The sequence below is a fragment of the Stegodyphus dumicola genome, chromosome 5, assembly GCF_044657685.1.
Source record: "Stegodyphus dumicola isolate Sdum_Otavi_A_Nest chromosome 5, ASM4465768v1".
Lineage (NCBI taxonomy): Eukaryota > Metazoa > Arthropoda > Arachnida > Araneae > Eresidae > Stegodyphus > Stegodyphus dumicola.
In genome coordinates, this window is record NC_140772.1 from 225969619 (window position 1) to 226105746 (window position 136128).

The window sequence follows — 136128 nt, forward strand, 5'->3', positions numbered from 1 at the left end:
TAAAAATCAGGTACTGACTAATCATGGGCGTTTCCCGGTTTATTTCAACCGGTTCCATCTACAAAATAATGATAAATGCTTAATTTGGGATAAGTTTGGAGACGCCAGGCACTTCGTCGATGAATGTATGCTTACCCGGAGTGCAAGAGAGAAATACAGAAAGAATTTTAAAGAAGATTTTTAAAAGGAACTATTCAAATTTGAAAGATTTTGCAGAAACAATAACGAAAGATTATAAATACGAACAAAGAGTTCTAATTCGGCACTGAGTCTCTGATTTTGGACTATATATTTTTTTTCTTATATTTGTTTTTTTCTGGCCATTCCCATTGTTTGATCATACGGCCGGCTTGTGCCGGTTAGGAGGATCGGGCTGTGCCCTTATAATAATAATAATAATAATAATAATAATAGGTATTGGCCTGACTTCGAGAACATTCTGGGCCAAACCGGTAGGAATTCGTTCAGAATGTTCCCCACCCGTCTATGGCATATCACCAGTTTTGTTGCCAAATGGTCGATTTCGCGCCAAATCTGGCAACCATACCTTCCTTTGCTATTTTCTGGCAACCCTAAACTGCTTTGCAGGGAAGCTATCTTATCGCAGCTGACCGTTTCATAACAGCATTTTCTCCCTCCTTCCAGCATGCTTTCGTGGTGTAACAATTAGCACACTCGGCGCGTTTTCGAGAGGTCCAGGTTCGAGTCCTGGCTAAGGCGTTGCTTATTTTTTATGTTTCCTACTAAAAAAAAATAGTAATGACTCTACACCTCCTTCATTTAAAAGTGCACATTGTTAAAGAAAACAAGGTACACTTCTGTTGTCGGAAGAAAAAACGTCTGTTTTAGAAACGTCTGTATGTAATAAAACTGTGTTATTGAAATAAGATGACTTTGTGACAGTTGCAATAGATTGGCGTTGAAGAGGATTGCATAATTAGCAAGATGACACTCGAAGAACACGCATAACTGTAAATGTCACACATAATTTTATTTCTTGGATAATGCACCTTATCACTGTGGGTGCGCTATTCACCACCCCAATTTTGTACAGGTCACATCTTCTTAAAGAACGAAAATTAAAAAAGTAAACTCTTTTAAATGCTGAGAGAGAGAGAGAGTTGCCACGCATTTAAGCTTTAATGTACCGAATTCCATTTCAGATCACATGACAATTTAATGTACAGGTGTTGAGTTCAGTCTTCATCGATAAGTGCGCAATACAGATTAGATGACGGATCTTTTTCGTAATTAGAAAAAATTATTGCTCTGTTATGTTTAGAATGAAGACAGTAGTTAAAGGGATATTATTAATTTATTATTTGAAAGATAGATATTTTATATTTTACACATTTCCTTTCCAGAAAAAATGGCTTGGTGAGAGAAAAGCTTTTTGAGAGAGAAAGCAAATGAAGAGAAATAATTTGAAAAATATAAATCCTGAAATTTTGACCAAAATAATTACTTACGTAATTGCAAAATATGTGCTTTAATAATATTTTAGAGTCCTTTAAAAATTTTCAGTCCAAAAGTCTTTGTGTTTTTCACTCCACATACTTAGATTTTTTTCAGGGAAGGCTTTGTACACAATATCACAGTCGTAGAAATTTTGCTCACGCATTACTAATTTTGAATAATCACAACAAATTTCAAAAGTTTCCAAACATAATTTTCATTATTTTAACATCATAAATTTTATAATAGTATTACTGAAATTCTGGTTAGTTTTATTACACGGATGTATGCACGTATATATGAATATTTGTGCCTATGTATGTGTGTATGTGTGTGTATACATACATGCATACATGGACACACAGATACATGCATACATATACACATGCATACATGGCCACATACATACACATATATATATGCATATGCGCATACATTTTTTAATTCGGTACCTAAAAGTACCGAAAAAACGTCTAATACCTGAAGAATTTCAATTAGACGTTTTGGTCTGAATCAAATCGAAAGAATGTTTGTTATAATTCCAAACATTTGTTTAAGTCTTAATTAATGTCTCAATTATGTAATTTTTTGGGATACAAAACTTATGGACTTTCCCTTAAAACATTTACGAAAATTATTGTATATTTGTAAAACTACTTCTCTGGTAGCACAACGTTGAAAATGTTTAATAGTTTTAACAGATGTTAAACGTAAAATTTGAAGACGAACATTTTTTGGTACTATAACTCAGGTTATTCTGTTTCCCAGGAAGCTTACATCTATTTCAAATTATGCACTAGAAAATACAAAATTGAATTAAGATTAATCAATCTGTGCTTATGTCATCCTTTTTATGTGTTCGTTTGTTTTTTTTTTTCAGCCACTTAACGCTCTTGCTGATCAGAGTTCTTGTGAAATTTCTAGTTCTATTTAGTTATTTATAACACTATAGATTGTGCTTTATTTTGATCAAACCAACTGGTAGTTTTCCATTTCGCCAAAGTCACCAAAAATGATACAACTCAAGCCAAACGGAATATCCTCGCTGGTAAACTATTGCTCCAAAATCTTCAAAACAAATCGCGGCCATTCGTTATCTGTCACGTCCCTTTCCTAATACGTCAAAAATAGATGAAAAACCAATAAAACTTTGCGATTTGCCCGAAACAGAAGAAGAATCTGTCAGATTCTTTCAAGCGAAAGGCGTTTTGCCTGAAATTACTAATGATAATAATCCTGAAATTAAATTGTATTTCGGAGACGAGAATTCAGTGGGGCTGCAACTTTCAACATGTCGCAGCAAAAGATATATCCGGAAAGGCACATGGTTTGAGTCATCGAAATTGAGTTTCTTTAAGTGTGTGTGGTTTATTGATGGTTGGAGAGAATTAAAAGTTAAATGGTGTTAAAAACCAGTTGGAAATCAATCACGAAATAGTTGTGGACTGGAATACCTTCATGCGCGAGGTTTGTGTGGACTCTTTGCTTAAATGTCAACAACGAAAAATAGGAGGACCTGGTATGATGGTTGAAGTGGATGAAAGTATGTTCACGAAGCGCCAAAAACAGTGCGGGACGGAATTCTACCATAATAGTAGATCACTGGTGGAGTTTGCTGTGAAACAAGCGAATGTTTCTGTGCGTAGGTGCCAAACCGGTCCATGAGCATTATATTAGATGCATTTAAGGGAAATACCAAAAAAGGAACTGCAATATGTTCCGATTAGTGAAAATCATACTACACTGCAAAACTAGAAGAGGAAAGTTTCTAACATTTCAAAGTAAACCATAAATACAACTTTGTCTATCCGGAAGCTAGAACGCACACACAAAATATAGAAAGACTGTGGGGTAGCCCCAAATGGCGAAATTAGAAACACAGAGGAACAGCACGTCATCATCTGGAAAGTTATCTCGCGGAATTTATGTGGAGATAGCAAAGGTGTAAGACCCGTTTATGCCTTTATAAGTAAAAATTTTTTATAACTAACATCTGTTAACATTTTTTAATGTGTATACTGTGTGTTGTCGTCAATAAAAATCTGGTTGGCGAGATTTGTGCCGGCGAAATGAAAAAGTACCAACCAAAATTTTATGATTTGGATCTGCACTCTAACTTTTCATTAGCGACCAGGATGCAAATGAGATAAGACCAAATAAGGCTAGAGTTTTGAATGTCTATTTTGCGGTTAACCATTTTGCTAGCCGAAGGTAAATCGCGTAAGTAAAATTCTTCAATAAATCCCAAAATTTTGATGCTCTATTAAAAGTTTTGAACCAGCGCTTGGTTAGGAACATTTAGGAATCTCAAGCTACGAATACACTTTATCTTTCTGTTATTTAATACTCGAAAGTAGCGGAATTTGACTGTGCCTACAGTTTATGGCTTCTATTAATAAAAAGACTTATTAAAAATAAAACAGAAGAGAAATACGCCAAGGCAAAACATAAAATTAGCAAAGCAACAACCTTTTGGTTGGCGTAGATTAAGTCAAGAACTCCATTGATTTCAAAGGCACACAGGTGCTGGTCCCTCTTCATCAGAAGCAAAGAAATCTGTAGCGAAGGGAAAGTTTGCAAAAATTGTTCATAAGACTTCTCCCGTTTGTGAATTGTATTTCTTGAAGCTTTTTACATTCACAAAGATTTATTTAGTAGTTTACTCAGTGACTTTTAAGTCCACTTACTAATGCATTTAAAATTCTATTAACTTAATTTTTCAATTTTCATTACTACTTCTATTGACAGATGACGTTATCTTCTCGTTCGCTTTACTTCTGTAGGGTATAAATACGACCGTGGCTTTCGTGTACCTGCTTAATTCTCTTCGAAGATAGAAGCCTCAGACCACTTGCAGCTCACACCTTCATGGGAGGAGACAACGTTTTCACTTAGCTCCTCAATTGGCAGGTGTTTATACTTTTTACAATGCATTTGATTTTGGTTGAAGTTCTTCTGTAGCTTGAATATTGTTCTTGGAGAATAAAACTAATGCTGTGAGATTTTTCGCATTGTGATGATAGTAGTGTTGTAAATAGGTTGCTTAGGTTGTTGTTGAGTTGCTGTAGTGTATTGCGTCGAATAGTTGTATTAAATTGTGCTGTATAGTTTTATTGTATTGTGTTGTATTTAGCACTATTGATTGAGGTTGTTTAATTGTATTTGAATTTGTGATTGGAACCATTGCTGTAGTGTACTTCTCATATTGTTGTCATTGATTTGCATTGTCTTGGGTCCTCCTTGAAAGCTATGATCGCTCGCCACGTTTGGCGAACTTGTCCGATTGGATTGTCTTGCTCCTTTTGGTACTTCTCTTCTTCCCCTTTTCTCCGTTTTCTCATCTGAGATTTTCTCCACGTCCGGATTTCTTTACGTCAAGTGCCCTTGGGCTTTAATTCTGGAACCGGCAACATTACTCTTCGCAATAGCTCGGTCAATTATAGAGTCTAAGTGTACCTGCTTGCCCTCGAAATCAATAGAGTTCTTGACTATTGCTTTGCTAATTTTATGCTTAAAAAGGTTCGTTTAAAACTTTCATAGGGCCTTGCCATATTTAGCCAGACTAAGCAATAACTCTCTTAGCAGTCTAATCGGCTCTGAAAAACTCAACACTTAGTATTTACACAAGTAAAACTATGACACAAACCAATTGTTTTGAATTTTTTATTAAAGATCACTGAATGCAACTTTTATGTAATAGTTTGTTGAATACATCACAACAATACTAGCATTCAGTACTTAAGCCAGGCATATTAAAGTCTTAGCTTTGTAAAAAGAAATATTAAATATTAGGTAAATTAGTAAATTTTATGCAACTTATGTGTGTTTTATATTTGATAGATACATATATTACTAATACGAAATAAACATCTAATCATTACATGAAACAAACATCTACAGCTGCGGTCTTCAACCTTTTGACTAACGCGTACCATCTAAACAAAAATTGAAAAACTTAATACCACACTACATTTTACAATGATTATTTTTCAATTTCTCAATAGAAATATTTAAAAAAATGTATATTTTGCCATTTGCACAACCCATTGGGTATTTGTATTAAAAATGTACACATAAAAATACTAGATTAAAAATTGGTTACCATTTTGCTTACCTTTAAGATATATATATATATATATATTACCATTTCCACAATCTACTGGGTATTTGTATTAAAAATGTACACATAAAAAATACTAGACTAAAAATTGGTTACCATTTTCATTACCTTTAAGATTTAAATTTAAATTATAATACTTTAATTCTAAAATACAGGGCGAAATTTGGGCTTGTTTAAGAAAAATCAATTTCTTTATGTCTTATCTTAATTCACTTAGTTTTAACCGAAATTAGGATCCCCTTTTAATTTTGTTCCGAATTTATTTTTTAAATATGACAAGGAAGAAAATCCTTACTCACACAAATAGGTTGTGCATAAAGGCAATAAAAATTTAATAGCTTTATTTGAAATGCCTTTAAACTCTTTTTTTCGGTTCAGCCAAAAGTTTACAAGTGTGTTATTTTTAAAATCTTCAGTTAGGGTACTATCACAGGAAATTTGTATCAATTGTTCTTTATCTTCACGAGATAAAATTTTAGATACATTAGAAAAAAAGTATTTCTAATTCAGTTTTCTTTTTCGCAATCCTCGGGAAAGTACACGTTGAAAATATTTATCAATGAAAATTAAATTTTTAATGTTGGATGCTAATTCTTTTTTTTTTTTTTTTTTCACGTTATATTCTATTAGAAAACTTTCTAAAAGTGGTGAAAAGCTTAAAATAATATTATCCAATTCTTTGATTATTAGATCGAGTTTTTTTAATTGCATTTATTTTATTTCTAATGGTAAACAAATTAACACTTTGTCCTTGTAATTCTAAAATTTATTTAACTTTCCATAAACATCTGCTAAATATGCTGAACTCGCCAACCATAGTTCCCTAAATAAAAATTTTGCCTTTGGATAACCACCTGACTTTGGAATGTAACAAAAGCGTTTCATGTTCACTGCGCATCTCTTGACATAAAATCGTAAATATTCTTGAGGCTCGGTTTTTAATAAATAAATTAATAATAATAATAAATAATTTTTACTAATTTTCACAGTTTGATTCAAAACGATTTTCAGGTTTCCGTAGATTGTTTTGGCTACTAAAGCTTCATGATGAATGGAGGGGTCAGTAAATTTAGTTTCCAGTCCTAATTTTTTTTTTGAGAAATAACACTTGAATGTTTGCCTGGTAAGGCCTGGGTTCCGCCACCGCATAAAGCAATGCATTGACTCCAACAAATGCCATTCTCCGACATAAAATTGTCAGTTACTTTGAAAATATAATTTGCAGTTGCTCTATCATGAAGAGATGCACAAAATAAATACTCTTAAGCAATTCATTTATCTTCTTCGAAAGGTATGTAAACTAATAATTGTGGTGCTGGTAATGTAATTCAACAAAGTTATCATATTTTCATCCAACTGCAATGCGAAACATTCACTGTGTTTTATTTTTTGAATAAGTGCCTCTTTTATGAAATATGTCATTTTATGAATTCATCCACTTGAGAACAGAATAACTTTAAATGATGGAATATTATTAAGTTCATTTGTAGCTTTTTCATTAAATAATATTAAAACGATATTTTTAGCTGCTGGGACAGTGCTATATCTTCCGTTCTACTGGGCCGATTGACAAAATTCAAATTGCGTTCTTCATGTCTCGAAAGCGCGACTTAGGATATATATTAGATTTATATATAGCACTATTCTAACATAGGTATTTTGAAACAAAATCGGACTTTTTCTGAAATAACATACCAATTGTTTTTCATATTTCGATTCTACGACTCAAATTATGCCAGAATACCAAATTTTGTAAAAATCGTGCGAGTAGTTTTTAAAATATTAGCTCTCAAAATTTTAGCTCCTCAATGTTAATTGAATTTGGCAAATATTTATTAATATTTCTTTTTTATTAAACTTTTTTGATTTTTTCTCTCACATTTCGAAATTTAGGTTCATTCCAAATAAAATTTACCCATTTTTTGTGTTTTATTTTTAAAATTTCTATTTTTAAATAATTTTTATAAATTTTTCGAAAAAAAATTTGAATTATAACCTATAAAATTTTTACCATCATCTTAAAGTAGGTGTATTTTCAAGCATAACTGCAAAAAATTAGATTTTTTTATTCAAAATTTTCTAAGATATACACGAATTTACATATTTTCGCGTTTTGAAATTTGCCATCTTTTTTTTTTTTTGAGCGATAATAACGCCAAATGTGGTCTATGGATTTTTGTTTCAACCTTAAATTTCAAGTAAAATTTTACGGAGAATTAATTATATGACATTTTTTCCCTCAAGGATGCGTAATAAATATTTATTAATACTATATGAAAAGCTATTTTTTTTAAATTATAGATCATATTATTCAAATTTTTAACTATTTTTTTAAATTTCTCTCTATCTTTTTTTTTTTTTTTTTTTTAATAAGAGTAAATTTTCGTAAGAGTAAATTTTTACCTTCGGCGTTTTATCGTCTGCTACTTTACTTCGTTTAAATCGAATTGTCTAAAACTGAGAATTTTCGTTTGATGTTTATTTGAATTTTATGACATTAACTGCATAATTTATTTCTAAACAAACTGTTGCTTTTGAAGTGGCTGAAAGAGCGGCTGATACTATCATCCATATTTTTAAAGCACAGTATATTTTTATAGAAACATAAGATTTAGAATAATCATTTTTTATAAAAGTCAAATTATGATATAAACATACAACCCTCTAGAGACTGAATTAATGGAAGTTCAATGGTTATGTAGAAATGATCTGCAGCTACTTAATGGCTGGATATGTCAGCAGATTCTGTGGACAAGTAAGAATAATTATATAAACGACACCAGCATTCTGGATTCAATTAACAACGAGGATACGATATTTATTAAATGGATTTAAGAAGTTTTAAAACATAAAAAATCAACTCATATTTTATCCTAAAATGTATTTTTCTGCGTAGCGTATTTTCATTATATCCTTAAAATTCTAATTTAGAATGTAATTGTCAAGAACTGAATCCTAATCATCAGTAATATAATAAGTAATTATTACGGTTATTAATAAATCCTTCTTATAAAGCAATTGCAAATATTTCAAAAAACTTTCTGTCTGAATGCAAACATTTTTCTATGCAAATATTTTTAATTTTATATTAATCAAGACTGCACACCATAGTATTTATTTGCACTTCAATTCTTACCGTTAGTTCTAGCAGAATTTACATATCAATTATATATAATTAAGGATTGGATTGGATTGGATTATTTAATTATGGCAAAGCATACGAGGGCTATCTGTCTAAAGGGAGGGATGCCTTCGTGGAGGGCTTTCTAAGGGAAACTGGCTCGTATACACGTTACACATGGGGAAAACCACGAAAACGCCCATGCGGCCAGCCCGTTCGCGGGATTCGAACCTCGGACTGAACTACCAGTGTTCAGCGTCTTTACCGCTCGGCCGCTGGAGGGCTATTTAATTAAGGAAAGACCATCTAAGTTTAGAAACAGCGTACCGTAACAAAAATTCAATTATTGGCGCCGTATCTTTCATGTTACTCCCGATTGGCAAGCTACATGATTTTTAATGAGTATTTGGGTTTTGCTAGTAACTTCACTTGGAAATCGCGCTTAAACTAGGTTAGTTGGTTATTTGAACATAGAAAGAACATGGGAGCTATTTGATTAAAATGCTTCCATAGAGAACCTTTGTAAAGAGAACCTAGAAAACTACGAAAACCAACCATGCAGCCTGGGTTAGACTTCGCAACAAACAATAAGTATTTAACAATCTTCAAATGCTAGGCAACTGATGAGGCTCCAATTAAATCTCCAATTAATATTTTATTTGTAAATATTTAAAATATTGTTGTATTCTTAGACACAAAAAGCAGAATTTAAGTTTTGTTAACTAGTTAGTAAACTACCAAGCCGTAGTGCAAATGAATATTCAATTTCTTTTGCAATTATTGTATTCACTTAATATTCTTGGAATATGAGCTAAAGAAGGAACGTTCTCGGAAGATTAAAGAAGTGTTTAAATCCAGTGATATTAGGTTTGTCTTACAAGCTCAGGATCAAAACGATTCTGCAATTGCCCGAGTAGTTGACTTGGAAGTGGCTGTGAATTAAGCAGATGACTTTTAATCTTACGTTATTCAGCCAGAAAACGTACTCCGAATGTTTTGTATTGCAAGACAATGCATCTTTTCATTATTCAATAACCAGTCGGAGAACCGCTTGTGTTCCGAAAATAAGTATGTGTACTCAATCGTCCTGCATGTTCTTCAAATTTGTCTTCTTGTGATTTTTTTTTCTATCCCAAAAACTAAAGTTGTCTCTCAAAGGAAAGTTTTTTGACATTGAAGAGACAAAAGGAATATGACATCTACTTTTAGAGGCATGTCAAAAACAGATCTCTACAAACCTTCTCTTCCATTACATGTTGTGCAGTCAGACAAAAAGTTGCATCAGCGTAAATTCTATAATCTATTTTTATTACACTCTGATTACTTTATTAACATACAGTGAATATATACTAAATCTTTTACTTTAGCTTAAGTAATTCGGAATTTTTTGACGGAATTGTTGTCGGAACTAGGACTTAGAAGATAAGTCAAATTAAATATTTCGATAACCCAATAAATTCAAGGTCGAAATTTTAATATTTTATTTTCGGAGGGAGGGGAAATTTTTTCAGTTTTGGTCCATTATACTAAGTATATTTGCTTCGGTTCTTTATTTTTCCATAAAATCGAAAATTTTACGCATGGTATACATATAACGCATAGCTTCAAATTAAAATTTAATAATATACAGAGTGGTTATAATTAAAGTTCCACATTGAAACGGTCATAAAAGGAAAACTACTGGATCAAATGTTATCAAACTTGGAAATCGTGTAAAGGAGGTCATAAGAATTTATTTTCCGCGAAAAAAAAGGAAGTTCGAAACCTCACCACCAGGGGGAAAATGGCGCTGTATGCAATATTTTTAAACGAAATATGGGTCGGAATCTAACTTAACCTTGTGTTACACGGGTTTAATATGTTGTATACCCTTAAGAAACTTTGAAGTAGGCAAATTACCATTTAAAGGCGTTAAATTCGGTAAATGTCGAGTGCGCCATCCCTGTAAGTGAGAAATTTGTCCGTGAAAACCACGAATTAGCGATTAGAAAATGTGAGATCGCAAATTACTCTCACAAGTGTGTACAATCTGGAAATCGTTTTCTTACAGATCGCTAATTTGTAATTTTTTAAGCCTGAATTCGGCACTAAAACATGAAGATACTGATTAAAAACGCTTTTAATCGATTTGGGCCAAAGAAATTCCTCATGTTATCTATCTAGTTCCATTGCATTCTCCTACTGCATTTGATTGCATAACAGTAATTCCACACCGTTTAATGTTGAATGACAGCTAGTTTTATAACTGAACCATTTTTCTCTGAAGAGCAGTCGACAGCTGGGCCACTGCGATTGCAGCTCACTTAGAGTCAATATTAAAATGTTTCGTGATACATGAACTGCAGTAACGTGGCATTTTAGATACTACGATTTTCATGCAGGGCTGGACCCCACCTCACGAGTGTCGCACAGTTACTAAGGCAACATTTCACGAATGAACGTCTTATAGGCCAACACTTCCCCTCTTCCCACCAGACCTCAACCTCTGTGACTTTTGTCTAAGGGGTTATCTCAAAAGCACTGTTTATGGTGATAATCTAAACAATTTGGCAGAAATGAAAAATGTGATACACTGATAACATTCCTCCTGATATGCTAAGAGCTGCTGTTGAGAATGAAGTAACAGGATTTAACTTGCTTTCGGAAAATGCTAGACGCTACATTGAACATGCTTTGTAACACGTTTCGGAAAATATTAAACACGTTTTAAGCAGATGTTTTCGAGTCTTATTTCATTTAAGAATCTTGTATACAGCGTCATTTTCCCCCTGGTGATGAGTTTTTTTAACTATTTTTTCCTCGCTGAAAATAAATTCCCATAACCTCCTTTACACGATTCCCAAGTTTGATAACATTTGGTACGGTAGTTTTCCTTTTATGACCATTTCAAATTGGAACTTTAATTATAACCACCATGTAAATTAAACTTTAAAAATTTTACAGTTTGGTTCAAGTCCCAGCTTTAAAAATTTATATATAAATATAATCTTTTATATTAATCCTCTTAGAAAGAATGTTTTAAGAAGCTAATTTTTCTCTCGCGTTATAGATTGTATAAAAAAAAACATGATCTTTAGTGTGATTTAGATTGTTTCAGCCGATATAAGAATCGGGTCACTCGGTGGTACAGAATAAACCCTGCTGGACTGTTTTATTTCTTTGTCATTTAGCAAAAATCTTTCAATTAAAATATTTATCCTTTGGACTTCGCTTTAAACTTTATTTATAGTTAAAATGACTAGAATGTGAAAAGCTGTCTTCAGCTGAAACGCAATTCATGTAACTGATATTTTAAAAAATTGACAAGAATGCAAAATTTATGGAAGTCTAGCAATCGAAAAATCTTAATTTTCTTGTGTGAGCACTGAAAATAACTGTAGAAGGAAAGAAGACAAGTAAGCAAAAATTTGCAGGGAAATTTGGCTGTCAGACATACCAAGATGTTTCAAAAAGTTGGACGCTTTTGAATATACTTTCAGGATACTTCAAAGAATTTAGGCACTTGGACGTGTACACCAGCAAATACCATCAATTGAGCTTGTATTAACAGAAAAGGCAAAAACAATATCATTGCAGATTAAAGTGAAGAGCGACTGATTTTAGACTATATGGTTGTATAAATTTAAATTACGTTATAGAACATCATATTGTATCATAAATGGAGAATCCCATGATTTTCTCAGTCGAAGTTTTTGAAGATTCAGGAGTTTATCCAGTATTGTATTTGGATGTCGCCTTCCTGATGAAACAGCGGCCGAGCGGTAAAGTCGCTAAACACTGGTAGTTCAGTCTGAGATTCGAATCCCGCGAACGGGCTGGCTGCATGGGTGTTTTCGTGATTTTCCCTATGTGTAACGTGTACGCGAGCTAGTTTCCCTTAGAAAGTCCTCCACGAAGGCATCCTTCCCCTTAGGCAGATAGCCCTAGTGTGCTTTGTCATAATTAAATAAACCAAAACCTCTTGATGAAACCAGTCTTTCCTTTCATATCATGCCTTCAAAATGTTTAACCTCTAAAGACTGATAAAGGCTCTGACGAAATACTTCAGGAAGAACTTTCTAAGGGAAACTAGCTGTCATACACGGTACACATGAGAAAATTCACGAACACGCCCGTGCAACCAGCCCGTTTACCGGGATTCGAAAACCGGAGTGAACTACCAGTGTTCAGCGACTTTACCGCTCGGCCGTTTGTGGGCCTTTATGAAATGGAAGGCGATAATTTTATTTAAAATGAAATATCAAGAATCAGAAATATCAAGATTATTTCGAAAAGTTGGATACTTTTTAATATACTTGCAGAATGCCTAAAGAAAAAGAGCAAGATTAAAGTAGAATGCCTGAAGAAAAAATAAATTTTTGCGTAAAATTTAGTATTAGTTATTTTTTTAATTTAAAACCTTTTAATCTTATATTTGATTCTTGCGATTTCAAAAATAAAATATTTGACTAAAATATGAATAACATTTTAAGAAACTAAATGTAGGATAAAATTGTGTAAAGCAATGGGCTCAATGATAAAACTGTTTAAAGCAGTGTATGCAAGTCATCCTAAGTTAAAATGTCGGTTATACATCTCTCTTATTTATATATATCTTTTCTGAACGGAACATTGAAAGGCGTGTTAACTGTGCTTTACTGTATTTTCTCTTTTAATATATGCAGTTTTCAAACGCATCGTAGTCTGGGTTGCAAAGTATTCTTCCGAAAGAAACGCAATTCAAATAAATAAAATCAAATTCTGGAAGATTTATATTAATAAATATATTTAAAATGCTCAGTTCGAAGGAATAAATAGAAAATTTTAAAATAATTATCTGAAGAGACAATGCAACACAAACAATTAAAATAAAAGTATACAAATTTTAAAATTACCTAAAATAATAACTATGACAAAAAATATATATAAAGAAAACTATTTGAAAAAAAAAAAAAAAATAAACGCTGCACCTTTATTTACGCAGTTTGAATAGGTAAATAGAAATTTTTAAAACAGTTATTCGAAAAAAACATGCAACTTAAACAATTAAAATGAAATTCGAAAAAGAAAAAGTTACTTAAAATAATAAGTTATAATTAAAAATATAATATAAAGAATATCATTTAGAAAAAAGGAACGATGGTGACTTTTTTCCTCTTTCGGGAAAGGAAACTAGGTTGCCATATATTAAAAAGTTCGCCAAGTGAACTATTCTTGGCGCGAACTGAAAAAAAAGTGCCAACATAAATTTGTGAATTTCTCCGTAAATTTCGCTTCAAATTTTACAAAATTTCATATTTAGGCGTAATTTGAGTTGTAGAATCGAAATATGTAAAAAAATTGGTATGTTATTTCAGAAAAAGTCCGATTTTGTGTCAAAATACCTATGTTAGAATAGTGCTATATATAAATCTAATATATATCCTAAGTCGCGCTTTCGAGACATGAAGAACGTAATTTGAATTTTGTCAATCGGCCCAGTAGAACAGGAGATATAGCACTGTCCCTTTTTTTTTTTTTTTGAGCAATGTACATTATATTTTCTGTAAATATTTTCTTTTCTTTTCAATATTTTTAGTGATAGTAGATTGCCCTGGATCCATCAACTGTGAATCATCACTTTTAGTAGATTGCCCTGGATCCATCAACTGTGAATCATCACTTTTCCGCTTCGTTAACACACTAGCCATTTTTTTCATTTTGGAAATCTAGCTTTGTTTTTTTATTTTTTTACAAATATTTAAATACACAATATATTACGAGTTCTTCAAAAACAGACGACGATATTCTCAGATCATGTAGAAAAGTAAGGAATACAAAGCAATAAGAAGAAAAAATACCTGCTAGAGACAGCAAATCGAAGTAAAAAATTCTTCTGATAGAAAATAGAGCAATATGAGTACAGAAATGGTGGCGACGTAAGAGTAGACATTTTAATAAATCGAACAACTGTAAAAGAATTAATGAGATACAATTATCTTTTTATAGGAACTTATCTTTATTTCCTATTAAATACAACATTAATTGTCATTACTCCTTTTAAAAACTTCATTTATGACAAATTTTGTTATATCTATGGCTAAAAAAACATTTGAGAAAATATTTTGCTAACGTCCTCGAACAACGCTCATATCACATAAATTTACGAGTGTTATAGAAAAAATCTTTAATAAGATGTTGGAGTATTTAATTTTTGAATTTAAAAGTACTTTGTTCCTTTGGGTATCACCTGTTTTTCTCTTTCGTACCACTGCTTGAGATCTACAAGGTATAAAAAGAATAATTATCTTTCTGTACAGAAATAATAAATACTCTTTACTTTTTATTCATCCACTCATGTTCAAATACATTTTTTTAAACTTGTAGTGGATGACACTGGATGTTAATACATTTTTTTTGCACATATTAATATTTTTTTCACATGTTAAGTCAATTCTTACTTATTATTCTCGTTTATGGGAACTAAAGATATGCTATTTTTATTAAATATATTACAACACTTACAAATAATGACCGTTTAATCGGAATTCTCACGTGTTGTAAAAATTCATTTTATAACAGCTTATAAATAATAATGGTACATGACTGTGAAAAATGGGATTGTAATATTTAACAAAATAAGTGGCAACAGTAAGACAGAATTCTAAAGATTTTAAAAATGTATGGAATTAAAGAATTGTAGTTTTATAGAGTTGGATGAAGTGGATGCAATGTTCCATTACTTCGCAAAGTAAGTTGTGAAGCACTGTAGATTATGCAGTAAGCACTGTAGCCACTGTAGATTATGCAGTGATATATCTAAGACGAAAACTCTTCGCAGCAGGCAAGCATGTCGTCTTGAGTCGTGTGAAATCATTAGATGGAATATTAATTGAAGAACTGGACTGCGCAAAACTCACTGGAAAGGTTCCTTGCAATAATGAAGCATTACAAGAGATGGATTATTAGAGAGATGACAAATTATAGACCACCATCAGCTTCATAAATTAGAAACGAAAAAATGTTAATAATGTTATTAAAAATTAACTAAAATAAAATTTTTCTTTGTTGACCCAAGTAGGAATTGACTTAATTTTTTTATATGACTTGTTTATTTTTCAATTTGAATAACGAAACATTTTCTTCAATAAATCTGGGAAATTCGTAGCACTTTACACTAAATGTACGAGACAGAAAATTTCAGAAGAATTGCTTTAGAAAACCAGACGGTGCAATGAAGAACCGACTGTCCAACTTACGAATTATTATTATTATTAATTAATTATTTTATTATTATTAATTAATTAATTATTTTCCTTATGAGTCTTTATTTTACTGAATGTATCTTTATTTTATTAATTTTATATACATTGATAACTTATTTTATTAATAATTTATAATTTCTTATTCCCTTTTCTGTGTTGGGGGTAGTGAATTTTTGAAACTTTTTATGATAATGGGTTTTGTACATAACTTTAAGTCTTCTGTGACATTTAAATTCTTAATGAATTTTTGTTAGTCAAGAACGCACAGTTGCAATATATTAATTATTTCAAAGGAGATAGAAGTCACTTAGGAGGCAGAATATGTAAATAAGTCTCCCATTCCTTACATTTCTTAATATGTTCACGCATCTTTGTGAATTCGTCAATTTTAGTGTCATTTATAATAACTTTCATGTCTTCAGTGGTTAGTGGCTTTAATTTGTGGAAAAGTTCAGACATAGCACGCAGGGAATCAGCGTCTTCTATTAATTCTAAAGATATGCGTACAAATTCAGAGGGTACGTCTTCATTATCGAGTAATTCACCTATATTTTCTAGAATAGCTGATCCATGGGACAAGAAGTCCCTCATTTTTACACCTGCAAACAATTTATCGAGTTTTCTGAACAGTGGAGATTTATCTTTACCTACTGTATTCAAACAATCTAATAATAACATTTCCATTGAAGCTCGCAAGTCTCCTTCTTTCAAATAACGCTGAGCCATTAAAAATCTGGTATGCTTCTTTATTGCTTCACTTCTCCCCCAAGTCCAGAGGGCTTTAATTTCTTCGTCTTCGTCAATTAGGATTTCTTTCAAGAGACGAATTCTGTCCAACAAAAACTCCATCTTTTGATTCATGAAATTTAATATTTTTTTATGCAATTTCAAAGGAAATTTCATTTTATAAAGTGAATTTCTGAAATCATTATTGATGATTAGCAGGTTGTTTTCAGTTTCCTCAACTTCTCCCAAGACGTTCGTAACATCGTCACTGATTCTGACTCTCTTCAACACCTTTAAAGCTGTCTTTCGATTAGTTTCAAAGTTTATTTCCAATTCATTTATTACTTTTGGGGACAAAATCAGTTGTTCGAAATACATTTTTCTTTCATTCGGAGATAAGGAAGGATCACTTTCCTTTAAATGTTTTTCTAAGATCTCTATCGCTTTGTGGGCGTTATTTAAGCAAGTTGAAAAAGATTGTCTGATGGTATTTACTTCGTTATCATTAAAATACTTATAATCTTTGATAATTTTAAATATTTGGTTAAGATTGGGATATTCAAGGTCGTTATAATGTTTTTCTTTAGTATCTTTAAAATTCAGACTGAGATTGCGCTGTATAATGATTAGAAACTCATTTACTTTGTCCATTATTTCTGCTGTTATAGGCGCATCCTCATTCTTCTTTAAGAATTCAATAAAATTATCTAAACTATCCAAAAGCATTTTTTTGCTCTCTGAATTATCACTTTGAAATATGAATCTGAGTAAAAATCTTAAAGCATAAAATTTTGCTTTGATGGCTTTTAATTTCTGTCTTGCTTTGATGATTTCCAATTTATTCTTAATAGCATTCTTAATAAATGACTTAAAGTATCCGATTATATATTCGCAATCTTCTGCCAAAATAGCTTGTTCTCTAACTTTGACTGTATTTTCAAACTCTCTTGTCATTTTCTGGGCCAGCTCATGATCTTTCAAGCTGTTTTCGGATGCATTTAATCCTTCTTTGATTAAGAATTCTTTTACTCTAAGATTTTGACTAGAGTAAACAAGGCTAAATTTTTCATTGACTCTTTTAAGTTCATCTTGAATTAGCTTTAATAATGTCCATTGCTTCTGCTCCAAGAAAAACCTTCCTTGTACAACATTGGCTCTATAATGAGAGAAAATGCTGTTACGAATACTAAGTAAATTGTGTTCCAGTTCAGGAGATAAACAGGAACACAGTAAGTCATTAACGACACAGCCGTCTGTTGATGATTCGTGTAGGGATTCACCAAGGACCTGAAGGCCTCGTTCTATTGCTAACACTGCTTTAGATGAATGATCATCAAGAGAAACTTCTGTAGCTACTTTTAGATATGTTTTTAATCTTGATATACAAAACTCGTCTTTAATGATACTTGACCTCGAGAAAGATTTTCGAAATATATCATCAGAATATTTCTCTAGCTTCTTTTCGTCAATTGCTTCACTTTCCAGATACTTTAGAAAATTTTTAGCATCATTTCGAAATTCCAATCTGTAGAAAAAAGGTATAAAGCGAATGAAGTTTTTATCTCGTTCCCAGTCATCTTCCACTCTGATGCAGTTTTTGCAAAGACTATGTTTACACTTTGGGAAAAGTTTTGAACTTAAAACTGTTAGAAATAACGTTTCTTCTAATCTTGAATAGGTATCTGAAACTATATTTGGTAGCCCTTGACTTAGCAAAAACATTTGATCGTAAAAAAGAAGGCAGGTAAAATAATCCATGTTTTCATAATATTCGCTAAATTTTATATAGTCATAAAATGAATCATTAATATCTGGAATATTCGCAGAACCACAGAAGAAATAATTATCGTAACTGCGTAAAACAGCTATGATGATGTTTTTAATTCGTTCTGTTTTAACTGGAGGCGATGTATCAAAGTTTCCCATTAAATGTTTTTGATTATTAATGTCCTTAATTATTTTAAGCTGATAGTCATTGAAATGTGAAAATTCAAAATATGCTTTTGAAGCAAGATGCCTGCATTTATTTGTTAAATTTAAATTACTAGATTCTATTCTGTCCTTATCCATAATTTCTTTTATTTGTGAAATGTTATCCTCGATGAAAGAATCAGGTTTTCTCACTCCGGCTTCTGATAAATGGCATCTGTTGATTGCGTATTCATACAAAATGTTTAATATGTTAGAGTCTGCAGAACACATCGCATAAAACAAACCAGAAACATTTTTTCGGTCAACTACTCTGGGATCTGTTTCGAATCCAGCTTCCGCAAGTTTCAGTGGTATATAAGGTGATTTGTAAATAATGGGTATGATATAAATGTGGGAACTACTTAATATAAAGGTGAGAAAATTCTCGTCAAATTTAAGTTCCTTAAGATCTCTTTCGATTTCTGCTACTACTTGGCTGGAGATTTTAGCTTTCTGAAGTATGGATCTCAATGCAGAATATCTCAAGTCTAATGCATTTTCTAGAGATATAGAAAATCTAAAGCTGTTTTCATTACGTTGAATACCTTTTCTCTGGAATATAATTATTTTTCGCTTTTGATACTCAGGATTGTTTGAATCAGCATACGAAATTACGTTACGATATCCCTTTGCATCTACTACATAAACGTTGATACAGCATTTTAGAAGCTGCGCTGCAGCTTTTAATTTAAATTTATCATCCCACGTGTCGTTCCTTAATTTGATTCTATTTGCATACTGATTCAGCCTTAAAGCGAATAATCGCATAATAGCAATTGCATTATTATTAAAATAAAAATTATGTTTGTTTTTGAAGGGATTAAAGCCTTTTATGCATTTTGTAATATTCTTACATTTAATGTCCCGACATATGTTTTTTTTCTCTTTCAATCGTTTGATTTCTTCATCTCCACCAAGTAAATTTTGGAGACGTTCTTGTAATTCCTTATGACTCGAAAAAACAGGTATTAAGTAAGCCAGAGTAATGGACCATGCTAGGCTATTCTTAACCGGGACGTCTATTTCCCAAACGGATGGAAGTTTTTTTGGACTTCTCGAACCTTCTCCATTTACTGTCCACTGATTCAAATCTTGAAGCTTCGGTGGTTCCTGCGGCATGATGACTGTATACTGGAAAAAGAAAAAAAAAAGAAAGAAAAACGGTTATGTTAGCACAAAAAATATTGTTTGTCAAATGAAAGTTTGAAAAAGAAAATTGAAAATCATTATCTTAAAATTCAGATTCATTTTCAATGGAACAAAACTCAAATAGTGCTATGGATTCTAGAATTTTACATAAGGGCTTTTATGAATGAAGTAAATTAGTGCAACTAGAAATTTGTACATTATAATCATACAGAAATTGCTAATTATAGTTAGTTATCTAATACTATTTTTTTATGTAAAATTTAAAAAAGTATTTGAATTAATGATAATTTTATAATTATTGAGAATGAAGTGAATACAAGTAGTTAGTTAAATTAATACAGATACATAGCATGAAATTATGCTAGGCTATCGTCTAAGAGCATGTCTTCAGAATTTCCGATACACACTCTCGCGTACTGGAGATAAAAATCCTTCCCCCCCCCCGTACAGTGCGATGCCATTGCTCGCTTTGAAATCGTTGAGTTCCTTAATCAGATACTCATAAATGCTTTACAAAATATGAAATAGATAATAAAAGAAATTCCAAATTCGGGCTTCTAGATGCATATATTCGGGTGGAGACGTACGTTATTCAAAATTTGATGACTCTAGACGTACGTTATTCAAAATTTGATGACTGTTGTTTTATCACAATGCTAGAAGCATTCATACATTTATGCAAATTCTTCATTATTTAATTTCTTTAAATATAATACAGGGCTCTAATATTTGGTGACAACAATTTAAAAAGTGTGTAAGGATTATGTTAATTTTCCTAACAGTTAAATTTTGAGTTAAAGTTCCTTTCCAGTCTTCCTGAATTTCAGCTTACAATTTCCGGCCAGAAGGTATTTTTAGAATCGCGTTTGATTGCAAATTGAGGAGAAGTATTTAACCGCGAAGTTCTACTCTCTTCGTTAGAGAGAACCAGTGAGTTTACGTTTGTAGCGTAGTTTACGTGACATGAGATCACTTGGTGTCACGTGATATGAACCGGCGAATCAGGATGTTGAACCCTGAAAGCATAGTAAATTCTTAAATTAATGTCTTTTTACAAAGTTATTGTCTTTATTTATTGAGTTTTTACAAAATTTTAAACAATATTAAAATGTTTATGCCTTCAAATTAAAACATTCTTAGAGATAACATTTTTTAATATTTTTCATGATTATAGTGTAAGCTGTCGCCAATAAAGTCTGCTTGGCGAGATTTGCGCCGGTGAAACGGAAAAGTACCCTAATTTCTAGTTCCAAATTTAGCGATAAATCGCCAAAAGTCCCCAATCTTGGAGGGCATTTGGCGACATTGTGGTCCGTTTCCTGGATAACCATAATGGGTATTGCACTTGAATAACTGTAATTGATGCTATATGTAACTGCAACCGTACCCGGCCCTTGCCTTCTAGTAATTTCGAGAAGTAAAATGTTCTAGAGATATCTCGGTGGCCGGAGGGAAACTGTGTAAGACCGGCGAGAGTATCAGTTTCAGAGTAGTTGTTGAGTTCACGGTTATTGAGATATCTCCGTAGCAGCTTCGCCTTTTTAGATGCGCTTTGTATTGCGTAGTCTTAGTAGTTTTAAGCGTAACTACTGATTGTGATCTGTGATATTGAAAAGAGCTGTATGAATATTTTTGTCAAATGTAAAGCTGTGAAGTTTCTTTTTGGTAAAATAAATTTATCAAGATACCATCGTTTCTGCATAGTTCAATCTATTACGAACCTATACGCAAGCAACAATATGTAAATGAATGTCTTATATTCTAATTCAGCCTTGAATAATTATGTTTATTGGCTTATTTAATGTATTTTAAATTTTGTATCTGTAATTCTGTTAATTTATTGTCACACTTAACGTATTATACAGTACCAAGTATATCCAGGAGACTCAGGCGTATCTCATAGCTGTACTGTAATTATCTACAGAACGTTATTAGTCATTCACGTTGTGAAAACCCATTAACAGTACTTAAGTTGCATCTATCCGTTTCTAGCTCTCTAGCTATGGAAATAGAATTAGTTCTTCTTACCCTTATTACCTCTTTCTTTTATCTTTTACTACTCATCAGTTCAACACGTCACATGTCCCCCCCCCGGAATTTTGAAACGAACTGAAATACACCAGTTTTCATGCCCCTTCCCCAAACATAGCCATGGGGAGCCTGCAATATCCAGAAAACTTTGTATAAAAGTGAATTCTCTCAGCGGGGCAACTTGGCCGGTATGCTAATTGCCCCAGTGGATCGGCTGCCCCACTCAGTGGAAGTTTAATAAGATAAGGATTAAACTCTAACGGCATTGAATTATTAAAAACAAACATAAATTTTATTCTGTTAGCTTAATTATGTAATACTAATATAAAATTTAATGATTTGAATTAATTGCACTTAAAAAATTTTAGTATATTTGCAGTAACATGCTAAAACATTACTTTATTACTTTAAGGGCAAGAGTAAAATGTTCCGCAGAATATTCTAATTTATAAGTGCTTGTCTTTGCTACTCTGTAAAATAGCATTCTCATAACTTCTCACCGAGGAAAAAAAAAATATAAATTAGCAATACTATTTTCTCAGGAGAAAGTGTGGCTTTAGCGAGCCAGATATCTTTCGCCTCAGACACTTGTTCTCCTTTTCCTGGAGCATAAATCCGACGGGGAAGGATACGCCTGTGCATACTTATTGTGGCATGGCTTCATATTCTGTCCTTCAGAACATTTTTTTCGATGAAGGCAATAGTCCTACTGAAACTTACCACTGCAGATAAGTATCCCTGGGCGTGAAAACTTCCTTTATTAAAGAAAATAATTCCGTCAATTCATTGTCATAATATGTAGAAAAAATAGAGTGGAAATCAGACAAAATAACAATAAAGAAGTGAAGAATAAATTACATATGCAAAATCGAACCATGATGCTAAAAGGTGCAAATTTACGAACAGTAATAAAGGGAGGCAAAAGAGCGTAAAATAGGAATGGTTGCTACCTCCGAACAGGCGAATTTGTAGGATTACCCAGCTTTGAAACTGTTACAGCTATTTTTGGCAGTGTTTATATTTACCGCGTCTCTGAGGTCTTCGCTTAGTGTTTGAGAGGTATTACTTCATGGGGTAAATTAAAAGGAAGTCTATTATCTAAATAATAATTAATAGAGGGTTAGAATTTGTCACAAAAGCTACTTTTGAAACCAGATGAATCCCTGATTACTTAATTACAATGCAAGAAATAGTCAGCTGTAGTTCTGTTGATGATTCATCCCTTCTTCATTTGTAATTAATGAGATACCTGATCCAATTAGCAATAGAATTATCCTGTATGGCTGCAAAAGTGTTCCTGAATTTAAAGAGAATTTTAAAGTTTACGAGAAAATATAGCACATAACACGGACATCAAAACCTAAGAGTTAATCAAGTACCATGACTCACAATAAAGCCTGCGCTGCATCTAGTTGAAAAAAAAATAGAATCATGATATTATAATTGTAGAAGTACAGGTCATAAATCGAACACATGTAGGAATAAGAGTAAAGGATTTAAGTACTTCAAATGTAACTTATTTAGGCATAAAGCAGCAGATTGTGTTAAAATGTCTCGTAAAAATATCCATGCATGCTGAAACTGTTACACCAGATGCATAAAAAAGAAATGCACAACACTGTTAATTTAAATAATTTTCAAACTGTCTCTTTCATGGATATTAGTAGACAAATGACATTAACTCGACAAGATATACGTGGGAATACAGGTTTCCTTGAACTTAATCCGAAAAATCTAAAATTAACAGGATTTGACAATGAGAAAATTAAACATATACTATAGTGAACGTAGTTGAGAATGCAAAAGAGTCAGATTTGCATTACATGAACCAAAATACTTTAAAATTATCATGGAATTAAATATTACTCACTTTCTGCAACTTTTTTTGAAACGTTAATGTCAATGTATAGTGTCCGTGCGGCACGGAGACACTCTAAATATGCAGCGAGCCGAAAGACCTCGCAAGAGGTTGGTGGTAAGGGAAGAAAGGTAGGCCACAAGAAAGGCTTGAGCTGACTATAGGTCAGACAAGTGAGCATTAGTCAATAACAACAACAATGTTTCATATATACCACCACGACTGACGTTTACCTGATGTCCCCCCTTACATTTTAACCATATGAACTACTGCGCCTTTGGTTTCTTGAGAAGAGCTCTTCCTGACGTTCTAAATGTAAACCCATAACGATTAATGAACTCTCGAAAGTAATGGAAGAGGAATTAAAATCAATATCATTAGCAATTTTATGAAACGCTATTCAACGACAATGCAGACTTACAGTCCAGAAAAAAAGACTATCTGATCGAAGATTTAAAAAATACCCTTTACAATGTAAACATTATTCTTAACATTTAACAATACTCTTTATATATAAAACGGTCTCGGATTCGTTCTAAAAATATGTAAATACACTTTGTATTTCGTAACGTTGTTCCATGATACAAGTTACACTTATATGTTATGCACATAATGTGTTGTTTCAGTCATGTGTTAAGCTGTATCCCACAATTTTATATAACTTATCACCAGAGTTGCTTGTTATGCAGATGATATAATAATCTGGCACACAAGCAAAGACATAGAAAAGTCTGAGAGATCATTAAACCAATCCCTTGGAGGTATTTTGGCTTGGTTGAGAGATCTAAAATTAAAGATAAACCATTTCAAAATAAGCTACGCAATTTTCTCCATAGATCGAAAACGCAGAAAATCTTTTAAACCTACCATATTAATGGATAGCTTGCCTACTACTAAGGCAGATAACCCAGAATATCTAGACGTAACCTTGGATGCTGAGCTACGCTTCACTGCTCATCTCGAAAATTGCTCCAACAAAGCACTAAAGAAACTCCATTGAAAAGCCTATGTGGCACGGATTGTGAGACCACTCCGAAAACATTAAGATCTACTTACATTTCGTTGATAAGACCAAACCTTGAATATGGGGCACCTATTTGGCCACCTACTTCTGAGACTGCATTGGGCAAACTTGATAAGATACAGGAAAGAGCAGCCAAAATAATATTTGGAGCTGTTTCATGTACCAGCAATATTAAGGCAGAACAGGAGTGCAGACTTCCGACCCTTTTACAGAGAAGGAAATATCTTACACTCAAGTTTACAAACAAGACCAGGAGACGAGACTTAGGGCACATCTACAGAAGGACTTTTGGAAACTGGAATAATAGGTCAAAACTTAAGAGGTCATCTACTCTGAAATATGACAGTGAAATCAGAGAAAATATTGCTCTCAGGTATGAAACCTGCACCGTCCTTCAAGAGCCTAACCTGCCCTCTTACATTCCCATTAACACCAAAATGAATCTCAATCTGTAGAATATTGGAAAAAAAAAAAAAAAAAAAAAAAAAACTGAAGTTGTTATCAAGGCAAAAAGTACTCAAACAATTGAGTCCTTTTGGGGAGCTGATTTGGTAAACATTTACACAGATGGTTCATCAGATGAGACTATCCGAGAGGCTGCAGCTGGTATTCACATCAATCTATCAAATGGGGCCATACTCCAAAGCCATGGAGCAGGCAACATCGCTTCCAACTTCACATGTGAAACAGAGCAGTCCAGTAGGTCATGAGAATTTACATGGACTTGAAAGCCAGAGGACTTGGAATTTACAGTGACGCTAAAGCTGCTCCAAAGGCAATACTGCAAGGACATTCGAGACTCACTCAGGGTAAGAATCTGGAGAGGAACCGACCCGCATGGCTGCTAAAACCTCTTGATCATTTTGGGTCCTCTCCTTCATGCCACAAACGACGGCAACCAGCAGCCCGGCCATGCTCCCACGATAGCCAGGAGTTATTGAAAGAGTCTTTAAAGCCTAGAGAAACCAATGCAAGGGACCGAGTAACATAAAAAGTTAATATAAAGAAAATAAATAAACTCAAAAATGTACATACATTTATAGGTTGCAAAGCCAAAATATTTTTTCATTACACTCAAAAAAGCAGCAGAAAGAGGAACATAAAATAATAGCAATTAATGTTGATAAAAATAAAATTAGCAAAAGGAAAGATCATACATTATAAGGTATTTCTTTCATTTCCCTAGCGTGCCTTCGTGGTGTAACGGTAGCACGCTGGGCCGGTATTCCAGAGGTCCGTGGTTCGATTCCCGGCGAAGGCGGTTGCATATTTTTCATCTTTTCTGCTTCTAATTAACCTAATGACTCTACAACATAACAAACTAAACACCAACACAATAATCATAAAACACACAAATAGACACAATACAATTACACCAACTGTCAAAAAAAACAAAGAATTGAAATCAAACATACAAGTAAACATAATCACAAGACAATCTCGGGCTTTAAAATATTAAAATTTACTATAGTTTCAAGAACAAAATACCAATGAAACAATCATTAGTCTAATTTTCAAAATCAGTAAAACAATAAAATTATATAGTTAGTTACCATTGCGTTAAAATACCGTTGCGTAAAAAGTTAAAATACCATTGCGTAAAATCTCAAGTTAAAATATCAGACCAATATACCACAATCCATTTTATTTACATTAATATACCTCAGAAAATTTTGCTAATTTACTCATTTCTGACATTATGCCTCTTTTAAAATCATATTTATTTCTCATGTCCATAAAAATTTCGCAATCATAAACATAATGGTCAACATTCCCAACTACTCTACATCTTGGGCATAGATTGCAACTCTGTAAGCTGAAACGATATAAATATTCGGGAAATCTTCCATGAGTAGACAAAAACTGATTAAAGTCAATGTTACAATAAATTTTTATCTTTCTTTTAATCTCAATACATTTCAGAAAACCCTTATTTCTCTCAGAATTCGGTCAACTTTTTCTCCAATCATCAAAACAACAGTTCATCAAAACTCCATCAGAGTATTTTCTAGATGCTGATATTTCAATGTAATGTACAAAATCAGCATGTGCAGCCTTCCTGGCCAGCACATTCGCCCTTTCATTACCAATATGACCCACATAAGCCTTTACCCAATGAAAAGAGAAATACATCTTATCAGTTACGCTTCAAAGCCCCCCAGACTCACCCATGATGTATACCAACACATTAAAACCCGCCATTTTAGATGAATGAAATTAATGACGATGGTACCAGATCTTGTTGAACTTGTAGAAACGGCTCCGAAATGGAGCTTTCTTCAGAACACATCTTCAGCAATACTTGCAACTCTGCAAAGCTTGGGGGAATTTCCCTTCCAGGGAGAGCTACATAGTGAAAAGATTGTGGAACTGGCAAAAGCTGTGATTTACACGCATGGATTCATTTGACTTCTCAAAGGACACGACAGCAACCAACCAACCAGCCAACATCTTTGTCCAATGAACAGAACATAGAGGCGAGTGACACTTGCTGGCAGAGCAAGAGAAGAGACTAAATGCACATTTAGCAGTAGCCTGATATATAGTCAAAGATTTTTTAATCTGACTGGAGAAAAAATATCCGCATTGCTATGCTTAGAAAAGATGGCATCATGCGGATTAATTGTGAGTGACGCATTTTAGTTTCATATATTGTAAACAATTAGTGGTTTCAGGACAGGAAGGAGAAGTAGCCAAATTAAAATAAAGAATTAAAAAGACTATTGCCAAATCTAAGTCAGTACTTTTCCTTCATATTTTATAATCCTTACATATATATGATTCATCTATAGTAGTTTTTAAATATAATAAAATTATTTTATATGATAACGAAGCATTTTTATTTCTCATATTAAACTTAGTAAATGCAATTATTAAATAATTTTTAATATGGATCACACCGTATGTTAAATAATTTTTAATGTGGATCACACTGTATGTGTACTAAAACATACTTAGATAAATTATTACACAATAATATTTAGTTGCATATTTACTGGCTCTGTTATAAATAAATTTATATATAAGTTAAAAAATATATAAATCAAAATGATAACTTAAATCAGCAATAGCTCCTTAATTATTCACTCTAATTTGGGTATTCCCTGTCTCTGTTCTAAAAATAGTAATTGCTTCATAATTTTTTTAGACTGTGTTGTTTTCAAGATTAATCCGGAACATTTCATTATATCATTTCCATTTCTCTTTTACATCTCAAAGAAAAAGGAAGTCTAAGATATGCTGCTTTACATACTTATAACTTTTTCCATTTGCCTTGTCTTTAACTATAATGGAGATTTCTGGAACTGTAATAATTTTAAAGAAAACTCGTGCCTTTCTTTAATATTAGCTTTTAATATTAATTTTAATCTTTTGTAATATAAAACATTTTATTTTGTCGAAAGATGTTTTTGCTATTCAGAATCTTTCCTTTATTGCTGCATGCTTTGCTTTGCTTTGCTTTATTAACTTTCTTGACAGTCAATATTACTTCCATAAAAACTAAAAATGGCATTAAAGATAAACTTTGATAGTCTTAGTAAATTTTTGTATTCACAACACCCATAGTAGCAGTAGCACACAGGGTGCTTTAGGGGGGGTTCATGAAATTACAATCGCATGTATCTTCCGTCATCGTATACACCGATACTTTTGTAATGCTGTTTAGCACATAAAAGTTGGTTTCCCCCCCATATATTCTCTTCCTCATCATAACTGAGACACTGCAATCATCTGCAAATCAAAATCTAATACTAAATTACTGATATTTAGTATGCTGTAGCTTGTAACAATTTTTAACAGAATCAAAACAAATGTTTCAAAAATCAACCATAATTCAATAACAATAAAGACTTAAAAATATCTAAAATTCAGAAATGATGTAACAAATATTTAAAAAAATATATTTTATTATTATAACTCCAAAATAACGTCGAGTAAATAAATATTTCAAATATAAATCCATAAAGTGGGGAAAAAATAAGAGACTACGTTTAAGACGCTACTATAATTTGAATATTAGAAGATCTAAAGATACATTCACATTGTAAACTACAACGTCACACATTCATTAATGGGCAGTTAAAAGTCATATATTCTTCAGGAATGTATTTTGTGCATGCGAATGATAAATTTAATTTCAATTTTCGTAAATTGCTAGCATAAATTATTTTTCGTACACTGTTTTTGAAAAAGAAATGTAAGATAACAGCTCTTAATATTACGTCATGACGGGAAATTCCCTTTTCTATTTGAGTCTTACTTCCGTTTCTTTCTCACCGATTGCCTAGCAATCTGTGTGCGTAAGCGCTTAGATGTTAACATTAAGCCCAAGCATAACTGTTTTTAAAGACATTTTTGAAGCATTTTATGAAGCTACATAGTGAATGTATTCCGTGAACACTGACATCTTAGCCTGCATTAGATTTTTATATACATAACATATCGAGTACACAGCAGCTAATACAACTGTGTTCAGTGTTTCTAGAAGAAAAATATTTATTACATAATCCCTCAGATATATAGATTGATGCCTTAAGAAAACTTCGAAAAAAGGTAAAGCTCATTCACTCGAGCTAATGAGAACACTATTTTTATCATTACGAAAATTATTTAAATATGTAGATCATTCCCTTTTTATTTCTATAAAAGCAAAAGAAATCAAAAATCACAGAAGCATGATTAGAACTATCCTTTCCTCCCCTTTCTCCTCGTGATGATCAGAATCTTAATTACAAAACCATCTAACACGTACAATACTTCAAATATCTACTTGTATGATATGATAACTATCTAATTAAAAAATAATGGCACGTCCAGGCTGATGATATATCCCACTAAGTTATATAGGAAATATCAAGAAAAATTCCAAATTAAACTTACCTTAAAACTGAGATTATTCAAAGTGAAATCCTCATCTGAGGCAAGAAGTTCCCCTCGCCCCTCTGAAACAGAGATTTCGAACTATCTCAACTATCACAGCAGAAACGAAACTGTTTTTAATCTTCGCTTAATGAAACTTCCAGAAGCGTTTATGACGTCACTAATGATAAACTGATTTTGAAAAAGCTAGATGAATTATATCAAGTTTCTGCAAAGCTCTGATAAAATCTGAGTTGTTTCTGAATACTGGATGCCTTCTCACTTTCAACGTTGAACTTTAAAGGAGGATGTAGGATGCAAAAGTTTTTAAATATAATTCCTTGGTTAAGTCGTAATAATTTGTACCCTTTTGTTTAATACCAAACACCCACCCATTTACATTTCTCTGCATCAAAATTGCCTGCCATTTTAATTATACCTTTCAAATCTGGTTATCAGATCTGTCTATTGTTTTGAGTAATATACTTTTTATTTGTTTGCAAAACTATGGAAATTTTAATGTGTTGTAGAGTCATTAGGTGATTTTGAAGCGGGACACGTAAAAAATAAGCAATGCCCTCGCCGGGACTCGAACCTGGACTTCTCGAACACGCGATGAATCTGCTAAGGTATGCAGAAAGGAGGGTGAGAATACCCCCTTTGAAAGGGATTATTATTAGACCCCAGGATCCCAACTCAGACGGCTTTCTGCCGCCCCCTTTGAAAGAGCGACTGGCGATTTGGAGACCCAATCGTCAAATCCTAGTAGTGACGAATCATCATCCACCACCTTTTAGTTCGGGCGCCATTGTAGAGATATTAGGTTATTTAAAGCAAGTGACTTGAAAAAAGAGCAATACTCTCACCAGGACTAGAACCTAGACATCTCGAATACGCGACGAGTGCACTAACCGTTACACTACGTAAGCATGTTGGAAGGAGGAACAAAATAGAGGAAGTTCACCTTACTTCGAAGGAGAGTGCTTAGGACTCCTTAGTGACGCGTGTTTACCTTCTGGCTACTTCGTTCCTGAATCTATTACGCTTGGCTGTATTGTACGTGCTTGTTGATAATCTGCCGCTAGTTTAAGTTAACGGTCAACTATGTTAGATATCTGTGTCTAGCTTCGGCTTAGTCTATTTTAGTTTGTATTAGATAAGTTTCTTATTTTCTTAGCCTGATTTAAAGTCGCTATTTAGTTCACTAGGTTCCTTGACGTTTTATTATAGACAAAGTAGCGAGGGACATTACAGTGTAATATATCGCAGTTTGTAATAATTGATAATAATTTACTTTACTTTTATCTCTAGCACGTTCCTGTTTCAAGCCCATCACTAAACAATCAGCATTTTGAGGTTCTCGTTTTCATTAGAACTTGATTTCTTAATCGCAGAGATTTCCTCCAAAGGTTGGAATTTCCCAGGGACCTGCTAGATCGCAGTATGATAGAATTTAACTGCAGGAAAAGATGACGTTCGGTCGGAATTACGTTCTCCAAAAGGGATGAAAATGATAAATAAGGCAACATATAAACTCAGAGAATCCAACTGAAACATTTCTTTATATATATTTATTAAACTAAATAATATATATATATGGTAATGCGCTCCTACAACTCAACCTTCCTCCTTCCTGCACCTGGCAACCGCATCAGCAGCTAGATGATTCTCGAAGCTGTGTGATAAGTTGACTTCTCCACTTCTGCGCGAGAGAGATGTTGCGACGGCAACGTGGTGAACGGATCCTAAAAAGTATTACGTAGTAGTTAAGAGATTAAAGTCATGAGTTTTGCGCATGGAGCTGCAAAATTTGAAAATAAAATTAAAAAGTAATTCTTCAAGCTATATATATACACTTCTGCTCAAAAACAAGCGACAAAGGCAAAACACGGAATAAAACAAAAACTATTCAATGGCGTTAAATTGTTCTAAGAGGTTGGTGTGACGTTACTAGACCCCATAGTAATCAATAAAGCAGTCATGCAGAAACATATGTATTACGACCAACACATCGCGAAAGGCTAAATGTGTTGGAAGAATATGAAATGGGAACATCACACTAATAACAGATATGACAACCTCTAGCTGAAATGCATGTTTGACAACGACGAGGCAAGCTGATAATAGTGTCGTTGTTCGCTTGTTGTAATAGCAGCTTTCATTCCTGTAATAATGCGTGTCGGAGTTCATGGAGGGTACCTGCTGGCATACTGCAACCTACTATCCATTTGTCCCAAACATGTTCAACACATGTTCTATGGGATTCAAGTCCGGTGATAGAGCAGACCACAACAGATGTGGAATGGTTTTACTCTCCAGATAACTCCACACCACTCGAGCTCTATGCAGGTGGGCGTTATTGCTGTTAAATATAGCGTCGGTACACATTGCAGTGAAAAAAGTGAACACAAGGGGAATAAGGAATACCAGAAATCATCTAGACGTTGATGCGGTCGTTCCTTGCCATTCCAATCCATACAAGTGAGCCTCTTTCTCTGTAATGGTCTCTTTCGACGATCTTTGGTGCCAGACAATGCGTCCCTGGCTCTTTCCATATCGTTGCCATATCAGCCGCTCTGTATATTAAACCTGACTCTCATCTGTAAAGACTTATCTGAGACTCATCTGTAAAGAATACGTGGCCCCAATGGTTGGTGTCCAACTGCGATGTTCAGGGGTCCAATTCAGTTGCGTTCTGATATATGATGGGGACAAAGGAACGCAAACCATAGCTCCTCCGTCCTAAAGTCCACCTTCATGTAGTCGGCGCGACCCAGTTTGGCGGGCTATGGGCTACCCTAGAGCAGCTCAGATATGCAACGCCAGCTGTCATGCTGTTAGTGATCTATTGTATCTTGCACATAGCAACAGGAAGCCATCGTCTGTCATTGTGGTAATCCTCCGGCGTACAGACTCACATTTACTACAAGAGTTTTGATCCCTTTGGTAACAATCACAGCCTATTGATGACACTACGATGCGCATTCAGCTCTCTCGCAATAGCAGAATTTCTTGAATCAGTTTGCAACATCCTAACAGCCCTCCAACGCATTTCAATCGTGCAGATGATATCTTAGGTTCAAGCTTTCCACTTTGATTGTCTCGGATTACATGGAACTATAGAACTGGTCGGCATGCCTCTTTGTCTCTTTCTGAGGAGTTTTAAGGTATAACTTTAAAACAAGAAGTTCTGTATATCTGTATTACCTTGTATTTTGACACAAAATCGGACTTTTTCTGATCTGACATAAACGTTTTTTTCCATATTTCGATTCTACGACTCAAATTATGTCTAGATATTAAATTTTGTAATTATTGGTGAGAAATTTATGAAGAAATTTAAAAATTTATCTTTGCGTATTTTGTTCAGTTTGAGCCAAGAGCACTTGGCGTAAATTCTAACGCCAAATTAACGCTAAAGTAAATCCCTTGGCGAACTTCTTAATTTATAGCAACTTATTTTCTTTTCCTTTTTTTCATTGTACACGAGTAGAAAAATGTCATCGTTCATACTTTGTGAACGTGTGTAAATCACATTTGACAACGTGTGTAAATCACATCTGGCGTTATTATCGCTTATAGCAAATATGCCAAATTTTAAAACGCGTCAATATGTAACATGTATATTTTAGGAAATCTAGAATAAAAAACTTCTAATTTGTTACAGATATGCTTAGAAATACATCTACTTTAAAATTATGGCAAAAATTTTATAGATTATAACTCAAAATGTTTTTCGAAAAATTTATAAAAAATATTTAAAAATACAAATTTTTAAAATAAATCATGAAAAAATGTGCGAATAATATTTGAATTAAGCCTAAATTTCGAATTCTGGAAGAAGGAATCAAGTAAGTTTAATAAAAAAAGAGATATTAATAAATATATACCAAACTCAATTAACATTGAGGAGGTAAAATTTTGAGAGCTAATTTTTTAAAAACTGCTCGTGCGATTTTTACAAAACTTGTCAGTTTGGCATAATTTGAGTCTTAGAATCGAAATATGGAAAAAAATTGGCATGCCATTTTAGAAAAAGTCCGATTTTGGGTCAAAATCAGGGCTGTGGAGTCGGTAGGGAAAATCACCGACTCCGACTTGGACTAACTCATATATATATGTAAACATATACACATGGATTACAGCGTATTTTTTTTAATATAAAAGAAGTAATAGAAGTTACAGAAAAAATTGATGCCATAGCAAATTATTTATATTAATTAGCATTTATTATGAAATGGAAAAACTGGCATTAGTAATTTCTAAGAAACAGAATAGTTTCGGCAAGATCTTCTTTGTTAGAGGATCGTAAATTCGATTTGATAAATTTCGAAGCAGAGAAGAATCTTTCCACAATGACTTGAGTTTTGAGTAGGAAGAAGATCTGTTATTGTTAGGGCTATTTCTTTTAACTTTTCAGGATAGATTTTTATAAGTCTAAAGTGTCTTGCAAGAGCAATCATATTTCTCTATTTCTTCAAAGGCCGTGTAGAAATCTTGTTTGTATTTTTTCATTTTTATATCTAAAGGCTCTTGTTTTTTATTTTCATTCCCTTTGTCTTAGCCTTTTCAATCTTATCCAAAAATATTTCTCAAAATCTAGTTTATCACTGAAGAGAAAAAGTCCTCAGTTGCAATGTCTGCAGTTTGACTGTCCTCCAATTGTTCTGAAAATAATTTCATCCTTAATGAAAGTTCTTAGATGGCTTTCTTTGCCTTTTTAATTTGTTCGTCATTTAACAAAATTCGGCGTTTTGGATCTACATATATTGAACCTAGCAAGATCTCATTGTCTAGCAAACTAGTTTCTCTACTCTTCATTGAACAAATGATTACTTCTGCAATAAACCCTCCATTTCAGAAAGAACAAATATCACATTCTTCCATTCTCGCCTCCTTTTAATTCTTCAGATTGCAGCTTCTTTCTGGCTATATACGGTGTAGAAAGAAGAGTTTAGAATTCTGGGAAAGATCATTCCACAGTCTTTCTGTTAGTGAAACTTTAGGGTTACCTACATTTTCTAAAATCTTTCTTAATTATTAGGATATATATATATTAGATTTATATATAGCATCATTCTACCATAAGTATTTTGACACAAAATCTGACTTTTACTGAACTGACTTTTACTGAACAAAATTGGCATTGACATGCCAATTTTTTCCATATTTCAATTCTACTACTCACATTATGCCTAAATATTAAATTTTATAAAATTTGGTGCGAAATTCACGGAGAAATTCAAAAATTTATCTTGGTGCATTTTTCCAGTTTTGGCCAAGAATAATTTACGTGGCGAAAACTTCTTGGCGAACTTCTTAATTTTATAGCAACCTATTTTTTGTTTCTTTTTACTTCCTTGTACGAAGTAAAAAGGAAGTATTGTAATCGCGAAAAGTTTCAGGCAGCATATTTCAACGAAAATATCCATTTTGACCGCTATCGAATGCAATTTAACGATATTTTTGCGTGATATCTGTACGTAAGGACAGAATAAAAGACTCGTTTCCTCCAAAAAAAATTATAAAACTACTTTAAAATTAATTCTGAAGAGAATTTTTCGTGGCGTCTGTACGAACGTATGTACGTACGTACGTATCTCGCATAACTCAAAAACGAGTAGCCTCAGAACGTTGAAATTTTGTATATAGAACTGCTATAACATGTAGATGTGCACCTCGTAATTTGGTTGCAATCTGCTGCACCAAACGTATATAAATATATTTATATACGAGGCGTATTCAAAAACTAAGTACCGTTTTGAAAAAAAAAAAAAAAAAAAAAGTGAAACAATTTTTTCGAATCCAATTTTATTTTTACATGAAAATACATGTCTTAAACTATTTTTCAACATAGTTTCCGCCAATGATCAAACACTTTTCATAGCGGGTGACCAGTTTTTGTATACCATCGTCAAAGAAACTTCCCGCCAGTTTCGATAACCACGACTCCACAGCATTTTTCGTGTCATCATCAGATCCAAAGCGCTTGCCACCAAGCTCGCGCTTCATGTGCAGGAACAAGTGATAGTCGGACGGCGCCAAGTCCGGACTGTACGGCGGGTGATCGAACTGCTCCGAATGAAACTGTCGAATTAACGATTGATTGACACCAGCAGTATGGGGCCGAGCACTGTCATGGAGCAACACAATTCCTTTACTGAGCATTCCTCTTCGTTTCTTTTGAATGGCACGCCTTAGTTTTGTCAAAGTCTCACAATATTGTGCCGCATTAATGGTTTCACCTCTGGGAAGAAATTCAGTAAGCAAAACGCCTTTCCTATCCCAGAAGACAGTGCACATGATTTTTTGTGATGACATTGTCACTTTGAACTTTTGTTTTTTCGGAGAATGAGTGTGTCTCCACTCCATTGATTATTGTTTCGATTCTGGTGTGAAATGACGCACCCAAGTTTCATCACCTGTCACAATTTGGTTTAAAAAGTTTTCTCCCTCATCACTGTACCGCGTGAGAAATGTCAGGGCACTACCAAGTCGCTTTGTTTTGTGAACATCAGTGAGCATTTTTGTACCCATCGGGAACACAGTTTGCGATAATTCAAGCGGTCAGACACAATTTCGAACAAAGCAGTACGTGAAATTTGTGGAAATGCCTCTGAAAGAGTTGTCATTGTGAAGCGTCTGTTCTCATGAATTGCTTCATCAACTTTCCTTACTAAATCATAGGTGACAACAGAAGGCCGGCCACTCCGAGCCTCGGCGTGGACATTTGTTCGACCTGCATTAAACATTCTTACCCACTTTCTCACCATTCCATCACTTATCGCGTATTCACCGTAAACTTCTGTCACTTGACGATAAATTTCAGCCGGTTTAACATTCCTCGCGTTTAAAAATTTAATCACGGCACGAATCTCACAGTCAGCGGGAGAACTAATTGTTATATAAACATTTTGAATGTGCACAGCAAACTGAAAACACAACATAGAGCAACCAAAATGGCGACAATTGAAAGTCAGTGAACAAGAAAGGACTAGTGCGCATGCGCGGGACGCCTACCACAGAGCTGCGACGGCGCTAGAATGAAACGATACTTAGTTTCCGAATACGCTACGTATATATCCACTCTGTTACCCGGCTCAGTGATCTCAGTTTCTTTGCTCGTATATGTTTGTAAATTATACATTTTTTTTTGCTTTAAAAATGATTGAATTATGTTGTTTTTATCTTCCGGTTAAGGTTTTTATGCCTTTAGTAAGTCTGTATGCAATATTTTTAGAAGTATCAACAATTTTAAGCCCACCAGCGGCCGAGCGGTAACGTCGCTGAACACTGGTAGTTCGGTCTGAGGTTCGAATCCCGCGAACGGGCTGGCTGCATGGGTGTTTTCGTGGTTTTCCTCATGTGTAACGTTAATACGAGCCAGTTTCCCTTAAAAAGTCCTCCACGAAGGTATCCCTCCCTTTAGGCAGATAGCTCTCGAGAGCTTTGCCGTAATCTAAAAAAAAAAAAAAACCAACAATTTTAAAGTTGTTTAAGTGCCGCTAAGCCTTTTTTTTATGGCGGCCATTGATTGTTTATATTTGAAACGGCAGACTAGTGGATTTTTTTGCCAATCTAGAGAAACTTAGTTTCGCAACAACAAATATAACGCCTTTATTTATTATTGCCAATTGAATTATTCTTAATCCTTTCTGGAATTTTTCGAGGAAATAAGTGTTTAAGATTTACTTCGTAATTTTTAATATAGATATTTTGAGTTTTTATGTATTTTTGCCTTCTCGCGAAGTGAGAACTGAATTAATTGAATGAGAAATACTCAATCGTCTGTGAAAAACTGTTTCTTTTTTGTTTTGTTTGCTTAATTTCTTTTATACATCATTCAAGCTTTATTATAGTATTTGAATAGAACATGTGGCAACGATTAGATAATTCTATTCTTTAAATTATATAAATTTTGTGCATTATGAGTTATAATATGAACGAAATATAATACTGTTAAGTGAATCTAGCGCCAGAGTGTCGCTATGGTAATCAAATACTAGAGTGAATTTTAAAGAATGCATTTATTCTATTGTGGTTTATGCGCTGTCGGCGAAGTAGATTTACTTCAATCCAATAAGTTTAAATGAAATGCAAGAAAAAATGCATATAATTTAATATTCCGTACAAGGAAGTCATGTGGTATACACATCAGATTTTTTTCATTGTAGACGAGCGGAAAAAAGTCATCTTTCATACTTTCAAATAATTTTAACAAAGTTTACAAACCACTTTGGTATTATTATCGCCCATAAAAAAGATGCCAAATTTCTAAACGCTCCAATATGTAAATTCATGTATATCTTAGAAAATTTTGAATAAAAAAACTCTTTAATTTTTTACAAATGTGCCTAGATATAAATACATCTACTTTAAGATGATGTTAAAAATTTTATAGCTTATAATACAAAAATTATTTCGAAAAATTTATAAAAAATATTTAAAAATAGAAATTTTCAAAATAAATCATAAAAAATGTGCGAATTATATTTGGATTAAGCCTAAATTTCAAATTCTGGAAGAAGGAATCATGTAAGTTTATCAGGACTTGTGTTCCTCTTTACTTGCTTTGGAAACATGAACTGTCCTGACTCGGAACAGGGAGCTTACTAAAGCTATGTTCAATAAATTTGTGAAGTAGACAATACACACAGGAAGGGTATACGAAACCCTTTATTTTTCTATCTTTACAGAGGTTTCCGGAACTTCGGAATACAGAGACCAACCGCTTGTGGTCTGAACGTAAGAATATAAAAATACTAACTAAAAACTCTAACTAAGACTAACTTTGGATTAGTATACAAGTGCCTAACTTCAAGATTGGCCGTTATTTGACAAAAATCCGTATGTAGTACAGAGAGCTGCTAAAACTACGATACGTTTAAAATTATCAAGAGGACTAAACCTCTGGCCTTAAAGGCAACCAGCAAACGAGTAAAACTGCTATGGCAAGCGTCCTACTTCTAATAACTCCTTCCTCTCTCTTGCTTGGCAAAAAAGCCACAACTTAAGTACTTGGCGTTAGCAAGACAAATTTGCATAAATAAGTTAAAGCTCTTAATTCTGGCCGGAAATAGAAAATAAGAAGTGATAGTAAAGATTTAAAATAAAATAAACGTTAGTAAAACTTAGGATCCTTACATACTTCCCGCCAAAGTTAATTAGTTTGAAACTGAGGTCTAAAACGACCTTGTAGAAAACTTTTATCTCTAGAATCTAACGCAAGGCCAATCTTTTACAAACATTTCTCACTAGAAACTAGAAATTAAAAAAAGTCGTTTTTACATTATCAACTCCATGGACCAGATTTTTCATCTGTACTGCATCTAAACAGGAGTTTCTTGTTGAAATCTGGTTCCTTCCAGAGATCTGGAAGGAAAACTAGTTTAATGAAATGTTACACAATTAAATGGCAAGTAACATGAATACTTATATTTCTCTTTTAACATTCTTATTTCATTCATGACGTTATTTAATTATCTCCCCGTACTCTCTGACATGTGTTGTAAAAGAAAACACCAAACACGAGCGTGTCTATGTACAAGTGTTCAACACTACCGCCTGCAATCAAAACACTAACGTGTTAAAATTCAACATAACAAGACCTCAGAACACACCTTATATTCATCTCTAAGCCCTGAGGTACTATTCTGAAAAGTGGCTAACTCTGAAGTGTAGCGTCGGAGAGCCTAACTACATTCATTCAACCTTTAACACATATTCACAATAATTTGCTCTTTTTACAGTCAAACGAATAAGTAAAAAAATTTTTTTTGGCATTACTCTAATATTTTCACTTTTAACATATCACAGTATTTCTTAACTTTTAAAATAACAGTTCACATTGTATATAAGGGCATATTAACATGCCGTTAATTTTACGCATTTTAAAACATACATTAGTAGTACATTGTTAACTTCTATTCTTTTCCAAGGAAGTGCCAATTCTTCTACATTGAAATACTACATTTCAAAAGTCTTTCAGACTAAAACTTCTTTCTTGCCAGAATTTTTTAAATAAAATTTTATACAATAACTTTTAAAATTTTCTTAAGGTACCTATCTCAAAGATTATCAATGCTTTTAATAATAGGAATGTGTATTCAAGTATTTACACATTTTCCTATTATACATTAATTTTAGTTTTACTCGCGAGTAATTGAAAAACGTAATACCAAAATAGGTAACAACTCATTTCTCGCCTTTTTGGCGATAAAGGTAGGCCTCACATGAGGTAAAACTTCTTGAATTCTGCCACTTGCAGTAAGAATGAAAAATTAACTTAAGGCTTCAAAGTAACATAAACTTTTACTTATCTTTGTGATATTCAGACATCCTTTTTCCTGCCCAGGCTTGGAAAGTGGCGAAGACTACAGTCTGGTTAATCTTTCGTCTTGTACGGGTTCGCCCTTCGGCTCCTTCCTCCATGAGCTTTCTTTTCCTTCAAGTTCGGTCACCTTTGAAGACCTTCCTTTTAGCCTCTGCCTGTGGTCTCGGCCGTTTGATGGCAGCTGGTCTTGGCGGAACCGAGACAACTCTCTCTCGTTCTTGCCAGGATCTCGTTGCTGGCTGTTCAAATTTTTCTTGCTTCTTTGCATCTGCAGCTGTTCTTCCTTCATCAGTTCGTCGACATTTGCTGCGTAGACTCCTATCCGATGGGTAGATCTTCCGTTTTGGAGCCGGGTTATAGTTGCTGCCATTTCTCCTGGCTCTCTTTGCATTCGTCGTACTTCTCCCTTCTTCATTCTGGGGGTGGTCGTGCCCTTTCTTTTCTGGTCGGTGGAACGGCTTCTTTTTCTTGTTACCTTCAATTTTCCAACGGGGAAACTTTCTTTTCAATTGCTCCTGCCTCCTAATGGCTTGTCCTTGTGCTTGTCGTTGTTCCACCTCTGGAGCTTGTGCCTGCAGTGCCTGCCGTGCCGGATCCTGCAAAAGATCTTTAAATATTTGCATTTTATTACGGTCATAGTATGGTTTTATTTGGTCAATGTTTGCGGAGCATGTTTCACCATTCCTGGCTTTTAACACCACTACAGCGTGAGTTATTTTTTCTATGACATATGGCCCTTCAAATCGTGGAAAAAATTTGGCGGTTTTATCTTCTGGTGCTGAAGAAAGTGAATGCTTAATCTTTAATACTTCATCTCCTACTTTATAAGTAACTCCCCGTCGTTTCATATCGTAATATAGCTTCTGTTTTCTTTGTACTACTTCAGTGTTCTTTTTTGCTTCTTTAATTAATTTTTCTTTATCGCCCATTTTAATTTCTGGGGCTCTTTGAAGAACATAAAATAATTTATTTAACGGCGTTATAATCTTTCTGCCTAAAAATAACTCAGCAGGAGTTTTGCCCATCGTATCATGTTTTGCGGTCCTAAGGGCGAAAGCTAATCCATTGACATAAATATCCCAGCTTTTATGAAAATTTTTAACATAACTACGGATAATTTTCACTATATTTCTATTGACCCGTTCAGCTATATTTGATTGCGGCCGATAAGGGACCATTTTTAAATGACGTATGCCCAGTTTTTGGCACATGTCTTCAAATATATTACTTACAAATTGAGGACCATTATCCGATATAACTTTTAGGAGCGCCCCGTATTTTAAAATATATTTATTTAAAATAGAATCAGTATATTTTAAATAAATATATTTAAAAATACGGAATATTTTTATTTAAAATAGAAACTAATTTCGCGGAGGCTCGTTTTAAGGGAACAATTTCGGTCCAATTACTAAAATGATCAACCATAACAAGGAGATACTGACTTTTATTTAACTGACTTTTTGGGAAAGGGCCCAATAAATCGATGCCAATTATTTCATTTGGAAATTCGGATTTAATGCTATTTAGAAACCCGGCCGGGCGGAAATTAATATAATTAACTGCTTGACATGTTGAGCAGGACTGGACATACGCCCTTGTTAACTTTTGCAGCTGAGGAAAATAAACTGCTTCGCGTACGCATTGGATGGTTTTTCGAATACCAGCATGAGAAGCTAATGGGCAGTCGTGTAACTCCTGCAGTATATTTAATCTAAGACTAGCTGAGATAACAGGTCGAAATTCGTTGATGGAATTCGTAGTTTTTGTATAAAATAATAGACCATCTATTAGTTCGTAATGGGCCGCCCTATTTCTTATCGCCACAATATCTTGGTGGCTAAAATTTTCAGGATCCTTTAAATACTCATAAATATTTTTAAATTCAGGATCCTTACCCAGTTCGGTTATTACAGCTTCTCGGGAATGTATCGTACATGCTGTGAGCATTGCTACCTTTACAGTATTACCTTCTTCATCTATTTTTATTCTGGATAGGGCATCTGCTACGATATTTTCCTTTCCGGGGGTGTGCTTGATTACCAGATTATATTCTTGTAACTTGAGTGCCCATCTTATTAACCTTGGGGATAAGTTTTTCCCTGAGTACAATCTAGTTAACGCCGCGTGATCAGAATACACTGTTATTGGCGCCCTTCCAAAATAGACTCGGAACTTTTGCACTGCTAACAGAACTGCAAGTGCCTCTCTCTCAGTCGCGGAATAATTTCTTTGTGTTTGATTTAAAGTTCTACTAAAAAATGCCACGGGCTGCTGATTTTGCGAAAGTACCGCTCCTACCGCATAATCCGAAGCATCCGCTGAAATTTATAAATTCTCATCGTTCTCAGGAAATTTCAAAACAGGGGCTTGCGTTAATGCTTGCTTTAATTTTTCGAAAACACTATTGGCTTCGCCCGTCCACGAGAATCTTGCCTTTTTCCTTTTCAATTTTAACAATGGTTCAGCAATAGGTGAAAAATCTTTTATAAAGGACCTATAATATGAACAAAGTCCTAGAAAAGAAGAGAGCTTCTTCGCCGTATTTGGCGGCGGATACTTTTGCACAGTTATTTTTGATTCGTCCGTCTCGATTCCTTTCTGAGATATTTTGTAACCTAAGTATTTTAATTCGGGGGCTGCAAATTTGCACCTTTCGACATTAACTTTTAGACCGGCCTCATTTAATAATGAAAACACCTGTCTTAAATCCTGTACATGTTGGTCCAGATTATCACTAGTAATAATGATATCGTCTAAATAGATAAATGTGGTCTTTCCAAGAACAGGCTTTAGCACAATGTCCATACATCGCTGAAATGTTGCCGGTGCCCCTGAAAGGCCAAACGGCATACGCAAAAATGCATAAGTGCCAGACTTGGTTATAAAAGCAGTCTTAGGCACATCTTCCGGTTTAACCCCTATTTGAAAATAACCAGTCGTTACGTCTAACGTAGTCATATATTTGGTAGAAGTCATATTCCTTAGAATTTCTTCAATAATAGGTAACGGATATACCGGATATTTAGTCATGGAGTTTAATTTACGATAGTCAATTGCAAAACGCCACCTTTTCGGATGTGTTACCGGATAGTCATAATTTTTCTTACTTGAGTAAATCCGGGAATATCACTAAATAACGAAGCAAATTCACTTACCACTTGGCGAATTTTTTGTTGCTCTCCTGTAGGCAGGTGGTCGAGGTTTAACGTCGGTAGTTCTCTTTTTTCTTCTCGAACTGGTTTCATCGTCAGTTTAAGGGACGCTTCGTTAAAATCCAGCGTTGCTTCTGCCTCTGAAAGAAAATCTATTCCTAAAATGACATGTTCTTGTAAATTTTTTACGATAAAAAACATGATCTTTACTTGCTCGTCCTTGATACGAATATATAATGGTAATTTACCTATGCACTTGCATTTTTCTCCCTGCGCAGCTAACACTGTCGTATGATCCGAATTATATATGCGGTATCCACGGAAATACTTCTTAAAAAAATCTTCTGCCACACAGGAACACTGCGTGCCTGTATCCAGGTGTGCGGTGGCTGGGATGTTGTTCAGCAGAACTTCAATCTTTGGAAGAGTCAAATTTTTCACAATAACTGTATTTAACTTGAAGGAAGAAGGGTTTTCTTGGCCTTCGGATTTCCGAACCCTCCCGTCAGCAGAAATCCGTTTTAGTTTAAATCTTTTTTCATTTCAATGCTTTCCTTCTTTTTCCACTGGCCTTGAGACTTTTTTCCTGGATTGCTATTGAACTGTCGACGTTCGCCGGCTGTTTTTGGATGCTCGGGTTTCCTTGCCCACTGATTCGCTTTGCTTCCGTAGCCGTGTGCTTGACTTTCCTGTGGTCTTGGCTCACCAAATTGGTTTCGTTGTTGATATTGGCGTCTTCTTTCAATGTCCGCCGTTCTTCTACTTTCAAACTGGATTGCTAGCTCAAATAACTTTTCCAGTGTAGTCGGATTCCTTAATTCAATAAAGTCTTGTACTTGGGGAAGTAACCTTGGCAAAATCACTTGGATTATCTCAGGATCCGGACGGTTTCCATACAAGAGTTTGAAGACGTGAATTTTTCTTAAAATAAAGGTGGAAAGATTTACGATTCGTTGCTGATATATGCTGAAGAGTTCCGTTTCTAATCTTGCACGATCTCTCACGACAGGGAAGGCTTTTACTAAGGCAGTCTTAAAATTTTCGTAAGTATAGGTGGGACTTCCCGCTTGACCCAAGAGGCTTCTGCCTATACATCTGAACCAATTAAGCGCTTGGCCCCTCAAAGCGCTGGTAGCTAAGGTGACTTTCTGGAACTCATGAACTGGATACAGCATGAAGTGGTCATCTAATTTTTCGAAAAAACTGGTTACCGGTGAGTTTCCATTAAATGTTGCTTCTGGGTTCATCGATGCGCGCATGGTCTGTACGATGTACCCAAATCCTTCCAGGGCGGCAGTTGGCATTTCTGGATTCTGAGCCGCTTCAGCAGGCACCACAGGTTCTTCTTGAAACTCAGCCATGGTTATTCTTCTTCGTCGGGGGCCACTATCAGGACTTGTGTTCCTCTTTACTTACTTTGGAAGCATGAACTGTCCTGACTCGGAACAGGGAGCTTACTAAAGCTATGTTCAATAAATTTGTGAAGTAGACAATACACACAGGAAGGGTATACGAAACCCTTTATTTTTCTATCTTTACAGAGGTTTCTGGAACTTCGGAATACAGAGACCAACCACTTGTGGTCTGAACGTAAGAATATAGAAATACTAACTAAAAACTCTAACTAAGACTAACTTTGGATTAGTATACAAGTGCCTAACTTCAAGATTGGCCGTTATTTGACAAAAATCCGTATGTAGTACAGAGAGCTGCTAAAACTACGATACGTTTAAAATTATCAAGAGGACTAAACCTCTGGCCTTAAAGGCAACCAGCAAACGAGTAAAACTACTATGGCAAGCGTCCTACTTCTAATAACTCCTTCCTCTCTCTTGCTTGGCAAAAAAGCCACAACTTAAGTACTTGGCGTTAGCAAGACAAATTTGCATAAATAAGTTAAGGCTTTTAATTCTGGCCGGAAGTAGAAAATAAAAAGTGATAGTAAAGATTTAAAATAAAATAAACGTTAGTAAAACTTAGGATCCTTACAAGTTTAATAAAAAAAAAGAGATATTAATAAGTATATATCAAATTCAATGAACATTGAGGAGCTAAAATTTTGAGAGCTAATATTTTAAAAACGTTTCGCACGATTGTTACAAAACTTGGCAGTTTGGCATAATTTGAGTCATAAAATCGAAATATGGAAAAAATCGACATGTCGTTTCAGAACAAAGCCGATTTTGAGTCAGAATACCTATAATAGAACAATGCTTTATATAAATCTAATACATATTCTAAGTCGCGCTTTCGAGACATGAAAAACGCTAATTTAATTTCGTCAATCGGCCCAGTTGAACGGGAGATATAGAACTGTCCGATTTTTTTTTTTTTTTGTGTGTGTGGTGTGTATGTGTGTGCAATGTACATAATACGTACGCATGTGCGAGCACACATATGTCAAGAAAAAAATCCCTTTTGGATCCACTCTATAATCCTTCTTGGAAAAAAAAAAAAAAGAGTCCTTTATTCTGCCTGTACGTACAGACGTCAAGGGGGGGGAGCCCAAATAGATTCGGTTTAGTTTGGTTGATGTGATTGCGGCAAAGCCTTAAGAGCTATCTTCCTAGAGGAAGGGATGCCTTCGTGAAGGTCTTTCTAAGGGATACTGTCTCGTATACATGTTACACATGGGGAAAACTACGTAAGCCCATGCAGCCAGGCCGTTCGGGGGCTTCGAAACTCGGACCGAATTACCGGTGTCGGCTTCTTTACCGCTGGTGGGCCCCAGGTGGATTCGGAAACGGTCAAAATCGATATTTCCGTTGCAATATGATAATCGAAGTTTTTCGCGATACGCTATTTTCTTTACTTCGTACAAAGAAATAAAAAAGGGAACTTTTAATTTCCTCCAAAAGCTTTGTTTTCAACTATTACTTAACAGCTTGCCTCTTCAATCTGTAATACAATCCCATTAATGCCCTTGTAACGCCATGTACTTCTGTCTGACAACCTCAATAATCTCCTGGTGTAGCCTCGGGGGGCTCCAGAAAGCTATTGCTGTAGTCTGAGAAAGGCGTGGGACACATGCTTGTTTACCTCTGTTAGACACTATGCGTACCCGTCCTCAGTAACCTACCTACCTACCTACTTAAACAATCTGTTAACTCATTTTATGTTGCAGGATTCAAATATGTAACAGTGCTTGAGAGCATTTTTATAACGTCATTCATCACAATGTCATATTCTGCTAATAATTTGACATCCGATAAAAAATTAGCTATGTATGTATCTGAGGTACTTTGTATCAGCGAAAACCATTCTTATTTTTTGCTAAAGTTATCCGGATTTAATCTACCTAAAAATAATTGAAACTGATTTAATCTTTTACAGACTTTTCCAATATTTGATCAATACAGTTATTCGCTTCCCAATTTTTCTTTTCAATACAGTTTGTGATATGAGGAGAACTTCTCTCGCGCTTTTTTTTTTTTTTTTCTTATGGGTAATGTTTGCCAGTGCTCCTGTCGACCCATCTGTCCTTGAAATTAACCAACATGGTTCGCAATAGTCTTTGTTAAGTTCAAGTGAATAACGAGCAAAATCTGTCTCTAAAACGGAGTTATTAATCATTCTATAATGAATAGAAGAAAATGATCTGCTGTCTTGACTTTGGGGAAAAGCGGTATCTTTTGTCTACAAAGGCCAAAATTTAAAATAAATCTTTTCTCTTTCTGCAGCTTTTCTTATCCTTTGTAATACCTGTATCTTTTGTTTTAATACACAAAAGTGCTTTTAAAATAACGGAAAAAAATTAATTAATGTACATAATATTTGTACGGATGAACTCTATAATGTACCATATATTGAAGTAAACCAAAACAAAAATAAATAAATAAATAAATAAATGGCTAAATATTCGAATAAGACTTCATTATCATACAATTATGTATACGAAAACTAGTATTGAAATTAATGCGCCTCAGAGTTATAAACTATTTCAATCTGACAAACGAAAAGAAGTGAAAAACTGTGAAAGAAATAGGAAACATAAATAGAAATCAAGAGGAGAGACGGTTCTAACCTTTTTCTAGCTTTTATTCCAGATTAAACCGTTATCGTAAGATTTATGTAAATAAATTAATTGTAGAACGAAGCTTTAAAGCAAGCATTGGCGCAAAGTCTACAATGCCCAAGAAAAGTAGTAATTCTTACCCTCAGTCAACTCATTCGAGTTCTGGGAATTCTAGTGGACTTGAAGAGTTCTTCATTTTTGTCGTCTTTGTCGCATGCTGGCCCCAAAAAATTAAGGGCTTGGTCTTACAATAAAACCGAGGAACAGTTTGTCTCTTGTTAATCACTAAAGACTTGAAAATTCCTTTTTAGAAGGGAATCAAAATAAAAGCATATAGCTTCTCTGCTTTGTATTCATTTGAAGTTTTGGTGTATGTAACACTTAGTTGAGCTTTTTTGTCTGCTTCCAGGAACCCTCTAATTGTGTCATATGACACAGAAGGCGCCTGGAAATTTAAAAGAAGACGGATTCTGATATATATTTTCTAAATTACTTTGGTTTTCTACTCTTAACTATATTAGAGAGTTCCTTTTAATTAATATTTTGATTCTTAGTCAATTTGTTCAAAATTTCTCAAAATTTCTTTTGTTTAAATTTTTTAGTAATTCAGTACATTTGGTTTTGCTTTTGGTTTTGAATATTACTATACCCATGCCTATATGGATGACGAAACACGAATTGAGTAATTGAAGAGTTAGGTTTGGAGGCAACTTCCCCTTGACAAGATCTGTCTCCTGCCTGATCAACAAGTATTCACTAACGCAAATTAATTTAGTAGCCCACCAGCGGCCGAGCGGTTAAAGCCGCTGAAGAGTGGTAGTTCGTTCCGGGGTTCGAGTCCCGGCGAACGGGCTGGCTGCATGGGCGTTTTCGTGGTTTTCCCCATGTGTAACGTGGATACGAGCCAGTTTCCCTTAAAAAGACCTCCACGGGGCATCCCTCCCTTTCCGTGTAGTGCCTAAGGGCGGAACACGTAATAAATAAATAAAAAAGTTAATTTAGTCTTAGAAATTTAAAAAAAAATTTTAGGATTAATTTTTTGGAATATTATATATTTTTCATGGTTTTAGGATACTTGCACTTAATTTACATATGCTCTAAATTTAAATGATATTGTAAATTAGTTCGCAGCAATAATTAATCTGTTATTTGAATGCAATTAAAATTTCATAATTTAAAAAATTTTAATTAACTTAAAATTAGCTTTATACGAATAGAGAATGCTTATTAAATTCAAATTTCATTTTTAAGTTTAAACATATAAATGTAGTTCAACAGGACATTCAATCCCCTATCCGACGGCATTCTTTACATACCCTTACTTACGCCACTGATTGCATTATATATTAAGTTTACACTTCAAGCTAAAAAAATGAAGGGGACTCAATTTTTGTAACACTTTTTTAAACAGGTAATAACTCAAACTTTAAAATGAAAAACAACCAAATAAGTTACAAAAAAAGAACAAGTTATAAAATGAAAAAAAAAAAAAAAAAAAAAAAAAAAAAAAAATGAATGAAGAGCATAAAAATTATTTAAACATATAATAAAATTTATGGAATAACGTCACTGAAGATAAAAAAATTGTCATAGGATTATGTAGTTAATGTCATAGGATTGCTAATTACTCAAGGTACCACTTAGTTGGTATTTCTTTTTGGACATTCTTCACTACTTTTGGTTTTGACTTTTACCCTTGCTTGCATGAATGGCGAAACACGAATTGAATGATTGAAGAGTTAGGTTAGGAGGCAACTTCCCCTTGATAAGCCTGTCTGCTGCCTGCTCAACAGTCATTCACTTATGCATTTAAAAAAAAAAAAAAATTTAGATTAATTTTAATTTGCTAAATTGGTGAATTTTTTTACATGTTTTGGTTTTGCATTTAATTTACTTATGCAATCTGAATTTAAATGATATTGTAAATTAGTTCTAAAATTAATTCTTTTATATGTTTGCGCATTATTGGAACTTTAAATTTGCTTTTTTACGTATTTAAATTTTTGTTAAAAAAATATATATAAAACAGTTCTTTTAAAAAACAAAATATAAACATGCATTAAAATATAATATTTTCGTACATGCGTTTTCTCAGCGTGAAGACTGCTGAGAAATTATCAGTAAAGACATAAAGTAAGAAACTTAGAACTAACTTTTCACAAAGACCAAAAATTGAAATTCATAATAAATAAATTTCATATAATCCTACAAATTCAATAAAGAATTTAAAAAATGTTAAAACCAAAACTTTCCAAACAAACAATACCCTAATTAAAAAAATTAATCAAATTTAAAGAAAAACGAACATAATAGAAGAGAAATTCCATCAACTTCAATGCTACTTCGTCAGGAGTAGGAACACTGAAATCAATTGAAAAGTCTCTTCCACAAAAATCCTTTCTTTTCTGTATCCAGAATTAGCCGATGAACCATTTCAATGTATTTTAATTATAATAGTTCACCCGAAAATTCTGGTCGCTCCCCAAAGCAAGGGAAAAAAACAAATTAAATTCTAATAAAAATTTTGTACCTTAAATAAAGAGAATTCTATTCAAAGAATTTTCTTTCAAAACTTTAGTGAAAAATTCAAATCAACGTTTTAAAACAAAAAGCGTATAATCCTAAGAATTGAAAAAGTAAGTGAAATTATAAAACTTTAGTGAACACTTTTTAATTACTTCTTGTGAGTTTTAATTCTTTTTCTGAAGTTTTATAATTTCACTTACGTTTTAAATTCTTTGGATTATATGCTGTTTGTTTAAAGGTAAAATTTTGATTTGAATTTTTAATTGAAGTATTTTTATTATTTTATTTACGTTTTCAAATCTTTAAATAGAATTATCTTTATTTAAGGTACAAGCTTCTAATTAGAATTTATATTGCTTTTTTTTTGCTTCGGAGAGGGAACATAATTTTCGGGTGAACTATTATAATTAAAATACATTGAAATGGTTCATCGACTAATTCTGGATACAGAAAAGCAAGGATTTTTGTGGAGGAGAGATTTCAGATGATTTCAGTGTTCCTTCTCCTGACGAAGTGACATTGAAGTTGATAGAATTCCTCTTCTAATATGTTCGTTTTTCTTTAAATTTCATTAATTTTTTGAATCGGGGTATTGCTTGTTTGAAAAATTTTGGTTTTTAACATTTTTAAAATTCTTTATTGCATTTATAGGATAATTTGAAATTTATTAATTATGAATTTCAATTTTTGGTCTTTGTACAAAATTAGTTTTAAATTTCTTACTATATATATATACATTTCTTACTATATATATATATGACATAATGTACTTAAATTCATATGACATAATGAAGATATACTGAGACCAAGCCCCTAATGAAGATATATCGGGAGATGTAAAATCCATTTGCCTTTACTTCTGCACTTTTTTCACTTTTCTATTGTGCTAATTTTTGTTCGAATTTTGTTTTTTACACAAGGTTAGTCTAGGAATTTTGAAACAGGAGTCATTTACTTGTTAGTATTTTACATTTGCTCAAGAAAATATACCAATTCATTATTTTAATGGCTCATTTGATTTAAAATTTGCTTTATTTTAATTTTAAATTTAATATGTATGTTCAGAAATTACTGTTTCAAATATATTTCAGCTTTTTATCTTTTTCTTTTATCATGGATTACAGTATGGTTCTAATTCAAACCAATATATTCACGACTTCCAGCACTTGCTATTTTGACGATACCATGGTATATGCATTTTCACTCTTCCTATTCACATTTATGCTCGTTTACCCTTAAACTCAGGAAATCTCAGAAAATTCTCTCACAGTTTTTTGACATAATTTTGTAATTTATTGCTAAAAGAGTAATTCATATATTTTAACATTTTACGTGAAAGACTCAAAACCTGTTCCCATAATACGTAAAAGCATAGCAAAATGTTATCATCGAAAAATATTTTTATTCAATATAAACAATACCTTAAAATAATTTTATTTCATCAGCTGGTCAAACCAAATCAAACGCCCTCAGTTTATTGCATTGTATTTATATTGCACAATCAGCCTGTAGAGACATAAGGATTTTTGAAGTAGGAGAAATAAAAAAAGAGTAATGCCCTCGGCGGGACTCGAAGTTGGACCTCACGAATATGTGCCGGGTGTGCTGCTGTTACACTACGAAGGGATGCAGAAAGGAGGGAGAAAATACCTTACATACTTCCCCTTTTAAAGGGCGAATGGGGATTAGGGAACCCAATCGCCAAATCCTGTTGGTGAAGAATCATCATCCACCAATTTTTTAGCTCGGGCGCCACTGTAAAGCCATTACTTTTTTTATGTGGGAGACGTGAAAAATGAACAATACCATCGCCGGGACTCGAACCTGGACCTCTCGAATACATGCCAAGTGTGTTACCGTTATACCACGAAGGCATGAGGAAAAGAGGGAGAAAATAACTTACAAACCTTCTCTTATCTAATTAATAAACAAGTAATTATAAATGGATAAATGCATAGTTTTACTAATATATTAATCCTAGATTCAAATATTTTCAAAGCCGGTATAAATACTTTAATCCTTGATTAATTTATGATTTAAAATACTTCTTTTGAATTGCAGGACAAAACTATCATATTTCAAGAATTTTGCTATTTTCTGTCCTCTTCAAGCGTTTTATTCAAAAACATAATGATCGAAATCTAGATAAAAATCATTTAGACAGAGCTTTAGAGATTGAGTTTTTTTAATGCAAAATGTTTATTTAAATGATTATTTAATACTTGAAAAACTCATTATTACAAATGACATGTAAGAAATAAAGGGAAATAAAGGCCATGATGTTAACGGAAAAGGAATGTGTAATTATGCCATCTTTTGCAATTTTTGATAAGCTTACGTGAGTCTGAAAAACAATCTGTAGCTGATCTATTTATTTCTCTTTCTAATTCTTCAGCAGTCGAAACACGAGCTTCAACAAATAATTTTTCCATAGTTTCAAGAACCTTTTCATCTTCGATAAATTCTAACATTTTATCTATAAATTCAGTAGGTAAATCTTTCTTATTCAGAATGTCACAAAAGCTTTGAATTATGGGATTTCCATGAGAGATGAAATTTCTTAGATTTAGTCCTGAGAATAAACTGTTCGATTTTGTCCATAAATCCTTCAACCCTTTATGTTTATGTAAAGAGTTCATGCAATCAAAAAGAATCATTTCTAAAGAGATTTGGATTTCAGTTTTTTCCATATAACGCTCGATCATAAGAGTTCTGGCGAGTTCTTGACATTTTCCACTTTTTTCATTCCACATTCTTTGAATCTGTTCATTTTCATTTATCAGGATATTTTTCATCATTTGTATTCTGTTTCTTAAGAAGTTTAATTTATGTTTCACAAGATTGAGCAGCTTTTTTTTAACTTTCCTAGGACACGCGGGGCCAATATTCGAGATTATCGCTTCGTATTCGGATTTTGTTAATACTTTCTTAAGAAAAATGTTTTCTTCTATATCCCTAGCACTGTTCAACGCTACTAAAGCTTCTTTCGTATTAGTTCCGAAGTTTTTCCTTAAAACATTTCTCTCGGCTTTCCTTATATGTAAATCTTTAAATTTTGTTTTTCTTTCATCATCCGAAATTATTTGTTCCCCTTTTAAGCAGGCTTTTAATATCTGCTTTGCTTCTATCTCCTTACGAAACCCTACGGGTAGGCCTTTTTTGATGAGGCGTTTTTCTCTCGGTGTAAAATATTGATAATTTCTAACAGCATTATGGAATAATTGTATGTGCTGGCATTCATAATATGGTTCGTTACTTATATTCACAAATATTTCTCCAATATGGAACCGAATATCATCTATAAACTTAAGAAGAATGTTTTTCGTCTCATCATCCAGTTTTTCGCTCTTACAAAGCTTTATACACTGATCACATAATTCAACTTTTGTTTTGAGAGCTGATGAGTTCTTGGCAATGAAAAGGAAAACCGGAAGAAAATACTTCAGCATATCTTTTACGGTTTCTGTTCGTATTTCATTATTTGCACAAGATGACTGTGAGACATTAATTTTTTTATTATTAAGAAAATTATTTAAATAATTTAAAATGTTTTTAGCCGTTGTTTTATATATAAGCTTCCCTGTTTCGTCTAATGATTCTTTCATTATCTTAATATTCTTACAGTCGTCGCGAAAGATACTGCGATGGTGAACATTTGAAGCAGTACCGCAGTATCTAATCTCTTGTGATGACGCAAGCTTCAGTCCTCTATGTATTAAGTATTGCTGTAAATCTAAATACAGATTAAATCGCAAATGCGTACGTGTATACATTAGATTTTGAAACTCTTTTTGAATAATCATAAAACGAGAAATGTCCTTTTCCATAGCAAGCCTAAATTGAGAGGAATGCGCATAATAATGGGATAAACAACTGTTACGAATTTTTAAGAAATGTTGTTCAACCTCTTGTGTTAAGTACGCACCCAGTAAGTAACAAAATTTAGACGAATTGTTATTTGATGGACATAATTCTCCTATTACTTGGAGCGCCCTTTCAATTAAAAGAACAGAAATAGATTTATTTAGGTCATTCATATTTTCATCAATAATTGTTTGCGCAGCTGCGAACAGGTAGTGGTTAAACCTCCTGCATCGAAACATATCCATGACCACTGATAAAGAAGATAAACTCCTTCTGATCAAATCTTTATCTTTTTCATTTCGGAAGAGAGTGGCACCTTTAAATTCGTTTATAAACTTAGAAATCTCATGTTGAAGGTAAAGTCTTTCATAAATGGCTGGCAACATTTTAGATTTGTTTTTTGCAAACTCGCATTCTTCACGACTCATAGTACAGTTTACGCACTGTACTTCATGTTTAAATGGCGTAATGCCTCTGCGAATCAAAATTAAAATATAAAATGATTGAGTAAGACATTCGAATGTATCTGTGTACTTTAAATATTCTTGAATATGAAAAACGTTTTCAAAAAATAAGATGCAAGCAAAAGCATCTAAATTTTCGTAATAGTCAAAACAATTTATGTAATCAAACAACTCGTCATCTGCATCTATCTGAGGCCCATTTGAAAAGTAAAAAAAATTAAGGTAACACTCTAAAATACCCAAGATAACGTTTTTACCTTTTTCAAATTGAATAATATCGGAAACGGGTTTTCCTGCAAAACTGTCTTCTATATTCTTAATTTTAATCATTACTTCTTGCTGAAATTCATTAAACTTGTGATACAGTCTTGAGATCCTTAAAATTCGATCGTTATTGCTGGAATTATTCATCTCTACCCTTAAGATCTCGCCAATTTTACGTAAATTTGTTAGATAGTTTGTTTTTGGATCGTCTGTCTGATTATTGAATAACTTAGAACCAATTTTATATTTATACAGAATCTTAAGGTACTTAGAATCAACGTGATTTATTGCGTCGTAAAACCCCGAGTGTCCGTTTATAAAAACTAAGGGATCAGTCTCGAACCCAGCTTCTGATAGTTTGACAGCAACATAGGGGTTATTATAGATGGAAGGCAACATTTCACTTGTCGATGAATCGCTTAGAAGGCACTTTATAAAATGTTTATCGTTATTGGTCATTTGCCACAGTCTTTCTATAGCTTCAGTACTTCCTTTTATCATTTTAAATAGAGCATTAAAAACTTGCTGTCGTAGAGGGAGCACTTGTTCAGGAAATAAACCTAAATTGAATGCATTATTTCTATCGAATAATATTATAATATTATTATATTCTGGATTGTTATCAGACTGGTAAGTCTTTATACTCCACTTCTGAATTCCTTGGTCGTCTCTCTGCGTAAAAACATAGATGCAACATTGCAACATAGAAGAAGCTGTCTGTAGTTTACGTGGTATGCTTGAAAACGCTTTCCCTGTCTTAAAACGTTTTGAAAGTTTTGTTAGATTTGACATAAAAGTTTTTAACTTTTCACGCATGTACGTTGATTCGAAAATGCTGAGCCTGTCTTCCGAAAACGGGTTGAAATTACTTATAATCTCCTCCATTTTTTTTATTTCTGTATTAGGTATTCCTAAACATTTTATTCGATAATTAAAGGTAAGTTTTTCCTCAGATAGTAGCAGGTAAGCTAAAATTAGAGACCAATGCAGATTTTCCTCTGTTGGCACTCCAATCTCCCAGCATTCTGCAAATGAAGGTACTCCAGTCGATGTCAAGTCCCATAGCTTGGGAACGAGTATATTTCCTTCGGTCTTCGCCAGCTGCATCTTAAAAAGAAAATACTTATTTTTAATATTATGAAAACTACGTAACGTATCACTAAATATTAAATTTAAATATAATCTAAAATCAGAGCCATATACAATTAAAATGAACAGATTTCTAAAACTTAAGCGCGAGAGAGGAAATTCAACGTGACTGGTAAAGTTATACTTCGATTGTTTCGAAACTTTTTCTGACTTCACATCACTATGATTTTATCTTAAATTGGATGTTTGAACCTATGTTAAAATCTTTGACAATCTGTTCCAAATGCCTATTTCGCACGAATAAGAATGTAAGAGAAATTCTAAATAGAGTAAGAACCTATATTAAATAAGAAAAAATTGTATTAGCTCTCATTTCAAAGCAAACTTCTGTAAGAAATAGCTGACAGCAGCGGAGGACCTCTGATAGAGTAAGTTCTTGATTTCTTGATTTACCGCCTTAATATTAGGTATTTAGTCTTTGAATCTTAGCGAATCACATATAAGATAGAATTTTATAAAATAATATGTGTTTTTTGTTTTCCTTGCCAGTAACGGAAGTAAATTTGTGTTAAGTTCGTTTCTGTATTTCTAGCAGAAGTATCAAATAAGTTTTATTCGATTGATTTTACATCAATGTTGTGTTCATTGCTTTCTGAGTTTACGATAGAAGTCGCGATGAAATTTCGTCTTGCAAACTTAAAGATTAAACTAGTTTATTCTGGGCAAATTTGAATTTAACCTTACACGTTCAGGACTGAAACATTACAAAAAATATTTAGATACATTTGTAATCATTTATCGCAAAGCGTACATTAAAAATATTTATACGTAAATGATGCAGACAAATGAAATTTACCTTAATAAAAATTGACATCTCCTCTGATCTTTATAAAAACCCTGCAGTTACTTTCCATACCTTCAAATCAGTAATACAAGAGGTAACTGCCATTCTTTTAATATTGCAATTCCAAGCTCTTTAATAACTGGAAAGAATAAAAGGATAGATGAAGCACATCCAAGAATAACCAAAGATTTTCGATAGACCAGAGATTGGGCGAGTATGGCGGCTAGTCTAAGCGAGCTGTTTGTTCACTGAGGTTCTCATCCATTAGATTTACTTCATACGGAGAGAGTTGAAGCAGTCGTGGTGTGGTGGTCTGCACACTGGGCCGGTATTCCAGAGGTCCGCGGTTCGATTCCCTGCGAAGGCGTTGTTAATTTTTCATCTTTCCTGCTCCCAAAATACCTAATGTCTCTACAGTGGCGCCCGAACTAAAAGGGTGATGGATGATGCTTTCTCCCCATCCAGGATTTGGCGATTGGGTCCCCTAAAAACCCCAGTCGCCCTTTAAAAGGGTGAGTATATAGGGTATTTCTCCCTCCTTCCTAGCGTGCCTTCGTGGTGTAGTGGTTCTGCACGCTGAGCCGATATTCCAGATGTCCGTGGTTCGATTCCCGGCGAAGACGATTGCTCATTTTTCATCTTGCCTGCTTCCAAAAAAATAACTAATGTCTCTACAGCATCTAGTTAGACTTAAAATAATACTATAAGTTTCTGTACTGTGTACTTTAAAGTTACAGTTGAATGTGAAGAATCTTAAGAACTGATAAGCGAATAATCACTTGAGTTCGTGGTACAGAAAACAACAAGATAGAAGGGTGTGTAAGAAATTTTTATGTGGAAATATATTTTAATCGCCAAAGAGGGCGTAAATCTTTAATGATGTTATACTTCTTGTTCTTGGATCTGGCAGTGCCAGTTGAATGTGTGTTAGACTTGAATAAACTTGGCAGTTTTGAAACCTGATTTGTAATACTGTAACTACTTTCTGTTTAACATCTGAAACTGCTTCTACTTCAGGAATAATATTTTTACAAAATAACTTATTATGATTTAAACCATTACACAATTCACAAGGCTGAAGTTTCATTTTACATCTGGAAGATACATGACCTCTCTTAAAACGCCTATAACAACGTCCATGGTATTTTAATACCGCTCTTTTTTGCTCATTTGTTTTCTCACATTTTCCTACATCATGTGTATTTTGATTACAATAGAAACAATATGGCTTAGTCACTGTGGCTAACGCCGAAGCAAGTAGGAACGCTGCCCCTTTTAAGTAATTATTTTTATTCTGCTTAACTCCGTAATTTGTGTCCCTTTTCTTTGAGTTTATTATTAAATTAGAAGCTTCCCGACTCTCAACCTCCAATCTAATGAATTCGAGAAGTTCCGTTAGGCTATATCGCAGTTTAGAGTTTCTTTTTCTATTAAACTCTATCCCTTTGTGATGTTATGTGTGATTTGAATTAGTGTTTTTTAAACCAGGATAACTTGAAAATCTTGACGCTTATTATAATATTTTATATTTTTGGCGCCCAACAGTTGCGCACAAACAGTTTTTTGATTTAGAATACAGTGTTTTTTCGTGTAACTGAAAAATTATTCCTTTGCACTGAACGTGACAGGATAAACGTTCAGAATACTTGTGAATGTGCTTCACCAGGAAAGTGAGTTCCTAAATTAGGATTATACCATTTGAAGCCTGCACCAAGTAAGAGAATAAAATTACTTTTGTTGTTATTATGGCAAACGATATTATTTAAATTGAAAGCTACTAGAAAAACTTTGAGACAAGCTATTTCTAAAATAATAAATGTTGTAGAATTTGAAATTAAAAAAGACATTTGGGATAAGAATATGGTAGAAGAAAATGTGCTTTTACTTACTTCTAAACAGTCTGCGTTGAAAGAAATTAATGAAAAAATATTGGATTGTTTTAAAGGGGATGAGTCTGAAATTGAGAAAGAATGTAATACTGTGTTAGAGTATGATGAAAAAAAAACGAGTTTATGTATTTTTAGGGCTAAAAAGAAACTTAATTTAAATTCTCCGATAGTGAGCATTGAAAGTGAATTGCCTGGTAACCATACTGCTGCCGTAAAGGTCGAAAACAAAACTAACATTCGGTTACCTAAAATTTCAATTCCTAAATATTATGGTGATCCTAGTTTATTTTTGGAATTTTATAATTCTTTTGAAAATGCTATTGGTAATAAGAATGAGTTAACAAAGGTCGGGAAGTTTACCTATCTTAAATCCTTACTCGCAGGACCTGCTTTAAGTGCAGTATCTGGGTTTGCACTATCTAGTGAAAATTATGACGTTTCTATAAGTTTATTTAAAGAACGATTTGGACGAACAGATTTGGTAATATCTTCGCACATGAATAAACTTTTGAATCTTGAACCGGTTAGAAGTTCATCCAATGTGAAAGCACTAAGAATACTTTACGATTCTTGTGAAATCAATATACGAAGTTTAAATTCATTAGGTATTGTGTCGGAAGCTTACGGAACCCTTTTAGGACCTGTTATTTTAAAGCTTTTGCCAGACGATATGAATCTGGAGTTTAATAGAAAAAGAAACTCTAAACTGCGATATAGCCTAACGGAACTTCTCGAATTCATTAGATTGGAGGTTGAGAGTCGGGAAGCTTCTAATTTAATAATAAACTCAAAGAAAAGGGACACAAATTACGGAGTTAAGCAGAATAAAAATAATTACTTAAAAGGGGCAGCGTTCCTACTTGCTTCGGCGTTAGCCACAGTGACTAAGCCATATTGTTTCTATTGTAATCAAAATACACATGATGTAGGAAAATGTGAGAAAACAAATGAGCAAAAAAGAGCGGTATTAAAATACCATGGACGTTGTTATAGGCGTTTTAAGAGAGGTCATGTATCTTCCAGATGTAAAATGAAACTTCAGCCTTGTGAATTGTGTAATGGTTTAAATCATAATAAGTTATTTTGTAAAAATATTATTCCTGAAGTAGAAGCAGTTTCAGATGTTAAACAGAAAGTAGTTACAGTATCAGATTCTAAGCAGAATGTAGTTGCATCCCTGTCGTTTAACTCTAAGACTGTTTCTGAAACTGCTGATAAAGGTGTATATTTACAAACTTGCGCTGTTTACGCTTCAGATACAGATAATATTAGAAGCCAAATAGTAAAAATTTTAATTGATAGTGGATCACAGAGGTCATTTATTAGATCTGATTTAGCTAAAGAACTAAAATTAAGGACTTTAAGGAAAGAAAGGTTATATATTTATTCCTTTGGGTATATCCCAGGTAGACTAATGGAATATAATGTTGTTCAAATTACCCTGAAAAGTATACATTGCCCTAATGACTCAATCACTGTTGAAGCTTTTGTTACAGATACACTTTCTGAAGCGATCAAAAAAATTCCCTCCAAAAACATTTTAGAAATATTAAAATCAGAAAATCTAAAATTAGCCGATAATGGTGAAGCAGCTCAAAAAAAAAATATTGTTAGGATCTGATTCATGTTGGGAAGCTCAAACAGGCGAAAAGAAAAGAGTAAGTAATAAATTATTTGCGACGTCTTCTATATATTTTTGGTCCTTGGTTGGATCTTTGGAAGGTGATCAGTCTAGTGCCTGTATTTTTACAACTCGTACTTCTCATTGCTTGAAGGAAGATAATAATTCAGTTAATGACTGTTTGCGAAGGTTTTGGACCACTTGGACTTAGAGCAAAACGAGAATCCTGACGATAAATCAGTCATTGAGAAATTTGAAAAAAGAATTGCATTTTACTAATGGTAGATATGTAGCTCATTTCTTATGGAAATCACATCATGTATACTTGGGTAATTTCGAAAATACCAAGCGACGTTTAGTATCTTTGGTTAATAAACTAAAAAATGATGAATGGCTTATAGAGAATTATGATAGCATAATAAACGAACAGTTAAAAATTGAAATAATTGAAAAGTGTGAAATTGAAAGTTGTGACAGTAGTAAAATGTATTACATGCCACATTCTCCAGTGGTAAGAAAAATGTATCAAAATCTAACGTCCGCATCGTGTTTGACGCATCTTCGAAGTGTAATGGGGTATCTCTGAACAATTGTTTGATGTCAGGCCCAAATTTGAATCCTTCTGTTTTGGACTTGATATTGCGGTTCAGACGATACAAACATGCGTTCTCAGCAGACATTGAAAAGGCCTTTCTCCAGATTGGAATCTCTGAAATTGATAGAGATGTATTAAGGTTTTTATACTTTGATAATAATTACAATTTGAAACATTAGAGAATGACTCGCGTTCCTTTTAGTGTGTCATGTAGCCCTTTCATTCGGGCGTGCACTATAAAAAAGCATATAAAGAAAATAGAGTTAGAAAATCCAGATATTTTTGAGATGTTGAACTGTTTGATCTACGTAGATGATGTTTTCTATGGTGGAAATTCCGTAGAAGAGGCTTTTAAGTTTCGTACCTATTGCGTGCTTAAAGATGCCGGAATGAATTTGCGTCAGTTTAATACAAATTCAGAGAAACTCAAAAAACTTTGGGATGATTGTGGAATAATTAAGTCAGAAATGAACTAAATAGTTCTTTAAAAGTATTAGGGCTTAACTGGTGTACGAGTAAAGATGTAATTTCCTTGAATATAGACAACTTGTGCGAAACATTAAATAGTTGTAGAAAAACCACAAAAAGAAATATATTAAAGGTGACTGCTATTAAAGGTGCTACTATTTTCGATACAGCAGGTTTCTTGGCGCCATTTGTATTACGTGCAAAACTGATAATGCAAAACCTTTGGCAGTTGGGTTTAGAATTTGGCGACGAAGTTCCAACTGAATGTAAGCAGTTGTGGGCCGACTGGAGCGGTGAAATTGAAAAGTTAAAGAAATTTGAAATTTCTCGAGAATATTTTCCTGGCAAATTGAATCAAAATAAAAATATCGAACTTCATTTATTTCGTGATGCATCTATGAAAGCGTACGGTTCAGTTCATATTTTAGATGGTTAAAGAAGGACAGGTAGCATTCATTATGGTAAAATCTATAATTGCACCAATAAAACAAAAACTCACATTTCCAAGGCTAGGAGCCTTAACATCGGCAAGACTTACTAAAAATTTAAAAGAGCTGTTTTCAGTTCATGAAGTATTTATCTGTGGACTGACAGTATGATAGTGGTTCACTGGATTTATAGTGCTCCTGAGGGATGTAAAATGTTTGTATAAAATCGAGTATCTGAAATACAATCATTAACTTTCCCAAATAACTGGAGACATTGTAATGGGAAGTTCAGTCCAGCTGACATATAATCTCGAGGATGTTCAGCCGAATATTTGTTGTCTTCAAGATTATGGCAGTCTGGGCCAGACTGGTTAATTGAATCAGTGAGTGCTTGGCCTAGTAAATTTATTGCAACAACGGAGTTTTCTAATTCTGAATTAGAGCGGAAAAAGTGTATAAAGGATACGACAATACTACCGTCTATTGCAGAAAAATCTTGAAAATTATCTTAAATTAATTAGAGCTATTAGAGTGACTGCATGGATATTTAGATTTATTCACAATCTGAAATATAAAACTGACAAGTAAACAGGACCCTTGATAGCAGAAGAACTCTTTGCCGCAGAATCATATTTGATAAAAGAAGTTCAATATGAACATTTTTCTGATGAAATTAATAGTTTAAAGTGTGGACAGTTGATTTCAAAAAACTCAAACATTTATGAACTAAATCCCTTTCTAAGTGAGGAAAGAGTTTTGTTAGTAGGGGGAAGACTACAAAAATCAGCTTTAAGTTTTAGATCCAGACAAAATGGGAAACGTGTTATAAGAAACTGTGTACTGTGTCAGCGTTATACGACATGTCATAGCGCCATTACCTCTATCTAAAGTTAGAGTACTAAGAGTATTAATATTGTGTGATAGTATATTTCTTATCGAAAAAGTAATCTTAATGCTACTAATGTTGTATCTATGCTTAATATTTAAAGTATTGTATATTTAATATTTAAAGAAATGTATATATTAGAAAATTTTAAGGTTGTAGAAATGTATAAGTGTATTTAAAAGTTAATTTAATTCTGAAAGAAAAAAAGAAAAAGACAGGTTTCTTGTAATAATTCTAGTATTTTAGTTGAATTATGAAAATCTTGATTTTGAAATATTATTTGTTTAATATTATCTTCAGTCATATAAATTCTTGATTTAAATCCTGATGCTTGAACAGAAATGTTATAACAATAATCCTTGATGAATTAAAATTTACTTGATATTCTTGAAACATATGGTAAGTTTTACATGTTCTTGATGTTTATGTGACATTTCTTGATTAAAAACTTGAATTTGTATTGAAATGCATAATGATTCTTGAAAATATTCATGTATCGCTGATAATCTTGATTTTTCTGAACTACAGTTCAGCCGGGCCCAGTGTGTAAGAAATTTTTATGTGGAAATATATTTTAATCGCCAAAGAGGGCGTAAATCTTTTCATGATGTTATAGTACTTCTTGTTCTTGGATCTGGCAGTGCCAGTTGAATGTGTGTTAGACGTGAATAAACTTGGCAGTTTTGAAACCTGATTTGTAATGTTCCTTTACCTTTGTGATGTTATGTGTGATTCGAATTAGTGTTTCTTAAATCAGGATAACTTGAAAATCTTGACGGTTATTATAATAATTTATAGGGTGAAATAACTCTTTATTGTTCCAATCAGGTGCAACAGAACTCTGTCTTGGAGTTGTACAATAAAGCCGACACTCGGGCTTGAACTAAAGAGACTAAGAACTAAACTAAATAATCTTAACTAAAAAAGATATCAAACTTCTAACGGAGTTGGCCCCTTAATATTAATTGACTGCGAAACTATCAAGGGCCTAAAGAACGGCCGAACGTAATAATAGCTTGAGAGGCAGAATCTCTGGTTCTCTCTAACTAAGACAGTAACTTGGCAGATAAATAGCACTCTTCCTCAATTTGCATTCAAACGTAATTCTAAAACTACGTTCTAGCCGGAAGGTGTAAGTTGAAATTAAGAAGCGTTAGGAAAGGAACTTTAACTCAAAATTTAACTGTTAGGTAAATTAACATAATCCTTACAATACAAAACAACCTGTCACCTCTGGTGCTTTAGTGGCTTATTGGAGCCTTAAAATATATTAGCTGTGCCAACTGTGCCTAGAGCTTTCAGGTTTGTTCTGATTACCAGGTCTCTCTCTCGGTAAGCAACAGCCGTCTTCTGCCAATCATGCTGATTATGATTTTACTTCTCATTTAACCTATGCCGCTTGACATAAAAATCTACCTGCTATTTACTAAACCTCTAGACTCAGCAAATATGTGACAAAATGAGTCATAAAAGAAAACAATTAGCATAAAGCTAACTGTTAGTAAAACAAAAATAATATTGTTGCGTTTTTCTTTTCTGACACCAGTTGTTATGTTATTTTCTTCCTTTACCTTCGTACGGGGTTCGTAAGAATTTGGAGTGAATAATGACAATACTACTTGATGAAGTATCGAAACACACTTTATTTAGCCAATATTAATCAGGACAGCTCCAAAATCACGTTATAGTCGTCGAAGAACTACTATAAACACGCTGACACAATCAGCGACACAGTCTTCACACTATCAGGCTATAACGGAGGAGAAAGCTTCACTGCAAAGCACCAGAGTACAGCTCCCGACTTTGCTCGGCCGTTCTTGGAACTCCAGGTACTCTCGAGACTCGCCACGCTACAACTCGTGATGCACTCGACGACATGCAGAGCACAGCTCCCGACACTTCGGTTCAGTCGTTCCCGGAGCTTAATACACTCTCTCGACGAGGCACTAACCACGATACACTAAGAGACTCTTCGATGCACTCGACGACCCACTCGGCGCTAGACACTCGCTCAATGACTGACTATCAGCTCGCTAGACGAGGCAAACACTCGATACTAACTAACTCTCCGCGTACCAGCAGGGTTTATATAACTTTTGGCTGGTGTTCGAGAACATTCTGAGCTAAACCGGTAAGAATTCTTTCCAGAAGGTTCTCCATCCGTCCATGGCATATCAAAAATTTTGTCGCCAAATGAACGATTTCTCGCAAAATGTGGCAACTCTGCCTTATCTTGTCATTTTATGGAAACCCTAAAACTGCTTTGCGGGGAAGCCTTCTTACCACACCTATACATTTCGTAACAATATGTCATTAATTTTCTTTCTAATATGTCCAACTATTATAAGCGTAAAATATTTAATGCTACCTGATAAATTTTATAAAGTTGATTTTATTCTCAAATTTGTTTTATGATTATGTTTATTAAGTTATGTTTACTAATAATTCGTTCTACTTGTGCATCCATTTTTTTTCTTCTTAGTATAGTATTACAAAAGTGAAGTTCAGGCATAGCTAATATCTTTAGTTGAATTTACAAGTTCCCATTCGTTGATAGGTCCTTGATCTTTTTCATTAATGCACTTTAAAAGTACTTAATTTGCATGTGCAGAAATGTGTACGAACCCTGAACTCAAATTTAAATAACGAAATAAATGCCAGATTCAAATAAAACAAGATAAAAGAAAAAAAAAGGAAACGTGAATCTATACTTTAAAATAAGATTTGAATATTTATATTGTTTGATAATTGAAAATAGCTGTTTAAACTTATTGTTTATAACGTCCCTTTAAAAATCTAAAACTTCAAAAATCTACATTATTATCGAGGTTAAACCAATTATGTTCATGGGGAATGTCGACAATTTAATAACTAAGAAATTGCTAATAAAAAGAAACCAGTGCAGAGTAAACGCAACATTTCCAGCGTTATAGAAAATATAGAAATTGCTAACAAAAAGAAGCCAGTGCAGCGTAAATGCAAGAAAAAAAATTTCAAAGGCAGGTATTTATTTAGACACTTTTTTATTGTTTAAATAACAACATAAACTTTAATTTAGGTTTTAAAAAAATTAATGATATCATACAACATCATAAGTGTGAAAAAAGGAGCAAAGTTCAGGAGAAACGACGTTCGGATGTAGTCGTTGTCACCCACAAAAGAGTTGAGTTCTTAAAAAAAAAAAAAAAAAAAAAAACAATTTGTTACTTTCTTTGATATCGGATTTCTAACTTGGCAAGTTAATTTCTAATTGTAGAAGTCAAATTTTTTTAATGTAATTTAGTGACAACTAAAACTTGCCAAGTTAGAAATCCGATATCAAAGAAAGTAATAAACTATTTTTTTAAATGACCTGAAGAACGTTGTATATTCCTACAGCTATGATTAAAGGAACTGCTATGGAACTATGTTGTTATGATAATGGAGATTTTTGGAACTGTAGTAATTTTAACGAATAACTCGTGCATTTCTTTAATATTAATTTTAATGCACTTTTATGTTTTGTAGTCTAAAACATTTTATTTTGTCGAAAGATGTTTTCGTAATTCAGAATCTTTGCTTTATTAATTTTCTTGACAGTCTATATTATTTCCGTAAAAATTAAAAATGATTTAATAAAGATAAATTTAAATATTCTTTGTAATTTTTTTTTATTCACAGTACATAAAGTGCTGTGAATACAAAGCCTAACGGATGGCATACTTGCCCTGTGGGCTTGTTATACTTGCTCTACAAAGCTTGTTATACTTGTTTTCCTGTGTACTACTGCTGATAAAACTTACTTAAACTTTACAAAGCTTACAATAATTGTTAGTAGCTGTAGCACACAGGGAGCTTTAGAGAGGTTTCATTAAATTAATTGCAGATTTCTTCTATCATTTATACACAGATACTTTTGCAATGCTATTTAAACACATAAAAGTGTCCCCTCCCCATATATTCTCTTCCTCATCATAACTATGATACTACAAAATCATCTGCAAATCAGAAGCTAATAACATAGTAATAACTTACTGATACTTGTGTTGTAGTAGTAAAAATAAAAATAACTATTTGTTACAGAATCAAAACAAATGTTTCAAAAATCCACCACAATTCAATAATAATAAATACTTAAAAATATCAAAATTTTAAAAATGATGTAACATATATTTAAAATATATTTTACACTCATGTCCATAAATTAAGCATAATGCAAAATCATGCAAAGAAAGAGTTAGAAGCAAAACAAATTTGACTTATTTGTAAAGCTTATTTATTAAACAAAAGGTAAAGAGCAAAAAAAAGATGCTATATGTTTGATATTATTAAAAAAATTAACGATTTTTTCTCCCTGGAGCAAACTACAAAAAAAAACCTATTTACAAAAAACCAATATTACATGGTTGGTATGATTTTTAATACATTGTATGTCTCCCAGACGATGCAATACAGTCCGTACAACGCCTAGGCATGCTGAGTATCAAATTATCGATCTGATCTTGGGGGATATTACACCACTCAAAAAGCAATGCTCTCCGAAGTTCCAGTAGACATGTAGGAGGAGGTTGACGGGCTGCAACTCGTCGACCAAGCATATCCTTCACGTGCTCTACTGGATTCAAGTCCGGTGAGAATGCTGGTCAGTCCATACGGGTGATATCCTCCGATTGAAGGCATTCGCTTACGATGTTTGCACGGTGAGGACGGTCGTTGTCATCCATAAACACAAATTGTGCGCGCATGGCGCCCCGAAACAAACGTACATGTTGTTCCAGAATGACGTCCCGATAGATTTGGCTTGTCATGGTTCCAATTTGAACATGCAGGTCATTTCTGGAACCCAGAATAATTCCACCCCAAACGAGCACTCTTGCACCACCGTAACGGTGTCGTTCAATGATGTTTTCTTGATGGTAACGGGCATCTTGAGCTCTCCATATGAAAGTCCGGCGAGAATCAGACTGCAAGCTAAACCTGGACTCGTTGGAAAACCATCACACAAGCCCACTGTTGCGATGCCCACAATGCATGCTCTCTACTCCAGGCTAAACGCAGGCGACAGTGAGTTGCAGTAAGTGGAACGCATCTGACAGGTCTACGAGCATATAGACCAATCTGCCCTAAGCGTTTGTACACGGTCTGCCTTGAAATTGTCGTACCAGTGGCTGAAGAGAGCTGACGAGACAGGTCTGAGGCTGTGCTTCGCCTGTTTCTTTTGACAGTACCTGCCAAATACCGGTTCTCATTCGGCGTTGTAACTCTGGGGCGACCTATGCTGTAACGTCTACTCACATTACCATCATCTTGGAATCGTTGCCAAAGCCTGGTGATGACACTCTGAGCAATTCCAAGTTCGTCTGATACTTCCAGTTGGGTACGCCCACATTCCAGACGGCCGATAATTTTACCACGTAAAAAATCATCCAAATGCGTCCTTTGTGTCATAACTATTCGGTTATTGCACTGAAATGTTTATAAAGCGCCTGCGAACAATTTTACTTCTTTGCCTGTATTCCTTATATATCACTCTCTTACAATCTCGTCATTGTGACGTACCATCCGTGTCATCTGGTTACTTCCTGAAATTTGCATATGATTCTTGAAGATGTGTGTAGGGATTTTACAGGTTATATATTTATTTTAGAGTTCGATTTCCGTGTGACTCTGAATTATCCTTAATTTATGGACATGAGTGTATTATTGTAAATTCAAAATAACGTCAAGTAAATAAATATTTCAAATATAAATCCACAAAGTGGGGAAAAATAAGAGACTACGTTTAAAACGCTGCAATAATGAATTTTAGGTGATCTCAGATTCATTCATTGTAAACTACAACGTCACACATTCATTAAATGGCCAGATATTAGTCAGATAGTGTTCAAATATCTATTTCGTGCATGCGAATGATAAATTTAGTTTCAACTTTCGTAAATTATTAGCATAAATTATATTTTGTAAGCTTTTTTGAAAAAGAAATGTAAGAAGATAATAGCTCTTAATATTTCGCCATGACGGGAAATTCCCTTTTCTTGCTTCCGGTACTTTCTCACAGATTGAGCGTTAGCGCTTAGATGTTAACATTAAGCGCAAGCATAACTGTTTTTAAAGATCTGAAGCCTTTTATGAAGCTACATAAATGTGTTTCGTGAGCGCTGACACCTTAGCCTGCATTAGTTATATATATATATAAAGTAAAAAGAACAAACGATAAAAGAACTGTGTGGTCAAAAACTTTGCGTATTGAGCTGCAAAATTTTGGTAAAAGTTAAAAGAAATTTCCTAGTTCGTACACTAAAAATTTTCTTAGATACTGTGGTTCCGTGAAAATGTTAACATAAGTAAAATAGGGTGCAATGAAATGTGTTATAAAGATAAAATAAACAATACAAACACTTGAATATTTACAAATAAAATTAAATACTAATTGCAAGCAACATGCTAATCAAAGTAAGGCATATTTTAAACATTAGAATTAAATACTTATTTTACTTATGTTAACATTTTCACGGAACCACAGTATCTAAGAAACTTTTTAGCGTACGAACTAGGAAATTTCTTTTAACTATATATATATACATATCGAGTACATAGCACCTAATACACTTGTGTTCAGTGTTTCTTTCTAGGAAAAAAATTATTACATAATCCCTCAGATATATACATCGATGCATTAAGAAAACTTTGAAAAATGGAAAAGCGCATGCACTCAAGCTAATGAGAACACTATTTTCATCATCTCGAAAATTTTTAAAATATCTAGATTATTCCTTTTTTATTTCTGTAAAATAAAAAGATGTCATAAATCACAGAAAAAGAATGATTAGAACTATTCTTTCCTCCCCTTTCTCCTCGTGATGATCAGAATCTTAATTACAAAACCATCTAACACGTGCAATACTTTAAATATCTGATTATATGATAATGATATCTATCTAATTAAAAAATAATGACGACCAGGCTGAGAATATATACAACAATGTTAAATAAGAAGATAAGCTTACCTCAACACTGAGATTATCGGAAGTGAAATCCTCATCTGAGACAAGAAGTCCCTCCCCTCTCTGAAAGAGAGATTCCGAACTATTTCAGCTTTCACGGCGGAAACGAAACTGTTTTTAATATTCGCTTAACGAAACTTCCAGAAGCGTTTATGACGTCATACAAAATAAAGTTATTTTGGATAGACTAGATGCGTTATCTCAGGTTTCCGCAGAGCTCTGATAAAATTTAACTGATTTGTTTCTGAATTCTCGACGCCTTCGCATTCTCAGCATTGATCTTTAACGGAAGGCCTATGATACTGAAGTTTCTAAATATAATTACTTAGCTTAGTCTGAATAATTTTTACCCTTTTGCTTAATACCCACCCATTTACATCGTTTGCTTATTTTCCGCATCAAAATTGCTTTTCATTTTAATTAGATCTGTCTATTGTCCATCGTATTGATTAGTGAACTTTTGTTCGTTCGCAAAAATATGGGAACTTTAAGAGTTGTAAGGATTATCTTAATTTACCTAACAGTTAAATTTTGAGTTAAAGTTACTGTCCTATCTTTTCTTAATTTCAGGCTTACAACTTCCAGCCAGAACGTATTTTTAGAATCGCGTTTGAATGCAAATGAGGAGAAGTATTTAACTGTGAAGTTCTGACTTCGTTAGAGAGAACCACTTCTTTCACTTCACTAGCGCGAGTCGCTTTTTTTACGCTACTCTCTCTTAAACTATTATTACGCTCGACCGAACTTTAGGGCCTTGATAGCTTTGCCGTTATTTAGCATTGAGGGGCCAACTCTGTTAGAATCTTGATAGTTTCGACTATATTTTTTTTAGTTAAGATTAATTACGTTTTAGTTCTTAGTTTCCTAAGTTCAAGCCCGAGTGAACCCGAGTTCAAACCCTTTATTGTAAAACTCCAAGAAAGAGTTCTGTGAAATTTTATTGGAATAATAAAGGGTAATTTCACGCTTCGTACGTTTTGTTTTCTGTCTGACGAACTCAAGCAATTATTCGCTAATCAGTTCTTAAGATTCTTAAACTTTAACTGTAACTTAAAAGCACACAGGTTAGAATCTTACAGTGTAATATATTGAAGTTTGTAACAATTAATATTAATTTACTTTACTTTTATCTCTAGTACATTCCTGTTTCAAATCCATCACTAAACAATTAATATTTTCAGGTTCCCGCTTTTGTTAGAACCTGATTTCTCAAAAAGGGGGATTTTTCCTTTGCCATTTTTTCCTCCAAAGAGGGGATTTTCGAAGGGACCTACTAGATCGTGAAAAGATAGATTTTGCAGGAAAAGACTATGTTTGGTTGGAATTACGTCCCTCCCCCCCTCCTTCGAAAAAAAAAGAAAATTTTAAATGTAGGCAACAGATAAGCTCAGAGAATCCAACTCAAACGTTTCTCTATATATATTTATTAAAGCAGCTTTCGACAGGCGAGTGGAAAGACAGGAAGAAAATTTTGACACAATCCAAGTTCAGCTAATCTGCCATCTTTACTTCTTGGCACATTAGAATCATTCTTCGTAGAAAATATACTTTTTGATCATAAACAATTAAAATAATTTCTCACACACATAGGTAAAAGGAGGCGACATCAAACAGAGCAGCGGGGAAATTTTCGGCAGTGGCGGAAGCTAGGAAAGGAAGATGACGTAGATAACTTGCGAGCGGTATTTATACCGAGTATATGACTCTAATCTGTGAATGGTTAATTTTAGTATTAGTTACCTTTTTCAACAAGCGTTATGTAACATGGAAAGATCTCGGATTTGGGAGAACAGATGCATTTAGGAGGAGAGCATAAAATTTACAATCGTTAATTTCGTGGTCACGAATTATTTCTTAAAGCAGCAATCGTATTTTGTTGTATCTTACACACACACACACACATATATATATATATATATATATATATATATATATATATATACACTTCTGCTAAAAACATAAGCGGCAAAGGTAAACACATATAAAACAAAAGCTACTCAATGGATATCCGTGAAGTTGATTCAAGAGGACATTATTGGTTTTGTGGCATTACCAACCCCAATAGCAAACGATAAAGCAAAGTCATACAGAAACACGTGATACGAACATCACATTGCAAAGGCCAAATGGGTCGGAAGAATGTGCAGTGGAAACACCACGCTAATAACAGTTATGATACCCTCTAACTGAAAGGCATGCTTGACAACAGCGAGGCAACCTGGCAATAGTGTTGTTGATTACTTGTTGTGGTAGTGGCTGTAGCAAAGAAGAGTGTCGGAGCTCATGGAACGTACCTGGAGACTCACTGCACCTGTTAACAGTTGTTCCAACATGTTCCACATATACTCTATGGTGGAGGTTCCCAACCGTATTCCCGCGGACGCCTTGGCTCCCGCCGGCTGTTTAAAGCGTGCACGCCGCTGTGCAATCGCAATAGAAATGTTTTAGTTTTCAATAAAATTCTATGTGAAAGTTTTCTCATTTAAATGAAATAGAAATTGCGCCAAACACAGATACCAGCACTAAGCGAAATGCGACCGATGTGCATGTATTAACTCTATCCAAATTTCAATTTGTATTAAAAACGTAAATGGTGCTCGCTGTCCAACAGAAAGAAGAAAGGAGAAGAAAGATTGGGGACCTCTGCTCTATTGGATTCAAGTCTCGAGATCTAGCAGGCCATGACAGATGTGGAATGGTTTTACTCTATAGATAATTCCGCACCACTCGAACTCTATGCGGGCGGTCATCCATAAATATCGCGCCAGTACCCATTGCAGCGGAAAAAGGAAGCATTAAAGGGGGACGGAACCACCAGGAATCTTGCAGACGTTGCGGCCGTTCCTTTGCCATCCCAACCCATACAGGTAAGCCTTCTCCTTTGTAATGGTCTCTTTTGACGATCTTTTGTGCCCGAAAACGTGTACTTGGCTCTTGCCGTATCATTGCAGAATCTGCCGTTCAGCATGTTAAATCGACACTGATCTGTAAAGAATATGTGGCCCCACGGGTCTGGTGTCCAACTGCGATGTTCATGGGTCCAATTCAGTCGCGCTCTGAAATGCGATTGGGGCAAAGGAACGCAAACCACAGGTTGCCCGCAGGAAGTCCATCTTCATGTAGTCGACTCGGCAGAAGTGGGTTATTGTCCGTTCTGCAGCAGATAGATACGACGCCAACTGTCGTGTTGTTAGTGATCTACGTCACCTTACATATTAGCGAAAGGAAGCTATCGTCTGCCGTTGTGGTAATCCTCCGGCGTTCAGACTCGCGTCTACTCATGGAGGTAAGAAAGGAAGAAGTGGGCAACCGGCACTAGAAGTGAAGCACTGCTTCGAAGCTTCGATCACCAGATGGGGTGTTTTTTGTTTACATTCAGAAGCTCGCTTGACAGTGTTCTGATAGTTTTTCGAGACACGACAGTTCCATACAAATCGAAAAAGGGACACTTTCTCATGAAAGAAACATTTGTAGTGTGATGGATAATCGCAATTTGTATAGTTTACTGACATTTACTCAAAAATCACATCTTGGTTATTTTTCGATAACTAACAACAGCGATTTTGATTATGAATTTGTTTTATAAAATTCTAAGCTGTTGAACTACAAAAATATAAATTTTAACAAAAATGTTATGCTTAAAGAATGAAACATACCTTACGGTGCCTTTAAAATTGTGTACGTCTTTCGATACCCTTGATAGAGTATTCGCTACTTTTATTTTATTTTTCAAACGTCAAAATGTTTTAAATAAAACAAATTTTTTTCACATCCATATATTATTGTAACATGTACCTTTTAAAATTTTTTAGAGGAGAGGCTTTACTGCTGCTCATTTTAAACCCATCGTTTTAATTTTATATATCTGAAAAATAATCACTTTGGGCTTACACGTTTTACTTATTTGGGTTAATTAAAAATAAAATATAGTGAATGCACAGAAATTAAAAATTTGCACATGCCGGAAATGAAAAATATGAAATATGTATGGGTATTTATGCATGTGCTTGCAAAAAGCATGTATCTGCCTTTAACAAAATACATAAATATTCATTAAATTATTTATAAATGTATTTGAAATGAGGAATTTGTTCATTTATAAACAACTGTGAAGAAATCTAATTATTAATGGTATCTAATTTATAATGATTATAAATGTTATCTAAATATATAATAACATTAATATTGAATTGTAAACATAAATTGAAATCCTGTTGACAAATACGTTATAAAACTATTTAAGCAAGAATTGTTCGTACTGGAAAGCAATCTGTTAAAAGGCATTGTAAAGCAAATGCTATGAGATGCGCACTTAAGAAAGTAATAAAGAGTTTTGAAATATGTATTGTTGAAATTAAGGGTAAAAAATCTGATAAGTATAATTTAAAGAATTATTCCTCTTACATTTTATAATAACTCAATTACAGGCTTTAAATAATACTTAAAAAAATCCTTATTTTATTCCCTTTTAGAAATGTTCAGAGAAAGTTAATTACTATTTAAAGTATTTCACTAATTTCTAATAATTCTCTAATTTAAAATGAACCGAATAGAGCATTAATTATAAATTGACTTATATTTTTCGATTTAAAAGATGCCTCAGAAGCCAAAAAATCATGCCATATTTAAGAATGTGTTTTAGGAAGAAGCTCTATAAATAGAAAAGAAATAATGCATAATTTTAATATTAATAATACAATAAACTTTGATCTTAATTTTTGTACCTTAACCGAATAAAATCGAATTACCTTAATTTTTTTTTGTATTGTAATTAACGAAAACTTGTGAAAATATTTCATTCAAATTAAACCATTCTGAGAAAACTGTTCTGCGAAAAGTATAGCCTTTAATTCCATTCAGAATGAAATGTTGTTTAAAAATATGTTGTTTTCATATACTTAGGACTCTGAAGTGTTGTAGAAAAAGAAAATATATACATTTATATGTATATTTACGACGTAATTACAAAATATTTCCATCCGATCGCGTTAAAAATCCATTGAACTTAATGGTAAATGACCCAATGTTTTGGTCACCTCGTAGGGATCGCTAGTGTTTCAGAGCAGGGTACGGGAGAAACCTGTTTAGGGCTACTCCGTCTTACTTCCTACCTCCATGCGTCTACTACAGGGGTTTTGATTGCCCTGGTAACAATTCCACAGCCTATTGATGACACTATGATGTGCATTTAGCTCTCTCGCAACAGCGGGTTGTCTTGGACTGGCTTGCAACATCCTGACAGCCCTCCAACGTATTTCATTGTGCAGATGATGTCTTCAGTTCAAGCTTTCCACTTTGGCTATCTCAGATTACGCGGAACTATCGAACTGACGCATAGGTCCAGCATGCCTTTTTTAAGGCGTTTGTGGTGTGACACCGGGAATGAGTTTTATGGTCATTCTGATTGCCTATTTCATGCGGCGATGCAATCTGTACCTTAAATGTATATTGTATTATTGCGTGCGTATGGGTTCGTAATAAACTGAATGCACAAGTCTGATGAAAAGTGAATAAAATGTATTATTATCTCGAGAAATAAAACAAAATGCTGAAATTTCCTCGGATATATTCGTTCAATATCGCAATATCTCACAGTCGTTATTACAACGTTTTATAGAACGCAATTCAAAATAGAGAAAGCTAATCCGATCTTACTGCGAAATTGTTACAGTCAATAACAAAAACTTAGTAAACAACTGAATTGAGATATTTTGTCCCGCCTTTATAAGCATTTTAATCGTGCACGAGAATATTCTGGTATTTTTCTGGATAGCAAAAGAGTACAAGTACGAGATATTTATTTATTTAAATGTTAAATGCGCGTGCTCCTATATTTTAATTTTTTCGGTGTAGCTATCTCTTCAAATCAGTTTCGTGCTGCATTGTACGGGGAAATGAAACAATTTAATTGCAAATTCTACTAAAAATAGCTAAATAAATACAAAACCCGTAAAAGTGTGTCTTATTTCCCCTTTTTATATTCGCAACTTTTCGTTTAGCGTTTGTTGCTTATTTTTAGTGTTCGAGTGTATATATGTATTTATATATGTATAAACGTATGAATTTAATACATTTATGTGGTATGATAAGGTATAAGTTTATATGTCTTTTCCAAAGTACTAAAGTGTTTCCAGTTTTACATACTATTTTAAGAATGCAGAGCTTTAATTCAAAAATAATAATAATAATCTTTCTGGAGTGAGGCATTCTGATACACGGTGACAAGGTGGGAAAAGAGGTAAAAAAAACTGAGACGCAAAGCTTTGTAATAACTTTCGGTTGTAGCACATGTATTCGCATGGAAATACTGTACTAGGTCTTCGGAGATGGCTTTATATCGGCGAGAAAAAAGCCATGTCTGGAATCTATATTATACATGTTAAGTGTTTTGTTACATCCCAATGATTTATAGTTTTTCAAAAGCTCCCTATTTTACATGTCTGTAATTTTCTACCTTTAGGTTGTTTCATAACAACTTTAACGTCCCATTACATTCTAAAGGGATTTTCATGCTAAAATTAGATTCACGCGTGTAGAGTTCCTCACTCCTTTTGTCTAAGATGAACGTTGAGGACCCTAGTGAACTGTGTAGCCACTAATCGCTCGGTTCAAATATATAAAGATGTAGACTCAAGAGGGATTAAAATACCCTTTATTTGACTAAAATAGGAATAACAGTCGGTCCCTTTCTCGGGCTTACAACAAAGCCTCCACTTGGGCTTGAACTCAGAATAAGAAACAAGAACTAAACTGTAACTAACCAATGGAGACTTAGCCGAAGCTGACCACAAGTATCTAACGTAGTTGGCCCTCTAATTTAAACTAGCAGGCGAATATCAAAAGGCACGTAATAATACGGCCGAGCATAACAGCTTCAAGAAAGATTTAGCCGGAAGGCATAAACGCTCTACTAAAGACTCCTAGCTCTCTCTTTCGACATAAGTTGAACTTTCCTTAAATACGTCTTCTAACTCATTTGCATTCAATGCGATTCTAAAAACTCATTCTGGTAGGGAGTTGTGAGTGGAAACAAGAACTGCTAGGAAAGGGACTTTAAAATTAAAATATACCTTTCATACTATTCGGACACTTTCGCATAAATAAGAGAAAAAGGTAATGTTTATGAAAATTAACGGTGTACCTTATACAGTTCCTGGAGTTTTGATGGAGAGCACACCGGGGGACGGATCTGAGGGTCTCCCATCCCTCTTCCACTGCCGTCAACCTCTAGAAAGGGCTTTCGGCTCGCCTCATATTTAGAGTGCCCCAATGCCGTACATAAACTATACATTTACAAATATCCATGTCTTCTCCGGGATTCGAACTTGGGCCATTCGGCACGGTTGGCAGAGTCACTAACCACTATCCTGGTTAAGCGGCATTCTTTAGTATGCTTGATATAAGCAAGTGGCATTAAATAATAATAATTTCTATTACAAAACAAAACTGCATTTAAGGCTTGGTTTATTTAATTATCACAAACTACTGGAATGTTATCAGCCTCGAGGGAGGGATGCTTTCGTGGAGCGACTTTCCGAGGAAAACTGGCTCGTGTACATGTTACACATGGGGGAAACTACGAAAACGCCCATATAGCCAGCCCATTCGCTTTGATTTGAAACTCGGACAGAACTACCAGTTGCAGCAACTTTACCGTTCGACCGCTAGTGGACAGTCTTCTTTTAAATTTTTTTCCTAGGAATTTATGAACAGCCTTCATTCTTTGTCCATTCAATGGTTGGAGGCTGTTCAAAGTTTTTCGAAAATTCAAGTAATAATTCTTCACTACACTGTAAATAAAAAAAAAGTTATATTTTCAATTAGGAAAGGAATATTTCAGAATCACATCTAACTGCTCCTAACCTTAAGATTCTTTTTATTTATTTACTTATTTATTTCATTAATTTATTATATTAGAGACTCTATTCCTTTAATATTGATAATAATAACGAAACTTGATCTTTTGGTAAATCAAAATCATTAATAATTTAAAAAGGACTAAACGGAACAGTATTCATGTCGGCTTGAGATTGCGGTGTCAGTGGTAAATTGTAATGAATTAGAATCTGATTTTGAATATCTTATTTTATAATCCAAATCATACCAGAAAATTTTTACTAATACTTTCTTCTGTCTAAATTTTAGGTTATGGATAATAAAGGTGGAAAAATCAATAATGTTGTCTAAGTATAAAATAAGTGTCTTCGTCAGACTTTATCACTTGCTGAAGCCCAATGCAATTACCACATTCAAATATTCAAGTTTAATACATTATCGGTCATTATGATAGAAATCATTATGTACGAGATCCCATTTTGTGCCAGATGATATTAATTTTTATTATTTAAAACTAATATCATATATATTCTATATTATTAAAGATTTACTTAAAACTATCCGCCCCCCTCCCAATACTGAAGCCGAGCTCTTCTGCTCTTGACATTGGTTTTATTTGTTTATTGGTTAAACCTGCACTGACGTACGTTATGTTTTTTTATTAAAAACCACATGTCAAGAATCACATATTAAAACAGTAATAAGTATCTGAACATAGAGACGTCGCATGAGAACACCAAAACAATAAGCAGATCAAAGTTAAATCAAGAATATTGGAATAAATAATCACCTTAATGACTTAAAAATTATGAAAAATGGGACAAAGCCATTCCTTGAAATCTTGTATTTAAATCGTACGGGTGAAATATATAATAAAATACATTTTTCTCTTATTGCATTATGTATACAACATTATGTATATGTTACAAATCATTTCTTTATACAGCTGTAATAAACTTCAAGCTAAAAAATGAATGGGATTCATTTTATAACATAATTTATAACACATAATTTTATAACACTTTAATTTTTAAATTGGTCATAACTGAAACTCTAAAATGAAAAATAATCGAGTAAGTAACGAAAAGCATAAAGAGAAAAAAAAAATTATTTAAACATACTCTAAAACTATATTTTTTATTTAAAGGCTATTTTAAAGGTACAAATTAGCTTGTGCAAAAGGTTCTACACGCAAAAAAATTCGTGTAGCGTTCTCATTAATAGATGGCGTACGCTACCAGCTGATAAAGCGTAACGGCCGCCCTGGAAACTGCTTACTGAACCAAACGTTAAACACGAGCAAAACATTAATAATTTCCAAAAATAATCGATTACGATTATAATTATTGTAATCAGATGTTAAATATGAACAAAACATTGAGAATTTCATAAAATAATCGACTACGCAAAATTGAATTAAAACAGTGAAATTACAGTTGCTTAATAAACATCTGATGCTTAATAAATTTCAAAACGAAAATTACTTTAAAATATATACAAAAAAATTTATAGTCTAAAGACTATTTCCATTAGCTTGATTCACACTTAAAAAGAAGGGCCACCAGCGGCCGAGCGGTAAAGTCGCTGAACACTGGTAGTTCGGTCCGAGGTTCGAATCCCGAGAACGGGCTGGCTGCATGGGCGCCTTCGTGGTTTTCCCCATGTGTAACGTGTATACGAGCCAGTTTTCCTTAGAAAGTCCTCCACGAAGGCATTCCTCCCCTTAGGCAGATAGCCCTCGAGGCTTTGCCATAATCACACACACACACACTTAAAAAGTATGAAATAAAATAATTATATGATTTCTTGAACACAATACTCCAAAACTGCAGTTGCTGTTTTAATATCTTTATATTTGTTTATGAAAACCTTAAACGCAGCTGCAGTTTTGGAGCATTGTGTTCAAGAAGTCATATAATTATTTTATTCCATACTTTATAGAGCGAATCAAGCTAACAGAAATATTTTACTTTTATTTATTTATTTTTTAACTTTATTTTCTTTTATAGAACTCCTATTTATTTTTGTTTGTGAAAATAAATTTCACAAAATACGTTTCATATATTCCAGTCATAAAAGATAAATATATTTCGAAATAAAGTTTAATACGAAACTGAACATAATTTCATATTTAAAGTAACGTTACTAAATCATGAGAAAGACTGCATTTTATTAACTAATTTTGAAAAATACTGCCGGAATGATTACGATTTTCTAACGAACTAAGCTTTTAGTTAACTGCAGTTAAATATGTATATTATTCATTTTAGTTTCAGTAACTCTGAGATTTTACCGTAATAGGATGAGTTATATATGGTTTTGCAAAATAATAACGAGCTATCCCTTTAATAACATAACTGAAGTATTTACTGATTTTAATCATTATTTATTTATATTTGGAAATGCAATGTTAAAATAATATATTTTCTCTACCCACAGTGGAATCATACCACAACATTTCGCTTTGTATTTTTCTACATTTTGACAGAAATAAATATTTTTCCTTGATAGAGATAGTCTAATAATCTAAAACTGTAGCATCAGTCCCATTAAAACATAAAAATTATTATCCACTGAAAAGGAAAATTTCTATATATCAAAAAGTATTTTAAGGTTTAAAATTTTAAACATATTGGAGCACAGGATCAAGGTAGTTGTATGTCAAAAATGTTTTGTTAAGATCTTTAAAAAAAAAAGAAAGAATAATAAGTGTTTAATTTTTAAACAAAAGAAATTAATTAATTAGAACTAAATAATGTTAATTCTGAGAACATAACAATTTTACAATTGATTAATTCTATTTTCGAGTAAGTACCTTTAAAACTAGACTATCTTGGGTTATCACTGATCTAAAGCAGTTAGATTGTGAGAGAAAGGAATTAGGTCAATGAAATTAAAAATAAAATAAAGAATAATAGTAATAAAGTTTTTGTAACTTACTGCCAGCGAAACTGGTGAGATGATATTTTAATTTTTTCATGTAACAAATTCGTAAAGTCTCTAAAGATTAACTTAATCCATTTTTAAGACCACACTGCTGTGAATGCTGCTGGTCTCACTTTCACTTTCACTTACCTAGAAAATTAGTACTTCAATTTTCACTTCTAAATTAGTTTAATTCGATAAAATCATGACTGTATCTTAGTCATGATTTTAATTAGTGAAATAAAGGAAAACATATCCTCGCTGAGCTACTCGTTTTTGAGTTATGCGCGAAACATACGTACGTACCTACAGACTTTACAAAAAAGTCTCTTCTGAATCCATTTCATAATCTGATTTTGGATAAAGCGCCCTTTATTCTCTCTTTACATACACATGACATGCAAAAAAACATTCTTAAATTGCATATGATAGCGGGCGAAATAGTTATTTTCGTTGAAATATGATACACGACACTGTAATCACGATACTGTAATCACGACATTTTTCGTGATTACAGTACTTCCTTTATTTCGTATAAGGAAGTAAAAAGGGAAATTTTCAAGCATTCAGATGATATTTGAATTTATATTTACCATTCCAACTTCCAATGAGTATTTTGAACGATGTTTCCCTTCAATGAATAACTTATAGTGGGGATAAAATAAACAGAATAATATACCGGAAAATATTAATAATACCGGAAAATATTAATGCCGAACTGCAGATCTACAATAATATAAAAATTGAAATAAAATTATTTTCTAAGAAATAGTAAAAATATAAACATTTTGGAGACACCTATGAATAATATTATATGAGAGACACCTACGAGATTAATGTAATATTTATTTTAATGTAATATTTCTCGATTATTTTCATATAATTTATTAATATATGTATGTATTACTCACGTTATTTTTTACTTATGTATTTATATTAAATACTGTATCTTTGGGTAAAATATAAAATAAAACATATTTGGCTCATATTGCATTATATATTAAGTTTGCTGCAAATCATTTCTTTAAAAAGCTGTAATACACTTCAAGAGAAAAAATAAAGGGGATTCCTTTTTTTTATAATAGTTTTTTAAAATGGTACTAACTCAAGCTTCTAAATGAAAAATAGCCAAATAAGTTACAGAAGAAGAAATAAATCATAAAATAAAGAAATGATAAAAAAGTACAAAAATTATTTAAACATAAATCATCATAAAATTATGCGGTCGCGCTATTTTAGATGCTTCTCTTTTATTGAACGTATATTTGTTTTTTGTTGTGAAAATAAAATAGTTTCACAGAATACGTTTCATAGATTCCAAACATGAAAAATAAATTTACAGTGGCTCATACAAATGTTCGTACGCTTAAACGAATTTCAGTGAAATATTGCTTTATTCATCAATAAAAAATAATATTTTAAAATTAAAAATTTTTAATATCTATAAATTTCTTTTAGCAGAACTACATTAGTTATTTTATGAACATATTAAAATTTCTTTTTGGAAAGTCAATAATAAAAAAGTAACAGAAAAGTTATTTCTTGCGCCTTCTTAGCATGCCTTCGTGATGTGTGTGTCTGTGGGGGGGGGGGGGGTCAGCATGCTCGGCGCTTATTCGAGAGGCCCGTGGATCAAGTCCCGGGAAAGGTGTTGCTCATTTCTCATCTCTCCTGTTTTAAAAATACCTAATGGCTCTCCAGTGGCGCTCGAACTAAAAAAAAAATGCGCTGAATGCTAATTCTTCACCACCAGGGTTTGGCGATTGGGTCCCCTAATCCGCAGTCGCCCTTTAAAAGGGGGAGTATATAAGGTATTATTTCTTCATCCTTCTTAGCATGCGTTCGTAGTGTAGTGGTCAGCACGCTCGACACGAATTCGAGAGGTCCATGGTTCGATTCCCGGCCAAGGCAGTGCTCATTTTTCATCTCTCCTGCTTTCAAAAAATATCTAACATCTCTGCAAAGTTACTTCAAAACTCTTCGTACGGCTTGAAGAAATTTGCATATATTAGTAAATATTGTAGTATTTCTGTCAGTTAGTATTTTGTAGTATATCCTGCAGTATTTATGACCGCTTTCAAACTTCTGGGCATAGAGTTAACCACTTCTTTTTTTTTTTTTTTTTTTTTTTGTAATATATGCATCAATGTTCTTCCATTCTTCAATCATTACTGTTTTTAGTTCAGTTTTTGTTTTAATGTTGTGTCTTCGTATTTTAATCTCTAATTCTCTCCAAATGTGTTTCGTTGGGTTTAAATCTAGTTCCTGGGGTGGTGTTTTCAGAACATGTGCACAATTATAGACACCCAAAAGGCGAACGTTGAGGGCCATGTACAGAGAATCCTTACCCTGATAAAAAAAAAATGAAGTTGTTTCCAGTATCCAAATTTTGAATTATCTTTTAAAATCTTTTAAATTATCTTTTAAATACTTAAATAAAGAGCATGATTCCTCGTGCCATCAATAAATACTAAATTATTAAATTCTGATGCTAACATGCACCCTCACACTAGAACGTCTCTACCACCATGCTTTACTGTTCCAACCAAGATTTTGGGATTAAGCTCCTCATTTTTCTTTCTCCATACGCCCATCGGAACCCAAAATGTTAAATATGCTTTCATCTGCAAATAAGGCGTGATTCCACAGGGCTTAGGTTTTATTTACCACTGATTTTGAGAAGAAAAGCCTAAACTTTCTATTTTGGCACTTCCAAAAAATTTTCTTCGAGCAAAGCTCCCATGCAAACCAGCTAATCTGAGCACTTATCGAATAATTTTAAGTGAAAGTGAAGTAGAAAATTCTTCAGTAAATTCTGTAGAAATCTTTACAACACTCAAACGTGGATTTTTCACAGATTTTGTAACTCTGGTCACGTTGCGTCACGTCGAATCCTCTTTGCCGGACTACCCCTTCTTACTTTATTGTGGATCTGATTTTCTTCTTTGGAGCATTTTATCACATACTGCACCGTAGAATGGCATAAATTTACTAATGTAGTGATATCCCGAATCGAATTACCATCCTTATGATAAAAAATAATCAATTTTCAAAAGCTGTTCGTTGCTTCCTTACGACTACAAGACATTTTTTAAACACTAAATGAAATACAACGAAGTAAGCAATCAAAAAATAAAGCCAAACAACTAATGATGCCTCCAAAATGCAAAAATAAAAAATCTGATGTGTACACCACATGACTTCCCTGTACGGAATATTAAATTATACGCATTTTTTCTTGCATTTTATTTAAACTTATTAGATTGAATTAAACCTACACCGACGACAGCGCATAAACCACAATAGAATAAATGCATTCTTTAAAATTCACTTTGTTTACCATAGCGACACTCTGGCGCTAGGTTTACTTAACAGTATTATATTTCGTTCATATTATAACTCAGAATGCACAAAATTTATATCATTTAAAGAATTATCGAATCGTTACGACATGTTCTATTCAAATACTATAATAAAGCTAGAACTATGTATTAAAGAAATTAAGCAAACAAGACAAAAAAGAAACAGTTTTTCACAGACGATTGAGTAGTTCTCATTCAATTAATCCAGTTTTCACTTCGGGACAAGGCAAAAATACATAAAAACTCAAAATATCCGTATTAAAAATTACGAAGTAAATTTTAAGCGCTTATTTCCTCGAAAAAGCATGATTTAAATAATAAATGAAGGCGTTATCTTTGTTGTTGCGAAGCTAAGTTTCTCTAGATTGGCAACAAATCCGCTACTCAGCTGTTTCAAATGTAAACAAGAGCAATGGCCGCCATCAAATTAGGCTTAGCGGCACTTAAACAATTTTAAAATTGTTGATAATTCTAAAAATATTGTATACAGATTTACTAAAGGCATAAAACCCTTAACCGGAAGATAAAAACAACATAATTCACTCATTTTTAAAGCAAAAAATGTACAATTTACAAACATATAAGAGTAAAGAAACTGAGATTAATGAGCCGGGTAACAGAGTGGATATATTTATAAATATATTTATATACGTTTGGCGCGGCCGATTGAAACCAAAATACGAGGTGCACATCTACATGTTATAGTAGTCTTATATACAAAATTTCAACGTTCTGAGGCTACTCGTTTTTGAGTTATGCGAGATACGTACGCACGTACGTAAATACGCCACGAAAAGTTCTCTTCAGAATTCATTTTAAAGCAGTTTTTTAGTTTTTTTGGAAGAAAAGAGTCTTTTATTCTGTCCTTACGTACAGATATCACGCAAAAACATCGTTAAATTGCATTCGAAAGCGGTCAAAGTGGATATTTTCGTTGAAATATGCTGCCTGAAGCTTTTCGCGATTACAGTACTTCCTTATAAAGTGGTACACGATTAATTTTACTTGTGAAATTTTACGAAAATGTTTCCGTGTACGATCACTTTTGTGGCGTGTTTTATCTATGCCTCTTTACCTTTTCAATTTTAGAAAAGGAAAATAAGCAAATATTAAAAACTAAAATGTTTAGTATTATTAAAAATCACATGGAGATGATATGAAAAATATTGGGCTTTATATTCCAATTCAATTCCAGGTTACAGCGCCTTTTTCTGCGAATTCTTAGTGTCCGAATACTTTTGTGAAACACTGCGAAGTATAATTTAATAGGAAACTGTACACAATTCTAGATTCAACATAAAGTTACTAAATCATGAGAAAGACTACATTTTTGTCAACTAAATTTTGGAAACTACTATCGGAATGATTACGATTATCTTACGAACTAGTTTTTAAGTTAACTGCAGTTAAGTATTTATTTTTTTCATTTTATTTTTAGTAACTGCGAGGTTTTAGCGGAAAAGGGTTACCATATACGGTTTTTCAAAATAATAATTAGAGACTATCCCTTTAAGGACTTTAAAAAAATTAAATTAATAAATTTTGAAAAATTTACTGATTTTAATGATTTGTCACTTATATTCGTAAATGCAATGTTAAAATACTATATTTTCTTTCTTATCATTTCACCGCTTTACACACAGTAGAATCATATTACAATATTTCGCATTTTGTTTTCCTACAATTCGATAAAAATAAATATGTTTCCTTTGATAGACATAGTATAATAATCTAAAACAGTCGTTCCAGTCCCATAAAAACATAAAAATTATTAACAAATGCGAATTAAAATTTTTAGTATGTCAAAAAGTATTTTCAAGGTCCAAAATTTTAAACAGATTGGAGCACGGGATCAACGCAGTTGTATGTCAAAAAATGTTTGTTAAGTCTTAAAAGATAGTTAAAGTCTTAAGTAAGGTAAAGTCTTAAGTAAGTGTTGTTTTTGTCTTAAAAAAAAAAAAAAAAAAAAAAGATTTTACATTACGCTCAAAGGAACTTTTTGTTATATTTTGTGTTTTACCTTTATTTATTAAATGTACACTGCTCAAAAAAAAAAAAAAATAAATAAAAATAAATAAATAAATAAATAAATAAATAAAAAAGGGACAGTCCTATATCTCCCGATCTACTGGGCCGATTGACAAAATTCAAATTGCGTTCTTCATGTCTCGAAAGCGCGGCTTAGGATATATATTAGATTTATATATAGCACTATTCTAACACAGTTATTTTGACACAAAATCGGACCTTTTTCTGAAATAACATACCAATTTTTTTACATATTTCGATTCTACGACTCAAATTACGCCTAAATATGAAATTTTGTAAAATTTGGAGCGAAATTTACGGAGAAATTCACAAATTTATGGTGGCACTTTTTTGTCAGTTTGCGCCAAGAATAGTTCACTTCGCGAACTTCTTAATATATGGAATCCTAGTTTCCTTTCCCGTGAGAGGAAAAAAAGTCACCATCGTTCCTTTTTTCCAAATAATATTCTTTATATTATATTTTTAATTATAACTTATTATTTTAAGTAATTTTTTCTTTTTCGAATTTCATTTTAATTGTTTAAGTTGCATGGTTTTTTTTTTTTTTCGAATACCTGTTTTAAAAATTTCTACTTACCTATTCGAACTGCGTAAATAAAGGTGCAGCATTTATTTTTTTTCAAATAGTTTTATTTATATATATTTTTTGTCATAGTTATTATTTTAGATAATTTTTAAATTCTTAACTTTATTTTAATTGTTTGTGTTGCATTGTCTCTTCAGGTAATTGTTTTAAAATTTTCTATTTATTCCTTCGAATTGAGTATTTTAAATATATTTATTAATATAAATTTTCCAGAATTTGATTTTATTTATTTGAATTGCGTTTCTTTCGGAGGAATACTTTGTAACCCAGACTACGATGCGTTTGAAAACTGCGTATATTAAAAGAGAAAATACAGTAAAGCACAGTTAACACGCCTTTCAATGTTCCGTTCAGAAAACATATATATAAATAAGAGAGACATTTAACTAAGTTAAATTGCGACATTTTAACTTAGGATGACTTGCATACACTGCTTTAAACAGTTTTATCATTGTGCCCATTGCTTTACACAATTTTATCCTACATTTGGCTTCTTAAATGTTATTCATATTTTAGTCAAATTTTTTTTTTTTTTTTTTTTTTTTTTTGAAATCGTAAAAATCAAATATCATAAGATTAAAAAGTTTTAAATTAAAAAAAAAAAAAAAAAAAAAAAATACAAATACTAAATTTTACCGTAAAATGTATTTTTTCTTCTCTTTTTCTTCAGGCATTCTACTTTATTCTTGCTCTTTTTCTTTAGGCATTTCGCAAGTATATTAAAAAGCATCCAAATTTTCGAAATATCTTGATGTTTCTGACAATCATTTTAAATAAAGTTATCGCCTTCCATTTCATAAAGGCCCACAAACGGCCGAGCGGTAAAGTCGCTGAACTCCGGGGTTCGAATCCCGGTAAACAGGCTGGTTGCATGGGCGTTTTCGTGGATTTTCTCATGTGTACGGTGTATGCCAGCTGATTTCCCTTAGAAAGTTCTTCACAAAGGCATCCTTCCTTTTAGGCAGATAGCCCTGCTTTGACGTAACTTAATAATTCAATTCAATCCATTTCATCAATATTTGGTCAGAGCCTTTATCAGTCTTTAGAGGCTAAACATTTTGAAGGTATGAGTTGAAAGGAAAGACTGGTTTCATCAAGAGGTTTTGGTTTATTAAATTATGACAAAGCACACTAGGGCTATCTGCCTAAGGGGAGGGATGCCTTCGTGGAGGACTTTGTAAGGGAAACTGGCTCGCATACACGTTACACATGGGGAAAACCACGAAAATGCCCATGCAGCCAGCCCGTTCGCGGGATTCGGACCTCGGACAGAACTACCAGCGTTCAGTGACTTTATCGCTCGGCCGCTGTTTCATCAGGAGGAAAAAAAAACATCTTTAGGTGACATCCACATACATCACTGGATAAACTCCTGAATCTTCAAATAATTCGAATGAGAAAATCATGGGATTCTCAATTTATGATACGATATGATGTTCTATAACGTAATTTAAATTTATACAACCATATAGTCTAAACCATATTGTCTTTTCTGTTAACCACAAGCTCATTTGATGGTATTTTCTGGTGTACACGTTTAAGTGTTTTTTCTTTGAACACCTAAATTCATTGAAGTATCCTGAAAGTATCTTCAAAAGCGTCCAACTTTTTGAAACATCTTGGTCTGTCTGACAGCCAAATTTCCCTGCAAATTTTTGCTTACTTTTCTCCCTAATTTTCTTCTTTCCTTCTACAGTTATTTTCAGTGCTCACACAAGAAAATTAAGATTTTGCGATTGCTAGACTTCCATAAATTTTGCATTTTTGTCAATTTTTTTAAGATATCAATTACATGAATTGAAGACAGCTTTTCATTTTCTAGTAATTTTAACTATAAATAAAGTTTGAAGCGAAGTCCAAAGAATAAATATTTTAATTAAAAGATTTTTTGCTAAATGACAAAGAAATAAAACAGTCCAGCAGTGTTTATTCTGTACCACCGAGTGACCCGATTCTTATATCGACTGAAACAAGCTAAATCATATTAAATATATCATGTTTTTTTATACAATCTATAACGCGAGAGAAAAATTAGCTTCTTAAAACATTCTTTCTAAGAGGATTAATATAAAAGATTATATTTATATATAAATTTTTAAAGCTGGGACTTGAACCAAACTGTAAAATTTTTAAAGTTTAATTTACATGGTGGTTATAATTAAAGTTCCAATTTGAAATGGTCATAAAAGGAAAACTACCGTACCAAATGTTATCAAACTTGGGAATCGTGTAAAGGAGGTTATGGGAATTTATTTTCAGCGAGGAAAAAATAGTTAAAAAAACTCATCACCAGGGGGAAAATGACGCTGTATACAAGATTCTTAAATGAAATAAGACTCGAAAACATCTGCTTAAAACGTGTTTAATATTTTCCGAAACGTGTTACAAAGCATGTTCAATGTAGCGTCTAGCATTTTCCGAAAGCAAGTTAAATCCTGTTACTTCATTCTCAACAGCAGCTCTTAGCATATCAGGAGGAATGTTATCAGTGTATCACATTTTTCATTTCTGCCAAATTGTTTAGATTATCACCATAAACAGTGCTTTTGAGATAACCCCTTAGACAAAAGTCACAGAGGTTGAGGTCTGGTGGGAAGAGGGGAAGTGTTGGCCTATAAGACGTTCATTCGTGAAATGTTGCCTTAGTAACTGTGCGACACTCGTGAGGTGGGGTCCAGCCCTGCATGAAAATCGTAGTATCTAAAATGCCACGTTACTGCAGTTCATGTATCACGAAACATTTTAATATTGACTCTAAGTGAGCTGCAATCGCAGTGGCCCAGCTGTCGACTGCTCTTCAGAGAAAAATGGTTCAGTTATAAAACTAGCTGTCATTCAACATTAAACGGTGTGGAATTACTGTTATGCAATCAAATGCAGTAGGAGAATGCAATGGAACTAGATAGATAACATGAGGAATTTCTTTGGCCCAAATCGATTAAAAGCGTTTTTAATCAGTATCTTCATGTTTTAGTGCCGAATTCAGGCTTAAAAAATTACAAATTAGCGATCTGTAAGAAAACGATTTCCAGATTGTACGCACTTGTGCGAGTGATTTGCGATCTCACATTTTCTAATCGCTAATTCGTGGTTTTCACGGAAGAATTTCTCACTTACACTCGAAGTTTATCGAATTTAACGCTTTTAAATGGTAATTTGCCTACTTCAAAATTTCTTAAGGGTATGCAACATATTAAACCCGTGTAACACAAGGTTAAGTTAGATTCCGACCCATATTTCGTTTAAAAATATTGCATACAGCGCCATTTTCCCCCTGGTGGTGAGGTTTGGAACTTCCCTTTTTTCGCGGAAAATAAATTCCTATGATCTCTTTTATACGATTACCAGGTTTGATAACATTTGATCCAGTAGTTTTTGTTTTATGACCGTTTCAATGTGGAACATTAATTATAAACACCCTGTATATTATTAAATTTTAATTGAAGCTATGCGTTATATGTATACCATGCGTAAGATTTCCGCTTTTATAGAAAAAATAAAGAATCGAAGCAAATATACTTAGGATAATGGAACAAAACTGAAAAAAATTCCCCTCCCTCCGAAAATAAAATATTGAAACTTCGACCTTGAATTTATTGGATTATCGAAATATTCAATATGACCTATCTTCTAAGTCCTAGTTCCGACAACAATTCCGTCAAAAATTCCGAATTACTTAAGCTGATGTAAAAGATTTAGTATATATATACTGTATGTTAGTAAAGTAATCAGAGTGTAATAAAAATACATTATAGAATTTACGCTGATGCAACTTTTTGTCTGACTGCACAACATGTAATGGAAGAGAAGGCTTGTAGAGATATGTTTTTGACATGCCTCTAAAAGTAGATGTCATACTCCTTTTGTCTCTTCAATATCAAAAAACTTTCCGTTGAGAGGCAACTTTAGTTTTTGGGAAAGAAAAAAAAATCACAAGAAGACAAATTTGAAGAACATGCAGGACGATTGAGTACACATACTTATTTTCGGAACACAAGCGGTTCTCCGACTGGTTATTGAATAATGAAAAGATGCATTGTCATGCAATACAAAACATTTGGAATACGTTGTCTGACTGAAAACGTAAGATTAAAAGTCATCTGCTTAATTCACAACCATTTACAAGTCAACTACTGGGGCAATTGCAGAATCATTTTGATTCTGAGCTTCTAAGACAAACCTTATATCACTGAATTTAAACACTTCTTTAATCTTCCGAGAACGTTCCTTCTTTAGCTCATATTCCAAGAATATTAAGTGAATACAATTATTGCAAAAGAAAATGAATATTCATATGCACTACGGCTTGGTAGTTCTGCTTTTTGTGTCTAAGTATACAACAATATTTTAAATATTTACAAATAAAATATTAAATTGGAGATTTAATTGGAGCCTCACCAGTTGCCTAGCATTTGAAGATTGTTAAATACTAATTGTTTGTTGCGAAGTCTAACCCAGGGTTTTGCATGGTTTGTTTTCGTAGTTTTCTAGGTTCTCTTTACAAAGGTTCTCTAGGAAAGCATCTTAACCAAATAGCTCCCATATTCTTTCTATGTTCAAATAACCAACTAACCTAGTTTAAGAGTGATTTCCAAATGAAGTTACTAGCAAAACCCGAATACTCATTAAAAATCATGTAGCTTTGCAATCGGGAGTAACATGAAAGATACGGCGCCAATAATTGAATTGCTGTTACGGTACGCTGTTTCTAAATTTAGATGGTCTTCCTTAATTAAATAGCCCTCCAGCGGCCGAGCGGTAAAGACGTTGAGCACTGGTAGTTCGGTCGGAAGTTCGAATCCCGCGAACGGGCTGGCTGCATGGGCGTTTTAGTGGTTTTCCCCATGTGTAACGTGTATACGAGCCAGTTTCCCTTAGAAAGTCCTCCACGAAGGCATCCCTCCCTTTAGGCAGATAGTCCTCGTGTGCTTTGCCATAATTAAATAATCCAATCCAATCCTTAATTAAATATAATTGATTTGTAACTTCTACTAGAGCTGACGGTAAAAATTGAAGTGCAAATAAATAATATCGTGTGCAATCTTGATTAATATAAATTAAAAATTTTGCATAGAAAAATATTTGCATTCAGACAGAAAGTTTTTTGAAATATTTGCAATTACTTTATAAGAAGGATTTATTAATAACCGTAATAATTACTTATTATATTACTAATGATTAGGATTCATAGAATTTTAAGGATATAATGAAAATAAGCTACGCACAAAAATACATTTTTACAGATTAAATTGACATTAAATACAAAAATACAGAATGTCGGGTGTCGTTTATATAATTATTCTTGCTTGTCCACAGAATCTGCTGACTTATCCAGCCATTAAGTAGCTGCAGATCATTTCTACATAACCATTGAACTTCCATTAATTCAATCTCTACAGGGTTGTATGTTTATATCATAATTTGACTTTTATAAAAATGATTATTCTAAATCTTATATTTCTATAAAAATATACTGTGCTTTAAAAATATGGATGATAGTATCTGCCGCTCTTTCAGCCACTTCAAAAGCAACAGTTTGTTTAGAAATAAATTATGCAGTTAATGTCATAAAATATTTTCATTAAATTCAAATAAACATTAAACGAAAATTCTCAGTTTTAGACAATTCGATTTAAACGAAGTAAAGTAGCAGACGATAAAACGCCGAAGGTAAAAATTTACTCTTAGAAAAACGTACTCTTATTTTTTTAAAAAAGGAAGAAAGAGAGAAATTTAAAAAAAAATTGTTAAAAATTTGAATAATATCATCTATAATTTAAAAAATAGATTTTCATATAGTATTAATAAATATTTATTACGCCTTATTGTGGGAAAAAATTTCATATAATTAATTCTCCGTAAAATTTTACTTGAAATTTAAGGTTAAAAATAGCTGTTGCAATTCAGTGTAACAAAAATCCATAGACAACATTTGGCGTTATTATCGCTCAAAAAAAAAAGATGCCAAATTTCAAAACGCGAAAATATGTAAATTCGTGTATATCTTAGAAACTTTTGAATAAAAAGTCTAATTTTTTGCAGATATGCTTAAAAATACACCTACTTTATGATGATGGTAAAAATTTTATAGGTTATAATTAAAAAATTTTTTCGAAAAATTTATAAAAATTATTTAAAAATAGAAATTTAAAAAATAAAACACAAAAAATGGGTAAATTTTATTTGGAATGAACCTAAATTTCGAAATGTGAGAGAAAAAATAAAAAAAGTTTAGTAAAAAAAGAGATATTAATAAATATTTGCCAAATTCAATTAACATTGAGGAGCTAAAATTTTGAGAGCTAATATTTTAAAAACTACTTGTACGATTTTTACAAAACTTGGTATTCTGGCATAATTTGAGTCGTAGAATCGAAATATGGAAAAAAATTGGTATGTTATTTCAGAAAAAGTCTGATTTTGTGTCAAAATACCTGTGTTAGAATAGTGCTATATATAAATCTAATATATATCCTAAGTCGCGCTTTCGAGACATGAAGAACGCAATTTGAATTTTGTCAATCGGCCCAGTAGATCGGGAGATATAGGACTGTCCCATTTTTTTTTTTTTTTTTTGAGCAGTGTACTTTGCACTTAAACAATAAAATTCCGTTCAACAACAATATCGCAGAATAGTTTTGCGTCCAGAACTACTACCCCACGAAGACATGCTAAGGAAGGGGGAGAAATACCTTATATACAAGGTTATCCAAATTAAACTTCCCCAACTCAGAGGCCTGTGAAGAATGTTGTATGGGTCATAATGTGATGAAATTTTCAAAACAGACACTTCAGATCATGCGCTCGAGATTTAGTACACAAAAAAAAATTAGTACAAGAAGTTGCCGATAGGTGGCGCTTTAACACTAGTTAATGGGCATATTGCAGCAACGTGATTTGCAGAAATAAAGCTTCTGCGCAACGTATCCAAAAGACGAGCCCTACAAAAGTGGAAGACAGGCCTTGCACAGGCAGTTGTTTCCAGCTCGCTGATGCACAATGGCGACTTTGAAAGACAAAGCTCTGTTAGTGAAACTTTTCTGCCAGAATGACGAGAACTTCTGTGCTGCGATAACAGCATTCCGTCGGCTGAAGATCATACGCCGAGTACCAATGACACCACGCGCTCTACAAAACATGATGAAGAAGTTCGAAAGAACGAGACAGCTGGGAATTTTACCAGGTAGAGGACGACAGGTTGTGGAATCTGCACGCTAAGAAGACGTTGCTTTGGCGGTCGTGGACCCCACTAGCCAATCACCACACGGTGTTGTCAGTATGCCAACTGTTTCCCGTGCTGTTGATATGCCCTATACGACCGTCTGGTGTGTGATGCGTCGAATCCTCGGTTATTTTCCTTACAAAATCCATAGTCGTCATCAGCTGTCCGATGGGGATCCTGTAGTTCGGGAAACATTTGCGTTGCAGTTCCTTGCCAGAATGGAAGTCGATACTGCTTGGCCGTGGAACATCCTTTGAACGGATGAGGCCCATTTTCACCTGAATGTTCAAGTGAATACGCACAACTGCCGCATTTGGGCAAGTGAAAACCCGCGCGCAATCCATCAAGTGCCATTGAAACCTCCAAAGGTTACTGTATGGTGCGGTTTCACTGCAACATTCGTCATTGGCCCTTATTTTTTTGAAGAGGTGACTCCACCAGGGTTCAAAACCTGCTCTGTCACAGGAAAACGGTACCAGGACATGTTGACAACGTTTGTGATCCCTGAACTGCAACAACGTAGCCGCCTCCAGGACACGATATTTATGCAGGATGGTGCACCTCCTCATATTCTTCGTGGCTTCTGGTGTTACAACAACATAAGATTACAACAACGATATTCAACAGGTGTTACGGGCAACTTTTACCAATGCACGTGTGATCAGCCGCTGTTTCCCTACAGCTTGGCCTTCCTGCTCGCCTGATCTCACGCCATGCGACTTTTGGTTATGGGGAATCTTAAAGGATCGGGTCTACCGAGAACACCCAGCAACCTTGGCACATCTGAAAGACGCAATTATTCGACATGTTCGTGGAATTAATGTGGACTTACTGCGTTCCACTGTGGAACACACTGCTTTGCGAATGGAAAGAATTGTGGAGAACCACGACACACATATAGAACATCTGTAGAATGTCTTGTTGATCTGCAGCGCCACCTATCGGCAACTTCTTGTACTAATTTTTTTGTTTAATAAATTTCGAGCGCATGATCTGAAGTATCTGTTTTTAAAATTTCATCACATTATGACCCATACAACTCTCTGGACAGGCCTCTGAGTTGGGGAAGTTTAATTTGGATAACCCTGTATATACCTTTTAAAGGGCGACTGAGGTTTTTAGGGTACCCAATAGAAAAATCCTGGGTAAAGAGAATCATGATCCAACACCCTTTTAGTTCGGGCGCCACTGTAGAGACATTAGGTTAATTGGAAAGCAAGGAAGATGAAAAATAAGCAATCGCCTTCGCCGGGAATAGAACCACGGACCTCTGGAACACCGGCCCAGCGTGCAGAACCGCTAACCCACGAAGGCACGGTAGAAAGGCGGGAGAAATACCTTATAAAGTGAACTAGTATTTAAAGTTTTCAACGCAAAGTGCCAAAACGAAATTAATAGCCCTTTAGGCTCAAAAAACAGGATAATAAACATCCTAAAAGAATAAAATTAATTAAATAGAACTAAATAACATAAATTCTGAGAATATACCAATTTTACAATTGATTACTTCTATTTTTGATAAAGTACCTTCAGGTTATCACTTATCTAACGCAATTAGATTGTGAGGGGAAAAAAAAATTAGGTGAATAAAACGGAAAAAAATGTTCTGAAAGCATTCAGATTTTATATTATCCCCAAAGGAGCGTTTTTTTCCTTTACACATACATACACGTTTCGGGAGCATTAGGACTAAAAATATTTAAAAACAGCATATCCTTAGAACTTCCGACAGACAGTCTTAAGCGTTGGAAATTAAAATACTTAATTTCACAGAGTGTTTTGCCACTGCTCGCTTTGAAACCATTGAATTCCTTAATCAAAAATTCATTCAAGTTTAGACCACCAGCGGCCGAGCGGTAAAACCGCATTGGTAGTTCGGTCCGAGGTCTGAATCCCGCAAACGGGCTGGCTGCATGGGCGTTTTCGTGGTTTTCCCCATGTGTAAAGTGTATACGAGCTAGTTTCCCTTAGAAAGTCTTCCACGAAGGCATCCCTCCCTTTAGGCAGATAGCCCTCGTGGGTTTTGGCATAATTAAATAATCCAATCCAATCCGTTAAAGTTTAAAAAATGTAACATAGATAATAAATAATTCGAAATTCAAGATTTGGGCTTTCCGGATGGGGATGTTTGGATGGGGAGCTACTTTATTCAAAATTGGATGGCTCTAGGAATCGTTGTTTTTTTCACAATGCGATAAAGATACATTTATGCAGATTCTTCATTACTTAATTTCTTTAAATATAATACAAAGCAATAATATTTGGTGGCAAGAATTTGAAAAGTGATATAACCGTTTATAGTGATTCGACGCAAAACGCCGTTTGGAGACTAATAGCCCTTCTGGGCTAACGCCCCTTTGGACTAATAAAGAATTATAGCAATAAAATTCCTGTAACTTAACTGCCAGCGAAATTGATGCGATGACTTTTGTTATTTCTTCATGTAACAAAGTCGTAAAGTCTCTAAACATTACCCTAATGCTTTTTAAGCTCACGCCACGCTGCTGTGAATGCTGTTTGTTTTACGACGAGATCCCACGCTTTTTTTACACTGTCAGAGCACGGAAAATCTTTAAATTGTTGGAATCTGGTGATGGCATGTATGCTGAAGTCCACATCCTTTCGGATAAATTCCGTGGTGGTGAAAGGTCAAAGTATGTTCTTAATTTAATTTAGATGAATGACGTGCACGCTGAAGAGGCTGTTCTATGAATTGTTCGTTTCACTTTCACTTTCGAGCATATTTAAATAGTTCAGCATTTCTTTCTCTGCCGCGCCATCTACTGATAAGCTTCCCGCGATACTTTTTTTTTTTTTTTTTTAGTCCAAAGGGATTTGAATTCCGAAGGACTATTAGTTTCGTTTTGGCATTTTGCGTCGGACTCATAAATGTCGGTTCACTTTTCAAACTGTTGCCACAAAATGTTAGAGTCCTGCATTATATTTGAAGAAATTAAATAATGAAAAATCTGCATAAATGTATGTATATTTCTCGTATTGTGATAAAACAATGGTACATAGAGTCATCGAATTTTGAATAACGTAATCCTCCAACGAATATGAGCATGTGGAAGACCAAATTTGAAATTTGAAATTTGTTTTATGATCGATTTCCTATTTTTTAAAACTTTGACGAATTTTTGATTAACAAACTCAAGGATTTCAAAGCGAGCAATGGCAACGTTGTGCAGAAAAAACATTTTTATCTCCAGCGCGTGAGTCTCTGTATATCGGAAATTCTAAAGATATGCTCGTTTTAAAACTATTTTGCGATATTGCTGTTGCACTGGATCTTATGGTTTAAGTGCGAGGAACATGATATTTAATAAAGAAAGGTAACACACAAAATGTTAAAAACGTAATTTAATTTAAACGTAATTTAATTTAATTTAATTAAAAACGTAATTTAATTTAATCTTTGGACGTAATTTAAAATCTGAAACATTTCAGATTTTTTTTTTTTTTTTTTTTTTTTTTTTTTAACAGAACTCTGACGTCTCTGAATTTCGCTGAAAAAGTTGATTCTTGTTCTTATTAGCCCAAGGTGCAATTTGCCTAGAAGGGCTATTAATTTCGTATTGGTATTTTGAGTCGTCCACTATAAAACGGCGTTTCACTTTTTAAATTGCTGCCACGAAATATTATCGCCGTATTAAGGGAATTAAATAATGAAGAATCTGTATGAACGTATGTATGTTTTTCGCATTGTGAAGAAACAAACGGTACCTAGAGACAACTGTAGTCCTCCACTCGAATATGGCCATCTGGAAGCCCAAATTTGGAATTTGTCTTATTATCTATTTTAAATTTTGTAAAACTAACGAATTTTTTATTAACAAATTCAACGATTTCTAAGCGAGCAATGGCAACACTTTGAGGGGGAGGATTTTTTATCTCCAGTGGACGAGACTCTGTAGAGATATTAGGCATTTTGTAGAAGCAGGCAAGATGAAAAATTAGCAGTCGCCTTCGCCAGGAATCGAACCACAAACCTCTGAAATGCCGGCTCAGTGTGCTGAAAACTACACCACGAAGGCACGCTAGGAAGGCGGGAGAAATACCTTATATACTATTTCCCCTTTTAAAGGGACTTTTAAAGGGACCCTGGGGTTTTTAGGGAACCCAATCGCCAAATCCTGGGTGTGGAGATTCATCATTCATGATCCCTTTTAGTTCGGGCGCCACTGTAGAGATATTAGGATTTTTTTGGAGAAGCCGGAGAGATGAAAAATTAGCAAACGCCTTCGCCGGGAATCTAACCACGGACCTTGCAGAACCACTACACCACGAAGGCACTCTAGAAAGGAGGGAGAAATACCTTATAACTCTGTATCGGATATTTTAAAGGGATATGTATATATAAATATTTTGTGATATTGCTATTGAATTGAATTTTGTGGTTTAAGTGCGAAGAACATAATATTTAATAAATAAAGCTAACACACAGAACATTAATAAAACGCCCCTTTAGGCGTAATATAAAATCTGAAGGCCTTTCAGATTTTTTTTTTTTTTTAACTTTTTTTATTTATCATTGTTAATATTTTTTCGAGATGGCCTTGAGCATTTCAAGGCTATGGTTTAAGGCTTGAGCAGTTCAAGGTTCTCCCTGCCATCTGAAGTGAAGATTGCTTGCTTAAAATTATAACTAATTATGTAATTCAGTCTGTGTTTTCGTCTTTAAGAAATTTATCATGTTTTTTCATTTCATGTGGTTCCAAAATTTTCATTTAGAACTTACAGGTGATACATATTTATAATTTATAGAGGATATGTAATTCGAGAATGGTCGGATGAGAAAGTCAATTACGCTACAGTTATGGTGGGGGTAGTTACAGACAGCCGATATTTGAAACTGTTGCGTACTTGGAATGACAGGCATTTTGGAAAGATCACAAATAACTGGATAATCACAACATACATTTATTTTCTTGAAGATTCTGGCGGTCCACATCAGCGCCCCCACAATTTTGGTATATACAGCTTACATATTAAATAATGGAGAATATGCTAAGCGTCCATATGCTAAGCGAAGAAACGTCATTTAGCACCAAGTGCCAGCAGCAAAAGAAAGTGTGTCTCTAACTCCAGCTGTCGCTGATTGCGGTGATTAGCATGCAGTTCGCATGCTGTATTCCGGCTCTTGTCAGGTAGAATTCCTCTAAGCGCGCATCAGATAGTCTAAGTACTGTTCAAGAAGAAAGGGCTCCCAGACCTGGCTAGCTCAAGGCTGCCTTTACACAGTTAAACGCCCCCAAGCCCTAGAGGCGATCCTAGGAAGCATACCCCCAGGCAACCCAGGGGAACAATTTTGCTTCACAAAATAAAGTCTGGGTTTTGAAACATAGGTCAGTGGTGGATGGCCACGTATCCACCCAAACAGCACAGAACAATGTTTGACATCGGTCGTCATCCAGTGTTGACCAATGGGAACCAAACCCCCAAGGACAACCTTTGAAATCAAACTATGTAACATCCCCACAACCAAGGGGCAACAGTACAATACACAGTACAACAACAGTACAATATGGTCCCCTGCCGAGCCTGAACCTACCACCTAATAAACGATGGTTCTAGTCACTGTGATAACAGTTAATTTTGTAGAAACATTAGGATTTTTTTGGAAGCAAAAAGAGATTGAAAAATTAGCAACGCCTTCGCCAGGAATCGAACAGAGGACTTCTGGAATACGCGCCCAGCATGCAGACCGATCACCGATCACCGCTGTAAGGGCTTCCGACCTAAGGTTATACCTATCAGAATAATGCCCATACAGCGGAAACAGAACTCCATTACGCAGCCCGGGAACGCATAAAAAGTATTTAAGATGTTACAGAGTCACAATTTTTGTATAGATAAACGTTTTTGCACTTTCGTGCTACAATGTGCATTCAGAAGTTACAGAACATGATTGCATAATGTAATGGTATATCATTAAACATAAGTACTTGATTATGTACAATAGTAGTGGATAAGTAAAGCTGACATTAGTACAAACCGTGTATAATCAAGTGCAGTGATTATATATGATATTCAAAGCAATCTGTACAAAGCTATTTGTGCATACATAAATATTAGTGGTAAGTAATTACATATAGTAAAGTACCGTGGGCAAACAATTGTACAGAGTAATTACAAAATTACATATAGTACAGTACCGTGTACAACCAGGTATAGATACAATATTCGATACAAACTGTATATTGCTATTTGTGCTTACAGTACAATCCGTAGATGGTAATATATTAGTGGTGAGTAGTTACATACAGAGAAGTGCCGTGTATAATCCGATGCAGAGAGTACATATAATATTCGAAACAATCCGTACATAGATTTTCGTGCATACAGTACAGTCAGTAAATGGTTACACGCATTAGTGGTAGATAATTACATGAGGTGTAATCAGTTGCAGAAAGTAAATATAATATTCAAAAATAATATATACATAGCTATTTGTGCTTACAGTACAATCAGCAGATGGTTATGTAAATGAGTGGTAAATACTTACATGGAGCTAAGTGTCGTGTGTAATTAAGTACAGTGAGTAAATACACTATTCGATACAATCTGTACATAGTTAGTCATGCTTACAGTACAATCAGTATATATTAGTGGTAAATAATTACATTAAGGGCCATGTGTGATCAAATGCAGAGAGTAAGTACAATATTCGAAATAATCTGCACATGGCTATTTCTGCTTAAAGTACAATCAGCAGAAGGTTATATAAATAAGTAGTAAAAATTTACGTATAGCAAAGCGTCGTGTAAAATTAAATGCAGAGAGTAAATACAATATTCGAAACAAACTATATATGGATATTTGTGCATACAGTACATTCGTAAAATAGTTGTAAATATTAGTGGTAAATAATTACATATGGTAAAGTACCGTGTGTAATCAAATGCAGGGAGTATACACAATATTCGAAACAACCTGTACATACCTCTTCGTGCTGACAGTACAATCAGTAATTAGTTAAATTTATTAGTGGTAAGTAATCACAAATAGTATGGTGCCATATGTAATCGGGTGCAGAGCAGATACAAAATTCAAAACAAACTGTACATAGCTGGTTGTGCTTACAGTAAAATCAATAGAAAGTTAAATATAAATTAGCGGCAAGTAAATACATAAAGTATGTGGTACCAACATAAAATACGAATGCTGTCATTGTAAGGAATGTATAAAAACTGAGGGTATTTAAGTACGAGCGGCAGTACAATCAGATAAAAATTACATATAGTGGTAAGTACACTACTTTGTTGTAAAACGAGAGGTTGTATAGAATGCTGTATTATGTAACAGTGAATAGAATACAGTGGGTGGTGCAAACGGAATGCATTACAATCAGTTCAGTCAATGCATGATTAGTATTAATAAAAGTGAATGAGTAAATATGAAAAATATTATAATATAAATTAAACATAGTGATTGAGTACATTCAGTAAGTACCATAAACAATGCAATTAGTAATTCATAGCATATTTACAATAATGACGAATTATAGTGACATAACATAGATGACGATTATTAATGACATAGAGGACGATTATACTGGTGCTAAACATAGTGATTAAGTACATTCAGTAAGTGCCATAAACAATGCAATTAGTAATGCATAGAATATATACAATAATGATAACATAGAAGACGATTATAGTGAGTACAATGGGGAGTGTAAAATGGGTGAGTACAATGGGGGAATATAAAATGGAGAAGAGGAGGGTGACCAATGCAAGTTATGCGTTAAGAAGTGCAGTTGTGGATGCAGTAATCAATGACATTCTGGAGCTGTCGATGGGGGATCGGCCGCTGCATAATCACTTTTGTCCATTCAGGCCAAAATTGCTCTGAGGGTCTTTGGAGGTGACACTGACTGGTGGCAGGGCAGTCAAATACGTAGTGGTCTGGTGAGCCAGGTTGGCCACATGAGCACATGTCATCATCTATGATCTTGAAGCGCGTGAGGTACGTGAGAAATGGCCCATGTCGGGTGAGGAAGACTGTGAGTGCGTGTAACGAGGTACGCAGGGATGTGCCCACTTTCGATAGAAAAGTGTAAGTTCGGCGGGCTGTGCCACCAGTATTCCAATGCGTCTGCCATTGGACCATAAGTTGATCCATCATTTGTTTTTTGAGAAAAGAGCTAGAGAAGGGCAGTGGGTTTTCAGGGAATGGCGTGCCTCCCGCAGCTTGCCTTGCTAGTCTGTCAGCCGTTTCGTTTCCCGTGATCCCAGTGTGGGCCGGGACCCAGAAAAGGATTGGTCGCAGTCAGTGGCAGATGAAGAATAAGTCTCTGGATCTCTTTCACGAGGGAGCTTCTGCAGGTAGTACCTGGTAGCGCTTGTAGGCTAGATTGCGAGTCACTGCATATGATGATGCGATTCGCGAAATGGTAGGAGAGGAGAATTGCCTTTTTAATGGCCACCAGCTCAGCTTGGAAGATGGAATTATTGGCATGGAGCCTGCGTTGCCATGTATATATGCAGTTGTTGTTATCCATTATACAGAGGCCAGAGCCCGTGCCAGTGTCCATACGTGAACCATCAGTGTAGATGATAAGCTTTTCCTCCGTAAGAGGGACGTAGGAGAGAATGATATTATTATCTAGGTCGAAGTGTGATGGGTGTGTGACCTGATCCGTGCTCTGAATTTCGTACTGGTCTGGGAAGTAGGCAGTGTTCCAGAGCCGGGAACATTGGTGAAGCCGGAGAGTAAGTGAGATCGTGGCTTCACGCTCAGCGACCAGGTCAAGAGGCGGAATATCAGTGATGACTTATAGGGCTGCCGTCGATGTTGTTCGGTAGCCTCTACTAATGAGAAGTAGCTGTTGACGCTGAATTGTAGCAAGCAGGCGAAGCTCATGGCATCTAAAGGCCCGTCCACACGAGTACTCTCGAAACGTAGCTGACGAACGCGCTTTTACGTTACCAGAGTAAAAGCGTCCAAACGAGTACGCTTGCGAAGAGTGCGTTTAACCAATAGAATTATTTTGCGCAAAAATCACGTGACGCTGTAATAAAACGTCAACAGAGCTGTATCTTATTACTTCGCTGTTCTTCTGTATGTTTGCGGCAAGTTGTCCGAATCAGATGATTTTTTTTACAGCTGAAACTTTACCATTAAGTGCAATTATTAAGCAGAGGCAAAACCGCAAAAAATGGCAAGGATGAGTCCGAAAGATTTATTTAGAGCGACCTGTTGAAAGAGATTTTTTTTAGTGCCTTTTTTGCGAAAGGAATATCCGGAATAATTAAATTCCTACTATTAGCTCACACTCTCCCTATATCTTGTTGAAATTTTCACTACATAAAATGCTTTTTATTCATCTACTCAAGTTCAAATAGAATTTTTTTAAACTTGTAGTGAATGACACTTGATGTTAATACAACATTTTCACATATTAAATTTTTTTAAATTTTTAATTTTAAAAAATTCTGTTTGTATTTTTATTTATTTATTTATTTATTTTTGTATTTTTAAAATTTTTATTTGTGGACCTAAGTAGGAATTGACTTGATTTTTTTTGGTATATTACTTGTTTTTTAATTACTTCAGGATGAGTATCGACCACTTTGACAGACTTGCAGATTCTATATTGTATGAAAATTAGGTTTTATAAAATTGGTTTGGAATACAGTATATAAAGAGAATTAAATTACTTAATTCTCTTTATATACACTATCCACCATATAATAAAACCAACTTCATATTTTTTTAACTCCCCCTCCCTTAGCCTTTTGTTTTTCTTTTTATTTATTTTTGAATTTAGAATGAGGTTCAAACTTTGGACAGTTTATGAGAAATTATGTGCATGATAAAATATGCAATAAAGTAAAAATAAAGAGAGAATTTATAGATGATATATGATAAAGAGATGCAGATATATTATTACACATAAGGATTTCTATTTACACTGCACATTTTTAAACTAAATTAAAAACAATAATAATAATGAATAAAATAAGAAATGAAAACAATAATAATAGGTAACATAAGAATATAATGATCCATGATTAAATATAAGAAACACGTTTCAAAATTAGAAAAGCTAACTGAATTATATACCGTCTACGGGTGAGTTTCGAACTCACCACTTCTCCATTCCTCTGCCACCAAAGCAGCGCTCTGACCACTCAGCTACCTGTGACAGTAATGTTTGTGAAAAATAACAAGTAGAAGTCGCTGCAAAGGTAATTTAATTAAACTTCAATAAATGATTGCTGTATGACACAAGTTGTAACTTTCCTCCAAAATTCCGTAATTGTATTTTATTGAATACTCTTTCACAGTCAACTGCTTTATTTTAGAAGTTATTATATTGCTGAAGTTAGTTTTTGGTGTATTTAATATCGGGATATTTATAAAGCTTTTTATTACACATGATATAGCCAATATTTATAATAATTAAGGAGAATTTTGTAAGGCAGAAACTTTGATTTCGTAGAAACTGCAATTTATTTAGGTTTCTATTACTTACGGTGTTATAAATAGGTGAAGCATATGGATATACTGGCCGGATCATTGCTTTATAAATATACAGTTTTTCCCTTTAATGAGAATTTTAAATGTATACCAATATGTACAGTTTGAGAAATCTGAAGATGGCGTGAACAATGCTGATTATTTTATTGCTGTATACAGTTATGATATTTCTAAGCAAAAACTCATCTCTGTGTGGTTCTGACGCCATATTGAAACGGGTAAGCAAGAAGGTTTTCTGATTATGACACGTGATAAGAACTCGGTCGGCTATTGGCTATACGCGCGCGTCGCGGGCGAAAAAGCTGAACAGGGGCGTACTCAGTTTTACGTCTTCTGCGTCACGCGAATTTACGCCGGCGTCAAAAAAGTTACGTCAACTACGTCGGGAGCATCCTCATGTGGACGGGCCTTAAGATTGGAAGCCCAGGTGCTTGTCCTATACAGCACGATTCTTTCTGCTACGGTCTTATACCATACCTTAAGCCTAGTCGTTGACGATCCCCATGTCTTGCCGGCTGTTCTCTTCATATATTTCGTCAAGAGTCCTATTTTAGTGTTTATGTATTTTAAGTGCGGTATCCAGGAGTTGCCAGAGTCAATGATAATCCCAAGGTATTTGATTTGTTTTACAGCCTGGATTCTTGATCCCTGCAGTTCTAAGGACAGGCTTTCGGCGTAGGGGACGTGATACCCCAATTATCATTGCTTGCGTTTTTTGTGCGGATATTGTGATTTTGTGCCTTCGGGCCCAATCTCCAAAGATATCTAGACAATATTGAGCATCTGATTCACCACACTACGAAGGCATGCCAAGAAGGTGGGAGAAAAACCTTATATACTCCCCCCCTTTTAAAGAGCGACTGGGGTTTTAGGGGGACCAATCGCCAAATTCTGGGTGAGGAGAATCATCATCCAACATCCTTTTAGTTCGGGTTCACTGTAGAGACATTAAGATTTTTTGAGAAACAGGAAAGATGAAAAATATGCAGCGCCTTCGCTGGGAATCGAACCACGGACCTCTGGAATACGCGTACAGCGTGCAGAAGGCGGGAGAAATACCTTATAATTTTACCGTAGACGTCGAATCTCTCTAGATACTGATCTAGCCGGTACGCTGGGAGTGCTCCCAATCGACCCCGAAGGTAGTCATCCGAACATAATTAGCCAAGGCGAACCTGATTAGGCTTGTGCCGGATTAAGACAAGAAAAATGGATCCAAAGGGACAGAACAGTAGGTGCGGAAAAGGAAAGTGACCAGTGGTCATGTATGCATCAAAAGACATTGGGTTGGGTGAGTAATTTCCACGGCGTTTTTCCGAAAAATACAAAAATTTCAAGAAAACAAAAAACAGTACTTCGTAACATGTTATACAGAAACAAATCGTCAATGATATATCTGAAAAGTTTTTTGTGATTAACTGTTATGAGGTTGCATGGCTATGTATGCAATTTCACACTAAAGAATAAAGTTCAGTTCATTGAATATAGAATGTATCGGCCACCTTTTTTTCCAGAAAAATGCTTAAAAGGCAAACCATTTGGCATAAATTTAACGCACTGGAATATTTTATCAAAAAATAAGTCTATCACAGGAAAACATGAGTTGAACAGAAATTCTATCCTAGAAATCCTAGAAGATTACATAAAATCTTTCAGTATTCAATTCCACATAGGTGAAAATATGCTGAGGAAAGCTGTCAAGTATTTTTGATAGCAGTGTATAAATTTGTATAAATTTAGTATGATATCTCACCTACTTAAATAAGTTTAAAAATGAGATGAAATACCTCTTTGAATGAAAAAATGAGAAATGCCCTCGCCGGGTCTCTAACCTGGAGCTTTCGATTACACGCCGAGTGTGCTGCCGTTACACCACGCATACTGGAAGGAGGAAGGTAATATTTTATACACTCTCTGAATATTTCCATAGACTTTTTTTTTTTTTTTTTTATGTTTTCTTTTCACATTTGATATCTCCGACAGACATGGATAATTGTCTTAAATTGTCGATCGCGATCGACCGATGGATCAGCAAGACATTTTGAGATGACCGCCTTTACTAAAATCTAAGACACGCATAGTAAAAGAAGCATATTTATGGAATGCCGACGTTAGCTAGATTGGAGATTCGGCTTTTCACAATGATGCGACTGTGTTTACTTAAGCAAATGATTCGATGAATGTGTAGATGACACATGTACCTATACTGGAAGCGCATGATGACGCTTACGTACATACGTCGGTTACAGATTCATTGGTTCTCGTACGCTCGTTGCTTGCTGCAGTGAATACCTCCACGCTCAACTGCCTAGCAGTCGCTAAAGTTCTTTAAACATTCAACTTGACAATTTTTCTTATTTGTGTTTTTTTTTAATAAAAATAGTAATCTGTCATATATGCGTAATGCAAGTGTGGCACTTCCACAAGAAGGAAACGTTGAAAGGCATTCCAAAGTTATCCCTGGAAATGTTGATGCAGATTTTCCGTTCGAAAGCGAATTGCGTAAAAAAAAGTTAAAAGAATTTAAATCGCAATTAATCAGACAATAATCATATTTTATTAAACCCAATACTACATTTAAGGCTGCAACAGTTGTTAGCAAACCATAAGAAACCTTTCGCAGATGGAGAAATGATAAAAAGAAAAGCCTTTCTGCAAGCCAGCGATTCATTATTTGATTCATTCAAGAACAAAAATGAAGTTATTATTACCGAAATTAAAGACGTATAACTCAAGCGCCACTTAGAAATGATTAATTCTGATCTGGCTAATCAGCTGACAGAAGGATGTTACTATCTAATATTATATTTGGTTTTCCTTGCAATTTGACCGATTTACGAATATGGTTGATATTTCCCAACTTCACATTTTTATTGTTTTTAAGAATATGAGGGTAAAAGAAGAATTATTAACAATATTACCTCTAAAGAAGAAAACACGAGCTGAACATATTTACTGCGCTTTTAAAAAATACATAGAGGAGGAAAAAAATTCCAATTTATAAAGTTGTATCGATGACAACTGATGGGACCCCATCAATGACCGAATTAGTTCTGTTTCGGCGATTTGGCCGTAACTCAGTTCTCTCTATAAATAACAAATTGCTCATTTACAAGACCCTTTTGCGTCCCATACTCTCTTATGCCTATCCTGTTTGGGGATATGCGAGTATAACAAATGTAAAGAAGATCCAAATACTACAAAACGTAATACTCCGACAAGTAGCGAACTGTCGATGGTTCATTAGAAACACGGCAGTTCACCAGGAGTTTGAGGTTCCAACTATTTATGCTTACTTTGCTCTCCTTTCAGAAACATTTTACAATAACATACCTAATGTCAACAATAGCACCATTCCAAACATCTTAAAAATGCATTAAGAATTGCAACCTCGTCTATTGAACCCGATATCGATTTGCTTGTTCAACAAAATCAAATTCGTCCATCTCATTAATTTGAATTTTTTCCATCTTTATGAAATCCAAACTAAATGAAACGAAACTTTTCTAAATTAATAATAAATATGTACCTAAACATATCTAATTCAAATTTTAAAAAATTAATAATAAGAAGAAGTTTAATTTATTCAATAAAACAACATAGAGCTAATTTGTGTTTCAATTTGTTAAAAAATATTGTATGTGTGGCCCTAGCAAATTTTTTTTCTTTGCAATGCGGCCCTCAAACGGTCATAGCTTAGACACCCATGATTTAGAGCTTATATAGACTATTGGAAAAAACTTTTTCCTCTCCGGTTAACGGTTACACGGTTACCATTATATTTTTTTATTTTAAAAGTGATTCAGACATTTAAAGTGATACTACGCAAAAGTGAGTCACGAACTCACTTTTGCGTAGTATCACTTTAAAAATTAATTAAAACTCACTTTTTCTTTTTAGCCCAAAAGGGCTAAAAAGAAAAAGAAATTGGGGGGGGGGGGGGAACACCAGAAAACTTTTAGATTTTATATTACTCCTAAATGGACTGTTTTTAAACGTTTTGTGTGTTTTATTAAATATCATGTTCTTCGCACTTAAACTGCATAAAATTTGATTCTACAGCAATATCACAAAATATTTAAAAGCAGCAAATCTTTAGAATTTCAGACAGACAGTCTCGTGTGCTGGAGATAAAAATGTCTCTTTTTCTGTACTGTGTTGCCATTGCTCGCTTTAAATCGCTGAGTTTGTTAATCAAACATTCGTTGAAGTTTTACGAAATATGAAATAGGTAATAAAACAAATTCAAAATTCAAAATTCGGTCTTCCATGTGCCCACGTTCGGAGGAATACGCTATTCAACCCTATTCTATTACGCTATGATGGCTCTAGGTACCGTCGTTTTTTCACGATGCGAGAAACATACATACATTCATGCAGCTTCTTCATTATTTAATTTCTTTAAATAAAATACAGGACGATAATATTTAGTGGCAACACTTTAAAAAGTGATTCGCCATTTATACCGAAACGCTACAAAAGGCCGTTTTGAGACTAATAATCCTTCTGGGCTACTGCCCCTTTTGTCTAATAATTTGTTAAGAAATCTATCTAGTGTCATTTCACAGGTCCAGCTAGAGTATTTAACAATAACAGACATAAAAAACTGCGTTTATTGCGTTTAAATTTCTTTATTTGTTAATCAATAATAGAAAAATTAAATGTAAAAAGAAAATTAAATATCTTACATCCTGCCGAATGGCAACAAATTAGATGGTGGAAGATCAAAATATTTTATATAGGTCATTGACAACACATTTCTTTTATAAAATTAGACAGACAAGTTTCTTATGCTTTGCCGAGCGGCAACATATTCGAAAAATGATTCGAACGTTTAAAGAGGATACTATGCAAAAGTCAATCAACGAAAAAGTTAGGTTTCGATTAATGGCTCTTCGGGGTTAAAGAAAAAAATGAGGAAAGCAGAATCATAGTTTTCTATTAATCGTACCAAGATTCGAAAACATGTAGTCACATGCGTTTTCGTTGATTAGTCGTAGCTGCTGCATATCTGAAGAATATAGAAAATAACAATCTTTTCTTTAATCTTAGTTTCTATTTGATTCAATGATATTTGAGTAAACAATATTCTGCTTTAATTCACCTTCCTGTTCAAACCTTATCTGGGAAATTTTTCTATTGTATTTCATTTGGTTTTTATTTCGATTGAAATGCTACCTAATATTATTGCTAATGTAAGGATGTTTCTCCCACCTCCTGTATTAAACGTTGACACAATGTAAAAGTACTAGGGAATTTAATTTTATTCAGTTCCTAAAATTTTCTTTAAAAAACGTGCAATTTTTTTATGTTTCATTATCCTTTCCTTACTACTTACTTTCATACTGTATAACATTTATATGCATATATCTTAAGTATCCCAAGTGGCAAAATAAAAAAGAAATCGGTTAAACCAACATATTTTACAGAAACAATATACAATCCCATTTCTTCCATAATAATAAAGGGAGATTAGAATACTGTTTCGGCAGCTAATACAGGAAGTGTTTGTAACTGCAACTGTAACTGCTGCAGATGAAAATCTAACAAAGCATATTATAGGCTAAAGATATTTCGGAGTTCTCCTCTCAAACACTAGCTCAGATATTCGCAATGTTACACGGTATAGTCGGAATACTTCCGTTGTAGTATATCTATTCTGAAATAACTCAAAACTTCAGTTATTCTAGAAGGAAAGTTATTCTGAAATGAATTCAAGTAAGGCTGGGTCACCCATAAAAGACTGGTTAGCAAATGAAACTTGGGTGAACGAAATACCTGAATATAGTGAGAATAAATCTCAAGCCTCTTGCCATGTTTCGGAAGACTCGCGTCATATTCAAGTTAAAGATTCTAAAGGCATAAAAATGGATCAGGAGTCCAAAATTAGTTTTAAGGAAGGTTTATTTTTGAAGAATGAAGAAATATTTTCGGATCTCAAAAATGAAGCAAAAACTAGTATCGCTAAATCATTATGTGAGAAAGAAAATGAATTGCAGAAGGAAACTCTTATACTTGAGCCACCGACTACTGTGTTCGACGTGGAAATGCTAAAAGTGGACGAGACGTTGATTCCTGAAAAAAAGATTGCTTTGATAAACACAGGATCAGAGCCTGTTAATGAAACTATAGATAGTGAAGTTCCCGAATGTAGTGAGAATAAATCTCAAGACCCTTGCCATATTTCAGAAGATGCACATAGTATTTCAGTCAAAGATTCTGGAGACACGACAAAAATTAATCAGAAGTCAAAAATTACTTGTAAGGATATTTTACCCTTGGAGAAAGAAGAAATATTTTTAGATTCTGAAAAGGAAACAGAAGCTACTTGCCATATTTTAGAAGATGCACATGGTATTCCAGTCAAAGATTCTGAAGACATGACAGAAATGAATCAAAAGTCAAAAATTACGTTTAAGGATTTTTTACCCCTACAGAAGGAAGAAATATTTTCAGATTCTGAAAAGGAAAGGGAAGCTACTATCATTCAAGCATTAAACACAAGAGAAAATGAATTGCAAATGGAAGCTACTATGCCTAGACTATCGATTACGTCCGAAATTAAAATACTAGAAATAGCTAAGAAGTTAATTTCAGAAGGAAAGATGTTTTTAATAAACAGACTTCTAGAATCTGAAGATGGAGTTCTCGAACATTATGAGCATAAATCAAAGAATTCCTGCCATGCTTCAGAAGACTCAAACCGTACTCCAGTCAAAGATTTTGAAGGCATGAAAGTAAATTACGAGTCCACAATTGCTTGTAAGGAATTTTTATCTTTCGGTAATGAAGATTTTAAAAATGAAACAGAAGCTACTTCTGTTAAGCCAGTAAATACCGAAAAAAATTATCTGCAGACGAAATCTACTGCGCTTGAACTACCAACTACTAGCACTACGTTCAACAAGGAAGTATTAGAAATGGCTAAGATGTTGAAAATGTCAGAAGAAAATATTTCCTTAATAAACAGACTTTTAGAAGTGAATGACGCTGCTGAAACTACTAAGCCAAAAGCCAGGACGACTGCAGATGAAGCAAAACTACTTAGTGCCAAACGAAAAGATTCACAATACTTGCCAGAGGAATGTAATTTTTTTAAAAGAGATACAGAAGAAGCCATGAAAGAATCTGATGAATGTGGTCGGCTACCTTTCGTCTTGGGTTCTTTAGTTATTGGGCATATTAAGGCATCTACTACTGACAACGCAAAGTCGTTTGCTAGCAGTAAACTTGAAATTCCGGAGCCTGCCTCAGATGAAAACTGTCAGGCTAGTAAACTCGAAACTGACGATAAAGAGCAAACTAATGAACATGTCGAAAAGAACGATGCGAAATTTCCTTCAAAAGTTAGATCTTCTGCCGAAAGCAAAAGAAAAAAGAAGAAGAAGAAAAATAAAAACAGAAAGAAATAGGTTTATTTCTCAGTAGATTATACATCCAATATAAGAATGTGGTAGAGGACTAAGAAGGTTTTCAGGTGAGTAATCAATACTATTTTAACTGAACTTTCATCGAATAGACACAAGCTTTTAGCCTGTATTTGATTTAACATTGTAAACATTTATTCCTAAAAAACGACATTTTGTATACATTTGGGTTTTAGCTTATACAAAAATTCTTAACAACAAAAATAAAATTTTAATTATTGCATTTTAGTCTTATTTTTTTATAAAGTTTTATACACTAAAACATTGTTTATTTCATTATGTAACCTATGTAACTCTGTGCTGAGCATTCAGCTTCATAGAACCTTTCTTATTTCTCAAAATGTTTAGATTAGAATTCCTGACATGAACAATTAGTCATGACTTTATGAAATTGCATATTTTAAATATAATTGTAACTGATAATATGGGACAAACAAAACAAAGTTCATATGTATCCGAATAGTCAGAACCATTGTTATTCGAATCCTGAAAAAGCTCTGATGAATCTGTATTTTCGTGATTGTCACCGTACGTATGGCAAATATAAGCTATTTTCCTTTAGAAAATGTACCACAAAAGCATTTCTTCCCTTAGGCGGATAAACTTAGTATGCTGAATTGTAAACAATTTAACAAATTGCCAAATGTTGAAAATGGGGGAAAAAAAGTATGTTCTAAAGGACAATATATATATATAAGTTAAAAGAAAATTCCTAGTTCGTACGCTAAAATGTTGCTTAGATACTGTGGTTCCGGGAAAATATTAACATATATATATATTATATATATTATGCAGTTAGCTTCAGTTATAAGCATGAGGAAATTTCTTGAAAAATCTCAAAACTAAGTACTCAATCATTATTCGCATGATTTCTATTAAGCAGATAAAGAATTATTTAAAAATTAAGAATTATAATTAGCAGAAGAAGAATTATAAGAATTATTATAAAAACTTCATTATTCAAGACGCAATGAGCTATAAATTTAATGGCTTATTATATCAGACTTCAGATAGTTGAAACAGTTATCTGATAAACTCCTATTCTTCCAAGTAAAATTAACATTCTGCCAGTGCATTTTGATGCTTTTTGCTTTTGTCGGGTGAAAACACTAATGCTAGTAGAACTTCCGCTTACAAAACATTTAGTTATATAATTTGTTGTCAAAAATCTTTCGCCGTATTTAGAGTTTTAATATTTTTAAGTGTTAGTAACTAGTGGTACATGCGTCACATACTTTCAGCTGTATAATTTTTAGTGTGACTATTCAAAGATTAAACTTGCTGTTGATTGATGCGTTTCTAAAATTATTATTAGTTTAAACCAGGGGTGCTGGCTAACTTTTTCGCAAAAATTGCCACTATCTGGAAAAAAAAAAAAAAAAAAGTTATGCGTGGCACTTCTAATTTTTCCAATATGCGAGTACTAAAAAATATAAAAAGGCGAAAAAATTTTATTTATAGGCTGATTTGGGGTTTTTTATGCAAGTAGCACATTTTTTTTGTGTACGTCTGGACCCAGCAGCAGCCGAGAGGTAAAGTCGCTTAACACTGGCAGTTCGGTAAGAGGTTCGAATACCGCGAACGGGTTGGCTGCATGGGCGTTTTCGTGTTTTTCCCCATGTGTAACGTATATATGAGACAGTTTTCCTTTGGAAGTCCACCTGTGTGTAGTTATTCTAAGCATTCTATTCTTTAAGCATTCTATCATTGTATTCATTTTCATTATATACCATTTTCATCATTGTATTTTATACTATTCCTGTCTGTTATCTTGTCTGTTTATATGCCTATTTGTGTTTAAGAGTATTTGACGCGTGTTTCAGCGACTATAATTGTTGAGGTTTTTAGCCAGAAAACCCACTATTACCACTATCCTTAGAAAATCCTACACGAAGACATCGCTCTCCTTAAGCATATAGCCCTCAAGGTTTTGCCATAATCACATAAACCAATATGAACATCAGTGTAGTGGACATTTAAAAAATAATTTAGTAAAAAACAAAAGTACAAACTAGGGTTTTATTGTTAATAAGCATTTTTAAAGGTTCAGTCAGTTAGGTTATATATAAAATAAAAATGAATAATTTGAAATATTTTATTCTAAATAACTATTAAAAAGTCGGTAGTTTATTAATGTGATTATTTAATATGTAGTTTTCTTACCATGTCATTCGGATTTGTTCTTGATGCTAACAAAATTTGGTGTTTTAGGCGCATATGAGTTAATCTTGAACGATATTTTCATTTTATTATGTTCATAATGGCAAATATTTGTTCACAAATATATGTTGATCCAACAACAATATCTGACAGTCAAATCGTGTAAATTTAGAAAATTGCTCATTTCCAAAATTCAACATAATTTGGATCATTGCAGCTGAAATACCAAGTTCCTTATGTTTGCTTTTCAGTGTAGTATGATGCTGTGAACCCAGAATTTCAGTTTGGTTAACAATTAATGTCTTGCAGAAAACTTGCATTGTTATATTTATTCTAATGTGTTCATGCGTATCTATTGACGGAGATATTACACACGCTATTATTATTTTTTCAAATCTTTTAATTTTTCAATGAGTTTTTGCGTGCCGCTGTTAGGCCATCCCTGGTTTAAATGCTGTAAATTTTATACAATACTGATAACTAGATCCAGAAAACTTTTTTAAGATATAAGTAATTTTACAATGCACAAGAAGCGCAATTTCATTCACAACGTTTGGTTAACATACAATTTAACAAAGCAGGAAAACAACTCTCACTGTTTGGCGTCTTTGCCAAAAGGAAACAGATTTTGCATCAAAGTAGCTGAAAGGTTTTGCTTTTTTCATTGTACCCATATACTTTCTATTCCAAAAGTTTATACTCTCAAGTACTATATTACGTATTTCAGAAAATAGAAATGAACACAAAGACTAAATAAAAGTCATTTTATTTACATCACGTGCGACTTGCATTCCAGTAAGTCTAAAATAGGAATTTGTATTTAAAAAAAAAAATAAATAAATAAAAACACAGAAGAATGTGCGTGTCAAACATTTATAGAATATTAACATTTTAAAAAACTTGTGATCAATTTCAAATTATTTAATGTTTTAAAGTCGCCCCATTATTCTACGATATCCTCGAATATGCGTTTTTCCATCGAGAGAACTAAGTTTTGTAATAACTTTTTCACACTGTACCATACACTCTAGTAGTTGCTTTTAAGGTATTCACGGAGGAAAATTGACTTTCATTCTCGTAAACTGTCCGATACCTAATATCCCACACGTTCTCGATCCCGTTAAAATCGGGGCTCATTGGTGGCCACTCAAGAACAGGGCATTTTGTATGTCTAAGTAATCTTTCGTAGTATTAGAGGCATGAATGGGAACATTATCATGCTGGTATACGCTGTTCTGTCCTCCAGTGTTCTCTTCAAACGGCACAAGTTAGTCCCTTAGAGTTTCTGGGTATTTAGACAAATCTTGCCAGCCATCTAGAAAGGTGACAGTTGAAATCGAAAGCTGCCAATAGCATAACAGATCTCACTTCCACCGCCCCTACTGAAATTCCAATGTTCCTACTGACATTTTTTACGTCTAAGTAATCTTTCGTAGCATTAAGAGGCATGAATGGGAACATTATCATGCTGGTATGCGCTGTTCTGTCCTCCAGTGTTATCTTCGGCATAAGTTAATCCCTTAGCGTTTCTGCGTATTTAGACAAATCTTGCCGGCCATCTAGAAAGGTGAAACCAACCTGATAGTTGAAACCGAAAGCTGCCCATAGCATAACAGATCCCACCTCCACTGTTCCTACTGAAATAGCTCGGAGGCTCTTTTGGTAAGTCATGCCAGTAATATGAATGCCCGTCAGGAGCATCTAGATTCCATTTTTTTTTTCATCACTGAAAATTAACGAGATCCATTTGTCACCATATGCCATGTGGTTACGGGCCCGTTGCAATATCATTCGTCTGTGAAGCTCTGAGGAAGGTAATGATCGAGCCATTTTTAAGTGAATCATATACACAGGCTCCTTGATTCGTCTATGAACAGTGTTTTTGAATATTTGCAATCCACAAACGCTTAATTTGGCGAACTGACATTTTCTGTGTTGAAGCCATTCTTTGTACCCGCTTATCGCTGCGACTATCCGTCACTCGGGATCTTCTGAACGTGGTTTTGGCTGATGTGACGTTTCACAAGGTATTACGTGATAAATTGTGCTTACAGATCGATTAAGAAGTTTCGAAATTTCTTTTAACAGACCTACCGTGCAACTTAAAGTCCAGAATCGTATTAACTTCTGCATGAGAAAGTTGCGTAGCTTTAGAGCTATTTAAACGCAGTTCAAATGATTATTTTTCTTTTAAAACTGGAGGTTTTAATGAGTGTGTTATCATATAAAAAGGCCCACCAGCGGCCAAGCGGTAAACTCTCTGAACAGTGGTAGTTACGACCCCAGTTCGATTCCTCCACGAAGGCATCCAACCCCTTAGGCAGATAACCCTAATGTGCTTTTCCCTAATCTCAAACCAAACCTTAAAGTCTCAAATTCTCCATCATGATTGTTCCTAACCAATCTACATAGAATTACATTTGTCTATAAACTTTTAGGACACACTTTTTTTTTTCTCCTAAAACCCAAATGGACATTTTTGTCAAATATTTACACTAATGCAAGGCACATGTGTTTTAAATAAAAATAATTTAATTGGTTAATTTTATACATTGCCATCTTACTAAAACATGTAAATTACTTGAATCTATAAATATAAGGTAATAATAAGTACTAAATTGCCTCTTGCGCTAAAGCTGCAAAGTAATAAAATAACTTATTTTTAAGTAGATTAATATATTATCTCCTTTGAAAACAATAGTTAGAATTCCATGAATTGAACTGATGCATTAGCATATTTAAAATATAATTATTAAAATTAAATAATTAAAAGCGAAAATGTGACTAACAAATTAAGCAGTTATCGTCATTGAACTGAAATTAGTTTACTTTTCAAGGGGAACAAACCAACTTCTGATCAGTTGAATCTTAATAAATGCGAAAAATTTGAATCGTCTTTCTCCACGACACCTCGTCAAACGCAAAACGCGCTGCAGAATTCTTAATGAGAAACAGTTATCTAGACAAAAATGGAAAATTGCTGTCATAATAAATGAATCCTATGTGTATTTAAATGGCTGCAATAAAATGAGGTCTCTTTATTATCATCAAAAAGAAGAAAAAAATCTTAAAAGCATGCTTCGAAGAATCTAAAGAAAGTTTTTTAAAGCGACTTATGATTAATGCTGGTTTTCCATGTAACAGCCAAACAACTAAAGAGATTGGGAAAAAATATTAAGATCAGCTACACATATTATTAGGAACATATTTTATACCATATTTTATGCCAATTTTCACATATGAAATACCTTCGCTTTACACACAGTGTGATCAGTCAATGGAACTGCATCAATGCAAAGCAAACAACTGCACTCCGAAATCCACCGTTAATTTCCTGGAAAAAAAAAAAGGGAGCAAGAAACGGGTATCAAGACCATATCACCCCTCCTTCGACTTCGGAAAGCTGTTCAAGAGGAAAGGAATAGAATCTCTTCCGATACCATAAAGGCTCTATTGTTATCAAATAGCACATTTAAAACACAAAAATTTTAGGTGAAATATTTCTGCAAATACAATGAAAATCGTTTAAAAAAATGCGCGAATAGCCTCTGTTCGTAGCGGATTTTTAGCTGTGAATCTAGGGTTTCCCCCTCTCCCGGAATTCCGGGATTCTTTTGGAATTGAGTCCTGAAAATTAAAATCTCCCGGCTCTCGGAAGGAATTTAAAATAAATATTACTCTCTTGGAATATCAAGTTTCTCGAAAAGAACGACATAATGTGCACGGAGGAAATGGTTGAAAGCATCGAAAATCACACGACCGCGCACAACAGCCAAAGAACGTCTATGTCAATACGTATCCTTTGCAGCAGCGATCTACGGTGAGCGGTGAGTAAACGGCATGAGTCGTCGTTTCATGCCAGCATGTCCCCTCACCCTCTCATTTTCAATCCATTCTTTCAGTTAGTTGGCAGTTAGTTAGCTATCTACAAACAAGTGCGTAGTTTGAAATTATTTAAATGCTTTTATAATAATGTCTAGTGAAAAAAGATTCTGATTCTGCAAGTAAACAAGTGCCACAAAAAAAATGACAAAATATTCGACGTCGTTTCAAGACAAGTGGTTAACTCAATTTGATTAGCTTACGAAGAGAGACAACTTTAACGGAGAATGTAAGGTATGTCGGGAAACGGTTAATCTAAGTACGAGGATGTTAGGGCTTTAACTGTACATTCTCAAAGCAAGAAATACCAGTCGTTAATATTGAATAGGGATTCTTCGCAATCGGTTTAGAACTTCTTCATGAAGAAATCTTCAGAAGAATAGGACAATATATCAGCAATTGAAATTACATTAGTCTATTATAGGATTATGCACGATCACACTTTTGATAGCCAGCATTGCACAAATTGTTATAGCGCTCTCTTTCCAGATTCTTCTTTGTCAAAAACAATTTCTTGTGGTAGAACAAAATGTACAAGTATTTGCAAGAGTGTGCTTGCTCCTGCAGGTCAAAAGTACTTTTAAACGAGATTAAGGAGGCAGAGATTTTTTCAGTTCCGACTGACAAGAAACTTTTTTTTTCTTCTCCCGGAAACTTTTTTTCCTCTCCCGGATTTTGACAGCTAAGAGATGGCAAGGCTATGTGTACCACGTGAGCACACAGTAAAATGTAATCTGAAAAGAAGCCAGTATTGTCGCAGTTAGTAGTAATGTGAATCCAACCCAGCCATTTTCAAAATTTTATTTTTTTAGATTACTCCATGGCTGTCTTTTCATATTTCTAAAGATATGCTAATACGCTTAAAGAAATAAGTTACAGCACGAACACAGTATTAAAGAAATATATCATACTTTTGCTATAAAAAGAAAGGGGATTAAAAATTGGGGCTGAGATGCTTTTATGGTTTAGCGACTTTGGTGAGAGACGTGTATTGATACATTTAATCTTTGACGAGAACCAGACGACTACCGATACACATAAGCAATCCATTCAATGCCCCTATAGGGCCCAACCAGCAGCCGAGCGACAAAGTTGCTTAACACTGGTAATTTGACACAAATTTCGAATCCCGCGAACGGACTGGCTGCATGGGGTATTTTCGTGGTTTCAATATTTGGTATGAAAGTAAATTAATACATCACTTTTAACAAAATATTCAAACTACTGAAAAGTACACTGTCCTTATTTTTGAAGCAACTTCTCTGAAAGTAATTGTAGACGCTAGGGATTCTTGTTGCTCTACTCGTACATATTTTTCGTTAGTTAATATTTTCCTTAGAAATCCTTTATTGGATTTACACTCCTACCAGAGGCCGAGTTTTAAAACCACTGTACGCTGGTAGTTCCGACCTAGGTTCGATTCCAGGCGAACGGGCTGGTTACATGAAGATTTTCGAGGTCCTTCACGAAGGCATCCCTCCCCTTCGGCAGATAACCTTCAAGGCTTCGCCGTAATTAAATTACCCAAACCAAATCATACTCGTAGTTACATGGGGGGTAGTTTGCTTCTTCAGCTAGTGAAATTTTCTTAGTTTTTCTTTTAAAATATCGCATTAAGTATTTAACTCTCGTTCCATCTTATGGGGATGTGTGATAAAATGCACAGGGAATCTCACTATCACCTGAAGTCATACCTAGTAGAATTTAGGAGCAGACATGACATTAGTAGCAGTTGCAAAACTGTGGTCACCAGAAAGAGTCAAATTAAAAGGAATTTATTCTATGTACACTACAACTCGCTTATAACGAGCCCTGATTTAATGAGAACCCGGATTTAACGAGCAAATCGGAAATATTTGATTGGTACAGTGTTAAGTTTCTGGGAGCATAACTCGCTTTTAACGAGCAAACCCCGGTTAAAGCAAGCAATACTTTTGTGATTCATAAAGTTTCTCTTGACCTCAACCTCTCCAACTCAACTAATCATTTTTTTGGAAAAATTTCGTTAATATTCCGAAGTGAATTGAAAGTTAATGATGAGTCATAACCCCTGCGAGCCCACCAGCGGCCGAGCGGTAAAGTCTCTGAACACTGGTAATTCGATCCGAGGTTCGAATCTCGCGAACGGGCTGGCTGCATGGACGCTTTCGTGGTTTTCCCCATGTGTAACGTGTATACGAGCCAGTTTCCCTTAGAAGGTCCTCCACGAAGGCAGTCCTCTCCTTAGGCAGATAGCCCTCGAGGCTTTGCCATAATCCCACACACACACACACACATGACCCCTGCGAACAAGTGACGGTGGCTTTTTTTTTTAAATCTTGCTGAGTGATCAAGATTGAATTTTTACAACTGAATCCTACAAGTGTTATCCAGCCTATGGGCCAAGAGATCATCAGAAGTTTTAAATCAAACTCTCGTAAGCACTTGATTTTGATGCTTTTCTACAGAAGAGAAAAAATAGGAAAAACCTTAAGTGCTAATGTAAATGTACTCGAAGCGGTACGTTTAATGAACAATACATGGGAAAACGTTACATCAATATGCATACCAATTTCTTCTGTAAAGCTGGAGTGAATATTTTTCAAGAGAGGCAAACCGCTGAGGAAGAAAGTAGGCGTCTTCGAAAATTTGGAAATGAGAAGAGAAATATTTAAAAATTATATATCTATTGACGCCAATGTTATTCCTTCCGAGATATCTACTCCCGATGATACTGTAGCAGAAATTTAAGCGAAAGCAGATTTTAAAAAAAAAAAAAAAGGATAAAAGCGACGATAACAAATGTGAAGAATTTCAAACCGAACCCTCCTCCCAACATACTCAACGGCTTTTGAGTGCGGAGAAAAACTTGAAACATTTTTCGAAGCCAGAGGTGCAAATAACGATGTTTTTCGAGCTATGACTCAACAATAAGACAGTTGAAAGCAACTTAACCAACTTCTTTTGTACTGTAGAGAAATAAAAAAATAATTAAAGCAAGTATCTATAGTACAGTAAATATGTATGAATTTTTAGTCCAAAGGGTCAATTTGCCCTGAAGGACTATTTTCGTTTTCGCATTTTGCGTTGGTTCACTACAAATGTCCGATTCACTTTTCAAATTGTTGCCACCAAATATTATACTCCTGTATTATATTTAAAGAAATTAAATAATGAAGAATTTGCATAAATATATGTATGTTTTTCGCATTGTGATAAAACAACGGTACCTAGAGCTATCGAAATTTAAATAACGTACGTTTCCACCTGAATATGAGCAGCTAGAGGCTCAAATTTGGAATTTGTTTTATTATCTATTTCATATTTTGTAAAACTTAACGAATTTTTTATTGACAAACTCAACGATTTCAAAACAAGCAATGGCAACACTGTATGGGGGGGGGAGGAGGAACCTTTTTATCTCTAGCGCACGGATCTGTGTATCGGAAATTCTAAAGATATATTGATTTTAAAATTATTTTGTGATACTGCTGTTGAATTGTATCTTATGGTTTAAGTGCGAAGAACATGATATTTAATAAATAAAGGTAACACGCAAAACGTTGAAAAAAAAAAGCCCCTTTGGACGTAATTTCAAATCTGAAACCTTTCAGACTTTTTTTTTTTCGCGAACCCATTTTTTACAAGCACTCTGTTGTAACGAGCAAATTTCGCGGTTCCTTCACGCTCGTTATAAGCGAATTCAACTGTAGTTTGACAAATTGCGTACGGAATGGCAATGTATACAAATTTATGTTACATTGCTTCTGTGTGAGTATGGTAAATAAATTGTGAATCGAGGGAATTCCCGATGTATAAAATTAAGAAATTCTGTTTTATTTTTTGCTTATGTTGCTTGTTGTTTACCAACTCTTTCTCTACGAGGTTGGAATTTCAAGTGTTTAAAAATTTGAATTGAGAAAATAATTCCAAAAGCGAATATGTTCTTTAGTCAATCAGGTTTCAAAAGCACAGTCATCAGTATGCAGACAGAACATTTTATTCTGAAATATCTTTTGGTGCTGAACATGATGAGCACGTTCAAGTAAAGCGTTTGACGCCGCTACTGAAAGTTCAAATCACTTGGAAAATTTTTCAAATTTTCATGTCCACAAAAAGTTTATTTCTTAAAATTGATTAATTTTTTATATGTAAAAAAGTTAGGCAAAACGTTTTTGTCCATTATTCTTTTGCTGTTGCAAGATATTCCCTATTAGAAATGAAATGGCAGCCTAGCATTAGAAGTACTTCCGGTACTTCTCACAGGGTATTCAAAGAACTCAAGTTACATGAAACCAAGAAAGAAAATAGAGGTTAAAGGAACTAATAATTACAAGAAAATTCGGTACTATTCGGTTTCGAGGGCCGTAAAAAATCGCCAAACTATTGTTGATGCCAATGTCGCCAAAAATAATTGCAGCAACCCTAATAATTGCGGCAAGAAAAGAAGTATATAGTAAATAACTATCTAAGATTGATGTTTTAATTTAGGTGAAAGGTTAATTTCATATAATACATTTTTATTATTACAATTTATATGAAAAAGGCTAAACATGACTGAATGGAAGCATAAGAGTAAATAACTATTTCAGATCATTATTATAATTTATATAAAAATTGCTAAACAAAACTGAATGGATGCCTGCATCTCTATTTCGCTACCGACTTATCGCTAAAGCTTAATTTCATCTCGTTGGTTGTTCAAACGTAATTTTCCATAATGAATGGTGCCTTTTCTTTGAAAATATTCTTGGTAAAGTGCAGAATCACTCACTTGTTTGCCGCTTTTTACAGGGGTAAAAACAATTGGATTTTTGTCAATTTTCTTTTTCTTTTTAAGTGAAAATAGGTCGATGTGTACATAGATAAAGCCAAGGGTGTGCGCAGTTCTAGGAATTTTTGTGCAATTCTAGGATTTTTTTCAAGCGAAAATAGGTCGATGTGCACATGGATACCGAGTATGTACAGTTCTTAAAAACGCGTCAAGCAGTGGGTGATTCTGCACTTTACCCTAAATTCTATTGCAGACTTTTCGTCATGGGCAATTCCCAAATTGTTAAATCCATAGGATATCAAAAAAGGATTTAAAATCAAAAATGGATTTAAAAATGAAACTAGTATTTCAATCGCGTCTTAAGAAATATAGAACTATATAAACTTACGCAATCTGAAATCAGCGCGTAAGCTAAATTTGGCGAGCTGTTAAATGGGCGCATTTGCTGGATTTGGCGCTTTTGCGCATACATTTTCGCTGCAATTTTTTTACGGCCCTCAAAACGGAATAGTACCGATAATTCACATGAAACAAATATTTTAAACTTCTCAAACTTAAAACTCAGGTTTAGATCAACTTTTGATTCCCTTCTCTTAAACGTCACTTTGTCACTTAAAACAATTTTAAACAAATTCTAATGAGTAATATGCGACGAATTCAATCAGATATTTGCTTACTTCAAATAATATTGCTCGATGGATCTTTAGCAATGTATTTCACATGCAAATAATATATAATAAACAGCATTTATGCAGCAAAATCAAGTCTTATAACAATAAAAACATTTTAAGTCTGCTTGTTTGTATCTTAAAGGATAACAGTGAAGATACTTCTGCTTAAAACTTAATGTGTGTGTGATTATGACAAAGCCTCGGGGCTATCTGGCTAAGAGGAGGGATGCCTTCGTGGAGGACTTTCTAAGAGAATCTGGCTCGTATGCACGTTATACATGGAGAAAACCACGAAAACGCCCATGCAGCCAGCCCGTTCGCGGAATTCGAACCTCGAACCGAACTACCAGTGTTCAGCGATTTTACCGCTCGGCCGCTGCTGGGCTTAAAAACTTAATGTGAAAACAGTCCTAGATCCAAATGTTGTCAGACTTTGCTACAAACCTCTCAACATGTCCACCAGTGGCCGAGGGGTATTGGTAGTTCGGTCCGGAGTTCGAGTCTCGGCGAACAGGCTGGCTGCATGGGCGTTTTCGTGGTTTTCATCATGTGTAACATCGATACGAGCCAGTTTCCCTTAAAAAGTCCATCCTTTCCACGGACAGCGAGGCAGCCGGTCCACTGGGTAGTTAGCATATCGGCCAGGTAGCCCCGCTGACGGAAATAACTTGATCAACATAACACACTTATATATACATATTGTGCTCAAGACGAGTGCTGGGGGCAGTGCAAACAAATGCTGGACGAGACGATAGTGCAGTGATGGAAGATGGGTGCATTGCGGGTGAGAAGAACAATTTCAGTTGCATATTTACAGATTTATGGATAGGTGGTTACAAAAGACATCCATAACGTGAACAATAAATGAGTACAGTGCAATATATGAGCAATTAACAAAGTGACTGATAAACAGTAAAAGTAATATCTAAAATAGGGCTAAATACTAAATAGCGATACTAAAAATAATAAGAATAAAATACTAAAAAGCGAAATAATGCATAAATTTAAAAAAAAGGCAAAGCAGTGAAAACAATACACAAAATAAGGCAAAATACATAATTCAAGGTTCAGAAGTCAGGGTTTACAGTTCAAGGAGATAAGTATATACAGGGAATAAGAAAAGCCGAATAAGCTAACTTAAGATAAAATTAGTTCATTGCAGATATAGAGCATACAGGGGCTGTGCTGGTGACGGTGGCAGCTGAGAATTACTCCAGCCTGTCTCAGATTTTGCGTGCAATATTTATGCAATCGCATATGCGTTTCACTGCATTGAGATTTTTAGAAGTAGCTTTGGCCCATGCATGGACGTGATTTGCTACTGGTTGCCTAATTGGCGGTCTCTCTGCAAGCGAACAGAATCGCCTATGGAGTATAATGGTGTTTAGAACACCAGGGTGCCTGGGTTTTAGTCCTGCCTGGTGTCCTAAACACCGTTGCCTTCTTGCTCCGTATAATACGCATAAAAATTTCGAAACAGTGTATGTAATAACTTAAAATACAAGTATAAAAAGGATAATTTTCTTTATTTATATATTTATGTTTTTAAATTCCTATTATCATCTCACAATCGCCCTATATCTTGTTCAAATTTTCAATCCTTAATAAAATACTTTTATTCATCCATTCAAGTTCAAACACATTTTTTAAACTTGTACTGAATGACACTTGATGTTAATACAGTTTTTTCACATATTAAAATATAAAAAAAAATTAAAGTCAATTCCTACTTACGTCAAGAAAGAAAATTTTATTTTAGTTACTTTTTATTAACATTTTTTCATTTCTAATTTATGAAGATGATGGTGGTCTATAATTTCTCATTCTAACCATCTCTTCGAATGCTTCATTATTGCAAGGAACCTTTCCAGTGAGTTTCGAGCAGTTCAGTTCTTCAATTAATATTCCACCTATATAACGAAAAAGTGTTAATAATGAAACGAAGTAATGTTGATATGAAACGAAAAAATGTTAATAACGTTAATAAAAAGTAACCAAAATAATTTTTTTGACTTAAGTAGAAATATACTTTAATTTTTTTTATATTACTTTTTTAATTTAATAAAGAAAACTCTTTGTTTACTTAAGAGTGAATTTAAATATGAAACGAGTACGGAAGGAGAAACGTTGTCGAGGCTGGTACAAAAGATTTAATTTGGTTTATTTAATAATGGCAAAGCACACTAGGGCTATCTGCCTAAGGGGAGGGATGTCTTCGTGGAGGACTTTCTAAGGAAAACTGGCTCGTATACACGTTACACATGGGGAAAACCACGAAAACGCCCATGCAGCCAGCCCGGCTGATACGAAAGCATAAAATAAGTCAGTACGAAATTACTGAGATGCTGGCTGCAGAGTAATAAATTAAATACAATATCTAATCAATACAAAATACTAGAGAAAACATACACAAAAATAATACAAAGAACAATATGATTACATAAGATGTGGAAAAAACATAACAGAAGAATTTTTTAGTGACAATATCTGGGTTGAGTATGGCCATGGGTCGTTTTTTATAAGCAATATTCTTAAAATCATAGTCGCAAATCTTAATTTCTGAGTTATTAACAGTTCTTTGTTTCACGAAATTTTTTAACAAGATGGTAGTAATAGGTACAGAGTTGGACTATTTTTAGCTCTTCGTGGATTCTGTTGTTTTTTACATACCACGGTGTATTAGTAATTTGTCTTATTTTCCATTCTTTGTAATCTTTTTCTAGTAGTTGTATATGAGTAAGCCCAGGAAATGCATAGCACCACAACATGGGAAGTAGAAAGGTTTTATAAATGAGCGATTTATTATCAATACACGTAACGCTATTCCGTGCAATTAGGGGATAGAGTTGCCCTTAATCCACAATAAGCAGAACAATGTTTCCGAAATTTTATTTTAGCTTAAAATAAAATTAATTTTGAAATGCTTGAAATTTTCATCATTTTAGCAAATGCGAAATGAATGAAAAGGTCTTCCATGCGAAAAGGTCTTCCATGAAGGCCTTTCTCCCTTTAGGCAGATAGTGCTTTGACATCATTTATTAAATAAACAAACTTACCCCGTCGAAAAGGAATACCGGATCATTCTTCCAAATCTATTACAATTTAGTCTGCATAATCATTCTTTTTTTATTCCTGTTAATAGTATCTGCATAACTTCTTATCAATATTAAACGTAGTTCCTATGTCTAAAGTGGGAACATCAAATATAAGAGTTACTTTAATGATAAACAATCTGAAAGGTTTCATATTTTAAATTATGTCCAAATAGGCGTTATTTTAACAGTTTTTGTGTTACCTTTATTTATTAAATATCATGTTTTTCGCCCTTAAGCCATAAAATTAAGTTCAAAACCAATATTGCAAAATAATTTTAAAATGAGCATATTCTTTAGAATCTCCGATACACAATCTCGCGCGCTAGAGATATTTTTTTTTAACCTTCTTCGTACAGTATTGTCATTGCTCGCTTTGAAATCGTTCATTTGGTTAATCAAGAGTTCTTTCTTTTTTTACAAAATATGAATCAGATAAAAAAAAGGTACTTTTCCGTTTCCGTCGGAGCAAATCTCGCCAAGCAGACTGTATTAGCGACACGATACAGTATACACATAAAAAATGTTAACCAATATTAGTTCTAAGAATTTTTTATTTTGAAGGCATAAACATTTTAATATCGTTTAAATTTTATAAAAAGCAAATAAATAAAGACAGTAAATTTGTAAAAAGACATTGATTTAAGAATTTAATATGCTGTGGTGTAGTGGCCGAAACCGCTATGCAAACCCTGGGTTGTGACATCAGGTTGAAAGCAAAACACAGCATAATAAAATTTATTGAATACTAAAAAAATGGCTACATACATTTCGACAAGAGAGAAACTTATCTTTTTCAAAAATCAAATTTTATACATTTTACGTGCGAGAGCAATTCGTGGCTCTCGAGCTTGCGTTTTTAACATTGCCAACGATTTAATTATTTTAATAAAGACTATTTTAACAACTATTGAAAACGTGTTTGTAAGTTAAAAAATAATAATTTTCAGCTTATTCTCACGAGACATCCTTGTCCATATTAATCTTCAGTCTCTTCTTCTTTTATGTGACCTTATCACAACTCCTCCCCTCATAAAGAAATTTTTCTTGACTATGGAAGGAAAAATTCTAAATACATTTCACTGCTTTCAAAACACAAGTGATAACCATTTAAGTGATAACAGAGGAGCCAGTTACATTACCCTGCACTTATTTTTAGATAACATAACCGCACAAATACAACAAAAATAATTTAAACTACTCCTAATGTGTGCCTTATACAAAGCATATTCCTCAAATTTTACACAATGCTAACACTTAAGATAAAACATTTAATTCTAACAATGTTTTTGAAAATGAAACACACAATGCAAACAATTTTGAATCTACACAAATATAATTCCAAAACTCTACAAAAATCATTTTCACCCATTTTCATTACTTTTTACCTTACTTTGTATCCTTTAGTGATATTCAGTCACTAGACTAGGGCACGACTCAAGCCATCTGCATTACCGTGTAATTTGCCTGGCCTATGAACAATTACAAAGTTGTACTATTGGAGACACAATGCCCAGCGAGTCAAACGAGAATTTGATCCCATCATTTTGTTTAAAAAAGTCAACGGATTATGATCCGTCTGGATCTTGAATTTCTGTCCGTTTAAGTAATGACTTAGTTCCTTCAGTCTATAAATAATGGCCGCTAGTTCTCTTTCAATGGTGCTATAATTTCGCTCCGCTTTAGTAAACTTTTTGCTAAGATACAGTATAGGGTGTTTCTCCCCATCCTGAATTTGAGACAACACAATACCCTCACCATACAAGCTGGCATCTGTCTGCACAATAAATTCTTTAGAATAATTTGGTGCAAATAAAACCGGACTTTTTACTAGTTTGGTCTTCAGTTTATTGAAAGCCTCGTCGCACTCTTTTGTCCAAATCACTTTTTCTTTTTTGTTTTTCCCCTTCAAAGCGTCTGTCAAAGGTGCCGCAATACTGGCGTAGTCTTTTATGTACCTTGCATACTAGCCCACAGTACCAAGGTAGCTACGTATCTGTGTTTTAGTAGTGGGGATCGGAAAATCTCTGATTGCTTGAATCTTGGCCTCACTAGGCGACCTTTTCCCAGACCCTACTTCATGACCCAGAAATTTCACATGGTCTTGTGCGAATTTGCATTTCGAGGGCTTAACAGTCAATTTAGCCTCCTGAAGGCGACCTAAAACCACATCCAAATCCTTCATATGCCTGTCTCAAGGTCGGCGAAAAGACTGCGATGTCGTCAATATACGGTAGAACGAAATTGTCCAGCCCTTGAGCGATCAATTTACAAAAATAGAAAGGCGCATTTAAAAGCCCAAACATCATTTTCTTCGGGATGAAAGATCCAAAAGGTGTCACAAATGCGGCATACCTCCGTACACGCTCTGTGAGTGGTATCTGGAAGTATCCTTTGGTTAGATCCATGATTGTGATAAATGGAGCTGCGCTGACTTTTTCTACCCCTTCTTCAATATTGGGAAGAGGGAAAAATTCGGTCATAGTTTTTGAATTTAATTTTCTGTAGTCTATACAAGGACGAGGATCTTTACCTGGGACCTCTACTAAGATCATAGGCGAAGCATAATCAGATTGCCCGACTTCTATGACTCCTAACTTAAGCAGCCGCCTAATTTCCTCTTTTAGGATGTCGGTTTGTCTCGCCGACATTCGGTAAGGCCTTACTCTAACCGGAGTATCATCCAACAATTTAATATCCATTTCGACCAAAAACGTACAGCCGGGGTCGGACGAAAGCATCGCTCCATACTTCCTTATAACTTCTTGGAATTTTCCTATTTCCTCTGCCGAAGCTCTTTCTTCTAGCTTACTATCTCCAACTATTTTCCAAAAATCTACCTGAGTTGGATCAGCCAAGCAATAAGGAATATTCACTTCTCCCTAAATATCTTCCATGACCTCCTCCATCACAAGATTCACAAACTCGGGGCGCTGATAATAAGGTTTCATCAAATTTACGTGATAAATCGTGTCACTGCTACGCTTACCCGGAATCTCTACCGTATAATTGGTTTCGGAAATCACACTAGTTACTTTACCTGGCTCTATCCAGTTCAGAGCCATTTTGTGTGGTTTAGACGAGGCTAAAACAAGCACGAGATCTTCTACCTTAAACCTTCTCGTAACAGCGTTGCGATCATACCAGAGTTTCTTTTTACTCTGACACTCTTTCATCCTCTCTACAGCCAGCTCCTTACACTTCTTTAATCTGTTTATCAAGTCTAGAACATACTCGACCACAGTGGGGTCTGAACTTTCTTCCTCTAGCCAGTTTTCATACACAATCGTTTGAGGCATTCTCAAATTTTTTCCATGTACTAACTCGCAGGGACTAAAACCTGTGCTCTCATGGCTAACAGTTCTGAGAGCGAACAAAGCACATGGCAAACATTCTTCCCAGTCCTTCCCGCTTTCGAAGCACAAAGCCTTCAATACCCTTTTCAAGGTGGAATGCAAACTTTCAACAGAATTGCTTTGAGGGTGACACACAGAAGAATGATACACCTTAATTCCGAACTTGCTAAAAAACGCAGATGTAAGTTTATCAGGTTCAGTGTTCCGCCTTACTTGCTTTGGGAACATGCAAAGACCTGACTCGAAACAGGGAGCTTACTAAAGCTATGTTCAATAAATGTGGGAAGTAGACAAGATACACAGGAAGGGTATACGAAACCCTTTATTTTTCACTCTTTACAATAATTTCCGGACTTCGGAATACAGAGACCAACCACTTGTGGTCTGAACGTAAGAATATAAAAATATTAACTAAACTCTAACTTAACTTTGAAATAATAAACAAGGGCCTACGTGGAAGATTGGCCGTATATTAACAGGAAGCCGTATGTAGTACAGAGAACTGTTAACACTACAATACGTTTAAAATTATTAAGAGGATTAAACCTCTAGCCTGGAAGGCAACCAGCAACCGAGTGAAACTGCTAAGGCAAGCGGCCTGCTTCTACTAACTCCTTCCTCTCTCTCGCTTGGCAAAAAGCCACAACTTAAGTACTTGGCGTTCGCCAGACAAATTTGCATAAATAAGTTAAAGCTTTTAATTCTGGCCGGAAGTAGAAAATAAGAAGTGATAGTAAAGATTTAAAATAAAATAAACGTTAGTAAAACTTAAGATCCTTACAAGTTCACTGGTAAACGATCTACCCAAATCACACTGAATTTCCTTAGGGTAACCTGATCTAGAAAAGATTTTTATCAAGGCTTGAATCACACATTTAGATTTTAAATTCTGTACAGGAAGGGCATCTGGATATTTGGAAGCAACACAAATAGACGTAATTATTTATTTTCACTCGAACTAGGTATCAGAGGTCCTACTGCATCAATATTTAATCTGCTGAACACTTCTGATATAACAGGCACAATCTTCATAGGGGCTTTCTTTTTATCCTTATTGTGACCTACACGCTGACAAATATCGCACGTCCTCACAAATTCTTCAATTTCCTGGTAGAAATTAGGCCAGAAATAGTGTGTCAAAACTCTATCCTTGGTTTTTGTTACCCCTAAATGACCAGAGATTTCCTCTTGGCATAACTTCAAGATCCCTTTCCTAAAAACGAGAGGCACACACAGCTGACGCTTATCTTCCCCTTTTTTAGAACCTGCCACTCTGAATAGTCTTTCCTTGACTATTATAAACTGTTTTTCCTTTTCACTTTCCCCTTTCTTCCACAGGGTCGCTAAACTAGCGCAAGATTTTTGTGCTTCCAAGAATTCTGCTGGCGAAACATCCGCAAGGATAGACCTTTCTTCTAAAGTGATGTCTGCAATTTTAATTGCCTCCTCCGTATTACTGGTTAACTTTCTTTCTTCCGAATGCTCATTATTGACGGCCCTTTCATTTTCTATCTCTTTCTTTTCTTCCGATCTGGAATCTAAGTCTTTTGCACTCGCTCTCTCTAAACTCCTGCGCGCATGCGCCTGACTATGAGTTTCCACAGCCTTCAAGAGAACCGTTCGTTCCCCAATTTCCTCAATCAACTGTGCAGTTTTATTTCCTAACAAATAATACTCTTTATCTAACTCTACCGGAGTAACCGCTGCCTTTGTGGTGACCACACCAAAATCACCTTCAATGGTGACTTTCGCCAAAGGTATACATTTACACTCTGTGTCTAAAGGCTGTTTCACCCATACAGTTTCCCCTAATAAGTCACTAGTATTAATCCAAGTACTATTACACAGATCTATACCAGCTCCAGTATCTCTCAGATATTCTCTCTCTATCCCATTAATTACTGCTTTCTTGAAATACGGCTCAAAACATTTTCCTAAACTCTCCGTTCCTAGATTATTCACCAGATTAGCCTTATTCTTTTCCAGCGATGGACAGTTAGGTCGGATATGTCCGTCCTTTCCACATTGATAACACCTTATTTTCCGCTGTTTCTCGAAACCTGCTTCATTGAAAACTTGCTTTTTTTTTTAGGAGCCTCCACTTTTCTTTGCTCCTCTGATTTAATTCTTTGATGACCACTACTTTTCTGATTATAACTACAGTTAGAATTTACATACCGCTGTCTATCTTTCTCAAATGGTTTCTTTAACCCCGCTCTCTGTTCTAACTTCCTCGTATCTCTTCGCAAAGCCTCATACTTGTCGCATTTCTCTGCTAAAATGGAAGCTGTTTTAAATTCTTCCCAATTGTTTAAGTAGTGCTCTCTTATTTCTAGAAGGACTCGCAGCTTAATTTGCTCAGTGAACATAAGTTCCTTAAGACTTTCAAAATCTTGAACTTCTACTGAATCCAACCAATTCTCTAAATACACTCTCAATTCATACACTAAATCCACCCATAACATTCCGTTTTTTCTAGAATGTTCTTCAAATTTTGTTTTTAGTGCCCAAGAACTAAGCTTGAATCTCTGCATGAGTAATTTCTTAACATGCTGATAATCATCCCCTTTATCCGCTGGTTCTTTTACTATTAATTAAGCTACATCGTAAGGTAATGAAGGAATTAATTGCGAGACCCAATCAATCTCATTAATGTTCTCTTTTTAAGCTTGTTTCTCAAATAGCATAAAGAATAATGAAATATCTATATTACTCGGTTCAAAACTCGGTACTAGATCTTTCAAATTAACCTTTTTTTCTCTAGATTGTTCAACTTTCGAAACCGTGGAAGCTAGGCTATTAGTCTGAACCACATTCATAAGTTTTAACCTTTCCAATTCAAAAACTCGCTCCCGTTCCCGTTCCGCTCTCTCTTGTTCACGTTCCCGTTCTGCTCTCTCTTGTTCACGTTCCCGCTCTGCTCTCTCTTGTTCGGCTATTTCTTCTGCTTTTCTCTGCTCAGCCGCAGCCCAAATTCTTGCCGCGTATTCTTTCGCAGCTTCTTCTTCATAGTCCTCAGCATTTAGAATAGCCTGCCTAATTTCTCTTACTTTATTTGCCTGAGACACATTTGTTTCAAACTCCTCCGCTAACTCCAATAGCAGAGCTTTAGTAAATTTCCTCATAAACTCACCCATTATGGAAAATTAAGGAAAAATAACCTATCCCGAAATACAATAACACAAAAACAACAACAGGTCTATCTCTCCAAAACTAAATAATTCCCTAACAATTCTGAACACAAATTGCCTTACAACACTTAATGATAATACCTATGCCTACAAACAAAACGTATATAAAAAAATGCTAATTAAGAGGCAACCTTTACCTGCTCTATATCCAAAATAAGCCTAGTCTCGAATAACTGGCATAACTTCTCCAAAATCACAAAAATGGTACTCACCAATTTTGAAGACGCCTTCGATTGACTCTCCTGGCACTACTTGGATATTCTTCCGGGAAATTTCACTATTTTGCGGCACTAGATCACGCTTCCTCCGGCGTTCCCTTCTGACACACTGTCACTTGTCACTGAAGAGGCTTCACCACGCGAACTGTCCTTGCACGCAAAATTAGATCGTTCTTGAAAAGAAGAAAGTCTTGACTGTTCACAGGCGAAAAAGTCCGTTCCTAAATTTACTCTCAGGAACAATCCCTAAAAGCTGCCACCAACTTTTAATATTTACTGCTGTGGTGTAGTGGCCGAAACCGCTATGCAAACCCTGGGTTGTGACATCAGGTTGAAAGAAAAACACAGCATAATAAAATTTATTGAATGCTAAAAAAATGGCTACATACATTTCGACAAGATAGAAACTTATCTTTTTCAAAAATCAAATTCTATGCATTTTACGTGCGAGAGCAATTCGTGGCTCTCGAGCTTGCGTTTTTAACATTGCCAACGATTTAATTATTTTAATAAAGACTATTTTAACAGCTATTGAAAACGTGTTTGTAAGTTAAAAAATAATAATTTTCAGCTTATTCTCACGAGACATCCTTGTCCATATTAATCTTCAGTCTCTTCTTCTTTTATGTGACCTTATCACAATGCTTTCGTGGTTCAACATCCTGATTCGCCGGTTCATATCACGTGACCCCAAGTGATCTCATCTCGCGTAAACTACGCTACAAAAATCCACTTCTCTCAGTAATTATCTACATCTATTTCAAGTTAAATCTTAGTTTGGAATACAAGTTTAAAATGAAAGAATTATTTCAATTCGTACAAACAGCTTACTCAGAAATTATGTAAAACCGTACTGCTTTACTTCGATAGTGTATTCTCAATAGAACTGATGAATTTAAGCCTTGACTTAGACTTTCTCATATTTTCGCCTTCGGGTGAGCTGTGTGATTGATCCTAATTGACTTAATTACCGCGAATGGCCTTAGGGCGTAAAATTGAGCTATCTGGTGAAAATTCTATGTACATAGAACCTATTAGAAAAGTACCTATTATTCTATTTTCGTTTTTCACATACTAATTTTGCCCGAATTAAGAAATCCTTAATTTGCTTCAAATATCAGAATGATCATTTCAATGTACACTTTATTGTATGTATTGTATTCAATATAGGTGAAAATGTGCTTTAGCCCACTGCTTGGCGATTTTTTGAAAATCGCCAGTAAAATCTCAGAATACGTTGCGTAAACAAAGTTGCGAAGGCGAAGCTAACTGACGTATATTAATGGGTGGGACTAAAATTGTGACGTCACAATGAATTCTCTATAGATATAGAAATAAGTATAACAAATTATTTATATTTTAAGTTATAATAATACAATAAGTGAATTGTTCCAGTTATTAAAACGGTAAACAACGTAGCAGTCTCTCATATTTGTATTTCATACAGCTTCAGTATTTTCAAAGATTTTTAAGCTTTAGAATTTATACAAATAAAAAAAGATTTTTATTATTAAATTTATTGCGGCAATTATATCAGAATGTTTAAAATTATTGCGTGTCTTATAAATAAAATAAAATAGGATAGCCCTCGTGTGCTTTGCCATAATTAAATACACACACTTAAATAAAATAGTATATACGTCAATTGGCGTTAAATCTATTAATATAAGGGCTTAATAATTTCAAGACTTACCCCTTTGATGATTTATTTTATGCTGGATTATATTCCGAATAGCTACTAGAAAAATACAAAATTCTTCTTTTGTGAATGATTCAACGTAAAATAAATCATACACATGATTTTGATTTTTTTTTATATTGACATAATATTATTTACATTTTTAGTTTAAAAGGATAATCATTTAAAGAACAATATCCGATTATAGCCGGTTCAAAAACTACCAAAAATCGAGTTCAAGTTCTGAAAAAAATTGCTAGTTCTACGGTTTTCCTCTGGTTTCTCTCTGTTGCCAATACGCTCGAATCAATAACTATTTCCTCCCCCACTTTTTTTTTTTTTTTTTTTTTTTTTTTTTTTTTTTTTTTTTATTTATTTTTCTTTTTCTTTTACCAGAGTAGTTGCCAACAAATTTAAATTCATATTATCGAACATTTTAATTTTATCATTTTTACAAATTACCTTGTTGCTATGTAACGACACAATCCCTTAGGTAATAGCAAGTAGACAATCTTCATTATTTTCTAAAAATTTTAAACTTTACATTAATAATATATATATATATATATATATTGTAGATCAACATCATACACAGCTTTCATATCACTATTTCTTAAATTCTTAAATCACGTCATATTCTGTAGTCATACTAGAATTCTAGACATTCTACAAATAAAAAAAAATCTAATTTCTCACAATGAAAGAAAATAGTCACTAAATTTGGAACACTAAGCAATGCTTCACACACATATTATCAATGAACTCATATTATCAAGTGCAACTGCGGTAGCAAATACTACGTATTAAAATTTAAAAAAAAAAGTATAAGTTATTTATAAAGTTAACAGTTTTGCTACTATTGAGTAGATCGTCGGATTATCGATATTTTTCGGAAAGCATTATCATCGTATCAAAACCAAACAATTAAAAATACAATAAAAAAAGATATCTAAAGTATAACTTGCAATTAAAACAACAATGCAAATTTAAAATGCACAAACGACACATTAAACATTGCATATAAAATACGTTACATTACAGCTCGGTATAACATACAGCCTCGCTTTGTCCATGTGCACAACGATCTGTATTCGCTCGAAAAACTTCAAAGAATTGCAAAAACTTGGTGTCGATGTACACATACATCTATTTTCACTAAAAATATCAGAGAATTGCACAAACTTGGCATTGCGCGCTGCCTTGGCTTTGTCCATGTGCAAGTCGATATATTTTAGAGAATAGCACAAACTCGACATTGCGCCACTACATTGGTTTTGTTCATGTACACATCAATTTATTTTCACTTAAAAAACATCAGAGTATTGCACAAACTCGGCATCTCGCACTTCATTGGCTTTGCCCATGTACACATCCATCTATTTTCACATAAAGAAAACATCAGAGAATTGCACAAACTCGGCATCGCGCACCACCTCGGCATTGCGCACTGCATTGGCTTTTCCCATGTACACATCGATCTATTTTCACTTAAAAAACATCAGAGAATTGCACAAACTCGGCATCGCGCACCACCTCGGCATTGCGCACTGCATTGGCTTTGCCCATGTACACATCGATCTATTTTCACTTAAAGAAAATCAGAGAATTGCACAACCTCGGCATTGCGTACTGCATCGGCTTTGTCCATGTACACATCTATCTATTTTCACTTAAAAAAATAAGAGAATTGCACAACCTCAGCTTTTCCAATCCTCTAGGATTGAGCCAAAAAAGAATACAAAATATTTAAAATAGGCAACTTTAAAACGAAGCATAAACGAAAAATTTTTTCCTTTTCAAGAAAAATGTAAAGTCTTTTTGAGGTTTTATATATGTATATTGAATTTATCTCAGGCGGAAACCTTTCGGACCCCCTCATCTTTAAATAAATTTACTAACGTTTTATACGCCGTTTCCGTAATACCCACGGGGGAAAAAACACTCGATTAAAAAAAGAACTACCACATAAGAACATTCAAACCGCAACAGAATTAACTGCTCAAATTAACAAGTAAAAATTTAAAAAAAAAAAAAAAGAAAAAAAAAAGAAAAGAAAAGAAAAGAAAAGAAAGAAAGAAAGAAAAGAAAAGAAAAGAAAAATGAAAGCTTTCAGATTTTACATTACGGTTTTTTTTTTTTTAACATTTTGTGTGTTACCTTTCTTTATCAAATATCTTTACACTTAAACCATAAAATCCAGTTCAAAAGCAATATCGCAAAAAATGAGCATAGCTTTAAATTTCCGATACGCAGTTTTGCGCTCTGCACAT

The 136128-nt window shown here is 34.0% G+C and overlaps 2 protein-coding genes across 2 annotated transcripts; both read right to left on the reverse strand.

Moving 5' to 3' along the window:
• Nucleotides 1-14649: 14649 nt before the first annotated feature.
• On the reverse strand, nucleotides 14650-69030 carry LOC146997422 (uncharacterized). Its single transcript, XM_085817742.1, has 4 exons — nucleotides 68966-69030; nucleotides 60096-60311; nucleotides 16267-19747; nucleotides 14650-14936 (listed from the first exon to the last, which is right to left on the reverse strand). Exons 2-4 carry the CDS (start codon nucleotides 60102-60104, stop codon nucleotides 14875-14877), a joined length of 3552 nt encoding a protein of 1183 aa, XP_085673868.1. The 5' UTR covers nucleotides 60105-60311; nucleotides 68966-69030; the 3' UTR covers nucleotides 14650-14874.
• On the reverse strand, nucleotides 51735-79987 carry LOC118185166 (uncharacterized). The gene is made up of 2 exons (XM_035354998.2): nucleotides 79739-79987; nucleotides 51735-55266 (listed from the first exon to the last, which is right to left on the reverse strand). Exon 2 carries the CDS (start codon nucleotides 55264-55266, stop codon nucleotides 51850-51852), a length of 3417 nt encoding a protein of 1138 aa, XP_035210889.2. The 5' UTR covers nucleotides 79739-79987; the 3' UTR covers nucleotides 51735-51849.
• Between the last annotated feature and the right edge of the window lie 56141 nt (nucleotides 79988-136128).

Coding starts and splice junctions, on each gene's coding strand:
- LOC118185166 (XM_035354998.2), bottom strand. CDS start 55,266: ATGCAGCTGGCGAAGACCGAAGGAAATATACTCGTTCCCAAGCTATGG.
- LOC146997422 (XM_085817742.1), bottom strand. Junction 14,937..16,266: donor GCGTGAACATATTAAGAAAT/GTAAGGAATGGG, acceptor TATACCTTGTAG/ATCTCAAGCAGTGGTACGAA.